Genomic DNA, 144179 nt, shown 5'->3' with positions numbered 1-144179 from the left:
GAAGCTGTGTTCAACAAACTCATGTTTAATTAATCCTGAGTTCTCATCTAACATATACAGTGTATAAAATATACATATATATATATATGTACACATATGTAATATTCATCATAATATTCATATACTCTGACATAAATCCCCCTTCCAACTTCAAATAGATGTAGGACACATGTATTTGAATTGGCTTAAAGTCAGTGGTATTTGATGAGGATCAACCGTATACCTCATAGACAGTCTCTTATGAAGAAAGTTTGTTATTTTGAGCTTTCATGTTTATCAGTTAGGCATCTTTAAATTACAGTATGTCTTTAATGCATTTGGGGATATGACACTTCATTCTCCCTCTATGACTTGTAGTTGGGACCTGGGATGACATGCCCGCAGTTGATTTATATGTACCCATTTATCTATGAAACCTTCATTTTTGGGGATCCGTATTTTATAGGCCACTGGAGATATTTTGTCAGTAATGACAAAAGGACCTTTCCATGAGGGAAGAAATTTCTTCTCCCTAACCTGATCTCTTCCAAAGTTATAAAGATAAACTTTATCATTTATTTCATATTCCTTTTTGGATGTTTTGAGATCATAATAGGTTTTAGTGGCAGTTGCGGCTCTTTCTAAATTCCTTTGAGCAAATGCAAAGGCATATTGCAGGTGCTTTCTTAAGTTTTCCACATATTGATGTGTATTGGCAGCGTTTATCAAATTTTGGTCTGATGTACGGTACAGCAGATGCTGAGGTAGAACCATTCTTCTACCAGTCATCAGCTCAAAAGGTGACATCTTGGTAGCACTACTTGGAGTTGCTCTTAATGCCATTAAGACTAGAGGTAGTTTTATATCCCAGTCTTTACCTGTTTCACTCACAAACTTTTTGAGGATTTTAACAATGGATTGGTTGTAACGCTCTACACCACCACTTGAGGCAGCTCTATAAGCAATATGGAGCTTTCTTTTAACCCCTAGTATTTTCCACATTTTTGTCATCACTTCGCTAGTGAAGTGGGTCCCCCGATCTGATTCGATTCTTTGGGGCAAACCAAATCTGGAAAATACATGGTTGATGAGCAATGCTGCACATGTTTCAGCACTATTGTTAGGTGCACTAATGCACTCTACCCATTTAGTGAACAGGCATGTCACTGTTAACATGTACTTGTTACCTCTTGATGACCTTGTTACCGGACCAATAAAATCAATTTGTATATCTGACCATGGCATTACCATCCCCCTTTTCTGCAATGGCGCCCTATGCGTTGGTGCAGTGGGTTGGAACTGTGGACAGATTAAACACCCTTGACAGTAGGTTTGAACATCTTTCAACATGTGTGGCCAAAAAGCGTAGTCACGCAATATTTCGTACGTGAGTTTGGCACCGCGATGACCAGATGTGGGAGCATCATGGGCATGTTGAAGCATTAGACCTCTGAACTTGGTGGGTACTACCCACTGTTGGATGCCAGTTTTGGAGGTTCTAATTAACAAACCATCCTGTAATTTGAATTGTGATTTAGATTTTATTAAGATTCTCAGATCTTCTTTGCCAATACAATCATCTTTTGAGATGGGGTTGCTTTCAGGATCTTCTATGTGTTTATAGAAGATGCCTACAATGGGGTCTTCTTTTTGACTAGTGATCAGGTCCTCACTAGGAGAATCCTGACTCCATTGTACCAAGTTAGGCTCACTCTGTTGTTTTGCCTGGTTTCTGGTAATGGCTTCTATCTGAATTGCACCCATTAAGTGGTCAATATTAAGGAGTTCTCCAGTTATGGCTCCTTGTTTGGCTAATGAATCCGCAAGGTCATTGCCTTCCTTATCAGGACCTAAAACTCTGGAATGACCCTTGGTCTTTTTCCAGTGTATGGTTAAATCATTGGATACTACCAGATTATCAATCTCGCAGAACAATTTGCCATGCTTGACTGGTTTGTTATTGCTTTTCTGCATGCCATTTCTTTTCCAAGTTGGCAGGTATTCAACAAAACTGTCACGCACATAATTTGAGTCAGTTATGATCACAAATTCATGAATACCATGTTCAATAGCCATTTCAATGGTTTTGAAAACAGCAGTTAGTTCTGCAACTTGACTGGATCTTGGTCCAATGTTGAAACCTACAGATATATTTGAGAATCCGTTTGCCCCAGTTATACCAATGCCAGCGACTAATCTGCGCTCATTATCAATATTGGCATGGTAAGAACAACCATCAACATATACCCAAGGTAATGTTTGACAATGGTCCTCATTGTACATTTTATATGGGGAAAGCAATTGTTCTTCCAGAAAATCATCTTCTGATAATTCTTCCCCAGGATCTCTAGCAGTACAGTCGTGGAGCTCAGCAAGCCCTTGCGCGACTGGATTCTTTTTATTCTGCTTGTAGCGAATTTCTAAGGGCCAGCCTTGTAAGGAAAGAGTCCACGCTGTTATGCGGCTATTAGACAAATTCCCATCTCTTATTCTCTCACTTTGCAAATATAGCAAAGGCTGGTGGGCCGTTTCTACAATAATTTTCTCGCCCTGTATATAGCTGCGGAAATTTTGTAGAGCCCATACAGTAGATAAGAGGGCTTTTTCGCAATCGTTCAACTTTATTTCTACTGGGGATAGATTTTTGCTCGCATAAGCAATGGCTTTGTTCAAATTATCATGCTTTTGGTATAACATAGCACTCATGCTTACATCTGTGTACCCTGTTTCTAAGTAGAAAGGTTTACCACCTTCAGGGTACGCTAAGCAAGGTGCTTGAGTGAGTTTTCTCTTCAGCTCTCTGATGGCTGTCTCTTGAGACTCACTCCAGTGCCATTTCACATCCTTCTTTAGAAGAAGTAGTAGTGGTTTAGCTAATTCCGCATAATTATCAATGAATTTGCGAGAATAATTCGTCATACCCAGGAATGATCTCAATTCCTTTAAGTTAGTTGGGTTTTTAGAATTCACTATAGCTTCCACCTTTTTCTTCTGGGGATTTAATCCATCAGAGGTAACTTCATGTCCCAAGAAGTTTACACGAGTGCGGCACCATTGAGCTTTTTGCAGGGATAATTTGACACCTGCCCTTTTAAGTTGGCTGAGGACGTGTTTAAGCTCTGCAATGTGTTTTTCAAAGTCTGTGCTTTTGATTAAAACATCATCAACATAAGATAAGGTCCCCCTTTCCAGTGCGTCAGGCATAGCCTTATGCATGAATACAGCAAATTCATGTCCAGAATTTATGTATCCAAATGGAAGTCTCTGGAATGCATACTGAACCTTTTGGAAGGAGAATGCTAGCTTATATTGGTCCTCTTCATGTACCTTTATGGTCCAATATCCCTGTGCACAATCAATGGCAGTGAATATTTTGGATCCCTGCATTTGTGCTAGACACTGGTCAATGTATGGTACAGGCCAGCCAGACATGTATACTCGTTTGTTTAGCTGTCTTAAGTCAGCACACAAACGCCATTGTCCATTGGGCTTAAGGACACCTAGAATAGGATTATTATAAGAGCTGTGCACCTGTCTGATAATACCTCTTTCTTCCAAATTCCTTATGATCTCTGCAAGAGAATCATATGAGGCTAAGGGAAGTCTGTATTGTTTGACAAATACAGGTGGTGCATCGGGATCTGTTTGTATTCTTGCAATGTGCAAGTCTGTAGTACCACAGTCATAAGAATCCTTAGCAAAAATATCCTTGTACTCCATCAGTAGTTCTCGCAGCTGTTGGCGTTCATCATCGCTGGAACAGCCATTAGCTAAGGATATTTGCTCTTCGACTATTTGCCGAAATCCTGGAAAGATTTCAGGCTGTCCTATTTCATAGGCTTCTTCCAGTCTAGAGGTGAGATCCCCTTGATTATAATTTACATTGCTCCCATGACTCTGGGTATTGGGGTAATCTTGCTGTTTGATTTGCTGATCAAACACTAGAGAGGCTTCTTCAATTTTACAGATGCCTTCCTCTGAGCTGAAGGGATAAATAGATTGAACATTAAATAGACCCTCTGGCATAGATGCAAAGGATTGTTCTATTAATTGTTCTTCAGTTAGGTATCCTTCAGGTATTAGCCCAATTACATTATTCTGGAATCCAAAAGTGTAATAACTTGATTCCAGTGCATATCCTATGGTAGTTCCCTTGGATAATGTTATATCCTGTGGGGTCATGTTATGCACAATAATATGTATTGGAACAGTTCCAATATTCACCATAGGAGTGTAAGTCACTGTGACACCCAGATTTTGTATTCTATGGGAGAGGCAAATTAGTGTTTCAGAAGTTTTTAATTTCTGACCTCTCTTTACCTGTAAGGGTAAAAGAAATTTATCAGCCCCAGCAGGAATTATAACATCGCTAGATACCTGCATATTCACAGCATATGGCAATTGCTGGTTTGATTTCAGGGCTGCATTTTCATCCTGAAATACTTCAGGGTCCCCCTTTAACCTGCTCCAGAGGCAAGAATTAATCAAATCTATTTGTATGGCATATCTATGTAAGATATCATTGCCAATGTATATTTGATTATGGGGAGTATTTAAAACTAAAAACAGGTGCTTCACTGACTTATTACCAATAGAGATAGATAATAAGCACTTAGCTGTGATGTTATAGCTTTCAAACCTGTCATCCAGGCCGTTGACACAGTGGTCTTGGGGAGAAAGATATTTAATCACTTTAGGTTCAGCTATTTGCGTTAATAAACCTTCGCTTATATAGCTAGCTTCCTGTTTTAAGTTTATTTTAGCATACTTTGTTTTACCAAGGTCATGCACTTGTATAGGGATAAATAGGTCCTCTTTAACTCTCTCAATCCCTGTGAGGTATTGAGCGTGGCCTCCCCCCTTAGGGATTTTATGATCCCCCTTGTGGAGTGATATGGTTAATACATCGCCATCTAGGGAAATATTCGCTATCTTTCCAGGCGAAATTTTAAAAGTATTACCATCAGAGCCACTAAAAGGAGTCTGATCATCTATTTGTAGAATAGTGATTTCAGGTATAGGGTTATTCCTGAAATGAATCTCCACAGCATCTGGTTTCTCTTCCACCACGTGACAGCTATGTCGGGCGCGAGATGTACCAGATTTTTCATAATTGATAGGCCGTTTAACTTGCGACCAAATTACATTATTTATGCAATCAATTATGGTGCTTAATCGTTTCAGGAGATCACTACCAATAATTAAACGATCAGTTGGCAGATCCACTATAATGACAGGGTGTCTTATGACCCTGTTCCCCAATTTAAATTTTAACCAGGCAATACCGTAGACTTTTAGGGAATCACCCCCAACACCTATCAGAGAACCGTCAAATTCTTTTATTTTAGGTTTGTGGGGTGTTAGCTCATTTAGCTGTGTGTAGTATCTGTGGGATAAGATAGTTGCCTGTGACCCAGTGTCAATTAATCCCCTGATAGGGTTGGAGACTGAATCTTGCAGCTCAACTAGTACATAATATCTTCCTGCAGTTTCTATCATTTCACACATAAAATTTGCATTCTCATACATTTGTGGGCTTCGCCACGTATTACCTGAGTTTGCCATGCTTTCCGATGCAGAAGAAGCTTCATACCTACCTGTTTCCTCTATGACAGGGTCGGCTGGATTCTTTTGTACTGCATCTGTGGAAACAAGGTTAAGAGAGAGCTGCAAAGGAAGAGATTTGTTAACTTTTTCCGGCTGATGTCGCTCATTGTCACAGCTAATTTGTCCGTTTCCGGTCTGTGGGGAGATAACATGATTAGTATCATTGATATTTATTACTACATTTTGTATATCTCTCCCCTCCCCTTCAGGTGATACTGCAGTATTTATGACTGTGCCTGTGGTCCACTGCTGACCACTGGCTGTACCCCTAAAAAAGTATTGTTCGGTTGCTGAGCCGTAGATTTTTGACTCATATTAGCGATTTGTTCGCTCAACCGATTTAATTGGGTAAACAGCATATCTACCTGATTGTACAAGTTACCTCTACCCCTGGGCCTATCTCTTGGTGCCCCATTGTACTGATTCCTGGACCATTGCGTTCCCTCAGAATCAGGGCCACTATTTCTATTCTGGCGTGGTTGCCCCTGGGGTTCAGCTTGTTCAGTATTAATATTTTGGGGAGCATTATATACCTGGGGTGTCTGGTTACCCTGAGAATATCTTCGCCGTTTATTGTATCTACCCTTGCGCGGATACCAATTATTTGGTGAGTATTCTCTTTGTGAGTAATTATTCACCTGATTATGTCCCCCACTTTGGTTATAGTCTCCCTGCACCTCAACCTGTGTAGGGGGAGGGGCAGAATTAAACCTCTGTGGAGATGGCCTGTTTTGACTGGCCACCTCTGCATAAGTCCTCTTGTTAGACTCCAAATTGAGGGGGCTAGGTGATACCCTAGTTTCTGCCACAATTTTGGGTTTTGACTCCTTTTTAACCCCCTGTTCACTGGATTGCTGAATAGAGTATAATTTTGTACTCTCTTTGATCAGCCATTCCAATGAGCAGTCCTCATCAAAATCTCTAGCTAAGTTAATTTTGATGGGTGTAGGTAGTGCTTCAAAAAATAAATTTACAAATTCTGAGCCATCAAATCTGGGATTATCTTCAGCCATACTGTACGCATTTTTCAATACAGAAAGGAATTCGACTGGACTCTGATTCGCACGACACTTTAAACCATATACCGCTATTTTCGCGGCAGTTTTAGTGCGATATTGCCCGAATTCTTTTCTGCATTGTTGTTTTACCCCATTCCAGGAATGAATATTCATATCCTTTAGTGAAGCAAAGAATTTGTGATGCTTACTGTCAAATACCCAAGGCAGAAATTCAATTTTCAATTTCTCACTTGTAACATTCATTATAGCTAACGCATTTTCAAAAGCCTGTAAATGATCAATTACAGATGTTGTTCCCTTATTGGAGAATATAGGTACTGCGCGTTGTACGAAGGTGATTATTTTATGGGAATCATAGACTTTATCAGACTTATTTTGGGATTCTCTGTTAGAGTTTCCCTCCCCCGCATCAGCTGCACTACAGCTGTCCTCTGGATTTACATCCTGAGGGGATTGTCTATTTGGGAAATCTACTTCTGACCCGTTAGGGGTCATTTGTCTATGTTGTTCTATATATTTTCGTACCTCGTCCCTGACGCGTTCGCTAAAGGAGTTAGCATTATCTGTATTATTTTCATTGCTAATATAGGGGTTTTCATTATGGCGATATGACCTTTTTAAATCGCTTAGTTCTCTCTGGCTTTGCGCAAGCTGTTTATTTAAATCTTGTATCTGCGCGATTAAGTCCATATTGTGCTTATCTAAGGTGGCTAGGTTTTGGGCAAATTCATCCATTTTATTTTTGGCTGTTTTTAAACCCTCTTCGCGTCTGCGCGAGGAACGAATACTATTTTCTAGCTCCTGTATTTGCAATCGTTTGTCTGTGACACAAAACGACATTTCGTCAATTATGCATATTAAAAGGGGCCAAGATTTTAGTATTAGTTTTTCTCGCTTTTTGGGATCTTTGCATTGATTAATCATTAATAATTCCTGGAAGAATTCATTCTCTTCATTCCACATATTATTATTAACGGTAATATTTTTAGCCCTAGTTTCAAGCATATCCACAAAATCATTTAATTCACCAGCAATATTTAACTTCCCTTTAATGTAACTTAAGATATCTTTCTTAAGGACCTGACCTTTAGTAATAGGTATGGTTATGGGACCAATTTCATTGCTATGTACAGAATTAAATGAGTCACTTCTGGCTACAGACATTATTATATTGGTTTAGTACTTAGTTAAACTAAAACGCTAATACAATTTTTGCCAATAAAAAGAGAGAAGGAAAATTTTTATATTTCAAAAAAAAATATTATTAATTTTGAAATATGAAAAATTAATATTCCAAAATATGAGAAATTAATATTTTTGATTAACTTTGAAAATATGAAAAATCAATATTTTTGATTAATTTTGAAATATGAAAAATTAATATTTTTATTAATTTTTCAAAATTAATCTTTAATAATATTTCAAGATATTAATGTCAATCTCGAAATATGAAAATTAATATTTCAACTTTTCAAAAAAAATTATATCTTCAAAATATTAATATCGAAATATGAATTATTTTTTTTTTCTCCTTTATAATAATTTCTGTTTACTTACAAATATATTATATCAATTATGATGGATATTATTAAATCTCAGCAGTGCCTCCAATTATTATGTCAGTATATTTATGAAAATCTTAGCAGTGCTATCCAAATAATATATATAAGTTTGTGGCAGGGTTATAAACACAATACAAAGAAATAGAAACCCTTATCAACCATGCACCTACTAGACCATACAATTAATATAAATATCTGAATTCTTTTATTTAGTTAATATCCATAAACATATTGAACTATATTTGCAATAAAAGGAAACTAAATAAAAGTTTATATGCGTTAGAACCAACTCTTAAGATATGCTATTCTTCTTACAAAACCCAGAACAATATACCTTCACAATTCAGCCTTATTTATTTAACACAATGGGACTAAAAACCTTTAACATCCAAGCAATACAATTCTAAACAGTGTTTATAAAACAATAGGATAAAATATATATTCTGTTATTTAACTGCAATTTATCCTAATACAAAATTAACCGACAATATCAGAACTTGTATAGATGAGTTACTTAGCCAATTCAGACACAGATTTGAACAATACCTAGGCTTATAACTACCAATTTAAAATACAATATACTTCACCAATTTTGAACCAATTCGTAGCGGTCTTTAGGTCATCTCATTTGAAAGAAGGTTTTTGCACAAATCAAGGATAAGTTTTAAGCTCCTTGCTGAAGTGAACTTTTTTTTTTTTTTTTAGGTATATCGCAGCCAAAATCAGATCACTAATTTTCAACAAGTTACAGACAACTCTCTCTTGTGCATTCAACACTCCCATTATATAATCATTGATGACATCATGTGGGTGGCACTACGGGAGCTGACCTTCCCATTGGTTATCTGGGAAGTCTAAATCGGATTGGCCCTTGGAAATTTCATTTTTAACAGCCAGAAAGAACCTTCTGGCTGTAGTTCTCGCAACATAACACCAGGTGGCAGCATACAGTACAACATAGCAATACAATACAGCATTTCTGACATTTTTAAGCAAGTTAATTTTTTTTTTATAAAATGGTTATTTAATCAGATTACACTCTCTGCATTAATCATATATAACCCCAATTACAGATGGTTAATATTAGGTTATTTTTTCTGATTATTCTGATACCAAATATGTTATATTATTAACATTTTATTATATCAAGGCAATTTAATACTGCTAATTATTAGCTTAAAATGCATTACAATTTTATCGGTATCCTGGCATTTATATGTGAATAATAGCTTATTTTTAATCCAGTATTGTATTGTATTCCAAGTGAATCCTGTCTATGTAGATCTAAAATAAGAAAATAAATGTTAATAATCACTTCTCTTCAGGTCCATAAACATCTATTCATGTTTTTAAACACACAGAGGCTAAGTAAGATCTTTTGTGTTTTCAAAACATATATATCATTTCTATGTATATCTGAATTTATTTCCTATATAAATATCCCCTGCAGCAATCATCCACCTAATACAATGTGCTTAATTTTAATATATATATATCATGAATCATTCCAAACATACATGGAAAACTGGCATTGTTCCCTTTGCAAAATGTATTTAATTTTATTTGTGTCACCTTCCCCCATGAGGGGGTTTTTGCAGTAAGTCTTCAAATAGAGATTCAGTGAGATAGAACTGTTGTATCACACGTGTCAAATTCCAAAGGGGTCCTTGAACACATTCTTTTCTCACCTCACCAAATGTTCTGAGGTTATAAAATCTGCATATATAGTCAAATGAATAGGGTCACTGAGCTATTTCCTTTAGAAAAGAAATGTTTGTGTTTCAAAAAGGCTCTACTGATCGTCAATCCTGATAGACGTGTATTAGAAGCTGTGTTCAACAAACTCATGTTTAATTAATCCTGAGTTCTCATCTAACATATACAGTGTATAAAATATACATATATATATATATGTACACATATGTAATATTCATCATAATATTCATATACTCTGACATAAAATTATGTCCCTTTAATTAAACTGAATAGGGAAATAACATGAATGTGCCTGCACATGCTAGATGCACACGTTCTTGCAAGTCCCAGGATTAGCATCCTGATTGACTGCTCAAAATCTCTTTATAATGGGATGTGACTTAAAGGGACACTGAAGCATGACATTTTAAGCAACTTTCTTATTTACTCCTATTATCAATTTTTCTTCATTCTCTTGGTATCTTTATTTGAAATGCAAGAATGTAAGTTTAGATGCCGGCCCATTTTTGGTGAAAAACCTAGGTTGTCCTTGCTGATTGGTGGATAAATTCATCCACCAATAAAAAACTGCTGTCCAGGGTTCTGAACCAAGAAAAAAAGCTTAGATGCCTTCTTTTTTATATAAAGATAGCAAGAGAACGAAGAAACATTGATAATAGGAGTAAATTAGAAAGTTGCTTAAAATTGCATGCTCTGGTTCCGGTGGAGGTGGAGCAAAGCATGTGCTGCTGAGCTCCTCACTCCAGTCCCATAGCTGCTGGCAGTGGGTTTTTCGCGCCTCCCCAACCTTTGGGGTTGCTACCTGGACAGTTCGTGAACATCATCTCTGGGACCCAAACAGTGGAACTCCAACCCACTGTGCTGACGAACAAGGTCAGCTGAAAAGGACCTATACTCCGGCTAGCTACCATTGTTGTTTGCTTTACTATCACGGAGAGCTTGCACCTTCTAACCATCACCCCTCTCCTGCGGAGAATGCATGAGAGGAGGTAAGAACACTGTAAATTTTGCCTGAAATTTTCCTGCTCTCCCTTATACCCTAACGAGGCAATTCATATCTTTTTACTGGAGATCCCTCTACCCCCCCACTGCCGCCACGTCTGCCTACCGATAATAACCTAAAGAATCAGAAGGGAGCTACCAGCAACTTTGTCTCACTTGAGATCCACTGCGTCCTTCAATATTTGCCCTGCCTCCTCACCCACCGGTGCTGCATGAGAGGAGGTGCCGGGTCTGGTGGAGGATTACGCGCAGGGTCACATTCTGCCTTACGAGGCTCTCGGCGTTACCCCCTCTCCCTCCGGTGCTGCGAGAGAGGTGAGGGGAACAGAGGCTGCATATGAAGCCGCTAAACACGGGAGGAGGAGGTGAGTTCCCTGAACTTTGATCTATCTAAAGGTAGAGGCTTGCTTTGCTGTAATTGCCGGGGGTATATAGAAGGGGAGCAGCAACAGAAGTAAAGTTATTTCCTGGGACAAAGAGGCAAAGAAGAGGGAGAAAGAAGGAAGGAAAGCTCAAGAAAAGAAAGCGGAAGAGGGAGAGTGGAAAGGAAAAAGAAAAAAGATAGAGAAACCCGATATTAAAATACCTAAGGGTTAGCCTAAGGAACTTTGGGTCAGAACACACGGAGCTAAGGGAAAAGAAGGTAAAAAAAAAGATACATAGAGGAAACAAGAGAGAAACACTCTGTATTATTTATGTAACCATCAAGGAATTGGCTGATACAGTGTTAAGGGTCTGATGATCTTGTCTGTATAAAGAGCCATAATTTGGTACCCCTGAACTGACAGACCGCACAGACAAAATCCTTGATAGCTGCTTAGAGAATCTTGCTACTCACTGGGACTAAATTGAGCCCTGTAACCCAGGCTACCTTGAGACAAAGAAGAGTTTCTTGATTTAATAGTCTTATTCAATTCTCTAGCCTGTAATGTGAAATAACTCTTTTCTTTTCTCTCTTCTCTTTTTCCCTCATGTAATATTGCTTTATAGGGTAGAAAGTGTTGTCTTCTTCTTGTTTTTGTTTCTACTCTTTAAGGTTGCACAATAACAAACACTGTTCCTTAATCAGCTACTTTTTCCCATTGATAGTGAATGGGGAAAACTGAGATCTAAAGTATCTAATTTTTTGTAACTGTATTCTCTAAACTTATTAGAATACTATGTATGCTGGATGTAACCAAAAGGTATCTGATAGGTCTTCTTTTCTACTCCTTTTTTCTCTTTCTTATTGTTGCTTTTTGTTGCTACTAATTTGCTTTCATTAATTTCAGAGGGTTTTACTAGGAATTGTCTTTTTTTTTTTTTTTTTTTTAAAGGGGGAAAAAAAAAGGATGGAGAAATAAGGGGAAAAACGTTGTTCTGTTTGAATTTTTGTGTTTCCCCTGTTTATTTTCTGGTTAACGATAACAATTACACTGAAAACACTCTAGAATTTTTTCTACACAGAGTAAACAACACAGTTTGAAACCTTTAAAATTTTTCCACATTTGAAGTTGTCTTTCCTCACCCTAAAGGATGTTCTAAGTAATATAAATTAAAGTCTCCAACCCCTATAAGTATATTATAAACTCCAAACGTTATTCCTGACTAAGAGAGTCAAAAAAAATACAGGAAACACTTATATTTTATGCACCAGAATTAATGAACCTTACTTAAAGACCTAGTTAAAATCACTTTCAATTAAAAAGTGTCTATATTTTCCTTTTTTGGGAAAATTAAACTTAAACAATTAATAAGTTAAACAAATCTGTATTGGCTGACATAAAAGGGAGCCCTTCATCATCTTAATTTTTTTTTCATCCCTATAGGCCTCACTGTTTGTAAATTTTCTACTGTAATCAATAGGGGCAGATAAAATCTAATATCTATCCATATTGAAAACCGCAACTCAGGGGTTCCTTGAATAACTGATTTCCCTACACGGCTGAGGAAGAGATCTTATCTTTTTTTTTTTTAAGTATTCCTCACTCTCTTCACTTTTGCTGCACACTAACCCACTAAGAGGGCTAATATCCCTCCATCCACAACACTTTTCTATACACTGGTAGATATTAAACACTAACTTCACCCCACCTTTTTCCTCCCTTTCCTTTTTTTTTTTCTCCCTTGCTCTCAATTTGTGTGTTTTTCACCCCTCACAACTTAGCTTTGTTGATCACTGACTAAATTCACAAATTTATGGATAAATATATTCACTCTCACTCTAAAACCTCTCCCTCAGTCATGTCAGGGAAGCAAAGAGATAAAAGGAGCAAAGTAGTTCTAGAAACCCCAGCGAGTGCACAGTCACCTCCTACTAATCTCTCAGTAATTTCTGACACAACAGACATTCAAGCATTAGTCACAAGCATCTCAGAAGCCCTGGCTCCCAAATTCGAGATACTAAAAAAGGAAATTAAACAAGATATAGCATCATTGTCTAGCGAAGTAAAACATTTTGCTCATAGACTCTCTGAGGCTGAGCAAAGGATATCTGATCTTGAAGATCTTAACGCAACTTATAAAACTGCCCTCGACTCCACAAAAATCTCCCTATTAAAAAAGCAGAGTAAAATAGAGGAGATAGAGGATAGATCCAGAAGAAACAACATGAAGATCATTGGGGTACCAGAGGATAAACAGTTCGAAGATCTAGATAGGCTACTTACAATAACACTGCCTCGGTTACTACAGATTCCAGAATCTTCATCAAAGATTGTTATTGAAAGGGCTCATAGGTTAGGTCCATCCACTCCTACCAAAACAAATACTAGACCGAGACCAATAATTGCTAAGGTACTAAATTTTCAGCACAAAGTCTTACTGCTCCAAGCTTTTCGCAAGCATCAGCCAATTTTTCTGGGCGAATCAAAAAATCTTATCTTTCAGGATTTCTCGGTAGAGACGGACACAAAGAGGAGGGAGCTTGCTCCACTTTGCTCAAACTTTATTAAACAAGGAGTCTGGGCAACCTTACTCTACCCTGCAAAACTGAAACTAATATTTGACGGTCAAACACACTTTTTTGATTCAGCACATGAAGCTGGAAAATTTTACAAGGAAAAATACCCAGAAACATAATAGGCTAAATGGGTGACAAAACAAACGTAAATAACTTAGATACTCTGAATGAGCTAGAATCCCTAGGCTTTTTTAACATAGGTATCCTGATGGGATTGAATTTATTTTTTTCCTGTTGTCTTTCTCTCTCCCCCCCCCTCCTCTTTTTTTTCTTCCCTTCTTCTTCTCTTTCTCTTCCTCTCCCTGCCTTAATTCTATATTGTATTATTAAATGGCTACCGATAATAAAATAAAATTAATCTCTTGGAACATAGGGGGCCTTACCTCACCTATCAAACGTAAAACAATTTTATCTCATCTGAGAAAAAATAATGCAGACATAGCTTTTCTGCAAGAAACCCATTTAAAATCAGAAGAAGTGCTTAAAATGAAAACCTCCTGGGTTAAAGAAGTTATATTTTCCTCTTCTCTAAAGAGAAAGAGCGGGGTAGCGATTCTCCTGGGAAAAAAGCTCTCATATGAGATTATGCATGTGGATGCAGACCACGAAGGTAGATACATAATTGCAAAAATTAAAATAAAGAAAACTCTGTACACATTGTGCAATGTCTATGCCCCCAATGTTTTCAACCTCCCTTTTTGGGACACTCTTCAAAACAGGCTTATGTCATATGCAGAGGGCTATTTAATTCTAGGCGGCGATTTTAATATGGCTCCAAAATACCCGTTAGACAGATTGAGGCAGAATCCCCACATTATAAAAACCAAAAGAGATAACTTAGAAACAAAATTATTTATTAAAATCACAAACAACTTAAAGGTCTCTGATATATGGAGACTCCAAAATCCGGATGTCAGAGACTACACATGCCATTCGAGGGCTCATAAATCATTATCTTGAATAGATCTCTTCTTGTTGGATGATAGGCTCTCCAAGTCGAATGTCATAGCAGCGATTTCACCAATTACCATCTCTGACCATGCCCCGATCTCTCTTCATTTCCAATTAAGCCCCATTTGTTCTAGGAATACTGGCTTTCGGTTTCCCCGCTATCTAGCCGCGGATATTAAGTTCAAGAATTGGCTTATAGCCAAATTCCGTGAATATGCAGCATTCAATCGAGAGTATATTAATAGACCTGCTGTGTTCTGGGAGACAAAAGCAGTCCTTCGGGGGGAAATATTAGCATACAATATATCAAGAACAAAAAAAATTAAAGTTAAGAGAAAAGGAATTATTAAAAGCAGTAACAAATGCTTATAATCAATATATTCTTCAAAGATCACCTGAGAATTGGGCAAGTTATATAGCTGCTCTAGCAGAAAGAGATTCATTTTTTCTTTACCAATCATCTCAAAGAAATCTCAGACTGCAGGCAAAATTATATCGCTTTGGGAGCAAAACTGGGAAGTTACTTGCGAACTTGGTTAGTCGGGATAGGGCCTCCCCTCTGATAAATTCAATACACTCTAAAGGTAAACTTTATAAGACACCCGAGGAATTACTTGGTCTCTTTGCAGACTATTATAAGTCTATATATGCATCCAATGTTAAAGAACGTGGGGAATTCTGGGGAAAAATATCTTTTCCTAAAGTAACGTCTGAATCACTGGATAAACTATGTGCCCCGATAACAGAGCTAGAAACAATTGCATCAATCAAAAAGCTTGCTTTAAATAAAACCCCCGGACCTGACGCCCTCCCAAACGAGTTTTATAAGATCTTAATGCCTGAAATAACACATTTAACTGCACTTTTTAACGATCTTTACATAAAAGGCAATACTCCATCTTCTGATTTTGTTGCTTCATATACCACTCTTATTACCAAACAAGGTAAAGACCCAGCTAAAAAAGAATCTTATAGACCTATTGCACTCCTTAATACGGACAACAAACTTCTAACAGCAATATTAGCACAAAGGCTTCAAATTCTTCTTCCCAGTATTATTAATAAAGATCAAGCTGGCTTCCTGTTGAAACGCAACTCTTCAGCTAAAATAAGAGAGGTATTTCTTACAATAGATCATTTCAATCTAAGAGAGGAACGGCAAGAGACGGTGAGAGAGGACACCCCAGACATGGCAATTATCTCAATTGACGCGGAAAAGGCGTTCGATTCGGTACATCATGACCACATAGCATATACCTTAGAACAATTTGGACTCACAGGTCACTTCTTGAGATTTTTCAATAATCTATATAAAAATGCCTCCACGAGGATAATAGTAAATGGTCTATATACACAGAGCATAAAACTAGAGAGAGGCACGAGACAGGGCTGTCCTCTCTCCCCGCTTCTATTCAATCTAGGTATCGAACCCCTCGCGATTCAGATTAGGCAACAATTAGACGGGATCAAGATTAACAAAAAAATATTGCAAATTGCCCTATATGCGGATGACGTATTGGTGTACATATCAAACACCTCTAGAAATATACCAAAACTCCTTTCAATAATTCAACAGTTTGGAGCATTCTAAGGCTATAGTGTAAATACTGCGAAATCGGAGTTGTTCTGGGTCAGACAAACTCAGTATTCACTAACATCTATTCCCTTTAATATAGTTCGGGACTCATTCAAATATCTAGGTATTTGGATATCATCTAACCCTGACAACTGGTATACGCTGAATATACTTCCGGTTTTAACTAATATAAAAGAAACCTTAAAGAATTGGCAGAACCTCCCTCTCTCGTTATCGGGGCGCATAGCCCTTTACAAAATGGCTCTTCTTCCCAAAATCCTATATGTCCTTCAGAATATCCCACTGCTTCTTAGAACAAAGGATGTCATATCATTTAACACTGTTTTACGAACATTTATCTGGCAAAACAGAAAATCAAGAATTTCGTTAGCCATATTAGCGCTACCCAGAAATCTAGGAGGATTATCTCTCCCCGATCTCCGTTCATATAACCAAGTATTCCTTGCACGAATTGTAGCAGATTGGCTTACCAACAGCAATTACATAACTAATGGAGAATTAGAGAGTAACATAGTATACCCATTCTCATTGACAGCCTTGATTCACTGTAATGGCAAAACAATACCTAGAGAAGTAAAAAGAAAAAGATCTATATTTAATCCAATCTGCATGTGGAGAAAAATGTGTCTCTCTCTTCATATTAAGCCTGAGGTCTCAAGATATACTCCAATAACAAATAACTCCCAGTTCCCAGCAGGAGTTCAGTCCGCGCTATTTTCTAATTGGGCAACGCTAGGCTTGGTAAAGGTTGAACAACTTTTAGACTTCGAGAGGAGATGCATTAGGACGTTTGACTCCCTTAGGCAGGAATTTCATATTCCTAATCAAAACTTTTTTGCATGCCTGCAGGTGAGACACTTTGCCCTTAAACAGATTGCTGATCACGGCTGGGACTGGTCACTTGGAGAGGTAGAGAATTGGTTGATGTTAGTCAAAAATGGGTTCACATCAATCTCATTCATTTATCAAACTCTGACCTCATCCAAAGGTCCCGACACAATGGAAAAACTTTATTCTAAGTGGTCTTTAATGCTTGGACAGGACTCCTTAGATCCAGCCCTCCTTACCTATTCGATCCACGAGGCCTCCCGAGTTACTCTTTCTGCTACTTGGAGGGAGTCGCACGTAAGGCTTCTTCACATGACTTATTTTACTCCAGAAAAGGGCTCCAAATGTAGGAATACTGGGTTCAATAAATGTCCAAAATGCTCATTTAAGGCCGCCGGCCTTCTGCATATGATGTGGGACTGTCCAAAAATTCATAACTTTTGGCTTAGAGTACAATTTTGGCTCAACAATATAGTCAAGGTCCCCTCCTTTACATTCTCCTCTAGGAGGATAGTCTTTTTTGCCGATAATCCTGGCACAACACATGATAGCAACAAAATTATAAATATGGTTATCTTAGCGGTCAGATACCTGATCCTAAAAAAATGGAAAACAAAAACTATTCCAAGCATTACTGAAGTTAAAAATTGCTTAAAGAAGCAATGTATCATTGAACAACTTGATACTAATTTACAGAATGAGAAAGACATAAGGAGCTTTTTTTCCAAGTGGACCCAATTCATTAAAGCTCTTCCCCCTAGCGAGATAGAGTATATAATTTACCCCTTTAAAGACACCGAATTGATCTTACTAAGGATCTGGTAGAACGCAAGGTACCTATCAGATTATGGAGAATGTTGGAGAGGCGGGGGAGGGGAAGGGAATTACTACACTATCCCCCCTTTTTTTCTTTTTTTGTTCTCTTTTTTCTTTTCTCTCTGTCTTGTTTGGTTTTTGTTTTTTTACTTTAAGGTTATTGAATGTATATACTTAGATGTTCTTGATGTATATCTTGTTTGGTTTCATGGTTCCTTTAGTTCATCCGCTGATAGAACCTAAATATTCTCTATAGAAAAACTTTAAGAAAGTGACATGAGATCAGATATTTTCAGAATAACACCTGATATATTCTAATTTTTTTATGTTAAGTATCTATCTGATTGATTCTCCTTATTTGTGTTTAACACCTGTACACCCCCCCACCCTGCGAGGTGTGGGGCGGCTACTTTCTGTATTGTGATATCACTTTCTGATGTAAATAAAAATTAAAAAAAAATTAAAAAATTGCATGCTCTATCTGAATCACGAAAGAAATTTTTTTGGTTCAGTGTCCCTTTAAGAAATTTTGAGGTAAAATATCTTCCTTTTTTAAATAGAGATGCTCAGGTGATAATTTCTAAAAAACGTAAATAACTTAGATACTCTGAATGAGCTAGAATCCCTAGGCTTTTTTAACATAGGTATCCTGATGGGATTGAATTTATTTTTTTCCTGTTGTCTTTCTCTCTCCCCCCCCCTCCTCTTTTTTTTCTTCCCTTCTTCTTCTCTTTCTCTTCCTCTCCCTGCCTTAATTCTATATTGTATTATTAAATGGCTACCGATAATAAAATAAAATTAATCTCTTGGAACATAGGGGGCCTTACCTCACCTATCAAACGTAAAACAATTTTATCTCATCTGAGAAAAAATAATGCAGACATAGCTTTTCTGCAAGAAACCCATTTAAAATCAGAAGAAGTGCTTAAAATGAAAACCTCCTGGGTTAAAGAAGTTATATTTTCCTCTTCTCTAAAGAGAAAGAGCGGGGTAGCGATTCTCCTGGGAAAAAAGCTCTCATATGAGATTATGCATGTGGATGCAGACCACGAAGGTAGATACATAATTGCAAAAATTAAAATAAAGAAAACTCTGTACACATTGTGCAATGTCTATGCCCCCAATGTTTTCAACCTCCCTTTTTGGGACACTCTTCAAAACAGGCTTATGTCATATGCAGAGGGCTATTTAATTCTAGGCGGCGATTTTAATATGGCTCCAAAATACCCGTTAGACAGATTGAGGCAGAATCCCCACATTATAAAAACCAAAAGAGATAACTTAGAAACAAAATTATTTATTAAAATCACAAACAACTTAAAGGTCTCTGATATATGGAGACTCCAAAATCCGGATGTCAGAGACTACACATGCCATTCGAGGGCTCATAAATCATTATCTTGAATAGATCTCTTCTTGTTGGATGATAGGCTCTCCAAGTCGAATGTCATAGCAGCGATTTCACCAATTACCATCTCTGACCATGCCCCGATCTCTCTTCATTTCCAATTAAGCCCCATTTGTTCTAGGAATACTGGCTTTCGGTTTCCCCGCTATCTAGCCGCGGATATTAAGTTCAAGAATTGGCTTATAGCCAAATTCCGTGAATATGCAGCATTCAATCGAGAGTATATTAATAGACCTGCTGTGTTCTGGGAGACAAAAGCAGTCCTTCGGGGGGAAATATTAGCATACAATATATCAAGAACAAAAAAAATTAAAGTTAAGAGAAAAGGAATTATTAAAAGCAGTAACAAATGCTTATAATCAATATATTCTTCAAAGATCACCTGAGAATTGGGCAAGTTATATAGCTGCTCTAGCAGAAAGAGATTCATTTTTTCTTTACCAATCATCTCAAAGAAATCTCAGACTGCAGGCAAAATTATATCGCTTTGGGAGCAAAACTGGGAAGTTACTTGCGAACTTGGTTAGTCGGGATAGGGCCTCCCCTCTGATAAATTCAATACACTCTAAAGGTAAACTTTATAAGACACCCGAGGAATTACTTGGTCTCTTTGCAGACTATTATAAGTCTATATATGCATCCAATGTTAAAGAACGTGGGGAATTCTGGGGAAAAATATCTTTTCCTAAAGTAACGTCTGAATCACTGGATAAACTATGTGCCCCGATAACAGAGCTAGAAACAATTGCATCAATCAAAAAGCTTGCTTTAAATAAAACCCCCGGACCTGACGCCCTCCCAAACGAGTTTTATAAGATCTTAATGCCTGAAATAACACATTTAACTGCACTTTTTAACGATCTTTACATAAAAGGCAATACTCCATCTTCTGATTTTGTTGCTTCATATACCACTCTTATTACCAAACAAGGTAAAGACCCAGCTAAAAAAGAATCTTATAGACCTATTGCACTCCTTAATACGGACAACAAACTTCTAACAGCAATATTAGCACAAAGGCTTCAAATTCTTCTTCCCAGTATTATTAATAAAGATCAAGCTGGCTTCCTGTTGAAACGCAACTCTTCAGCTAAAATAAGAGAGGTATTTCTTACAATAGATCATTTCAATCTAAGAGAGGAACGGCAAGAGACGGTGAGAGAGGACACCCCAGACATGGCAATTATCTCAATTGACGCGGAAAAGGCGTTCGATTCGGTACATCATGACCACATAGCATATACCTTAGAACAATTTGGACTCACAGGTCACTTCTTGAGATTTTTCAATAATCTATATAAAAATGCCTCCACGAGGATAATAGTAAATGGTCTATATACACAGAGCATAAAACTAGAGAGAGGCACGAGACAGGGCTGTCCTCTCTCCCCGCTTCTATTCAATCTAGGTATCGAACCCCTCGCGATTCAGATTAGGCAACAATTAGACGGGATCAAGATTAACAAAAAAATATTGCAAATTGCCCTATATGCGGATGACGTATTGGTGTACATATCAAACACCTCTAGAAATATACCAAAACTCCTTTCAATAATTCAACAGTTTGGAGCATTCTAAGGCTATAGTGTAAATACTGCGAAATCGGAGTTGTTCTGGGTCAGACAAACTCAGTATTCACTAACATCTATTCCCTTTAATATAGTTCGGGACTCATTCAAATATCTAGGTATTTGGATATCATCTAACCCTGACAACTGGTATACGCTGAATATACTTCCGGTTTTAACTAATATAAAAGAAACCTTAAAGAATTGGCAGAACCTCCCTCTCTCGTTATCGGGGCGCATAGCCCTTTACAAAATGGCTCTTCTTCCCAAAATCCTATATGTCCTTCAGAATATCCCACTGCTTCTTAGAACAAAGGATGTCATATCATTTAACACTGTTTTACGAACATTTATCTGGCAAAACAGAAAATCAAGAATTTCGTTAGCCATATTAGCGCTACCCAGAAATCTAGGAGGATTATCTCTCCCCGATCTCCGTTCATATAACCAAGTATTCCTTGCACGAATTGTAGCAGATTGGCTTACCAACAGCAATTACATAACTAATGGAGAATTAGAGAGTAACATAGTATACCCATTCTCATTGACAGCCTTGATTCACTGTAATGGCAAAACAATACCTAGAGAAGTAAAAAGAAAAAGATCTATATTTAATCCAATCTGCATGTGGAGAAAAATGTGTCTCTCTCTTCATATTAAGCCTGAGGTCTCAAGATATACTCCAATAACAAATAACTCCCAGTTCCCAGCAGGAGTTCAGTCCGCGCTATTTTCTAATTGGGCAACGCTAGGCTTGGTAAAGGTTGAACAACTTTTAGACTTCGAGAGGAGATGCATTAGGACGTTTGACTCCCTTAGGCAGGAATTTCATATTCCTAATCAAAACTTTTTTGCATGCCTGCAGGTGAGACACTTTGCCCTTAAACAGATTGCTGATCACGGCTGGGACTGGTCACTTGGAGAGGTAGAGAATTGGTTGATGTTAGTCAAAAATGGGTTCACATCAATCTCATTCATTTATCAAACTCTGACCTCATCCAAAGGTCCCGACACAATGGAAAAACTTTATTCTAAGTGGTCTTTAATGCTTGGACAGGACTCCTTAGATCCAGCCCTCCTTACCTATTCGATCCACGAGGCCTCCCGAGTTACTCTTTCTGCTACTTGGAGGGAGTCGCACGTAAGGCTTCTTCACATGACTTATTTTACTCCAGAAAAGGGCTCCAAATGTAGGAATACTGGGTTCAATAAATGTCCAAAATGCTCATTTAAGGCCGCCGGCCTTCTGCATATGATGTGGGACTGTCCAAAAATTCATAACTTTTGGCTTAGAGTACAATTTTGGCTCAACAATATAGTCAAGGTCCCCTCCTTTACATTCTCCTCTAGGAGGATAGTCTTTTTTGCCGATAATCCTGGCACAACACATGATAGCAACAAAATTATAAATATGGTTATCTTAGCGGTCAGATACCTGATCCTAAAAAAATGGAAAACAAAAACTATTCCAAGCATTACTGAAGTTAAAAATTGCTTAAAGAAGCAATGTATCATTGAACAACTTGATACTAATTTACAGAATGAGAAAGACATAAGGAGCTTTTTTTCCAAGTGGACCCAATTCATTAAAGCTCTTCCCCCTAGCGAGATAGAGTATATAATTTACCCCTTTAAAGACACCGAATTGATCTTACTAAGGATCTGGTAGAACGCAAGGTACCTATCAGATTATGGAGAATGTTGGAGAGGCGGGGGAGGGGAAGGGAATTACTACACTATCCCCCCTTTTTTTCTTTTTTTGTTCTCTTTTTTCTTTTCTCTCTGTCTTGTTTGGTTTTTGTTTTTTTACTTTAAGGTTATTGAATGTATATACTTAGATGTTCTTGATGTATATCTTGTTTGGTTTCATGGTTCCTTTAGTTCATCCGCTGATAGAACCTAAATATTCTCTATAGAAAAACTTTAAGAAAGTGACATGAGATCAGATATTTTCAGAATAACACCTGATATATTCTAATTTTTTTATGTTAAGTATCTATCTGATTGATTCTCCTTATTTGTGTTTAACACCTGTACACCCCCCCACCCTGCGAGGTGTGGGGCGGCTACTTTCTGTATTGTGATATCACTTTCTGATGTAAATAAAAATTAAAAAAAAATTAAAAAATTGCATGCTCTATCTGAATCACGAAAGAAATTTTTTTGGTTCAGTGTCCCTTTAAGAAATTTTGAGGTAAAATATCTTCCTTTTTTAAATAGAGATGCTCAGGTGATAATTTCTAGTCAGCTTTTTATAGTTATGCTTCATCACTTTCAAGTGATTCAACATTTGGATATCATCTCCCTTTAACGCAAAATGTATATATATTTGTTTAATTCTGAGAAGTGGAAGCGCACACAGCAGGCTTCACTAGCCTAACCCTGCTACATATCTATCCTTAACTAACCTCAGAAAGTGGGATCAGATAAGAAACTGCAAAACAAAAGCTAGCTTTGCAAATAAAACGACAAAGATTAGCATATTCTAGTAACAAGTACTGATTGGCTCCTTCAAGTATGGCAAGTAATGGGGAGAGTTTGGGTATTTGAAAAGGAGCTGAAGAAAACAAGGTGTAAATGTGTGAAAAATATTTCATACTTGTATGTTAATTAAGCCTTAAAGGGACGTTAAGCACTTTAAAAGGGATATGAAACCCAAACATTTTTTTGTGTGATTCAAAGCATACAATTTAAAAAAAAAAAATCAAATTTACTTCTGTTATTTGTGAAGAGATACTTAGGTAGCTGTATGGAGCATTGCATGGCAGGAAATAGTGCTGCCATCTAGTTATCTTGCACATGAATAGCATTCTTGTAAAACTGCTGCCATATACATGCCCGCTCCTAAGCTTACTTCCCTGCATTTCAACAAAAATACAAAATTTATGCTCACCTGATAAATTTCTCTCTTTTGCGATGTACCGAGTCCACGGTTTCATCCAATACTTGTGGGATATCAATACCAAAGCTTTAGGACACGGATGAAGGGAGGGACAAGTCCTCAATAGGTATAGATGTACGCTTAGCCAAAATAGAAACAGCTCCCTCCACCTTAGGGACCGTCTGCCATGAGTCCCGCATGGTGTCAGATATGGGAAACATTTTCTTAAAAACAGGAGGGGGAACGAACGGAATACCTGGTCTATCCCACTCCTTAGTAACAATGTCCGAAATCCTCTTAGGGACCGGAAAATTTAAATGCCGTCATATCTGAATCTGTCTGAGGGAACATTTTTCCCGAATCAGAAACCTCACCCTCAGACAGCAAATCCCTCATCTCTACCTCTGAACATTGTGAGGGAATGTCGGATACAGCTACTAAAGCGTCAGAAGGATCAACATTTGTTGTTAACCCAGAGCTACTGCGCTTCCCTTGCAACCCTGGCAGTTTAGATAAAACCTCTGTGAGGGTAGTATCCATAACTGAAGCCATATCTTGCAAGTCGAAAGAATTAGACGCACTAGAGGTACTTGGCGTCGCTTGTGCGGGCGTTACTGGTTGTGACACTTGGGGAGAACTAGATGGCAAAATCTGATTTCCTTCTGTCTGAGAATCATCCATTGCCAAACTCAAAATATGCTGTCTGCAATTTATAGACATATCAGTACAAGTGGGACACATTCTAAGAGGGGGCTCCACAATGGCTTCTAAACAAATTGAACAATGAGTTCCCTCAATGTCAGACATGTTGAACAGGCTAGTAATGAGACAAGCAAGCTTGGAAAAAACACTTTATTTAATGAAAAAAACTAAATTTTCAAAAACGGTACTGTGCCTTTAAGAGAAAAAAAGGCATACACAAACTGCAAAACTGCTTAAAATTACCCCAAACTTTCCGAAATTTTTACAGTATACACATCAAGCTTTAGTAAGATTGCACCACAAGTATTAAGGCAATAAACCCTCAAATGTGAAAACCGGATTGAAAAGAGTTAAAAAAACGGTAAAACCCGTCACCTCCCTGCCACAGCTCTGCTGTGGCGCCTACCTGCCCTCAAGGATCGAAAATGTGGGAATAAAGCTTTGATTAGGCCCTGAGAAGTGTACCAGGACCCTCCTGTTGTAGCTTGCTGCTTGTCTATGTAAAACAACTGCGCAACTGAGGCGTGAAAATAGGCCCCGCCCCTCTCATACTCTATGTTGCTGGGGCCTACACACAAATCTACCAAACTATTTTTAAGCCATGTGGTTTATAAAAAACCCAAATAAGCCAAGTGTACCCTCAAAAACAGATGTCCCAAAGGAAATAAAAACAGTACTCCCAGAACACACAAACGTTTGCGTAATAAATCATACAAACTGAGTGCCCATAAGATTAGCCCCTTATGCAAGCTAGTAATGCCCCTTTTAAGACTAGGATTACTGCTTACCCTTCCCCTAATGGGGATACTGTCAGCCTTTCTGAGTTATCACAGTCTCTGTAGAAAAAATGACTGAACATACATCATTGCTGTATAGCAAGAAACCGTTCCTCACACTGAAGTTTTCCTGTACTCCTCAGCTCATGTGGGAACAGCAGTGGACCTTAGTTACAAATGCTAAGATCATCATCATCCAGGCAGAAATCTTCATCTATCTCCTGCCTGAGAGTAAATAGTACACACCGGTACCATTTAAAAATAAACTCTTGCTTGAAGACAAATAAAAACTAATACTTTATCACCTCTTTCACTTTACCCTTCCTGCTTAGAGCCGGCAAAGAAAATGACTGGGGGGTGGAGTTAAGGGGGGAGCTATATAGACAGCTCTGCTGTGGGTGCTCTCTTTACCACTTCCTGTTAGGAAGGATAATATCCCACAAAAAGTTAAATTAAAACAGGAGCGCTGTAGCTAAAGGTGTCAGGCTGAAGTGAAGCAGATGTGGCAAATTATTAAAAATCAGTGTAGCAAATTATTAAACAACAGTAGTGTGGGACACATCAATGTGTGTCAGATATAAGTGCTAGAATATATCAAGGGGTGATGTACTTAGTGATAAAGTGATTAGTGCATATTTCTGATAGATCAACAAAAGTGTTTAGAAAGTATATATAATCAAATACAATAAACAGTGACAAGTTGTGCTATTTAGCAGGCTCTGCCTAAAATTTAATATAGCAGAAAATGAATAACAAACACAAACAAAATACAAAATATATTTGTAATAAAAACGGACGTCTCCGTATATAGAAAAGGGATTTTGCCAGTCCACCAAAAGTATAAAATGTTTATCCTTATGGCCAATTGGATATGAGCAGTCCAGGTATATAATGTATTGTCGATAAATGAGACAGGCTTACCCCCAAACAATACGTCTTTTGATGAAAGGAAAAAAGAAAATTACCGCCGTAGCGGAAGTGACGTCACCTTTATGGGCGCTGGCCAGACTGAGCCCTCCGATTGGTCCTTATGCGATCGCTTCTCCGGTGCCATCTCCAACAATGGAAAGACAACATCCCTTTTGGCCAAAGTCTAAGGATTAAGAAAAACTGTTCTAGACCCCAAGACTTTGAAAATCAGATTGAGATCCTAATGGAAAAATTCTTAGATAGAGGATACAAAAAAGAGACTGTAAATAAGGCTGTAATACGGGCTAGGGAGACCGATAGAAAATCATTGCTCGCATATAAACAAAAGACTAACATAGAGAATACAGAGGTAATCAATATACCATTTATTACTGAGTATAGCGTGGACCATGGTCTTATGAAATTTTTTTTAAATAAAAACTGGGGCATACTAAAAGCAGATCCCATTATAGGAGACTCTTTACCACCAAAACCTAAAATGATATTTAGAAAATCCAAAAATTTCAAATCTATCTTGGCACCCAGTGCTTACAACACGAAAACAATGACACCCATACAGAAAAATTTACAAGGAGGGAAAATATTAGGCTTTTTTCCCTGTTACTCCTGTAAGGCCTGCAAGTTCAGTGACAAAAGAAGCGCAGTAAAAGTTCATAAATCTGGAGAAGAATTTAGTATTAAAGAGTGCATTAGATGCACCACTAAAGGGGTCATTTATATTTTAAAATGTACGTGTGATTTAATATATTTTGGGGAAACAAAAAGAATGATAAAAGACAGGATAAGGGAACATCTCCTATGTATTGAAAAGGGAGTAGAAGACACTAATCTTTATAAACATTTTAAATTAGTGAATAATGGAAGAACCTCTGATTTAAAATATTGGGGGATAGCACATTTTAAACAGAATTGGAGAGGTGGGAATATAGAAAAAAATTTAAAACTTAAAGAGGCAGAACTTATATACAGATATGATACTCTATTCCCCGCTGGCCTGAACTCAGAGTTAGACATCTCCCCATTCTTATTAGACTAAATTTATGCCATATACACAATAAATTTCCCCTGCTTTTATGTTTATTAGTGTCCCTTTATGTTGAGGTATTACACTACATATTATATATTTTAAAAATGTATATACTTCATTTTAATGTATCTCCATAAGGATACATATTAAATAATTTTTCTAACTAGTCCATTCCATATAAGGGCCTAAATTCATTTATATATTCATTTCATCATGAAAGTTTCTTATTTTGATATTGAGTAACAACACCATTATCACTATAATTTGTAATTGACAGTTTTTAGATGAGTATATGATAAACATATATATTTATATTTTATTTATGTATTTATGTGTTTTTTTCACAATTTTTATTGACAATTGTATTTTATCTTATGTATTGCTGCTTTTAACATATGTGTATTGTGCTAATACCACCTTTAAATAATGATATACACCCCCTCTCTATGACCAATTAAAAGTGGCCAATAAGAGATCTAGATACACCTTTAAAAAAGGTGCACCTGTTGCAACACCTCATCTTGAGAAAGCCCTGTAGAGGGAGAAACGCGTTGATGTTTGTTGCCATAATTTTAAGAGTATTTTACAGCTACTAATTGCTGTCACAGATTGATGCCTGTCCGCCATCTGTGAAACTCTGAAAACCTTGAACTCTGTACTATTCTAGTGCTTATTGATGCACTGAAACTACAAGCTGTACGAAGGGTACGAAAGCGGAATTTTGTATCTACTTGAACAGCTGCACTTCACATACAGCACCTTTTACCAGTATCCTGCGTGCTTTGGCACATAAAGAGCGGATATTCTGTGGTTGTGGAACCTAACAGCTGAAACCGGAGAAGCGATCGCATAAGGACCAATCGGAGGGCTCAGTCTGGCCAGCGCCCATAAAGGTGACGTCACTTCCGCTACGGCGGTAATTTTCTTTTTTCCTTTCATCAAAAGACGTATTGTTTGGGGGTAAACCTGTCTCATTTATCGACAATACATTATATACCTGGACTGCTCATATCCAATTGGCCATAAGGATAAACATTTTATACTTTTGGTGGACTGGCAAAATCCCTTTTCTATATACGGAGACGTCCGTTTAAATTACAAATATATTTTGTTTGTGTTTGTTATTGTTATTCATTTTCTGCTATATTAAATTTTAGGCAGAGCCTGCTAAATAGCACTACTTGTCACTGTTTATTGTATTTGATTATATATACTTTCTAAACACTTTTGTTGATCTATCAGAATATGCACTAATCACTTTATCACTAAGTACATCACCCCTTGATATATTCTAGCACTTATATCTGACACATATTGATGTGTCCCACACTACTGTTGTTTAATAATTTGCCACATCTGCTTTACTTCAGTCTGACACCTTTAGCTACAGCGCTCCTGTTTTAATTTAACTTTTTGTCCATTTTATTTACCTAAATTAGGGACTTTTTAGGTAAACCAGGAGTTTGGTGTTTTTACCCTGCACTTTTTATACCATCCCTCAGAAGGATAATATCCCACAAGTATGAAACCGTGGACTCGGTACATCATGCAAAAGAAATACCAAGAGAATGAAGAAAATTTGATAACAGAAGTAAAATTGGAAAGTTTTTTTTTAAATTACATGCTCTTATCTGAATCACGAAAGAAAGAAACATTTTACGTTTCATGTCCCTTTAAGCTTGTAATATAAAATGTTTAAATGTGTGTAGTAAGACACCTTTGCTATATACTTTCATTTATTCCCCCCCCCCCGCCTGGACTTTTAATTTTTAAACAATTTTTATTGAGGAATTATACGATACAGTAGGCATGCTTTTATAAGAGTGTACAGTACAATGTCAATTGATATTTTAAAATCATGCTTGTGGATCTTGAACAATTGTCCTCATTTTTGTCCCTTTAAATAACAATGCGGACCACTCATGGGTCCTCCATGCTGTAATAAAAGCATAAAGGTAGGGATTGTATATAGTTAAAACAAAAAACAAACAACTTGAACAAAACAAACAAAAACAAAGCATAGGTTGTCAATAAAAGATATCTGCCGGACAGTCAATGCTTGAGATGATGTAATTGATTATCTGCTAATCCGTCAGGATCAGGAAAGGCAATGCGTAGAGGCTGGATAAATTAGTGGGCAGAGTATTTGGTGGGGGGGGATATTATTTAACACCTTATGTGGGTATGCTAGGAAGATAATTTTTCTTAAAACAATATAATAAGGAACATTCTGTGCTCCTAAATGGAACAGTCAGATATATTAACTGCTAAGCAGGAGACTGGGGTCATGGTATAAGATAGCATTAAGGGAAAAACACACTAGTGCATTAATGGCCATGCCCCCCCCCCCTCTGAAGTGTATAAGCAACATTGTAAAGCTATTAAGTAAGCATACTATACATTATAGGGCCATAGCTCAACTGTGGTTATAGCCATAAAAAGCCATCGTCTTGCAAAATTTCTAAGATGCAGATGACAATATTGTGTGGTGAAGCCCCTTTCTATAATAGTAAGGCAGGATGGGGAAACAAAGGCTTGGCATTAGATTAACTATATAACGATTGCATGCCCATGACAATATGAACATAACTCCATAACAAAGTATAACACTCTCAAAATGTCTTCCTTATCTACCCCTTTCCGGTTTAAATGGCAGGTTCTCCTCTTTGGACACAGAAGTAGCCCCCGCTCCATGCTGCTGAGGGGTTTTTAGCGCGTGCAGCACATCCAAAGCTAATCTGGGAGTCTTTCCAACCAGTATCAGTTACTCCAAGATAAGAAAGGCAGGATCGTGCTAGTATGCTCTTGAGAGGGAGTCCGCTGATCATACGGAATTCAAGTTCATCAGCAGCCAGCGAGCCTTCCTGTGTGCCCGTGTCTTCCCTGAGCACTGTGATCATAGGGCTCTCTGCATCTCTAGTGAGCTGCAGTAAGGAGTTGAAGGGTTTAACTTCGAAAGCGATCTGGGGGGCCAGATGCTGTTGCGCCGATATCTCTTGTCTTGCACAGTGAGTGTACAGGGGCTCAGAGTTGTCAAGTAGCCGGTCTGATGATGTAGCTAAATGACTGCGTGGACCAGCTTGGGTATCGTTAAGTGTCCCCCATTCCTTATATCTAGCTGATGTGAGCTGTTGGCGGCAAGATGTTTTCTTACGGGTAAGTTGTGCGGCCGGGTAGTCTCCCCTCAACATGTCGCCCGGTATAGCCAGGTTAAGTTTTTTCTCAGTCGCAGTCTGTGTATGGAGCACAACCTCTTCCAGCAGGGCTCCCGACATATGATCCTGACGTGCTGTATCTGTTAAGCAGTGCTCCTCTATGGCAGTCCCATGATCTGAAGCTTGTGTTAGCTCTGGGTCACCGGTAGACTCCAGGTCGGAGGATTCATTTTCCTGAGGTAGGCTGGAGTTTCTGGTATTGTCTGCAGTGCCAGTGTCGGGATATTGTGTTGCTCCTGACTGCCTTCCCTCACATTTTGCAGCCGTTTCCCTCGCCATCATATGATTTATCAGGTAGTCATAAGGAGCCTTCTCAATAAGCCTGTTCATAAGAGACATAAGTGTTTCAGGGAAGTCCTCAAGGTGTATCGGGCAGTCCCCTTCTGTTATATTCGCCATATTTTAGATTTGCTTCGCCTCAAGAAGTCTTGACTTTAGGAAGTGATAATGGGTAGTGTAGTAGTTAACTGTCCAGTTAATATTATTCTTTGAAGAGATTTAGTAAGTTGGACTAATCCAACGGCACTAATAACCCGGCTCTTCCCGGGGGGAGGTGTTAGCCTAGAGGTAGTAGGCCGCCGCCTTAGGCCTGTAAGTTCCGATCTGAGTCCCCAGCTTCATAAAAAACAGCAAGATGAAGAGATATGGGGTCACGGTTACTAGCACTGTGAAACTTTTGTATATGATGTTCTTATTCTTGCTGTAAAAGGCTAATAATCGGCGGATTATTAGAGATTCTTCTGGAGCCTTCAGAAAATACGTCCTATCAAGAACGTTGCACGGACACGCCCCCCCTGCCTGGACTTTTATGCTGAAAATGTTAAAAATACATCTACTTATTCTCAGGCTAATCTTTTCTTTGAATACATCATAATATCCAGCATTTATTTACTCTTTAATGTCCCTTTAAATATACAATGAAGACAGTATACCACTTGCCACTCTCTGGGGCCTCTAGGCCAGGATTGCCTTGGTGATTTCAGTCCATGCTGGTGAATTTGAGAGAATTGGGCCCTAAGTGTATGAGACATCAAATTGACCGTTTTTCATGGGGGAAAACCCCCCAATCATGTCTAAAGCGGAGTTCCCAACGCCCTTTATGTTTTATCCCACATATATTTTAATATGAATAAATATTCTCGAAATAAAACACCCATCACTGCATCAATTTCTAAAGAATGAAACAAATTTGAATTTATTTAAAGGTTAGGCAAGATGAATTTGTAGTCCAACAAACAAAACTCCACACTCTCAATTATAAAACCAGTAAAAATTAATCTGTTTTAATCTTTATACATAGACTGAAACGTATCCCTCTCCATGCTCTATTGTAATTTAAATTAAAATATACTTCATTCCACCAATAAACTGTATATAACTTAAGGAAGGAAGACTGCCGAATTAGCATTTAATAACAAAACAAAAAACAGCATTGCACTTAGATTCTGTTTAAATGTAATCTATTGCTTTAACCACTTGGTGGCAATGCTCTGGCATCTAAGGGGTTAAATGCTGCAGGTCCAGTACTGCATTTTGGGCCTCTGTACATTTAAATCTGGATTTGTGCAAAGACGTATGTTGTTTTAAATGCTGTATTTGCAATTAAAACAATTTGTATATTTACATATATATATAAAAATACATAGATATGTAAATATATATATATATATATATATATATATATATATATATATATATTTATAAACAAAAATGTTATATATATATATATATATATATATATATATATATATATATATATATAATGGGTTTTTTTCCCCCTGGCTTTTCATTTTAGCATTATTGTCTATCCTAGTCTTATTTCTTGGTTTCATAGAGTAACGTCTAGGAAAAGAAGAAACCAAAAATTTGTACATAATTCTTAGCAAACAGGATGCAATCCAGTTAACATAAAATAGTGCATTGATTTCAGAAACAATATATATATATATACACTTGTAATATTTAGTATTATCATAAAGTAAAAAATTATTTTTGGACGGGTTTCATTTTCTGGAAAATTAAACCTGCTGTTCTGAATTTACAGAATTGAAACAAAAAGGTAGACAATTTCAAACCGTAACTGTGCAAATAAACTTTTTTGTTATGTGCAGATGCTTATTTTACACTTAAGATCAACCCAAGTACTAACTTTCAGCCTTATACGATATAGTGACAGTTTATGTATATGTTAAAGTTGCTGCAAGTATGTGTGCAGCAGGAAATATTAAATCAATATATTGTTTCATTTATGGTTATGGTAAATTAAAAACTAGCAGATCATTGTACAGAAATTATAGGATAAACAATGTTTGATTATAGTGTCATTATTAGGAAAAACAAAAAGTGGCAAATTAAGTTCGACGTTTTTACCAGCAGCAGTAGTATTCAGACTTGCTGTGCCTCATACCAAAAAAAACATTTAATTTATATTATTTGTGCAGACAAGTTAATAATTTAATACAGTAGTTTATACTGTAGAATCATGTGGCACTGTTCACATTTTAAATAGGCTTTATACCGATACACCTTAAGAGCAGTCAAGTCTAAAGTTTGTTTAAAAATCAATAATATATATATAAAAACATATTTTTATCTTAGGCTTTCTGAATCTGCTGTATTAATGCTGACTATATCGGGTTCCGGAGATTCCTCGCTGGACGATTCTGCTGGATGGGCAGTAGATGACTGGATGGGAATTTCAACTTCCGCAGCACTGCACGGTTGTGCTTCCAATGTAGGAAGAGATTCAAGATTTTCTGCTTCCTCCAAATGACTTATCGAGCTGGTCTCACTGTAAGCATCAGAATTGCGCGACATTCTTTTAAACAATTTCTGACCTGCAGAAGCAAATAATGAAGGGACTTTTAATTGATATACTGTCTGCTGAAATCTGAAAGGAGAGAATGATCAGTGGTTCTTTAACCCCTTCACTACCGGGAATTTCAGAAAAGAACTTGCCCAAAATAAAGGAGAATTTTTAGCATTTTTGCTATCACTCCATTTAAAAAATTTTTTTTTATAAAATTGCTAACTTTTTCACAAACTTTGGTTTTCTCACTGAAATAAATTTACATACCACTTGTGCAATCATGACACAAATGTTTGTAAAAGCTTCTCTGGGATCCCCTTTGTTCAGAAATAGCAGACATACATGGCTTTACCATTGTTTTTTGGTAATTAGAAGGCCGCTAATTGTAGCTGAGCACCACATTTCTATTATTCTCTGTAGTTTATTCTCGGTAGTGAAGGGGTTAATCGGGTAGCTTCTAAGGTTAATTTTAGCTGTAGTGTAGAGATTACCCTCCCACCCCCTGATCCCTCCCAAACAGTTCTCTTCCCTCTCTATTAGATATTGGAAGTATATTGGAAAAGTGTTTCAAATTGCCTGCTCTATCTGAATTATGAAAAAAAAATTGGGTTTCATGTCCCTTTAATTATTATTATTTTTTAATATAAAACTGTATGTTCTATAGCAAATGTTCTTAATTCCAGATGCTTTCAGTATCCAAAGCTAGTCCCAGTAGTGCATTGCTGATCTTTCAACAAACAATACAGAAAGGGTGAAGCAAATATGATAGAAGTACATTGGAACTTGTTTAAAATTGTCTGTATCTGAATTGTAAAATAAAAAAGAAATTGTGTTTCATGTCCCTTTAAAGGGACAGTTTTGTCAAAATTAAACTTTCATGATTCAGATAGGGCATGCAATTTTAAACAACTTTCAAATTTACTTTTATCATCAAATTTGCTTTGTTCTTTTGGTATTCTTTGTTGAAAGCTAAAGTCAGGTAGGTTAATAAAATGATTTGTAAGCTGATGAAGGCAGCCTCTCTTATCTCAGTGCATTTTGACAGCTTTTCACAGCTAGACAGCGCTAACTCATGCGTGCCATATAGATAACACTGTGCTCACTCCTGTGGAATTATTAGTATAACAACATAACAGTGTTAGTTATGGAAAACTGGGGAATGGGTAATAAAGGGATTCATTATTTTTTTAAGCAATACAAATTATGGAGTTAACAGTCACTTTAAGCGTTTTAAAATTTTAATATTAAAATGCAAGCAAATGTTAAACTGAAATTAGCCAATTATAATATCTGTTCAAAGTTAAGTGTCAGAGGTTTTATTCCTGGCAGGGCAAACTGATCACTTCATCTGAGGCTGATCATTTGAGTACCATACAGGTATTAGTTGTTGATTATTGGTTAAAATCCTGTGTTCTATATATTTCAAAATAAAAACTATTATTAAAAAAAAATTCTGTGTTCTAAGCACTTTGAGCCTCTTGGGGAGAAAATAATGTCCTTCAAAACAATGGGGGGGGGGGGATCCTCAAATCATGACAAGCAAAAGTTGAAATAGAATATGTCAGAGTATTTGGAAGTACCTGGATGTCTTCTAGCGTGTCCAGAAGTGGGAGTTGGTGGAGGAGTCAGTCCAGATTGTGCTTTCGATGCATAAGTAATTTCTGTCGATTCCAGAGAACCTGGTACAGACGGGTAGAATTGTGTTTTATTGCTGTGTTTACTGCACATACATTTTAAGTACAATAAAATATAATAGCAACAAGAGTGCACACGACAAAACAAGACTAAATATTAAATTTGCCTTTAAATTATAATTTACTCCCTTGTTACCTTTCATGTGGCACCAGGAAGTTTAGTATGTGTAAAATACATTTTATAAGAGTTTTCCAATATATTCAATGTAAATGGTTCAATTCAGCAATGAAAGGACTAATTATATAGTAATTATTTGGTCATTATATGAAAGGGCTCGATAAACCTTAGTGCCAGTGGTGCCTAGAAAATGCCTGGCATACGCCTTGGAAGGAGAGAGGTGGAGGGCGGAGGCTGACAGCTGCACCTCTCCCCTTCACAGGTTGTGCATTCCCAGCACTGGAACACATCACTACCATCAATGCTCTCTTTTCTCCCTTTTAACTGTTGGTGGCAAAGGTAAGAGAAGCTACAGATGAACTGTACCGTTTCTGGTAAAGGTAAAAAAATGGACTGCTGGGCAGTCAAGAGATTAAATCACTCATACAAGAGTCCTTTACAGGACTGTATGCAACTGTTCTGGGCAAACTAAGTAACGGTTTCTGCTGTGGATGTGTTCTAGGGAACTCCCCTTGCTGTGAATGTGGTTTGCAGTGGCAAAATAACCCTTCGATTGTCCTGTGTGTAAGCAAGTGTTAAGTCAATACTGTGCATCACTGCAGTGATGTAACTTCTTGATTAACTAGTTTACTGGGCAACTAATGGGTTGCATCACCGTATAATTTTTAATGTATTTGTCAAACCCTGATATACAGCAACATATAAAATCTAAAATATCCTTAATAAGTGTGGACATATAGTATTTAGGTTATATAATAATCGATAATAAGTCTGTTCATTCTAGGGGAGGTAATTTCTTCAACAGGATGTAGGTAAGAGTATATATTGAAGAATAATGAACACCATCCTATTTTCGTCTCTGATAATCATGGTGTAGTTCACTCTATTGGCAGTGGCACATTTCTATAGCACCTGTTCTAACATGATAGAGTTAAACAAGTCTTACAGACAAGGACATTAAGAAAGGTCTGAGACATACACCTGCAGCTTTATTTCATTTTGAGATGTTTTCACTTATATCATGATTTTTGTGAGTACAATTATATTGGTTATACAGACTAAATATATTGAAAAACCTACTGCATTTCTAAATGTATTAAGGATCATTTTAACTTACCTGCTGTCAAATTAAAAGTTCTGCCTTTGGGTGTTGCTTGCACTGGAGAGAACCAGTTTAACATAGAGCCAACAAGTGGAATCTGCCGTAAGACACCCTAGAAAAACAAAAAATATTAGCATTTGCTGGAAGACAACTTTTTGTCTACTACATGTTTAGCAAAAGCATATTTTATCAATCTGGCACACAACAAGCACCAGTATTCCTGTGTGAAGCACTTCATGTTCTTTCACAAATGCATTTTTTATACTCACCTCTTCTAAAAGTCTTTCTTCATTGGCTTTTTGAAGTTGTATTTCTGCTTCCAAAATACCCTTTCTAACAACTTCTGTCATATTTTCAAGTAACTTGAAGGCCAGGAAAAAACAAACAAACACAAATGGGTATTATTTACAAGAATTCGCAATTTCTTTCTTTCCAACTTAGCATACTTTCCAAAGAAATTGCTTAATATGAACCAGCCGTATCAGTAAACAGTGAGGTGCTTAAAAAGGCCATTGTACTCAAAAATGAAAGTGCAGCATTTAACATGGAGAAAAACATAATTTATGCTTACCTGATAAATTCCTTTCTTCTGTAGTGTGATCAGTCCACGGGTCATCATTACTTCTGGGATATTACTCCTCCCCAACAGGAAGTGCAAGAGGATTCACCCAGCAGAGCTGCATATAGCTCCTCCCCTCTACGTCACTCCCAGTCATTCGACCAAGGACCAACGAGAAAGGAGAAGCCAAGGGTGTAGTGGTGACTGGAGTATAACTTAAAAAATATTTACCTGCCTTAAAAAACAGGGCGGGCCGTGGACTGATCACACTACAGAAGAAAGGAATTTATCAGGTAAGCATAAATTATGTTTTCTTCTGTTATGTGTGATCAGTCCACGGGTCATCATTACTTCTGGGATACCAATACCAAAGCAAAAGTACACGGATGACGGGAGGGATAGGCAGGCTCTTTATACAGAAGGAACCACTGCCTGAAGAACCTTTCTCCCAAAAATAGCCTCCGAGGAAGCAAAAGTGTAAAATTTGTAAAATTTGGAAAAAGTATGAAGCGAAGACCAAGTTGCAGCCTTGCAAATCTGCTCAACAGAGGCCTCATTCTTGAAGGCCCAAGTGGAAGCCACAGCTCTAGTAGAATGAGCTGTAATTCTTTCAGGAGGCTGCTGTCCAGCAGTCTCATAAGCTAAACGAATTATGCTACGAAGCCAAAAAGAAAGAGAGGTAGCAGAAGCCTTTTGACCTCTCCTCTGACCAGAGTAAACGACAAACAGAGAAGACGTTTGTCGAAATTCCTTAGTTGCCTGTAAGTAAAATTTTAGAGCACGGACTACGTCCAGGTTGTGCAGTAGACGTTCCTTCTTCGAAGAAGGATTTGGACACAAAGAAGGAACAACAATCTTTTGATTGATATTCCTGTTAGTGACTACCTTAGGTAAGAACCCAGGTTTAGTACGCAGAACTACCTTATCCGAATGAAAAATCAAATAAGGAGAATCACAATGTAAGGCTGATAATTCAGAGACTCTTCGAGCCGAGGAAATAGCCATTAAAAATAGAACTTTCCAAGATAACAACTTTATATCAATGGAATGAAGGGGTTCAAACGGAACGCCCTGTAAAACATTAAGAACAAGGTTTAAACTCCATGGTGGAGCAACAGTTTTAAACACAGGCTTAATCCTGGCCAAAGCCTGACAAAAAGCCTGGACGTCAGGAACTTCTGACAGACGTTTGTGTAACAGAATAGACAGAGCTGAGATCTGTCCCTTTAATGAACTAGCCGATAAACCCTTTTCTAAACCTTCTTGTAGAAAAGACAATATCCTAGGAATCCTAACCTTACTCCAAGAGTAACCTTTGGATTCACACCAATATAGGTATTTACGCCATATCTTATGGTAAATCCTTCTGGTAACAGGCTTCCTAGCCTGTATTAAGGTATCAATAACTGACTCAGAAAACCCACGTCTTGATAAAATCAAGCGTTCAATTTCCAAGCAGTCAGCTTCAGAGAAGTTAGATTTTGAGGTTTGAAAGGACCCTGTATCAGAAGGTCCTGTTTCAGAGGTAGAGACCAAGGTGGACAGGCAGGTGCTATTAGAATCACTGATGCTCTCTCCTGTTTGATTCTGGCAATCAATCGAGGAAGCATCGGGAAGGGTGGAAACACGTAAGCCATCCTGAAATCCCAAGGTGCTGTCAGGGCATCTATCAGGACTGCTCCTGGATCCCTGGATCTGGACCCGTAACGAGGAAGCTTGGCGTTCTGTCGAGACGCCATGAGATCTATCTCTGGTTTGCCCCAACGTCGAAGTATTTGGGCGAAGACCTCCGGATGAAGTTCCCACTCCCCCGGATGAAAAGTCTGACGACTTAAGAAATCCGCCTCCCAGTTCTCCACTCCCGGGATGTGGATTGCTGACAGGTGGCAAGAGTGAGACTCTGCCCAGCGAATTATCTTTGATACTTCCATCATTGCTAGGGAGCTTCTTGTCCCTCCCTGATGGTTGATGTAAGCTACAGTCGTGATGTTGTCCGACTGAAACCTGATGAACCCCCGAGTTGTCAACTGGGGCCAAGCCAGGAGTGCATTGAGAACTGCTCTCAATTCCAGAATGTTTATTGGCAGGAGACTCTCCTCCTGACTCCATTGTCCCTGAGCCTTCAGAGAATTCCAGACGGCACCCCAACCTAGAAGGCTGGCGTCTGTTGTTACAATTGTCCAGTCTGGTCTGCTGAATGGCATCCCCCTGGACAGATGTGGCCGAGAAAGCCACCATAGAAGAGAATTTCTGGTCTCTTGATCCAGATTCAGAGAAGGGGACAAGTCTGAGTAATCCCCATTCCACTGACTTAGCATGCACAGTTGCAGTGGTCTGAGGTGTAAGCGTGCAAAGGGTACTATGTCCATTGCCGCTACCATTAAGCCGATTACCTCCATGCATTGAGCCACTGACGGGTGTTGAATGGAATGAAGGGTGCGGCAAGCACTTTGAAGTCTTGTTAACCTGTCCTCTGTCAGGTAAATCTTCATTTCTACAGAATCTATAAGAGTCCCCAGGAAGGGAACTCTTGTGAGTGGAACGAGTGAACTTTTCTTTTCGTTCACCTTCCATCCATGTGACCTTAGAAATGCCAGTACTAACTCTGTATGAAACTTGGCAGTTTGAAAGCTTGAAACTTGTATCAGAATGTCGTCTAGGTATGGAGCTACCGAGATTCCCCGCGGTCTTAGTACCGCCAGAAGAGCACCCAGAACCTTTGTGAAGATTCTTGGAGCTGTAGCCAATCCGAATGGAAGAGCCACAAACTGGTAATGCCTGTCTAGGAAGGCAAACCTTAGGTACCGGTAATGATCTTTGTGAATCGGTATGTGAAGGTAAGCATCTTTTAAATCTACAGTGGTCATGTACTGACCCTCTTGGATCATAGGTAAAATTGTCCGAATAGTCTCCATCTTGAACGATGGAACTCTTAGGAATTTGTTTAGGATCTTTAAGTCCAGAATTGGTCTGAAAGTTCCCTCTTTTTTGGGAACCACAAACAGATTTGAGTAAAACCCTTGTCCCTGTTCCGACCGTGGAACTGGATGGATTACTCCCATTAACAAGAGCTCTTGTACGCAGCGTAGAAACGCCTCTTTCTTTGTCTGGATTGTTGACAACCTTGACAGATGAAATCTCTCTCTTGGAGGAGAGTATTTGAAGTCCAGAAGGTATCCCTGAGATATTATCTCTAGCGCCCAGGGATCCTGGACATCTCTTGCCCAAGTCTGGGCGAAGAGAGAAAGTCTGCCCCCCACTAGATCCGATCCCGGATCGGGGGCCCTCAATTCATGCTGTTTTAGGGGCAGCAGCAGGTTTCCTGGCCTGCTTGCCCTTGTTCCAAGACTGGTTAGGTCTCCAGTTTTGTCTGTAGCGAGCAACAGATCCTTCTTGCTTTGGGGCAGAGGAAGTTGATGCTGCTCCTGCTTTGAAATTCCGAAAGGAACGAAAATTAGACTGTTTGGCCTTAGGTTTGGCCCTGTCTTGAGGCAGGGCGTGGCCTTTACCTCCTGTAATGTCAGCGATAATTTCTTTCAACCCGGGCCCGAATAAGGTCTGCCCTTTGAAAGGTATGTTAAGTAATTTAGATTTAGAAGTAACATCAGCTGACCAGGATTTTAGCCACAGCGCCCTGCGTGCCTGAATGGCGAATCCTGAATTCTTAGCCGTAAGTTTAGTTAAATGTATTACGGCCTCCGAAATGAATGAATTAGCTAGTTTAAGGACTCTAAGCCTGTCCGTAATGTCGTCCAGAGTAGCTTCCAGAGACTCAATCCAGAATGCCGCTGCAGCCGTGACCGGCGCAATGCATGCAAGGGGTTGCAATATAAAACCTTGTTGAACAAACATTTTCTTAAGGTAACCCTCTAATTTTTTATCCATTGGATCTGAAAAAGCACAGCTATCCTCCACCGGGATAGTGGTACGCTTAGCTAAAGTAGAAACTGCTCCCTCCACCTTAGGGACCGTTTGCCATAAGTCCCGTGTGGTGGCGTCTATTGGAAACATTTTTCTAAATATCGGAGGGGGTGAGAACGGCACACCGGGTCTATCCCACTCCTTAGTAACAATTTCAGTAAGTCTCTTAGGTATAGGAAAAACATCAGTACTCGCCGGTACCGCAAAATATTTATCCAACCTACACATTTTCTCTGGTATTGCAACTGTGTTACAATCATTCAGAGCCGCTAACACCTCCCCTAGTAATACACAGAGGTTTTCCAGCTTAAATTTAAAATTTGAAATATCTGAATCCAGTCTATTTGGATCAGAGCCGTCACCCACAGAATGAAGTTCTCCGTCCTCATGTTCTGCCACCTGTGACGCAGTGTCTGACATGGCCCTAATATTATCAGCGCACTCTGTTCTCACCCCAGAGTGATCACGCTTGCCTCTTAGTTCTGGTAATTTAGCCAAAACTTCAGTCATAACAGTGGCCATATCCTGTAAAGTTATCTGTAATGGCCGCCCAGCTGTACTGGGCGCCACCATATTGCGCACCTCCCGAGCGGGAGATGCAGGTACTGACACGTGAGGCGAGTTAGTCGGCATAACTCTCCCCTCGTTGTTTGGTGAAATTTGCTCAATTTGTACAGATTGACTTTTATTTAAAGTAGCATCAATACAGTTAGTACATAAATTTCTATTGGGCTCCACTTTGGCATTGCAACAAATGACACAGGTATCTTCCTCTGAATCAGACATGTTTAACACACTAGCAAATAAACTTGCAACTTGGAATACAATTCTATTAGAATATTATTAAAAACGTACTGTGCCTTTAAGAAGCACAGAAAATTTATGACAGTTGAAAATTAATAAATTGAAACAGTTATAGCCTCAATCCTTGTAAACAACACAACTTTAGCAAAGGTTTGATCCCATTAGCAGAAGACAACTAATTCTGAAAGCAGAAAAAAAAAATTACAGAATAAACGTTTTTTTATCTCAGTCAACTATAATCTCACAGCTCTGCTGAGAGAAATTACCTCCCTCAAAACAAGTTTTGAAGACCCCTGAGTTCTGTAGGGATGAACCGGATCATGCAGGAAATACAATGAGCTGCTGACTGAAATTTCTGATGCGTAGCAAAAGCGCCAAAAAACAGCCCCTCCCCCTCACACACAGCAGTGAGAGAGAACAGAAACTGTCAGAAAAAAGATCAAGCAACTGCCAAGTGGAAAAATAGTGCCCAAACATTTATTCACTCAGTACCTCAGCAATGAAAACGATTTTACATTCCAGCAAAAACGTTAAACATAATTTCTTAGTTATTAAAAAGTTTTATGTACTTCTTACAGTGTAATTCCAGTGAAGTACCATTCCCCAGAATACTGAAGTGTAAAGTATACATACATGACATTATATCGGTATGGCAGGATTTTCTCATCAATTCCATTGTCAGAAAATAAAAGCTGCTACATACCTCTATGCAGATTCATCTGCCCGCTGTCCCCTGATCTGAAGTTTACCTCTCCTCAGATGGCCGAGAAACAGCAATATGATCTTAACTACTCCGGCTAAAATCATAGTAAAACTCTGGTAGATTCTTTTTCAAACTCTGCCAGAGAGGTAATAACACACTCCGGTGCTATTTTAAAATAACAAACTCTTGATTGAAGATATAAAACTAAGTATAATCACCATAGTCCTCTCACACATCCTATCTAGTCGTTGGGTGCAAGAGAATGACTGGGAGTGACGTAGAGGGGAGGAGCTATATGCAGCTCTGCTGGGTGAATCCTCTTGCACTTCCTGTTGGGGAGGAGTAATATCCCAGAAGTAATGATGACCCGTGGACTGATCACACTTAACAGAAGAAATATTGTTGCCTGAAACACATTATTTCTCCATGTTAAGCTCTACACCGACCTGTGACTTCTCTATCCCTGTTGACGGCATCACCATTTCCCCGTCACCCCAAGTCCGCTGCCTCGTAGTTACACTTGACTCAAATCTATCCTTCACCCCCCATATCCCATTGCTTTCTACATCCTGCCGCAACCATCTACGCAACATTTCCAAGATTCAACCTTTTCTGTGCGCTAACACCACAAAGCAAATAATCCACTCCCTTGTTATTTCCCGACTTGACTACTGCAATAAACTACTTACTGGCCTTCCTCTTTCCCGCCTCTCCCCTCTTCAATCCATCCTAAATGCCTCTGCCAGGCTGATCCACCTTTCCTGTCGCTCTGTATCTGCTGCACCTCTCTGCGAGTCCCTTCATTGGCTCCCCATACACAGCAGAATTAAATTCAAAATTCTCACCCTTGCATACAAAGCGCTCACCAACACCGCCCCCCTCTACCTATCCTCTCTAATCAACAAGTATACTCCAGCCCGCCCACTAAGATCCAACAATGACCTGCTCCTTGCATCCGCAACTATCACCTCCTCTCATGCTAGACTGCAGGACTTCTGTCGTGCAGCACCTACCCTCTGGAACACTCTCCCTCGTGCTGTCAGGCTTTGCCCAAATCTTTCTTCCTTTAAATGCTCTCTGAAGACTTTTCTGTTCAGGGAAGCCTACCACCCAACTCAATAATATTCCTTTTACCTAACAACATTTCCCTCCTCTAACTCTGCATTAACATCTTTCTCAATCTTGCAGTCCTCAACTCCTGTTTCTCAACCTCCTACCCTTCTAGATTGTAAGTTCCCACGGGAATAGGGCTTCATAAATAAAGTATAATAATAATAATAAAATTATTTAAAAGCTATTTAAACTGAAGCCAAACACAGTATCAGCCGTGTACTTCCTACTAATGTTCACTGACTGATAAAGAAAACCCTAAAAACTCTGTACAAAAAACATGAGGCATTTTGCTTTTTATTCATATATTTTTATTATCTAGACTGAAACAAACTGTGTGAGAGGATATTTTATTTAAATTTTACCTTTGAACTTTCCTCAATGTCTCTGCCCATTGTTGCAATGGTCTCTACAAGCTCCGAGACATCTACGTCATCTGTCGCCATACCTATATAGATGCAGTTCTTCTCTCCCCCAAACTCAGGTCCTGTAATAAACAGGCTTTTAATCCGGATAGAAATATGGCAGCGGCCCATGACTAATAATCATTTATTATCCTTTCAATACATATTATGATTTTATCAATTCAATTATGTGTGTAAATGTGCAAAATAATGGCTAATTTATTCACAAATTATATAAAAACATTTACATTGTTTATGCGCTTATGTTTCACTCTGATGTTGAAAGTTATATGAAGGTTTCTTAAACATCCCATCTGGATCTATACCCAGTCACTGCAATGCTCTTTGTTATTTTTAGTTCAGATTTACCATAAAGTTCCTATACATAAGTACTTAAAGTGCCAGTAAAATATGTAGCTTTTAAAAATCTTTCCAATTTACTTCTATTATCAAATGTGCTTAATTATCTTGGTATCTTTTGCTGAATATTAAACTTGGGAGCTTAGGAGTGTGCACGTGTCTTTTTACAGTCTATGGCTGCATAACATTGCAAACACTACTGCCAGATGGCTAAAAAGACGTGCATGCTCTCATCTCACACTTGATTACTCTTTAACAAAGGATCCCAAGAGAATTAAGCAAAATTGATAACAAAAAGTAAATTGGAAAGGTGTTTAAAACTCCAAGGTATTTCCAATTGATTTACATTTAATTTCAACTTAAATGTTCCTTAAAAATGTCTCCCATTATTTTATGTATTTATAACACATTACATCATTTTAAAACATATCACACATTGAGATATCTTGCTTTCTCTTTTCAATGCGACAAAAAGTGAATATACCTGTGATCATTGACATACAAGTTAGAAAACCTGTGATCATTGAAAAAAATAAAAAAATAAATTGATTTCCAACTAGCCTAATTGCATGGACATGGTTATAAAATGACCTGTGAACACCAGAACTTTCTCAGTTTTGAACCTTTGTCTATTTAAATGTCTGCATCATGGCTCCACATGGAAAAGAATTGCCAAAGGAAGTAAAAATATCCGAATGTGAGACTTCACAAAGATGAAAAAAGGATATAGCAAGATCAGTGACAAACAAAACATCTGTTGAAACACAGTTGCAGTAGTAATCAGGAGGTATAGAATGATCCATAGTATCACTAATTAGAGTAGCAGTGGCCATCCTCCTAAAATGACGCCACAAACGGTGGGATACTTACGCAATCTAGCTCTAAATAACATATAATGGGCGAGTGCTTCAGACTTGGCTCAGGGGTTATTAATGGAATCAGAGTTGCTGTCACCCTTGCTTGTTCTTCTGCACAAAACTGCAAGATTAAACTTTGCTAAAGAACATGAAAAGAAGCCTGATGAATGCATGTTTGGTACGAACCTGGCCAAGACTACAACAGTGAGTGCATAGTCCCATAAGTGAAGCACGAAGGTGGGAGTGTGGTGATATGGGGCTGCATGAGTGCACAAAGTGTTGGGAAGATGACATTTATAGATGGCACCATAAATGCTTGTGGCTATACCAAAATACTGGCTGATAAGATGACTCCCAGTCTCCAGAAGCTGGGCAGACGAGGAATATTCCAGCATGACAATGATCTAAAGCACACTGCCAAAATTATGAAAAAAGTGAAAACTATGACCTGGCCAAGAATGTTGCCTGAATTGAATCTAATAGAAAACCTTTAGGGGTATATTTAGCAATGTGCGAGCGGACATGATACGAAGAAGCGTATCATGTCCGCTGCACATCAATAAATACCGTCAGCATACGCTGTCGGCATTTATCATTGCACCAGCAGTTCTTGTGAACGGCTTGTTGTCAGGGTGCCAGGAATCAGACTGAGACGAGAAGTGCAAAAATAATCACACCTTTATTAATTGCAAAAAATAATAAAAAGTCCACAAGTCAAATAACAAGCCAGGAATCAAAACCAGAGCTGGTAGTCAGACGAGCCGAGTCAGGAGCCAAAGCGAGTAGTCAGACGAGCCGAAATCAGGAACAAGGAAAACAGCAGAGTCAGGAACAAGCCAGGGATCTGGAATCAGGAGGGACGTCAGACAGCCAGGTAATACACAGGAGCTCTCACAAACAGGTCTGAGACAACGCAAGGGCAAAGCATACTGAACAGAGGCCCTTTAAATAATAAATGATGACATCACAATTCTGAGACTGCATCCTGTATCACACGGATGATGTACACCAGTCTGGCCATAAAAGGAAGTGCTGGAAATGAGCAGCATCACACAGTATGCACCAAGTCAGCAAGAGAGGTTAGTAAAATGGATGCCAGCAGCACATGGCAAACAAAACAGGGAAAAAACCCTGACATTTGTGCAATGCCGCCCCCTGCAGAGTCGTGGCCAATCAGCCGCTAGCAGGGGGTGTCAATCAACCCAATCGGGTTGATTTCTGTCCGCCGCCTCAGAGCAGGTGGACAAGTTATGGAGCAGCAGTCTTTAGGCCGCTGCTTTATAACGTTTGTTTCCGGCGAGCCTGAAGGCTCTGCGGAAACAAGGGGCCTCAAGCTCCAAATGGAGCTTAATAAATATGCTCTTAAGTCTATTTTAGAGAGAAAGATAGAGCAACACAATCCCTCCAGCAAAGAGCAGATGAAACAAATTATCTCTGAAGAATGGCAGAACATCTCTCTAGAAATTTGTGCAACACAGGTATTTTCTATTCCGATGAGGATTGAGTCTGTTATCAAACATATGGTGGACATACGAAGTATTAAATAAAAATAAAAGTTTTGAATCTCAGTAATGAAAGGTGTACTGTCTTTGTTTTAGTGAGCTTGGTATCCACTGCTGAAAGGAGTACATTTGATAATGAAAATATATTTTAAGTTTTTGTTTTTTTTAAATTGTACGTTCTAAATCGTGAAGTTTTTTTTTTTTTAGTTCTCTGTCCCTTTAAGGAATAATAAAAATGCCCTTTAAATTAACAACATTTATAATAAAACCTGTATGAGGTGGCAGATTTGTTACCTGAAGTGAAGGAAAGGTCTGATTCCAGCTCATTTAGTTTCTTTAGTAGTGATGTATTGATTTTTTCTAGCTCTGCTTCTTGTTTCCCCTCGTCTAGTTCTTCGCTGATATGCTCGTACCTAAGGCAAATAAATGTAATACAGGAAACTGAGGACGTGCGCTAAATGTCCGAGCTAGCAAGCTGAATGGGTTTAGTATCAACGGACTGCCATTGCATATATGAAATAAAAACTCCTGGATTGGTTGAAAATTCGATTAGACAACCTTAACGATTGTATTGATTTATAAAACAGAAAATGCTTACAAATTATAATAATGTTCACTTTGCATTTCAGCCAGAGCATGTGACATTATGGTTAATTTATTATGCACAAAACACATAAAACAAATAAATGTGCTTTATTAACGCCTTCGCTACTGGGAATTTCAGAGAATCCTGCTCTGTTTCCATATGCAGACGATTTCTGGAGCTCAGGAACAGAAGCTCTCGGCTGACACTGAGGCTGCTGTAGCTTCCAGAAGCTGGAACGTGTATATATACGTTATGCGGTATGATGGGCAAAGTACCGCATGACATATATATATGCATCTGTTTGGGTCAAGGAGTAAAATGGACAATAAAGTCAAAATTAAACTTTCATGATTCAAATAGAACATAAAATTATTATTTTTTTCTTATTTATTTCTATTATCGAATTTGCTTCAATCTCTTGTTATCCTTTGTGGCAACGCATACCTGGGTAGGCTTGGGAGCAGCAATGCACAACTTGGAGCTAGCTGCTGATTGGTGGCTGCACATATATGTCTCTTGTCACTAGCTCACTTGATGTTTTCAGCTAGCTCCCATTGCTGTTCCTTCAACAAAGGATACCAATGTAGCATATCTGATAATAGAAGCAAATTGGAAAGTTGTTTAAAATTGTCTCTGAATCATGAAAGAAAAAAATGGTTTGTTTATTACAATGTGTTTTTGGTAAAAATTCCCTTAACGAAGATACACAATTAAATAACTAGTTAAGTGTTTTTATAATACTGTATGGTCTATAGCAAATGTGCATCAAGGGCCAGGGAACCCCAACTTTTATTTCATGATTCCGATAGAACATACAACTTTAAACAACTTTCCTATTGACATCGATTACCAAATTTGTTTCATTCTCTTCTTATCCTTTGTTGAAGGAACAGCATTGTACTACCAGCAGTTAGCTGAACACATCTATTTAGCCAATCACAAGAGACAAATGTGTGCAGGCACCAATCAGCAGCAGCTCTCACTAGTGTAGGATATGTGCATATTATTTTTCAACAAGGGATACCAAGAGAACAAAGCACATTTGAAAATAGAAGTAAATTTAAAAGTTTCTTAAAATGACCTGCTCTATCTGAATCATGCACGTTTAATTTTGACTTTCCTATCCCTTTAATTTCAGTATACAACTGCTGATGTCTTGTATATGCTACATTCTTAAACACCAGTATGAGCCATTTTATTTAGCACATCTGAAACTGAGCCAGTGTTTAGTTTCTATAACAATAATACCTAGAACCAGTACTAGAAATTACAAATAAATATTCACAAAATATTAAAAGAACATAAAAAGTATTATTATTTACATAGTATCAGTTCAAGGTGAAATATATTATATTTGTATACCTATTTTTTTCATACCAGTTCTAGAACAAATAGGTGAGATGACTGTTCTGTAAAGTTGGTTAAAAAAAGAAAACTAACGCAGACTTTAATATTCTTTTGTGTTTGTTTTTTACCTTAAAACTCCAAGTCCAGCCCAACTGTAGTCCGTAATATACGAGAGTCCTGCTATCCTCTCCACCTCTTGTTTAAATTCATCCTTCAGCTGCAGTGTGTTCTGAATGACGGGGATCTTTGTCTCAATGTTTGCGATCAACTGGTCAATGTCTTCAAAGTTGGTTCCTAGAACTGTCAGCAAAAATGTGTGTGTGACAATACATCAAACCGCACTGCAGGAGACTTAAAGGGACAGTCTACTCCAAAATTGTTACTGTTTAAAAATTACACCTCTATTAATCATTCCCTAGCTTTGCAGAACCAATATTGTTATATTAATATACTTTATAATTTCTGCTTGCAGGCTGCCTTTATCTCAGTCTATTTAAGCTTTTCACAGCAAGAGAGATAGTTAATGTGTGCCATATAGAAAACACTGTGCTCACTCTAGTGGAGTTACAAATGAGACCGCACTGATTGGCTAAAATGCAAGTCGTAAAAAGCCCTGAGATAAGGGGGATGTCTGCAGAGGCTTAGATACAAGGTAATAACAGAGGTAAAAACTACATTAATAGAACAGTGTTGGTTATGCAAAACTGGGGAATGGGTAATAAAGGGATTATCTATCTTTTTTTTTAAAATAATCACAATTTTGGAGTAGACTGTCCCTTTAACTCAAAGACTGGAGATAAACCTCTAGCTAACTAATGTTAGTAGAGGGCTATTCTAGAGTGGTACCACAGCTATTTTGTAATTGTACAAATATGTTCATAAAGTTTTGTTCTGATGTTTGACATTTTGAGATTAATAAAGTAAAAATGTAAAGTGACCTCTTCGTTTTGAGGATATTTCTGTTTTCTGCAAAAAAAAGGGGAAACTGTGCAGTCTTTAAGGGGCATGGTAGTCAAACTAATGTACATCTTTTTCATGGTATTCTTTGAAATTAGGTCCTTTCCATAAGAACATAACTAGGTAGTTTCAGGAGTATGACTTTTGATTTCTTGTCACCATTAAAGGCACAGTAAACACCTTGTAATTACAATACATTTCTGTTGTGTTGCTATAGAATAACATACCAGCCAGGTCTAAATGTTTTTAAAACAAATTAATATGCTTTTTATTGCAAATGTTTATCAATAGCCAAACTCCATAGACCATTTGCCTTGTTTGGAGCAGCCACACAAGTCTCACTGTTGTCATAATATTAGAATGAAAATGCTTTGTTTTGCAGTTGTTATCAGTTAATCGCAATTAGGGACATATATGTAGCAGGGTTAACCATGACAAGGGTGCATTATAAGTTCTGAGAACTAGAAAATCTTTAATTTTGAATTGTATACCACTTACTTATGGACGCAATATATATACACGTACACACAGCTGGAAATTTCCACTCCTCCACTATATGGCTACAGTGATTGCAAAAATGTTATACATTTAGTAACATATTTATAGAAATAACGAGGAAGAGGTACTTTTTATAATATAAATAAATTAGATTTTTTTTTATCTACACAACAGTTTAAATTTGACTTCTATTGCCTTTTAATAAAGATGATCTGAGGATCACAGTGACTGACGTTTGACATGTTGTAACTAAAAGGAACGGAGTTATAGGACATTATTTTCAGAACGGACTCAATAAATACATAAATATACATGAATGCATATGGTTTACATTGTCACTACTTCACTAATCCTGGACTAGTAAGTATCTAGTACAAAATGTCTCCAAGATGCTCAGTTTTCTTATTCTCAAAAAAAATAAGAATTATTATTACAAAATAAAGTATCACTCCAAGTAATAAGTTCTAATAACCGATTAAATAATGAGTCAGGAATAACAGTGAATTTTGTTGAGTATGTTAAAGGGATACTAAACCTAAAAAAATGTATTTCATGATTTAGATAGAGCAAGTATTTTAAGCAACTTTCTAATTTACTCCTATTATCAATTTGGCTTCGTTCTTTTGGTATCTTTATTTGAAAAAGCAGAAATGTAGGCTTAGGAGCCAACCCATTTTTGGTTCAGCACCTGGGTAGTGCTTACTGATTAGTAGCTACATTTACCCACCAATCAGGAAGTGCTACCGAGGCTCTGAACCAAAAATGGGCCCGCTCTTAAACTTACATTCTTTTCAAATAAAGATAGCAAGAGAACGAAGAAAAATGATAATAGGAGTAAATTAGAAATTTGCTTAAAATTCCCTACTCTATCTGAATCATAAAATAAAAAATTTGGGTTAAGTATCCCTTTAACACATTTCCTGTATAAGCGGTTTAGCAGGAGTGGTTAATTTGTATGCATTATTCCAAAGAGAAGAAAATTTGCACCGATTAATGTTTGATTAAACCAATATTTATAATAATCATTTTCTCTATTGATCATTAAAGTTGCAAAACCAGTAAACGTAAACTTACCTGCAGATGTCATTAGTGGGTTAAAGCAAACACAAGTGCCTTCATCTTCCAGCTCTACCACATCCACACCACTTGCAGGAACTAATATAGCCAGCTGTTCTCCAAGCTGCAAACAAACATTATGTCAGCTTAGTGTTACTGTGTCACAAAGATAATGACCAACAATTTCACCTTAGGTCAGGGCTTGACAAACCCAGGTGCCGAGGAACCACTGGCGCCTTACAATTAGACCCTGGCACCCTGGTTTAAAGTCCCCAAGAAATCTGTGGGTGCCACCCACTGCACCCAAAATTTATCTTAGTACAGCTGGATCCTTTCAAGGCAGCGGAGAAATACAAATCAATCTTTTATTGGGTAATTATTATTATAAAGTATGTATAATTATTATTACTATTATAGAAAGTGTGTGTGCATTTTATATTGTTGTTGTTTTTATATTATAGCGATTAAAAGGTGAACCTCAATTTACAGGGGTTATCATTTAAGAGGGTCAGGCCCTAGGTTATCATGAGCGTTAGCAGCCGATAACATTTCGTAAATCTGATTATTAATCTTCACGTCTATGTAAGACTGCAATCAACAGAAAAAACCTGCATGCAGCACACTTACCCACTGATTCATAGCGTCAGCTTCTCTTTCAACTGTGGTCAAGTTAAGAGTTGAATCTAAAAGATACATTAAAAACATTACAAACCAATAGAGAGTAAAAATAAAAAAGTAAAAAACTAGCATGCAAAACCTGGCCGAAGACTGTTCTATTTCTTATATGACCTAGGATAAAATTTACCATATAACAATCATGGAGCAGTGACCTACATGATCAAATTTATAAAAGTGGAAAGAGACATTAAACTTCTTGGATTTTTTTTTTGTTGCATTTAAAAAAATAAAAAATAATTTTAATAACATATTCCTGTTCTGAAAAAAAACAAACACATTTTTGTTTTTATACTTGAGGGGTGTAACTCTCCATCAATGGGAGTTTTCATTATTTTGCAAGAAAACAAGTTAGTTGGTTGCTGTTTTTTTTAACATAATCTGTATATTTTTATGTTTACTTTGATTTAACATAATTGTTTTTACCAAATGGGCAATGTTTAATATCCCTTTAAAGGTATATGAAACCCAAATTTCTTCTATTAACATTGCTACGAACATTCTGGTTAATTACAGCTCAACTCCAAATGCGCCTCAAATGTAAGTTGTATTAAAGGCACATTCTCATTGAATATCGTTCCCAGATAACTAAGTGGTTAACCCCCTTTAACAATGCTGAAAGCAAAATTAGAGTTTTGAAATGGGAAAAAAAATTCTAACCTGATTTTGATCCTTCATAACTGAATTTGAACACAACCACTGGTGAGCTGTCCTCATTTTCAACCTTGAAAAGATTAACAAAGAAAAGGTTAATAGCACACAAGAAAAACATAAAATGCACATGACAATACATTTATGCCTTCCTGAGATATAATATACAACCTTTCAATTATTTCTAAGCAAGTTTAGATTGAATTTACTGATAAATACAAACTTTGTGGTGCAGGGTCCATTATTTCCTGTTGCAGCCCCACAAGGGGACTGGGGTCTCTTCAGGAAGGCGTATATAGGGGTCCATTTAACAGCCGAAGTGATAAGGGTGCACATCTCCACCCCTGTCCGTCCGGAATCGCGGCTAGTGCGCAACAAAACGCTGATCTTATTTATCACTGTACAAGCCACTGGCAGGGACATTTGAGAAACACCACTTTAGAGTTGGTGTAGTAAGTTAAATGGAGCCCATAGCCTGATGTCCTAAATCTTCTAGAGTAAGTTGACATGGCTTACTGTCCAGAGAAACAGAAATTCAGTTTCTTGCCCATGCACAGAGGAGGCAGAATGCAACGTAAGTTCTCAGCATGTCTGCTTCCTTATGTCACTACAGGTAGTGGCTACCACTGACAATTTCTAAGTGTTCATTTTGCAAGAAAACAAGTAAGTTGTTTGTGATTTTTTATCACAATCTTTTTAAGTTTGCTTTGATTTAACATTATTTGTTACTAGAGGAGCGCTGTTACATAGTCCTTTAAATACTACTGTGCTAAAGCTTCATAAAACTACATTGTATAGTCCATTACGGAAGTGCAAGGGGATTAACTTTGTCAATCAGATTAGCCATTTAAACATTTTATGAACCCATTACTACCCTGTAAAACATTCCCCTTCCCGCCAAAAAAAATCCTCCCCTTGCCAAAAAAAATCCTCCCCTTGCAGCAAACATAACATAGCAAGCAGCTGCCCACGTTTTCATTACATCTATGTATCCAGAGTTTTATTAAATCATTTTAATATAGGCTTATCCCTATTAAAGAGCAGAATACAAAGGGACATCATTATTCTTGGAGTTAACAATCTGAAAACACTGACTGGATTAAAGGAATAATTTACCCAAATGCTAAATCATTTGAAAGTGATGCAGCACATCTGTAAAGAGGAAGATATTTTAGCATACGACTAACAAGTCCTTGTAATGTATTCTTTATTATTTCTAATATAAACAGTGAAAACAAGGAATCAAGTCTATCTTAATTCAGATGAGTGGTGAGAAATATTAAAGGGATATGAAACCCAAGTTTTTTTTCTTCCATGATTCAGATAGAGCATCAATTTTAAGCAACTTTCTAATTTACTCCCATTATCAATTTTTCTTCTCTCTCTTGGTATCTTTATTTGAAAACGCAGGAATGTAAGCTTAGAAGCCGGCCTATTTTTGGTTCAGCACCTGGGTAGCTAAATGTAGCCACCAACCAGCAAGCGCTACCCAGGTGCTGAACCAAAAATGGGCCGGCTTACATTCCTGCTTTTTAAAATAAAGATACCAAGAGAACGCAGAAAACTGATAATAGGAGTGAATTAAAAGGTTGCTTAAAATTGCTGCTCTATCTGAATCATGAAAGAAAAAAATCCCTTTAACCCCTTGAGTGCTAACGACGGCTCTGAGCCGCTGCAGAGTTTCTCACTCAGGTGCTAACGGCGGCTCAGAGCTGTCACTAGCACTCTCCTGCCTTGAGGGAGATCTGGGGGCTCCCACCCGCTCCTACCCCGGCGATCGAGCCTGTATAATGACAGGCATTGCCGTGGCTTCACGTTTTGCGTGGTGACGTCACGTGTAATGACATTAAAAAAAAGACAATGGACATTATAGAGAAGGGGGCATGCTGCTTAGAAGCCTGTATCTCAGGCATCTAAGCAGCTACAGACCCGCAAGACCCACCGTTGGAAAGATAATCGCCTAACCTTTCCAACGGTATAAGTCTTGGGGATCTGAAAAGAAAAGAAAAAAAAGTTAAAAAGAAATATTTAAAAAAAAAACATAATTTATGTAAGAACTTACCTGATAAATTCATTTCTTTCATATTAGCAAGAGTCCATGAGCTAGTGACGTATGGGATATACATTCCTACCAGGAGGGGCAAAGTTTCCCAAACCTCAAAATGCCTATAAATACACCCCTCACCACACCCACAATTCAGTTTAACGAATAGCCAAGAAGTGGGGTGATAAAAAAGTGCGAAAGCATATAAAATAAGGAATTGGAATAATTGTGCTTTATACAAAATCATAACCATCACAAAAAAAGGGCGGGCCTCATGGACTCTTGCTAATATGAAAGAAATGAATTTATCAGGTAAGTTCTTACATAAATTATGTTTTCTTTCATGTAATTAGCAAGAGTCCATGAGCTAGTGACGTATGGGATAATGACTACCCAAGATGTGGATCTTTCCACACAAGAGTCACTAGAGAGGGAGGGATAAAATAAAGACAGCCAATTCCTGCTGAAAATAATCCACACCCAAAATAAAGTTTAACGAAAAACATAAGCAGAAGATTCAAACTGAAACCGCTGCCTGAAGTACTTTTCTACCAAAAACTGCTTCAGAAGAAGAAAATACATCAAAATGGTAGAATTTAGTAAAAGTATGCAAAGAGGACCAAGTTGCTGCTTTGCAGATCTGGTCAACCGAAGCTTCATTCCTAAACGCCCAGGAAGTAGATACTGACCTAGTAGAATGAGCTGTAATTCTCTGAGGCGGAATTTTACCCGACTCAACATAGGCAAGATGAATTAAAGATTTCAACCAAGATGCCAAAGAAATGGCAGAAGCTTTCTGGCCTTTCCTAGAACCGGAAAAGATAACAAATAGACTAGAAGTCTTACGAAAAGATTTCGTAGCTTCAACATAATATTTCAAAGCTCTAACAACATCCAAAGAATGCAACGATTTCTCCTTAGAATTCTTAGGATTAGGACATAATGAAGGAACCACAATTTCTCTACTAATGTTGTTGGAATTCACAACTTTAGGTAAAAATTCAAAAGAAGTTCGCAACACCGCCTTATCCTGATGAAAAATCAGAAAAGGAGACTCACAAGAAAGAGCAGATAATTCAGAAACTCTTCTAGCAGAAGAGATGGCCAAAAGGAACAAAACTTTCCAAGAAAGTAATTTAATGTCCAAAGAATGCATAGGTTCAAACGGAGGAGCTTGAAGAGCTCCCAGAACCAAATTCAAACTCCAAGGAGGAGAAATTGACTTAATGACAGGTTTTATACGAACCAAAGCTTGTACAAAACAATGAATATCAGGAAGAATAGCAATCTTTCTGTGAAAAAGAACAGAAAGAGCAGAGATTTGTCCTTTCAAAGAACTTGCGGACAAACCCTTATCTAAACCATCCTGAAGAAACTGTAAAATTCTCGGTATTCTAAAAGAATGCCAAGAAAAATGATGAGAAAGACACCAAGAAATATAAGTCTTCCAGACTCTATAATATATCTCTCGAGATACAGATTTACGAGCCTGTAACATAGTATTAATCACGGAGTCAGAGAAACCTCTTTGACCAAGAATCAAGCGTTCAATCTCCATACCTTTAAATTTAAGGATTTCAGATCCTGATGGAAAAAAGGGCCTTGTGACAGAAGGTCTGGTCTTAACGGAAGAGTCCACGGTTGGCAAGAGGCCATCCGGACAAGATCCGCATACCAAAACCTGTGAGGCCATGCCGGAGCTACCAGCAGAACAAACGAGCATTCCTTCAGAATCTTGGAGATTACTCTTGGAAGAAGAACTAGAGGCGGAAAGATATAGGCAGGATGATACTTCCAAGGAAGTGATAATGCATCCACTGCCTCCGCCTGAGGATCCCGGGATCTGGACAGATACCTGGGAAGTTTCTTGTTTAGATGGGACGCCATCAGATCTATTTCTGGAAGTTCCCACATTTGAACAATCTGAAGAAATACCTCTGGGTGAAGAGACCATTCGCCCGGATGCAACGTTTGGCGACTGAGATAATCCGCTTCCCAATTGTGTACACCTGGGATATGAACCGCAGAGATTAGACAGGAGCTGGATTCCGCCCAAACCAAGATTCGAGATACTTCTTTCATAGCCAGAGGACTGTGAGTCCCTCCTTGATGATTGATGTATGCCACAGTTGTGACATTGTCTGTCTGAAAACAAATGAACGATTCTCTCTTCAGAAGAGGCCAAAACTGAAGAGCTCTGAAAATTGCACGGAGTTCCAAAATATTGATCGGTAATCTCACCTCCTGAGATTCCCAAACTCCTTGTGCCGTCAGAGATCCCCACACAGCTCCCCAACCTGTGAGACTTGCATCTGTTGAAATTACAGTCCAGGTCGGAAGCACAAAAGAAGCCCCCTGAATTAAACGATGGTGATCTGTCCACCATGTTAGAGAGTGTCGAACAATCGGTTTTAAAGATATTAATTGAGATATCTTCGTGTAATCCTTGCACCATTGCTTCAGCATACAGAGCTGAAGAGGTCGCATGTGAAAACGAGCAAAGGGGATCGCGTCCGATGCAGCAGTCATAAGACCTAGAATTTCCATGCATAAGGCTACCGAAGGGAATGATTGTGACTGAAGGTTTCGACAAGCTGTAATCAACTTTAGACGTCTCTTGTCTGTTAAAGACAGAGTCATGGACACTGAATCCATCTGGAAACCCAGAAAGGTTACCCTTGTCTGAGGAATCAAAGAACTTTTTGGTAAATTGATCCTCCAACCATGATCTTGAAGAAACAACACAAGTCGATTCGTATGAGATTCTGCTAAATGTAAAGACTGAGCAAGTACCAAGATATCGTCCAAATAAGGAAATACCACAATACCCTGTTCTCTGATTACAGACAGCAGGGCACCGAGAACCTTTGTAAAAATTCTTGGAGCTGTAGCTAGGCCAAACGGCAGAGCCACAAATTGGTAATGCTTGTCCAGAAACGAGAATCTCAGGAACTGATAATGATCTGGATGAATCGGAATATGCAGATATGCATCCTGTAAATCTATCGTGGACATATAATTCCCTTGCTGAACAAAAGGTAAGATAGTCCTTACAGTTACCATCTTGAACGTTGGTATCCTTACATAACGATTCAATATTTTTAGATCCAGAACTGGTCTGAAAGAATTCTCCTTCTTTGGTACAATGAAGAGATTTGAATAAAACCCCATCCCCTGTTCCGGAACTGGAACTGGCATAATTACTCCAGTCAACTCTAGATCTGAAACACATTTCAGAAATGCTTGAGCTTTTACTGGATTTACTGGGACACGGGAAAGAAAAAATCTCTTTGCAGGAGGTCTCAACTTGAAACCAATTCTGTACCCTTCTGAAACAATGCTCTGAATCCAAAGATTGTGAACAGAATTGATCCAAATTTCCTTGAAAAAACGTAACCTGCCCCCTACCAGCTGAGCTGGAATGAGGGCCGCACCTTCATGTGGACTTAGAAGCAGGCTTTGCCTTTCTAGCAGGCTTGGATTTATTCCAGACTGGAGATGGTCTCCAAACTGAAACTGCTCCTGAGGATGAAGGATCAGGCTTTTGTTCTTTGTTGAAACGAAAGGAACGAAAACGATTATTAGCCCTGTTTTTACCTTTAGATTTTTTATCCTGTGGTAAAAAAGTTCCTTTCCCACCAGTAACAGTTGAAATAATGGAATCCAACTGAGAACCAAATAATTTGTTACCCTGGAAAGAAATGGAAAGTAAAGTTGATTTAGAAGCCATATCAGCATTCCAAGTTTTAAGCCATAAAGCTCTTCTAGCTAAAATAGCTAGAGACATAAACCTGACATCAACTCTGATAATATCAAAAATGGCATCACAGATAAAATTATTAGCATGCTGAAGAAGAATAATAATATCATGAGAATCACGATGTGTTACTTGTTGCGCTAAAGTTTCCAACCAAAAAGTTGAAGCTGCAGCAACATCAGCCAAAGATATAGCAGGTCTAAGAAGATTACCTGAACACAGATAAGCTTTTCTTAGAAAGGACTCAATTTTCCTATCTAGAGGATCCTTAAACGAAGTACCATCTGACGTAGGAATAGTAGTACGTTTAGCAAGGGTAGAAATAGCCCCATCAACTTTAGGGATCTTGTCCCAAAATTCTAATCTGTCAGACGGCACAGGATATAATTGCTTAAAACGTTTAGAAGGAGTAAATGAATTACCCAAATTATCCCATTCTTTGGAAATTACTGCAGAAATAGCATTAGGAACAGGAAAAACTTCTGGAATAACCACAGGAGCTTTAAATACCTTATCTAAACGTTTAGAATTAGTATCAAGAGGACCAGAATCCTCTATTTCTAAAGCAATTAGAACTTCTTTAAGTAAAGAACGAATAAATTCCATTTTAAATAAATATGAAGATTTATCAGCATCAACCTCAGAGACAGAATCCTCTGAACCAGAGGAGTCATCAGAATCAGAATGATGATGTTCATTTAAAAATTCATCTGTAGGGAGAGAAGTTTTAAAAGATTTTTTACGTTTACTAGAAGGAGAAATAACAGACATAGCCTTCTTTATGGATTCAGAAACAAAATCTCTTATATTATCAGGAACATTCTGCACCTTAGATGTTGAGGGAACTGCAACAGGCAATGGTACTTTACTAAAGGAAATATTATCTGCTTTAACAAGTTTGTCATGACAATCAATACAAACAACAGCTGGAGAAATAGCTACCAAAAGTTTACAGCAGATACACTTAGCTTTGGTAGATTCAGCACTTGACAGCGATTTTCCTGTAGTATCTTCTGGCTCAGATGCAACGTGAGACATCTTGCAATATGTAAGAGAAAAAACAACATATAAAGCAAAATTGATCAAATTCCTTAAATGACAGTTTCAGGAATGGGAAAGAATGCCAAAGAACAAGCTTCTAGCAACCAGAAGCAATAAAAAATGAGACTTAAATAATGTGGAGACAAAAGTGACGCCCATATTTTTTCGCGCCAAATAAGACGCCCACATTATTTGGCGCCTAAATGCTTTTTGGCGCCAAAAATGACGCCACATCCGGAACGCCGACATCTTTGGCGCGAAATAACGTCAAAGAATGACGCAACTTCCGGCGACACGTATGACGCCGGAAACGGAAATAGAATTTTTGCGCCAAAAAAGTCCGCGCCAAGAATGACGCAATAAAATGAAGCATTTTCAGCCCCCGCGAGCCTAACAGCCCACAGGGAAAAAGTCAAATTTTAAGGTAAGAAAAAATGGTCAAATCAAAATGCATTATCCCAAATATGAAACTGACTGTCTGAAAATAAGGAAAGTTGAACATTCTGAGTCAAGGCAAATAAATGTTTGAATACATATATTTAGAACTTTATAAACAAAGTGCCCAACCATAGCTTGGAGTGTCACAGAAAATAAGACTTACTTACCCCAGGACACTCATCTACATGTAGCAGATAGCCAAACCAGTACTGAAACGAGAATCAGCAGAGGTAATGGTATATATAAGAGTATATCGTCGATCTGCAAAGGGAGGTAAGAGATGAATCTCTACGACCGATAACAGAGAACCTATGAAATAGACCCCTTAGAAGGAGATCACTGCATTCAAATAGGCAATACTCTCCTCACATCCCTCTGACATTCACTGCACGCTGAGAGGAAAACCAGGCTCCAACTTGCTGCGGAGCGCATATCAACGTAGAATCTAGCACAAACTTACTTCACCACCTCCATCGGAGGCAAAGTTTGTAAAACTGAATTGTGGGTGTGGTGAGGGGTGTATTTATAGGCATTTTGAGGTTTGGGAAACTTTGCCCCTCCTGGTAGGAATGTATATCCCATACGTCACTAGCTCATGGACTCTTGCTAATTACATGAAAGAAATGTAAAATTAAAAAACCCTCAAATGTGCTTAGCACCCAGGTGGGAAAGTGCTTAGCACTCAAAGGGTTAATCATGACTCTATGCTATATATTCCAGTGCTTTTCAGGCATGGAGAATTTATGCTTTGTACCATTTCCCTGTAAAATGCTGCTAAGGTTTAAGGGACTGTGGCTGATGAACAAATATTAAATAATAAAATACACATTTTTTTGTGCTTTTCTGACAAACACTGGCACGTTTGTACTCATTTGTAAGGATATGGAATTTCTCACATGCAAAATTCAGGATGTACAAACATGTTTTTATACATTGAGGTCCCTTTAAAGCAATTTTGATACAAACTGTACATCAAGTCGAAAAGAGTCCAGTACTTAACAGGACAGTCTGGCATTTCAATAGGACATCAAGTAATATGTATACAAAAGGGGACAGGTCTAATTGGGCATGTGTGACAGGTGCTATTAAGTCATCTGATGGAGTTATCGGAGGTCCAATATGGTCAGTTAACCAATGGGAGCTGCTGGGCTATGGGGTCTGATCTGATTACCGAATAAGACCCCACCTATTGCTTTTCCCCAATCACTGGCAAACTCTGTACACTAAAAATTCATGTCAATCATAACATTTCTTGTTTTGTTATTAGATAGAAATGTTCAAACTTAGCATCCTCCCCCCAGGTTTAATATCCAAATGCATGGCTTAGTTATTCTGCTTACTCTTTCTTCCTTTGACTCACTTCAGATCCCAAGTATTTTATTTATATTTAAAAAAACAAAGCAACAAAAGAAAATGCACTCTCCACACTTATAAATCCTTAAAATATAAAACAAAAAAAGCCACAGCAGATGGGCGCTGATGCTCATAAAATAAACTGCAATCTTCCATTTGTTAAGACGCATGTAAATGGATGACCACAGGAAGACAGGTTAGGAGAGTGTAAGCATGTGGGGATATTTTGTGAGTCATCAAATGTAGTTTCCTTTCCAGATGGACTGATAGGCTGAGCTCCAAATGTATCAGAGTTCATATCTGTCTAAGATCAATACTCTGAATGAAAAACACAGAGCTTCTATTTAATCCTGCACCTAGGATGTTATGTCATCTCAAGAGCACGTTCATTGTAGAAGTCTGTCAATAAATGAAATTTGTCTGCCTGGCTTTAGCATCTTCAAACAAATTTCTGGGTCAGCCATTTACAGGAATACAAATACCACTGCTTAGGACATAAATAATAGCGAACATGACAGCGAGGCAGAATAAAAGGGATATTTTTAATGCAGCAATACTTGTTTTTTTCTGTTAATTCCAACATCTACATCACATAATTTGTCTATTGTTATAGCTTCCCTTTAACAACTTGATATCATATTTACAGTTATGTTTTCAAGCATTCTAAGTAGCCAAACCGTGCCTAAATTAAAAAAAATAAGTTAAAGGGACAGTAAAGTCATAATTAGACATTCATGATTTAGACAGAGCATATAATTTTAAACAACTTTCCAATTTACTTCTATTATTTAATTTGCTTCCTTCTCTTGTTATCCTTTGCTGAAAGGTTTATCTAGGTGAGTTCAAAAGCACCAAATAACCTAGGTTCTAGCTGCTGATTGGTGGCTGCATATATATATATATATATATATATATATATATATATATATATATATATATATATATATATATAAAATACACACACCGATTGTTCAGCTACAAACCAGAAGTGCATTGCTGCTTCTTCAATAAATGATACCAAGAGAATGAAGCAAATTTGATAATAGAAGTAAAAATGGTATGTTCTATCTAAATCATGGAAGAAATTATTTGGGTTTAATGTTCCTTAAAATAAAATGGATGACAGATACAAAATATACTATAGAAAAATAAATAATTTAGAGAATTCATTTTTTATAACTGTAATTTTTTCCTTTTGTTTTATTTTACTGGTGGCCAAAATAATATAATTAATGAAATGATTTATCCGAAGGAAATTCCAACTCTATTTTACCTACGTTAAATATCACATCTTAACTGTCAACATATACTGTACCGAAGTTTTAATAGTGTTCAGCTTCTTTAAATTTTCCAGCAGCCTCTGACTCTGTTAAAAAAAAACAAAAGTTATTTCACATGAATTTCTGTGTTTAACAAAATTAACATTTCTTTTAATTGTTAATTTAATTTTTATTTTAAAAGTATATGTTTGTAGAAATCACACATGGTATTTACAGGGGTTGTTGCTCATCATTTTATATAAATGCAAAGTGGATTTTACTGTAAAACAGTGTGTAGTAGTGATATTTAGGATACCAAGTGGTTAAACCATTTAGTCTCAAAATAAGTCCCTGTTTTCATAGAAAATACAACAAAAAATTTAAATTAATCACACCGGAAAGAATGAAGCAAGATGCCAACCCTCCATCCCCTGAAAAATGCTTAAATTCTCTTTTTCTCTATTATTTTGATGACCATTATAAAAAAAAATATTCCACTGCTAAGCGTGGGAGGCTATAGCAGTAAAATAACATTTTTATAGTGTTCCCATAGTGACCAATTTACTTCTCGTTTTAAATCTGACCTTCATACAAAACGCATCAGCTGGCAGCAAAAATGTCCTTACAACAACCACGGAGGCAGCAAATAAATAAATCAATTCATTCTCTAAACAAAATGATTGGGGCTCTCCATATATAGTTGGAAATTAGTAGAGAAATGGCTCTGACCTTGCTGTAATTGAAGAGTGCAATGAACAAATCTAATAATTTCCAGAATAACAGATATGATCTGCAAATATGACATTAGCATGAAATAAGGCAGAGGTTCGCAAATGTATACAGACTGTAGGAGCTACAGTATTAAGGAACCAATTAATGGTTCACACATACAGATATATATGTAGACCAATTCAAAATCTTACAATTCAAATTGAAATTCGGTTAGTCACAGCTCCATGAGTCCTGGTTATATTAGGGAAGTTATAAGTCCCTAAAATTACAGCTCTGAAGTTTTTGTCTGCTCAAAAGGTTACAGCAAATTTTGTCTTAGGGTGGCATAATTTGAGGGCGGCGTAATTTTGAGTGGTAGTTCTATGCCATGTAGCTTTCCCGCGCCTATGCCCACTGAATGTTTTATAGATTTATTTTATTACAAATCAGTGGTCATTGGTCATCTAGTGGGGGTGCATGACCACCTTCCATGTGTCTGAGGTTTGGTTTTGTGGCAAATATTGAATAAAATTGAAGGGGTAGGCATATTACTGCGCCAAAGGCAGCACAAAAACTAAAATGTTTCCTGTTTGTGCTTTGCGGATGGATAACGGGCACAGAAATATCTAATGTAATAAGCTTTAGGACCTACTTAAAAGCAGTAACGAAGAGCAATGGGTGGAGTTTTAGTATTCCAACATTTTTATATTAACAAATATTTAAATATACTAAAATATTGTCGGTCATGCATATGAAGGAGAACTATTTAAAATGTTAAACTTTTTTTGCATGAAAAAGTTTCAGCTAAAACGGTTTACTTTGAAAACCTATGTTTATGCACAACACGTGCCCAGGTACAGATTGCTCACTGGCTGATAGATAAGGAGTCGGACGACTCCTACATTGCTATTGGTGGGCAGGGACAGGCTCCATTAAGTGTAAACAATAATTAGTTTAGCTCAGAAACAAAATGTTCTCAAAATGCAGCAAAAATGCCCATAAAGGGACACTAAACCCACATTTTTTATTTCATGATTCAGATAGAGCAGCAATTTTAAGCAACTTTCTAATTTACTCCTATTCTCAAATTTTCTTCATTCTTTTGCTATCTTTATTAAAAAAGCAGGAATGTGATGCCTAGGAGCCGGACCATTTTTGGTTGAGAACCTGGGTTATGTTTGCTTATTGGTGGGAAAATGGCAGCCTCCAATAAGCAAGCGCTATCCATGGTGCTGAACCTTGAATGGGCTGGCTGCTAAGATTTACATTCCTGCTTTTAAAATAAAGATAGCAAGAGAACGAAGAAAATTTGATAATAGGAGTAAATGATAAAGTTGATTAAAATGTCATGCTCTATCTGAATCATGAAAGAAAAAAATTGGGTTCAGTGTCCCTTTAATGAGCCTTTAAAGGGACATTTTTATGACAGTATTACATGCAATTATTCATGAGAGCGTGCCATTTGTACTGACCCTAGCTAAAGTGTTAACCCCAGAATAAGGGTCCAACTCAAGAGCCACAAACTTTGCAGCTACCAAGAAGAATGTTTACGTGTAAGAGCACGATTGGCTCACTGTACATGTTTGGCTTGGGTTAAACACATTGGGGTTGGTTACAATCCTTTAAAATAATGTATCTAAAGCTTTTCCTACAAAATTCACCATTGAAGTCTAAGAGAATTTTTGTGATTGATCCTATAGTTAGCTAAAGTCAGTGATGCAAACAAAATGACAGACTAGAATGCCCCTTTAAAGGAACAATGTACTCAACATTTTCTCCCCTTTAATGTGTTATCCATTTTACTTGCTGGAGTGTATTAAATTGATTGCTTTACCTTGTTTGTTATTTGAAATAGCTGCTTTTGCCAGTTGAAACGATGACCTATACTGAAAATATGAATACATATGTTCTCTATAGAAGAGCTATGTAAACAGGGGACTGTTTACATAGAACTGATTAACCACACCGTGGGGGAAGTTAGTATAGATTTTTTAATCTGAAATAGCTGGTTGTGTTCACCAAGCCCTCTACGCCATAATTAGCATTCCAATTCCTATTTATTAGGCTTTTTTTTAGGCACAGATGAAGATCTGCTTTACCTGCAGGCTCAGTCCATTTTTATAGACATGTCCATAAGCAAAAATAGGTGATTGTTTAAAAATTATTAGAATCAGCTATTTTAAATACAAAAGGGAATTATTTCCCATACATTTAATACACTGAAGCAGGTAGAACAAATCAGAAAACATTAAGGGGAAACCATTTTTATTATAAACCGTAACTGTGTCATTATTTTGATGATGTTTATTGCATTCAGGAACAGTAGGTGGTTCCTTGGGCAGGATCTATTTTTATGCTAAAACATGCTGACAATTACCTTCTGGACTTTATGTTCTCTGCTGTGGAAGTTTATTATGATTTTGCACATGAATGTACAGCTTTCCCATAGGTATTGTATGTGGAATAATTAATTTATCTACATAAGGAAGCATAGGAACACTGTTTAATCTACATGCTTTTATCATTTCTAGAAATATACAGGATGTGAATAGATTTTAATGAGACACAAGTGTTTTAGAAAGGACGTTTATCTATAATGCTTACTAAAAATAAAATTTGCCCAGCCACAGTATAGAATACCGTAATAAGCAAAAGCAGTGAGTTTACCGTCTGCATCCACTATGCTGTAATTTACTGAGGATCAAGGAACGCTAAGTGCATTGTGAGTGCACTCGCACCCTGCTAGTAGACAGTGGTCCCTTTTGGAATATGGCAGGTTAAGTATTTTAATAAAATTACATCTGCGAATCCTAACTTCACAAAGCTATCGTGCAGCCATTTAATTTTTCGGAATATTTTATTTTTAAATACATTATTTTCAGATACACTGCAGAAAATCGCTTATTCTAAAAAAACATATGGTATGTTATATATTACATTCTCATTTATAATGAGTAAACTGATACCAAATATGTATACGTCCACACATTGTTCTGATGAAACATCCCAGAATGCTTCAGAATGTGAACACCATCTCAGGTAACTATTGTAAACTGAATGACATATTTACAATGCACACACAATTCTAATGGTTTAAGCTGTTTGCAGAAGTTACAATTGGGATCTTGGTAGTAAGTGGAAATCAGTGAAAAGACGTGAGGGCGATTAGGGCGCTCTTCATTTGTACTCATCTGGATCGTTGTAGTGTTGAAGCTAATGTTTTGATATATTTTAGTGGGAGTTATTGGAATTTGTGCTCCTAACTGTGCACTTAAGTTATCTCATATAACTGAGTTTTGTGCGTTTTTAGCTGCCGTTAATAAAGCAGTATTTTACGTTAATGCTTAACGTACAATATCTTAACTCTCACAGTTTTATAATGGAAGAGAATAAATGGTGTGGAAGTAATGTTATATGCCTTTCTATAACTTTCATCTCTGACACATGAGAGTGCATTTGTACATTAAACATCTTGACTATCTTGAGCATTTATCTGTATTATTTTATTGGAACTTTGTGGCGTATATGTCCCCCCCCCCTCGTGTTTTATTTACAGAACCCATGACATTATCCCAAAATGTAGTTAAGTTTGTGCATAACCACAAAATATGAGTTATAGTTCCATCTTCTGCAAAAACCCAATCAGTATTTCCCTGATGTCTTTGGATATATTGTTGTTAACCATATACTTTTTGGGTTTAAGTGTTAGGGCGGCAGGCTTAAACCAGGCTGCTTAGTTGTCTAACGACACAGAGGTCGGGACCAATAAAAGCGGACTGGGGTTCCTATGTCAAGTAACGCTTTGTGTAGTTAATAGTGTAGCTCGAGTGCCACCAATAACATTGCATTAAAGGCAATTTCCGTCGTAACTGAGTAGCACATATATTATTTACATCTTTTGAATAGAAACATTATATATATATATATATATATATATATATATATACATACATAGGCAAAAATGCTTCTAGTAAATAAATTATCAATGTGTTTGCATTTTATCTGCACATGCATATAAAGCATAGCTAGATATTTTCAGTGCAACATAATTTTAAATACTGCAGCTGTTTAGAGAGCCAGTGGGGGCTTTTTTTTATCATGTCAGCAATTATGCAAATTGAGTAATTGTCAGATGATGCAAGCACCTTAACCTCTCTGAGCTAGTACTATGTTTAAAATGCTGGTGTACGGAGCATACTTAAGTACACTCTTGAAACAGATAGAGCATTTACTAGAAGCATTTTTGCTAATACATGTATATTGCAAACATGCTTCTATTGAAAACTGAATGACATCCCTGTATATACCAATTATGGCTGGAATGTCCCTTTAAGAATAATATGCATTTTTCCCCTTATATTTACACTAAGACACACCATGTTTGGATTGGCCTTAATACAGAAGTGATCACCTCTAGCAGATTTCCATGACTTTGTGTCAGAAATGTTACCATGCCCTCCAGAAATCTATATACAGTATTAACAGATTGCAAAGTGCTGTCAGCACACTAAGTGATACTGTAAAGTGAAGAGAGCGTACAGTTGTCACATACCAGTTGTGAAGCATGCTTTATCCTCTCAATAATCCCATTATGACCAAGATACTGCAATGACAACCAGAGCGGTAGGGCACGGAGTTTCTCCACGGGCTGGCATGATGTGAGGCCGGCAGCTAGCGACTGAGATAAAAGCAAAATAATTTGTGTCACTTGCTGTAGCAGAACTTTATATGCTAAAAGCAGTTTACAAGATTGAAAAGAATGAGTGTTTTTTATGTCTATGTTGAAGGGACATTAATTTCCCGTAAAATGTTTAAGAAAAATATACAATCATTATTTTGCCTACTCTTGCTTTGAAATAATTGGAGTGCTCCCAAGTATGGTGAAATGTACTGACCCTACAACATGCTACAGAGTGCTTGCTTAGAGTTCCTGTGTATCTGGCCCTAAATGACTATAATCAAAGGAATTAAGATTATTTACTTAAAAGTAAAAGCTATTTGCATTTAAATTAAAAGTAATACTCTATCAGTTGTGTACCTCCTACTAATGCTCACTGGCTTATATGTACAACTCCCACAGTTCTATTGGTTGAGAGGGACAAAATTTATGTAAGTCTGACCTTAACATTTTTTATACACTTTAAAAAACCTTTTTTAACATTAATGAAGAAAAGTACAGTTAATGAAAAGCTGTATCACAGTCCCATGTGCAGAATTCCTTCATATGGGCAGGACATTTCAGTCTGTGTATATAAACTAAAGCACCCTGCCCTTGTACAGTAATATTTCAGTTCCTTCCCCATAGCAACCAGTACCAAAGAGGTTGCTTTCCATTTAGATCAATTGCTCAGCTGATACAGCGCCTGATTGGCTGTGATATTTTTGCTCTCTGTGGGGCAGAGAAAGTGTCATGTGATGTGGCCAGAATAAAGGGTGCAAAATTGGTATATTTATGTTTAACATATTTATAAAGGGACACACACTAGGCTTGAAATGACGTATTAAACATACTTCATCTCATTCTCACCAAGGAGGGATCTTCATGCCGATAGAGTGTAACAGCTGGAACAGCTGGAAGACCCAACCATGGGCCAAGAGTTAGAGTCATGCTGTCGCACCTGGTTGCCGCCTGTTGTATAAATAACACAGAATACAATTAAACAGACCATTTAGGGAAATTGAACAGAACATGGTTTCACAACAAGCATCTAGTTCTATTTATCACCGGATTTGCAATACAGAGTGATTATTCAAAGGTTTGTTCAAAATGACAATATCATTCTCTACCATGGCACCAGATTAGGCACCACAGCATAGGCTCCTATACCAGAGACAGCCAATTACATATAAAACCCAAAATCAGGGTGGATAATTTCCACACTTCTTCAACAAGCAGGCAATAAATGGCAGCAATTATTTTGCCTATATCTAAGTATACGAGGGGTTACTAAGCTATTGGATATAAATAATGAGTACAGCATTTATTGAATTCAGCAGTTCTGGGACATTTTAAATATTCTGTTAGAGGGAATGAAGTTCTTTTACAATCCAGGTGGAGTCTCAGAGTCCATTGTTTTTTGGCTGTGTGACACCACTGATGTCACATTTGATTTATTTTATATTACATAACACAATAAAAAAAAATCTGAATTAAGGTGTGTGTGTATATATATATATAATAAAATAGAGTAAGGAAAGCGCACTCTCACTTTTAAATCATCTACCAGGGTGCAGGCACGAATTAATGCAGTACAAATGAAGCTTGCACTCTCTGGATTTTCAAAAAGGTGCTTTATTTAGCAAAAAATGTGACGTTTCGGGGATCAATCACCCCTTCATCGGACCCAGAAGTCACATTTTTTGCTAAATAAAGCACCTTTTTGAAAATCCAGAGAGTGCAAGCTTCATCTGTACTATATATATATATAGGCGTACAACGGATTTTAACATGTACTGACAGTTTTCTTTGAAATTATTTTAAAACGTATAGGCTAATTTTTATTCCCCCCCCCCAAATGTCATGTTGATTCAATGGGGTCTAAAGTGTTGAGTTTTACAGATGCATTACTGTGTCATGCTACCCTGTAAAGTGCATGTCTGTGTTTTTTTATTATTGCATGTTTGCAATAATACAGTTTTTTATTCCCTATTTTATATAAACCTAGTTGGCAAATGATTGCGTATTGTAGGATTGTATATGTGTGCATTTTTTTATGATGTCATCAGCATTCCGAGACACTTTGGTCGTACAGGATATGAATGCTTGCTAAACGCTTTTACTACAGTTTAGAAAAAAGCTACTTTTTAATTTACTTATTTTTTCATTTAATTAAATTTCCACAAGTCCTACCTTTTCTTAAAGAACTCACCCCTATTACTAAGTAAAATTTCTAAGCCAGGTGTTTTGTACAGAAGCACATAACCTGGCGGAAGTACTATTTACCACTATAAGTGTATGCATTGTTAAACAAAAAGTTGATACACACATTTTATTAACTTACCAATACAGAAGGATAAACGTAACCTAAAGCCAGAGTTGCCAGATTTACTCTGAAGAGAAAAAGGATAAAAGAAAATAAATCTTTGTGCAAATAAAATATTTATAGGTTCCTTCCAGCTAAATTCTAATCTCAAATGTAAATATTTCATGAATCTGGAAGTGCATTGCTCCAGTTACAAGGCCTCTTATTTCACATCAAATGTTAAAGAAAGCGTATCTTTTTTACTGTGTGTGAGGCTGCATTAAACAGACATACACTGAAAGTTTAGCCCCCGAAAAGGTTTACTTTAAAATGAAACCACACAGGCAAAATACTTTCATTATTTGTTGCTGTAAAATACCTTGGAAAACTGTGTTTGTTCTACTACCCACAGAGAGCATTTATCATATTCATATATGGTAAACTTTGCCTGACCTGCAACACTTTACAAAGCAATAGCTTAGAGAACAATCTTATTTAAATCTGTCCTTAACAGGCAAATTTAAAGACAGAAACCATTTCTAAACTGCTTGTGTGGTTGATAGGTAATTTCTGATAATGCTCATTGGATGCTAAGTAATTAATGATAATGCTCATCGGTTGATAGACAATTCCTGGTAATGCTCATTGGTTGATAGGTCATTCTTGGTAATGCTCATTGGTTGATAGGTCATTCTTGGTAATGCTCATTGGTTGATAGGTCATTCTTGGTAACGCTCATTGGTTGATAGGTCATTCTTGGTAACGCTCATTGGTTGATAGGTCATTCTTGGTAATGCTCATTGGTTGATAGGTCATTCTTGGTAATGCTCATTGATTGATAGGTAATTCCTGGTAATGCTCATTGGTTGATAAGTAATTCCTGGTAATGATAATTTGTTGATAGGCAATTCTTGATAATGCTCATTGATTGATAGGCAATTCTTGATAATGCTCATTGATTGATAGGCAATTCTTGATAATGCTCATTGATTGATAGGCAATTCTTGATAATGCTCATTGATTGATAGGCAATTCTTGATAATGCTCATTGGTTGATAGGCAATTCTACTTCAACAATGCTGAATTAATATGTACTTCCTGATAATGCTTCTTGGTTTATAGGTAATTCTTGATAATGCTCACTAATTAATAAGGAATTTTTGATCATTCTCATTGGTTGATAGTTGATAGACACTTCAACAATGCTGAATTAATACGTGCTTCCTGATAATGCTCCTTGGTTGATCCGTACTTCCTGATAATGCTGAATTGATAAGTAGACTTGGTTGTGAAAAGATCTAAACATAACGAAATTCTGCCACTTTCCGCCTTCAGCATTGAACAAAAACGTTGAATGCTCAAGTCTATTGGTAAATACTTTCTGATAATGTTCATTGGTTGATAGGCAATTCTTGAGAAAGCAGAATTAATGGAAATGGTTGGCACATCAGATTCAGTGTGCATGTTATTTACAGATTTATTCAAAAGGGACATAAAACACTAAATACATTTCATGTACCTCACTCTAATCATGGGTGCTGCCATTTTGGAACCTAGGTTACCCCGCAAGTGTCTAAAGGAGAGTTACTGCACACGTGCAAGCAGGTCATTACTGGAATGTAGGGAAAGATAGATTTTTCAACATGGCAACAATCATGACTAGAGGGAGGTGAATATCCTCAGAACTATACTTGTACTGTGTTTAATGTCACTTTAATAATTTAGAGATATTTTAGTGTAATAATTAAATACTATAATTAGAGAATTGCATTATAAAAATCAATGCTTTTTTCTGAGTATGTGTTAATAGGGGATAAACGGCCAGTAAATCTTGTGCTCCCAGGTGCAATAAATTGCCCCCACTTAGCAGTACACAACCAGTAAGCTAATCAGGAAAGGCATACCTATGTATTTACCTGCAACATTCTGCTCAGGAGTGTGCTGGGTGCATACTTTTAAACGTGCTATTATTACACCAGAATGTCCCAAAAACAAAGATAATTTAGGGATTTTTTTTTTATTGATTTGTATTCATATCTGATTATAGAAAACAGAAGGAAGCACAAATAATAAAAAAGCATACCCTTCCACGTGTAGCCACATATTGTACTGGTCACACAGTTCCCTTAATCTCCCCAGTTTGTCAGTGTGACCTGCTCCTGGTGTACCTAAATTAAACAAAACAATCATTAAAAAAAAAAAAGAAGAATGTTTTAAATGTATCTAGCAAGGACTACAAATATCTGCTCAAAAATATAGTACAAAATAAAATAATCTCATCATTTAAGATTTTCAATTGTTGTATGTTAGACATTTTGATAGAAAAATTCCAACAAGGAAACTTGTCTGCAACATCAAGGACTTTAAAGGTTAGTTGCAAATTCTGCACATCATTGATATCACTGGTCTATAATTACCAGTTTGATCCAACCCAGAGGTCAGAAGAGCAGGCTTAGGGCAGACCAGCTGGGCGGCTGAGCAAATACCACATGGGTATAAGTTCTAGTAAAGTAAACATGGTGCACCAGAAGGGTTAATACACAGCCATGACTCATGGGAAGCACTAAAACTCTCAGCACAGATGGGAATTGAAATAGACAACCAGACAATGATTCTACCCTTTCATAGTCCCCAGTCTACTTCTTTCCCTCTCACTCTTTCTCCCTGCCTCCTTTCACTCGATCAATCGTTAGTACCTCATTTTCTTCAAAACATTTCAACAAACACTAACATCAGGCAGTAGGCAGAGATACATTATTGCACTACCTGTATTGGTACAGAAGCAGGTTCTGACACCATTCCTGCAAACTACAGGTTCAAATCTCCAAATCCCTAATTACAAAATCCAAACTTGTTCTGAAATCCAAACTTTTTAATTAAGAATTACTATTTTCTACCACCTGTAAGTCAGTCACAGTCTTGTCTGCCTGTGACTTTGGTTTGTTTTTTTGTGTCCTAAAATGCAAATAATGGTCTAAATGAATTTTAAACAACAAATATTACCTTTCTGATTATAGTACTGTACGATCTTTCTTATGGGACTATGTATACCAAGACATTAACACTTTCCTGACAGGAAATTGAAATCATGAACGATCACGTGATTTCAATGATGGGATCGGGTCAGGGGGGAGTGCCTATGACGCTAGGCATGCCCTCCAGCCCTCTACCCCATTTACCAAGCCTCTACGGCTTCAGGATAGCCAGACGGCTAGGACGTTCTATGCCGCCCCAACAATGCTAAAGCCCAGCGCTGTTAGGACCGCATGTAACGTCCTAACGGCAGGAAGGGGTTAAAACATTATATTAAATTACGTTTAGTTTACATGTATAAGCTGCATTATGACATGTAAATATTGTCTATATGATGTGTTTACATTTGGTTCCATCCCCTCTCCAAAAAGATGCAAATATTCCGAAAAGCTAACTTTTTGCGGTCAAAAGCAGTTTGGATAAAGGGTTTTCTACCTGTACAACAATGTTAGAGGCAACACCTCTATGAGCACAGATATTTGTAAATGAAGGAGGAAGAGAGAAAAAGGTATTTTTTCCCCCCATGCATGGGAGAGTGGGATTTTCTAGTTTTTGGTTCTCTCTGGCTTATTCAAAGTTTAGCTATAGATATTACTTGTCTGCTTTCATGTGGTTGCTTTAACATCCCCTGGAACTCTAAGTATTTATCCCCATAAAGAGATTAAACACATAGGTAAAGTCCAGTTTGGGAGAAGCAGAGAATTGCTGATCCTGAGCAAAAACAGTTGGTGAGCTACAATGCTTGCAGACTTTACCTTTAACCACTTTGCGGGAAGTTAAACACATAGTTCCAGGGAAAGTAGTGAGAAAATTACATTCACAACAAATTAGAGCATAGATTTTTTTCCATTGCAATATCCCTTTAAAAAAACTCTTGGATCATATGAGGGCGATTAACTAAAATATACAAACATTTGTTTCAAACACTTCCATAAATGCCTCTCTGGTTGGAAATGTGCTCTGCAACTATAACATTTCATCTTACGATAAACAAGAGAAAGTATACCAGCATTGGCGACTAGCAGGAGAGGACATTTCCCAGACTGGATGTCATCTTTAAGAAGTCTCTCCAATAAAGCAACATCCTATGGAGAAAAGGAAAATGTTACAACATATTCCTTTACACAAAACACACAAACGAACAAATGAAAAATAGAGAAAAAGAACATGCAATAAATATCTATAAAAATAATACAGAGAAGTATTTCAAAATGGTAAAGGAACATCTAATACTTTTTGTTTTCTTGATAAAGGGAAACTAAATTGAATTTTAAAGTAATGGTAAACTCTAGCATCTCAAAAAACGCTAGGATTTACCATCACTAAAAATAAAGGCGGACTTCATTCTTCAGTTTAAAAAAACAAAAACAACTGATGAAGAGTTACCTTTATTTCGCCCCGGCTTAAAGGGATAATCTAATCAAAATTAACTTTCATGATTCAGACACAGCATGCAATTTTAAGCAACTTTCTAATTTACTACTATTAATTTGTATTTGTTCTCTTGGTATCTTTATTAAAACAAAACAGGAATGTAAGCATAGGAGCCGGCCAATTTTTGGTTCAGACATGGGCAGCACTTTCCGATTGGTGTCTAAATATAGCCACCAATCAGCAAGCGCTATCCAGTGTGCTGAACCAAAAATGGGCCGGCTCCTAAGCTTACATTCTTGATTTTTTAAATAAAGATAGCAAGAGAACAAAGAAAATTGATAATGGGAGTAAATTAGAAAGTTGCTTAAAATTGCCTGCTCTATCTGAATCATTAAAGTTTAATTTTGACTAGAATATCCCTTTAAGTGCTGACCTCACGGCACATCTCAGTTTTTTCAAGGAGGTGACATTTCAAGCTCTTCACCAATAGCCATGCGTGCCTACGCATAATGCTGATCATCTAGCACACCAATTGGCTAAGAGGTGGAAATGTCACCTCCTTGAAAAAACTGAGCTGTACCGTGGGCGGTTGGAGGCGCTTCGGTTAGCGCTGAAGCAGCGGTGAAATAAAGGTAACTCTCAGTTGTTTTTTTTAAACTGATGAATAAAGGTTGCCTTTAATTTTAGTGATGGTAGATCCTAGCATTTGTATAACGCTAGAATTGACAATCACTTTAACTTTGTTGCATAAAAGAAGAATGTATTTTAAAATGTATTCTTATTAAATGGATGTTTATGAGATGTTTGAGTTATCATTGTTACCTAGTGAGCAACTGATATTCAGGTATGCTGTGCACAAACATTAACTTAAAAACAGAATTTATGTTTACCTGATAAATTACTTTCTCCAACGGTGTGTCCGGTCCACGGCGTCATCCTTACTTGTGGGATATTCTCTTCCCCAACAGGAAATGGCAAAGAGCCCAGCAAAGCTGGTCACATGATCCCTCCTAGGCTCCGCCTACCCCAGTCATTCGACCGACGTAAAGGAGGAATATTTGCATAGGAGAAACCATATGATACCGTGGTGACTGTAGTTAAGGAAAATAAATTATCAGACCTGATTAAAAAACCCAGGGCGGGCCGTGGACCGGACACACCGTTGGAGAAAGTAATTTATCAGGTAAACATAAATTCTGTTTTCTCCAACATAGGTGTGTCCGGTCCACGGCGTCATCCTTACTTGTGGGAACCAATACCAAAGCTTTAGGACACGGATGAAGGGAGGGAGCAAATCAGGTCACCTAAATGGAAGGCACCACGGCTTGCAAAACCTTTCTCCCAAAAATAGCCTCAGAAGAAGCAAAAGTATCAAACTTGTAAAATTTGGTAAAAGTGTGCAGTGAAGACCAAGTCGCTGCCCGACATATCTGATCAACAGAAGCCTCGTTCTTGAAGGCCCATGTGGAAGCCACAGCCCTAGTGGAATGAGCTGTGATTCTTTCAGGAGGCTGCCGTCCGGCAGTCTCATAAGCCAATCTGATGATGCTTTTAATCCAAAAAGAGAGAGAGGTAGAAGTTGCTTTTTGACCTCTCCTTTTACCAGAATAAACAACAAACAAGGAAGATGTTTGTCTAAAATCCTTTGTAGCATCTAAATAGAATTTTAGAGCGCGAACAACATCCAAATTGTGCAACAAACGTTCCTTCTTTGAAACTGGATTCGGACACAAAGAAGGGACGACTATCTCCTGGTTAATGTTTTTGTTAGAAACAACTTTCGGAAGAAAACCAGGTTTAGTACGTAACACCAAGATAATAACTTAATATCAACGGAATGTAAGGGTTCAAACGGAACCCCCTGAAGAACTGAAAGAACTAAGTTGAGACTCCAAGGAGGAGTCAAAGGTTTGTAAACAGGCTTGATTCTAACCAGAGCCTGAACAAAGGCTTGAACATCTGGCACAGCTGCCAGCTTTTTGTGAAGTAACACAGACAAGGCAGAAATCTGTCCCTTCAAGGAACTTGCAGATAATCCTTTCTCCAATCCTTCTTGAAGAAAGGATAGAATCTTAGGAATTTTTACCTTGTCCCAAGGGAATCCTTTAGATTCACACCAACAGATATATTTTTTCCATATTTTGTGGTAAATTTTTCTAGTTACAGGCTTTCTGGCCTGAACAAGAGTATCAATAACAGAATCTGAGAACCCTCGTTTTGATAAGATCAAGCGTTCAATCTCCAAGCAGTCAGTTGGAGTGAGACCAGATTCGGATGTTTCGAACGGACCTTGAACAAGAAGGTCTCGTCTCAAAGGTAGCTTCCATGGTGGAGCCGATGACATATTCACCAGATCTGCATACCAAGTCCTGCGTGGCCACGCAGGAGCTATCAAGATCACCGATGCCCTCTCCTGATTGATCCTGGCTACCAGCCTGGGGATGAGAGGAAACGGCGGGAATACATAAGCTAGTTTGAAGGTCCAAGGTGCTACTAGTGCATCTACTAGAGTCGCCTTGGGATCCCTGGATCTGGACCCGTAGCAAGGAACCTTGAAGTTCTGACGAGAGGCCATCAGATCCATGTCTGGAATGCCCCACAGTTGAGTAATTTGGGCAAAGATTTCCGGATGGAGTTCCCACTCCCCCGGATGTAATGTCTGACGACTCAGAAAATCCGCTTCCAATTTTCCACTCCTGGGATGTGGATTGCAGACAGGTGGCAGGAGTGAGTCTCCGCCCATTGAATGATTTTGGTCACTTCTTCCATCGCCAGGGAACTCCTTGTTCCCCCCCTGATGGTTGATGTACGCAACAGTCGTCATGTTGTCTGATTGAAACCGTTTGAACTTAGCCTTTGCTAGCTGAGGCCAAGCCTTGAGAGCATTGAGTATCGCTCTCAGTTCCAGAATATTTATCGGTAGAAGAGATTCTTCCCGAGACCAAAGACCCTGAGCTTTCAGGGGTCCCCAGACCGCGCCCCAGCCCATCAGACTGGCGTCGGTCGTGACAATGACCCACTCTGGCCTGCGGAAGTTCATCCCTTGTGACAGGTTGTCCAGAGACAGCCACCAACGGAGTGAATCTCTGGTCCTCTGATTTACTTGTATCGTCGGAGACAAGTCTGTATAGTCCCCATTCCACTGACTGAGCATGCACAGTTGTAATGGTCTTAGATGAATGCGCGCAAAAGGAACTATGTCCATTGCCGCTACCATCAAACCTATTACTTCCATGCACTGCGCTATGGAAGGAAGAGGAACGGAATGAAGTGTTTGACAAGAGTTTAGAAGTTTTGTTTTTCTGGCCTCTGTCAGAAAAATCCTCATTTCTAAGGAGTCTATTATTGTTCCCAAGAAGGGAACCCTCGTTGACGGAGATAGAGAACTCTTTTCTACGTTCACTTTCCATCCGTGAGATCTGAGAAAGGCCAGGACTATGTCCGTGTGAGCCTTTGCTTGAGGAAGGGACGACGCTTGAATCAGAATGTCGTCCAAGTAAGGTACTACTGCAATGCCCCTTGGTCTTAGCACCGCTAGAAGGGACCCTAGTACCTTTGTGAAAATCCTTGGAGCAGTGGCTAATCCGAAAGGAAGTGCCACGAACTGGTAATGCTTGTCCAGGAATGCGAACCTTAGGAACCGATGATGTTCCTTGTGGATAGGAATATGTAGATACGCATCCTTTAAATCCACCGTGGTCATGAATTGACCTTCCTGGATGGAAGGAAGAATTGTTCGAATGGTTTCCATTTTGAACGATGGAACCTTGAGAAACTTGTTTAGGATCTTGAGATCTAAGATTGGTCTGAACGTTCCCCTCTTTTTTGGGAACTACGAACAGATTGGAGTAGAACCCCATCCCTTGTTCCCCTAATGGAACAGGATGAATTACTCCCATTTTTAACAGGTCTTCCACACAATGTAAGAATGCCTGTTTTTTTTATGTGGTCTGAAGACAATTGAGACCTGTGGAACCTCCCCCTTGGGGGAAGCCCCTTGAATTCCAGAAGATAACCTTGGGAGACTATTTCTAGTGCCCAAGGATCCAGAACATCTCTTGCCCAAGCCTGAGCGAAGAGAGAGAGTCTGCCCCCCACCAGATCCGGTCCCGGATCGGGGGCCAACATTTCATGCTGTCTTGGTAGCAGTGGCAGGTTTCTTGGCCTGCTTTCCCTTGTTCCAGCCTTGCATTGGTCCTCCAGGCTGGCTTGGCTTGAGAAGTATTACCCTCTTGCTTAGAGGACGTAGCACTTGGGGCTGGTCCGTTTCTACGAAAGGGACGAAAATTAGGTTTATTTTTGGCCTTGAAAGACCTATCCTGAGGAAGGGCATGGCCCTTACCCCCAGTGATATCAGAGATAATCTCTTTCAAGTCAGGGCCAAACAGCGTTTTCCCCTTGAAAGGAATGTTAAGCAATTTGTTCTTGGAAGACGCATCCGCTGACCAAGATTTCAACCAAAGCGCTCTGCGCGCCACAATAGCAAACCCAGAATTTTTCGCCGCTAACCTAGCCAATTGCAAAGTGGCGTCTAGGGTGAAAGAATTAGCCAATTTGAGAGCACGGATTCTGTCCATATCTCCTCATAAGGAGGAGAATCACTAGTGATCGCCTTTTTCTAGCTCATCGAACCAGAAACACGCGGCTGTAGTGACAGGGACAATGCATGAAATCGGTTGTAGAAGGTAACCTTGCTGAACAAACATCTTTTTAAGCAAACCTTCTAATTTTTTATCCATAGGATCTTTGAAAGCACAACTATCTTCTATGGGTATAGTGGTGCGTTTGTTTAAAGTAGAAACCGCCCCCTCGACCTTGGGGACTGTCTGCCATAAGTCCTTTCTGGGGTCGACCATAGGAAACAATTTTTTAAATATGGGGGGAGGGACGAAAGGTATACCGGGCCTTTCCCATTCTTTATTTACAATGTCCGCCACCCGCTTGGGTATAGGAAAAGCTTCTGGGGGCCCCGGGACCTCCAGGAACTTGTCCATTTTACATAGTTTTCTCTGGGATGATCAAATTCTCACAATCATCCAGAGTGGATAACACCTCCTTGAGCAGAGCGCGGAGATGTTCCAACTTAAATTTAAATGTAATCACATCAGGTTCAGCTTGTTGAGAAATTTTCCCTGAATCTGAAATTTCTCCCTCAGACAAAACCTCCCTGGCCCCCTCAGACTGGTGTAGGGGCCCTTCAGAAACAATATCATCAGCGTCCTCATGCTCTTCAGTATTATCTAAAACAGAGCAGTCGCGCTTGCGCTGATAAGTGGGCATTTTGGCTAAAATGTTTTTGATAGAATTATCCATTACAGCCGTTAATTGTTGCATAGTAAGGAGTATTGGCGCGCTAGATGTACTAGGGGCCTCCTGAGTGGGCAAGACTGGGTGTAGACGAAGGAGGGGATGATGCAGTACCCATGCTTACACCCCTCACTTGAGGAATCATCTTGGCATCATTTTCTCTAAATTTTGTGTCACATAAATCCACATCTATTTAAATGAGAAGGAACCTTGGCTTCCCCACATTCAGAACACAGTCTATCTGGTAGTTCAGACATGTTAAACAGGCATAAACTTGATAACAAAGTACAAAAAACGTTTTAAAATAAAACCGTTACTGTCACTTTAAATTTTAAACTGAACACACTTTATTACTGCAATTGCGAAAAAATATGAAGGAATTGTTCAAAATTCACCCAAATTTCACCACAGTGTCTTAAAGCCCTTAAAAGTATTGCACACCAATTTTGGAAGCTTTAACCCTTAAAATAACGGAACCGGAGCCGTTTTTATCTTTAACCCTTTTACAGTCCCTGGTATCTGCTTTGCTGAGACCCAACCAAGCCCAAAGGGGAATACGATACCAAATGACACCTTCAGAAAGTCTTTTATATGTATCAGAGCTCCTCACACATGCGACTGCATGTCATGCTTCTCAAAAACAAGTGCGCAATACCGGCGCGAAAATGAGACTCTTCCTATGATAGGAAAGCCCCCTAGAGAATAAGGTGTCCAAAACAGTGCCTGCCGATATTATTTTACAAAATACCCAGATTAAAATGATTCCTCAAGGCTAAATATGTTTATATATGAATCGATTTAGCCCAGAAAATGTCTACAGTCTCCAAAAGCCCTTGTGAAGCCCTTATTTATTGTCTGTAATAAAAATGGCTTACCGGATCCCATAGGGAAAATGACAGCTTCCAGCATTACATCGTCTTGTTAGAATGTGTCATACCTCAAGCAGTAAGATTCTGCTCACTGTTCCCTCAACTGAAGTTAATTCCTCTCAACAGCCCTGTGTGGAACAGCCATCGATTTTAGTAACGGTTGCTAAAATCATTTTCCTCTTACAAACAGAAATCTTCATCTCTTTTCTGTTTCAGAGTAAATAGTACATACCAGCACTATTTCAAAATAACAAACTCTTGATTGAATAATAAAAACTACAGTTAAACACTAAAAAACTCTAAGCCATCTCCGTGGAGATGTTGCCTGTACAACGGCAAAGAGAATGACTGGGGTAGGCGGAGCCTAGGAGGGATCATGTGACCCAGCTTTGCTGGGCTCTTTGCCATTTCCTGTTGGGGAAGAGAATATCCCACAAGTAAGGATGACGCCGTGGACCGGACACACCTATGTTGGAGAAAAGGGACATTTTATTTCTTTTAAAAATGTGCTTTTAAACCTTTTTTTCCCCTTTTTTTTTTAAATGTGCTACCAATTAATTAAATGTTGTTTAAAAGTAGCTAAAGAAGCTTTTATTAAAAAAATAATAATAAAAAAAAAATAATAATAATTTCCGGAGAAAATTTTGCTAGCCAAGTGGCATTATAAAGTATAAAGAACATTTTAATTTATTTATAAATGTTACTTAAAGACAAATTAATTGCATAACTTAATACAAATTGATTTAATGATAATTTGTGCAACACAATTAAAATTTAGCTGATGGGTTAGAAAAAAAACAGCTGGGTAGTGTGCCGATTAATTAAGTCTTGAGGAGAACACTGAATAGGTTATTAGGGCTGCGCAGTACAAAACAAACACCTAGATTACGAGTTTTACATTAACAGGGGTGCGGTGCTAACGAGCAGTTTATGCTCACCGCTCACTTGCAGTCAGCGCTGGTATTACGGGCTTTTAGAAACCCGGCGTTAGCCGCAAAAAAGTGAGCGAAGAGCAAAATTTAGCTCCAACATCTCACCTCAATACCAGCGCTGCTTACAGTAGCGGTGAGCTGGCTAAACGTGCTCGTGCACGATTTACCCCATAGGAATCAAAGGGGTAGAGCCGGCTGAAAAAAAACCTAACACCTGCAAAAAAGCAACGTAAATCTCCTAACGCAGCCCCATTGATTCCTATGGGGAAACATATTTTATGTCTACACCTAACACCCTAACATGAACCCCGAGTCTAAACACCCCTAATATTACACTTATTAACCCCTAATCTGCTGCCCTCCGACATCGCCGACACCTGCATTATATTATTAACCCATAATCTGCGGCCCCCGACACCTACATTATATTATTAACCCCTAATCTGCCGCCCACATCGCCCAAACCCTACATTATATTTATTAACCCCAAATCTGCCGCCCCCAATGTCGCCGCAACCTAACTACATTTATTAACCCCTAATCTGCCGCCCACAACGTCGCCACCACTATAATAAAGTTATTAACCCCTAAACCTAAGTCTAACCCTAACCCCCTCTATCTTAAATATAATTAAAATAAATCTAAATAAAATTTCTACAATTAACTAAATAATTTCCTATTTAAAATAAATACTTACCTATAAAATAAACCCTAAGATAGCTACAATATAACTAATAGTTTACATTGTAGCTATCTTAGGGTTTATTTTTATTTTACAGGCAACTTGTATTTATTTTAACTAGGTACAATAGTTATTAAATAGTTAACTATTTAATAACTTCCTAGTTAAATAAAGACAAATTTACCTGTAAAATACAACCTAAACTAAGTTACAATTACACCTAACACTACACTATAATTAAATAAATTACCTAAACTAAATACAATTAATTACAATTTAAAAAAATTATCTAAAGTAAGAAAAAAAAACAAAACTAAATTATAGAAAATAATTTTTAAACTAATTACACCTACTCTAATCCCCTAAAAAATAAAAAAGCCCTACCCTACACTAAATTACAAATAGCCCTTAAAGGGCCTTTATGCAGGGCATTGCCCCAAAGTAATCAGCTCTTTTACCTGCAAAAAAAAAATTACAAATACCCCCCCAACATTAAAATCCACCACCCACACAACCAACCCTACTCTAAAACCCAGGCAATTCCCCTTAAAAAAACCTAACACTACCCCCTTGAAGATCACCCTACCGTGAGACGTCTTCACCCAACCGGGCAGAAGTGGTCCTCCAGGCGGGCAGAAGTCTTCATCCAAGCCGGGCAGAAGTTTTCATCCCAGACGGGCAGAAGAGGTCCTCCAGACGGGCAGAAGTCTTCATCCAGACGGCATCTTTCTATCTTCATCCATCCGGCGCGGAGCGGCTCCATCTTCAAGACATCCGAAGCGGAGCATCCTTCTCGGCCCGACGACTAAAGACAGATGAAGGTTCCTTTAAATGACGTCATCCAAGAAGGCGTCCCTTCAATTCCGATTGGCTGATAGAATTCTATCAGCCAATTGGAATTAAGGTAGGAAAAATCATATTGGCTGATGCAATCAGCCAATAGGATTGAAGTTCAATCCTATTGGCTGATTGCATCAGCCAATAGGATTTTTCCTACCTTAATTCTGATTGGCTGATAGAATTCTATCAGCCAATCGGAATTCAAGGGACGCCATCTTGGATGACGTCACTTAAAGGAACCTTCATTCGCCTTTAGTCGTCGGCCGAGAAGGATGCTCAGCGTCGGATGTCTTGAAGATGGAGCCGCTCCGCGCCGGATGGATGAAGATAGAAGATGATGTCTGGATGAAGACTTCTGCCCGTCTGGAGGACCTCTTCTGCCATGCTTGGATGAAGACTTCTGCCCATCTGGAGGACCACTTCTGCCCGGTTGGGTGAAGACGTCTCACAGTAGGGTGATCTTCAAGGGGTTAGTGTAAGGTTTTTTTAAGGGGGTACAGGTAAAAGAGCTGATTACTTTTGTGGCAATGCCCCGCAAAAGGCCATTTTAAGGGCTATTTGTAATTTAGTGTAGGGTAGGGCTTTTTTTTAGTTTGGGGGCGTTTTTATTTTGTTAGGGGGATTAGAGTAGGTGTAATTAGTTTAAAAATCTTGTAATTATTTTATTTTTTTCTGTAATTTAGTGTTTTTTGTTTTTTTCGTACTTAGATAATTTTTTTAAATTGTAATTAATTGTATTTAGTTTAGGTAATTTATTTAATTGTAGTGTAGTGTTAGGTGTAATTGTAACTTAGTTTAGGTTTTATTTTACATGTAAATTTGTCTTTATTTTAACTAGGAAGTTATTAAATAGTTAATAATTATTTAATAACTATTGTACCTAGTTAAAACAATTACAAAGTTGCCTGTAAAATTAAAAATTAAACCTAAGATAGCTACAATGTAACTATTAGTTATATTGTAGCTAGCTTAGGGTTTATTTTATAGGTAAGTATTTAGTTTTAAATAGGAATTATTTAGTTAATTGTAGTAATTTTATTTAGATTTATTGTAATTATATTTAAGTTGGGGGGGGTTAGGGTTAGACTTAGATTTAGCGGTTAATAACTTTATTATAGTGGCGGCGACGTTGGGGCTGCAGATTAGGGGTTAATAAATGTAGGTAGGTGTTGGCGATGTTAGGGCAGGCAGATTAGGGGTTAATAATATTTAAATAGTGTTTGCGATGCGGGAGTGCAGCGTTTTAGGGGTTAATATGTTTATTTATAGTGGCGGCGATGTCCCGGATTCGGCAGATTAGGGGTTAAAAAAATTATTTTAGTGTTTGCGATGTGGGGGGCCTTGGTTTAGGGGTTAATAGGTAGTTTATGGGTGTTAGTGTACTTTTTAGCACTTTTAGTTAAGAGTTTTATGCTATGGCGTTGTAGTGTAAAACTCTTTAACTACTGACTGCGGTACCAGTCTTGACAGGAGAGGGTGTACCGCTCACTTTTGTCAGACTCGTAATACCGGCGCTATGCAAGTTCCCATTGAAAACATCTGAGTCTGGCCAAAAAAGTGAGCGGTACACCTGTATCTGCAAGACTCGTAATACCAGCGGGCGTTAAAAAGCAGCGTTGGGACCTCTCAACGTTGCTTTTTAAATCCTAACGCACAACTCGTAATCTAGCCGAAAGTCTTCTCACAATGGTAAATACTGCTCTATAACAAGTACATTGGGAACACATTTCATGCAACAAGAGTACGGCTAATCATTGAAGACACTCACCATCTGATGCTGGGATCCAAACATTGTGTTACACGGTACACGACACAGACAGGAGAGGGGAAGTCCAAGCTGAGAAAGGCCATACAATTGATATGAAATTCAGTTTATGAGTACAATATCTGACATAGGAAAAATAATCTCCCTTCTCTAAACACATTTTTACAGCAATGCAAATATCAGAATACCCGCACAAAATGTTGGTACTGTAATGTATATACATTTAATGGGGCAGTATTTGCTTTTTGACCCACATGGTGTATAGAAAATAAAAAATGACACTGTTTAAAGTTGTAATGAAAAAAAAACATAATTTATTGCTTACCTGATAAATTCCTTTCTTCTGTAGTGTGATCAGTCACGGGTCATCATTACTTCTGGGATATTAACTCCTCCCAACAGGAAGTGCAAGAGGATTCACCCAGCAGAGCTGCATATAGCTCCTCCCCTCTACTTCCTCCCAGTCATTCGACCATGGACCAACGCGAAAGGAAAAGCCAAGGGTGAAGTGGTGACTGGAGTATAAATTAAAAAATATTTACCTGCCTTAAAACAGGGGCGGGGCCGTGGACTGATCACACTACAGAAGAAAGGAATTTATCAGGTAAGCATAAATTATGTTTTCTTCTGTTAAGTGTGATCAGTGCCACGGGTTCATCATTACTTCTGGGATACCAATACAAAGCAAAAGTACACGGATGTCCGGGAGGGATAGGCAGGCTCTTTATACAGAAGGAACCACTGCCTGAAGAACCTTTCTCCCAAAAAATAGCCTCCGATGAAGCAAAAGTGTCAAATTGTGTAAAATTTGGATAAAGTATGAAGCGAAGACCAAGTTGCAGCCTGTGCAAATCTGTCAACAGAGGCCTCATTCTTAAAGGGCCCAAGTAGAAGCCACAGCGTCTAGGAATGAGCTGTAATCCTTTCGGGAGGCTGCTGTCCAGCAGTCTCATAAGCTAACGAATTATGCTACGAAGCCAAAAAGAAAGAGAGGTAGCAGAAGCTTTTTGACCTCTCCTCTGCCCAGAGTAAACGACAAACAGAGAAGACGTTTGTCGAAATTCCTTAGCTGCTGTAAGTAAAATTTTAGAGCACGGACTACATCCAGGTTGTGCAGTAGACGTTCCTTCTTCGAAGAAGGATTTGGGCATAAAGAAGCGAACAACAATCTCTTGATTGATATTCCTGTTAGTAACTACCTTAGGTAAGAACCCAGGTTTAGTACGCAGAACTACCTTATCCGAATGAAAAATCAAATAAGGAGAATCGACAATGTAAGGCTGATAACATCAGAGGACTCTTCGAGCCGAGGAAATAGCCATTAAAAATAGAACTTTCCAAGATATCAACTTTATATCAATGGGAATGAAGGGGTTCAAACGGAACGCCCTGTAAAACATTAAGAACAAGGTTTAAACTCCATGGTGGAGCAACAGTTTTAAACACACGGCTTAATCCTGGCCAAAAGCCCTGACAAAAAGCCTGGACGTCAGGAACTTCTGACAGACGTTTGTGTAACAGAATGGACAGAGCTGAGATCTGTCCTCTTTAATGAACTAGCAGATAAACCCTTTTCTAAACCTTCTTGTAGAAAAGACAAATATCCTAGGAATCCTAACCTTACTCCAAGAGTAACCTTTGGATTCACACCAATATAGGTATTTACGCCATATCTTATGGTAAATCTTTCTGGTAACAGGTTTCCTAGCCTGTATTAAGGTATCAATAACTGACTCAGAAAACCCACGTCTTGATAAAATCAAGCGTTCAATTTCCAAGCAGTCAGCTTCAGAGAAGTTAGACTTTGATGTTTGAAGGGACCCTGTATCAGAAGGTCCTGTTTCAGAGGTAGAGACCAAGGTGGACAGGATGACATGTCCACCAGATCTGCATACCAAGTCCTGCGTGGCCACGCAGGTGCTATTAGAATCACTGATGCTCTCTCTTGATTGATTCTGGCAATCAATCGAGGAAGCATCGGGAAGAGTGGAAACACGTAAGCCATCTGAAGTCCAAGGGTGCTGTCAGGGCATCTATCAGGACTGCTTCTGGATCCTGGATCTGGACCCGTAACGAGGAAGCTTGGCGTTCTGTCGAGACGCCATGAGATCTATCTCTGGTTGCCCCAACGCCGAAGTATTTGGGCAAAGACCTCCGGATGTAGTTCCCCCTCCCCCGGATGAAAAGTCTGACGACTTAAGAAATCCGCCTCCCAGTTCTCCACTTCCCGGGATGTGGATTGTTGACAGATGGCAAGAGTGAGACTCTGCCCAGCGAATTATCTTTGATACTTCCATCATAAGCTAGGGGAGCTTCTTGTCCCTCCCTGATGGTTGATGTAAGCTACAGTCGTGATGTTGTCCGACTGAAACCTGATGAAAACACCCGCGTTGTCAACTGGGGCAAGCCAGGAGGGCATTGAGAACTGCTCTCAATTCCAGAATGTTTATTGGCAGGAGACTCCTCCTCCTGACTCCATTGTCCCTGAGCCTTCAGAGAATTCCAGACGGCAACCCCAACCTAGAAGGCTGGCGTCTGTTGTTACAATTGTCCAGTCTGGTCTGCTGAATGGCATCCCCCTGGACAGATGTGGCCGATAAAGCCACCAAAGAAGAGAATTTCTGGTCTCTTGATCCAGATTCAGAGAAGGGGATAAGTCTGAGTAATCCCCATTCCACTGACTTAGCATGCACAGTTGCAGTGGTCTGAGGTGTAGGCGTGCAAAGGGTACTATGTCCATTGCCGCTACCATTAAGCCGATTACCTCCATGCATTGAGCCACTGACGGGTGTTGAATGGAATGAAGGGTGCGGCAAGCACATTGAAGTCTTGTTAACCTGTCCTCTGTCAGGTAAATCTTCATTTTTACAGAATCTATAAGAGTCCCCAGGAAGGGAACTCTTGTGAGTGGAACGAGTGAACTTTTCTTTTCGTTCACCTTCCATCCATGTGACCTTAGAAATGCCAGTACTAACTCTGTATGAGACTTGGCAGTTTGAAAGCTTGAAGCTGAATCAGAATGTCGTCTAGGTATGGGAGCTACCGAGGTTCCCCCGCGGTCTAAGTACCCGCCAGAAGAGCACCCAGAACCTTTGTGAAGATTCTTGGAGCTGTAGCCAATCCGAATGGAAGAGCCACAAACTGGTAATGCCTGTCTAGGAAGGCAAACCTTAGTGTACCGGTAATGATCTTTGTGAATCGGTATGTGAAGTAAGCATCCTTTAAATCTACAGTGGTCATGTACTGACCCTCTTGGATCATAGGTAAAATTGTCCGAATAGTCCTCCATCTTGAACGATGGAACTCTTAGGATTTGTTTAGGATCTTTAAGTCCAGGATTGGTCTGAAAGTTCCCTCTTTTTTTGGGAACACAAACAGATTTGAGTAAAACCCCTGTCCCTGTTCCGATCGTGGAACTGGATGGATTACTCCCATTAACAAGAGCTCTTGTACGCAGCGTAGAAACGCTTCTTTCTTTGTCTGGATTGTTGACAACCTTGACAGATGAAATCTCTCTCCTGGAGGAGAGTATTTGAAGTCCAGAAGGTATCCCTGAGATATTATTTCTAGTGCCCAGGGATCCTGGACATCTCTTGCCCAAGCCTGGGCGAAGAGAGAAAGTCTGCCCCCCACTAGATCCGATCCCGGATCGGGGGCCCTCAATTCATGCTGTTTTAGGGGCAGCAGCAGGTTTCCCTGGTCTGCTTGCTCTTGTTCCAGGACTGGTTTAGGTTTCCAGCCTTGTCTGTAGCGAGCAACAGCTCCTTCCTGTTTTGGTGCAGAGGAAGTTGATGCTGCTCCTGCTTTGAAATTACGAAAGGAACGAAAAATTAGACTGTCTAGTCTTAGCTTTGGCTTTGTCCTGAGGCAGGGCATGGCCTTTACCTCCTGTAATGTCAGCGATAATCTCTTTTCAACCCGGGCCCGAATAAGGTCTGCCCTTTGAAAGGTATATTAAGCAATTTAGACTTAGAAGTAACATCAGCTGACCAGGATTTTAGCCACAGCGCCCTGAGTGCCTGAATGGCGAATCCTGAATTCTTCGCCGTAAGTTTAGTTAGATGTACTACGGCCTCTGAAATGAATGAATTAGCTAGTTTAAGGACTCTAAGCCTGTCCGTAATGTCGTCCAGAGTAGCTGAACTAATGTTCTCTTCCAGAGACTCAATCCAGAACGCCGCTGCAGCCGTGATCGGCGCAATGCATGCAAGGGGTTGCAATATAAAACCTTGTTGAACAAACATTTTCTTAAGGTAACCCTCTAATTTTTTATTCCATTGGATCTGAAAAAGCACAGCTATCCTCCACCGGGATAGTAATGGTGCCCAAACATTTATTCACTCAGTACCTCAGCAAATGAAACGATTTTACATTCCAGCAAAAACGTTAAACATAATTTCTAGTTAATAAACAGTTTTATGTACTTCTTACAGTGTAATTCTAGTGAAGTACCATTCCCCAGAATACTGAAGTGTAAAGTATACATACATGACATTATATCGGTATGGCAGGATTTTCTCATCAATTCCATTGTCAGAAAATAAAAGCTGCTACATACCTCTATGCAGATTCATCTGCCCGCTGTCCCCTGATCTGAAGTTTACCTCTCCTCAGATGGCCGAGAAACAGCAATATGATCTTAACTACTCCGGCTAAAATCATAGCAAAAACTCTGGTAGATTCTTCTTCAAACTCTGCCAGAGAGGTAATAACACACTCCGGTGCTATTTTAAAATAACAAACTTTTGATTGAAGATATAAAACTAAGTATAATCACCATAGTCCTCTCACACCTCCTATCTAGTCGTTGGGTGCAAGAGAATGACTGGGAGTGACGTAGAGGGGAGGAGCTATATGCAGCTCTGCTGGGTGAATCCTCTTGCACTTCCTGTTGGGGAGGAGTTAATATCCCAGAAGTAATGATGACCCGTGGACTGATCACACTTAACAGAAGAAATAACTATTCCTATATTTCACAAAGGTAACGTTACATTTAATATATTGTGTTAATACTATTAGATATTAAAACTGATGCAAAATGTATAAAAAATACTTTTCTTTAGCTCTATTGAGATTTTGAAAATCGCATCTTGTGTCAATACATCAGATAACAATTTGTACAAAATTTTTGAGCTCTAAGTTAAAAATGATGACTGCCCCTAGGGCTGTGAGGTTAGAGCAGGTGTGCCCACGCAGGGTTTACTTTTTTGTCACTCTGATAAACTTTGTATATGGTAAGCGTAATAATATCTAAATGTGCACTCAAAACAGATTTTCCTTTAAATCAGGGATTAATATTCTTTTACTGAATCACCTTTATAATTGAGGCCAATGTAGAGGTTCAAAATATATGCAACAGTGCATTGGACCCCTTTGGAGTCAAGTAGATGAAAACATGCAATATTCGTATTTAATAAAGTGTTACACTGTGTATTTACTGTAAATATTTTGCATTCCAATGTTCTTCACAACATAGCAGAATATGTTCTAGGCATTTTTAAGTAGATATTCCTATAGATTTTTTAAGCATGTATATTAGTACTACAATTTGTATGTTTGAGCAGTGTATACATTTCAATTAAATACATTAATATAAGCTAATGTTCCATGTAATTATTTACCTGAAATGTCATTTAGCATATGTGAATATAATGCTATGTGGCCCTCCATATCCAACAGTATGGAGACCCCTGATCTCTAAACTCTCATCATAAAACTTAATTTAATGCTCCTATCAATCTGAATCTTGTATGGATTTAAAGGAACATGAAACCCAATTTTTTTCTTTCATGATTCAGATAGAGCATGTGGCTTTTAGACAACTTTCCAATTTACTTCTAGTATTTTGTAATTTGTTTTGCTCTCTTGGTATCCTTTATTGAAAAGGACACATAGGTAGACTCAGGAGCTGCTGATTACTGGCTGCACATATTTGCCTCATGTTATTGGTGCATCTGATGTGTTCAGCTAGCTCCCAGTAGTGCAATGCTTCTTCATCAACAAAGGATACCAAGAGAATGAAGAAAATTAGATAACAGAAGTAAAATTTAAAAGTTGTTAGAAACAACATTTTTGGTGTTCATATCCCTTTATGAGATAAAGAATTTCATTCAAGTAACGTAGTTTTGAGCTATTAGTGTCATAAAAATACTGCACCTGGTTACAGAGTGACTGTCCTAGGCCTGGCCTGGAAGCTGCACTGATGTAGATAACTGGCTGTTTGTTGTATAACACGTTGAACCCCTCTGTAGTGTAGTCTTCATAGAGGGAATGAATCACAAGTCTACACACTTTAAGTAGTCCCTCTCGATCATCCTCGTGATAATAAGCTGAGCCGTTTTCATATCTGTAACAGAAATATATCGTCAATAAAATGGCACGGTGGTCTATTTAGTGTTTTTGCTGCCCTAGGCATGGGGAAATCTGCTGGTTTGCCCCATACGTTTTAAGCTTAGTAGTGAGCATATGTCTTGAGCACTATATGGTAGCTGTGTTTGAAATAATGTTTGTAACAGTGTTATAGATTGCGGCAAATGCTGCTGCCAAATAGTGCTCAAACCTGGGTATCAGTCTGAAAATTTATCAAAGGTTAAAACTATTGTTGCAAGCAAGGCTGCCATACAGGCATGATCCTATATAGGTTTGTTCTTTAATAACGAATACCAAGAGAACAAGAAGATTTCATAATCACATTTTGGAAAGTTGTTTAACATTGCATGCTCTATCTGAATCATTAAAGTTTAGTGTTTAATAAATGAAGAAAGCACAAGTGTTCTCCACAGAAAATGAGGTAGCCGGTGGGAGCTGTGTAATACTTTTGCAGAATTATAACATTTTCTGCTATCCAAAACACAAATTAAAAGCCCGTTATGTTTTAATTTAACATCTTTTTTGGTTAATAAGAGGGTTCTGGCTGACACTTCACAACTAATAACAGCAATGTATGCGTCTGGTGTGAAGCTCAGAGATACCGTTTTCAGATAACGCAACCGATGTAACAAACTGTAGTGAGAGGATGCCGGGCATGAGCCTTTTATAGCCTTAGCAACGGTGCAGAAAATGGAAGTGGGGCTTGGAGCGCAAACGCACCCATGAAAAGAGTTCAACTTTAATACATTTAAAAAAAAAAAAAAAAAAAAAAAAATTACCCCGGACCGCTCTATCCTTTTAAAGGTGCGCTATTAAAATCCCAGCCGCACTATTTATAATAATAATAAAATAATATAATATGCACTTGCAGTCTCACTCTTCCACCCATGCCGAGGTGTGCTATTAACAGTTCCCATGCCTAGGCGCACTATTGATCCCAGGATTAAGGTAGAGTGGACACGGTATTGATCCCAGCCGCGCTATTATTCCCTATTAGTTGCGCTCTATTGTAACAACAATTGTTATAATAGCACGGATAAAAGGGAACAATTGTGCATCTGGGCAAGTGCGGTTGTGATCAATAGCGCGCATTGGCTGGGATCAATACTCTGGTCTACCTTAAGGGGCAAGATGGTCGACAGTAGACCGTGGTCGACGTTTTGGGCACCACTGATTTGCGTAATAGTGTGTAAAATGTGAAATAAGGTGATCTATTTCTTGAGAAAGAAAGAAGGGTTTTGTCAACATGATAATCAGGTAATTTCAATGAATCATTAAAAGAAATGTATAAAAATAGACATGGCACAAATGGCCCTTAACAATGAATGCATTTTAAAAACAGATGCCCAGTTGCCCTCCTTGGCCTTTTCCCCTGCGGACAGATCTTCTGTCCTAATGTCCGTTTTTCCACCCGGATCTCAAGTCTCTGAACATGATGGCATGGATATTGAATGGCTTAGTCTTCAGACACTGGGTTTTCTCAGATTCTGTGATTGAAACCTTGATTCAGGCCCCCTAAACATGTAACTAGGAAGATCTATCACAAGGTCTGGAAAGCCCAATATTTCATGGTGTTTTCCTGGCATTCTTTCAGAATTCCTAGGATTCTGCAGTTTTTGCAGGATGGTCTAGATAAGGGACTATCTGCCTGTTCTATGAAGGGGCAGATTTCTGCGCTTTCAGTTTTTCCACAGAAAGATTGCTAATCTTCCTGATGTTCATAGTTTTGCTCAGGTTTCAGTTCATATTGAAACCTATTATCAAACCTATTTCTCCTCCATGGTAGTCTTAACATAGTTGTTAAGGTCTTACAGGCGCCTCCTTTTCAACCTATGCATAAATTGGACATTTACCCTACTCTCTTGGAAAGTGTTATTTCTTTTAGCTTTTTATTCTGCTAGAAGAGTTTCTGAGTTATCTGCTCTTTCTTGTGAGCCTCCTTATCTGATTTTTTCTTCTGGATATGGCTGTTTTATGGACAATATTTAATTTTTTGTGTAAGATTGTTTCTTCAGAGAAAATTAGCAGAGAGATTGTTATTCCTTCTTTGTGTCCTGCTTCTGAGGTATCTTTGCATTATTTGGATGTTTTTAGGGCATTTAAATATGACATTGATGCTACTAAGGATTTTAGACAAACTTCTAGTTTTTTTCGTTCTTTTTTTTTGGTCCTAGGAAGGGTCAGAGCTTCCATTTCTTTAGCCCTCTTGGATTAAACCTTTAATTTAACAAAGCTTATTTGGAGGCATTCTACTATGTCAGTCGAACTTCTTGGGGGCTTTCAAGAATGAGGCTTCAGTGATCAAATTTGCAAGGCAGCTACTTGGTCTTCTTTGCATACGTTTACTAAATTCTACCATTTTTGTTATTTTTTTGCGTCATCTGAAGCAGCCTTTGGTAGAAAGGCTCTTCATGTCGTTGTCTCAGTTTGATTTTATTGCATGTTTAATTTATTTTAAGTACATTAAAAAGATTTTTTTTTATTGGGGGTGTGGATTTTATTTCCTAGTGAAAAATATGTTTTAAATCTCTCCCTTTATGTTATTACTCGTGGACTCCCAGCTTGGGTATTAGTTTCCAGAGTAATGATCTGGACTTGCACCACCTGTATGAAAGAAAACATAATTTATGCTTACCTGATATTTAATTTCTTTTATGGCGGTGAGAGTCCACGAGACCCCGCCTTATTTATTTTTTTTACTTTAGAACATTTTTTCCCCTGCTCCTTTTATGGGTCGTATTCCCTTTTCTCAACTCACTTGCTTGGCTATATGTTAAACTAAAGTATGTGTGAGATGGGATGGGTTTTATAGAAATCTTGGGGTTTGGGAATCTTTGCCTCCTCCTAGTGGTTAGATGAGAGTTATTACCAAGAGTAATGGATTGTGGACTCTCATCACCATGAAATAAATTAATTTATCAGGTAAGCATCAATTTTGTTTTTATTATTGCAGAACTCCTTGTACATAACTGTGTGTTTAAACCCCTATAAATGGATTAAATGCATAGTTAAAGTCAGCTCCAGATTAAGAATGCACTGCTGGGAATTAGCTGAATACATATCGCGTGAATCAATGACAAGACAAATGCGTTTGGAAAACAATCACCAGTTAGCTCCCAGTAGTGTAGGATATGTACATATTTTTAACAAAGGATACCGAAAGAAACAAAGTAAATTTAAAACTGAAGTGAATTAAAAACATACTCCATCTGCATCATGCAAGTTTAATTTTTTTTTCTATCCCTTTAATGTCTCCATTAGGTGGTATGGACTATTTAAAGTGCACTATGGATCTGTTTCTCAGTTATTATATGACCTAGTTTGTTAATTTAGTATAAAATCCCTAAAATTACTTATACTGACCTCTGTTACTGTACTTTCTGGCAGTGATGGGGGTTACCAAAAGAAATTAAAATTAGCCATAATATATATGTTTGCCATTTGCTGTAAGATGATCGCTCTCTGAACAAAACACAGAAAATGTGGCACAAAAATACATCATTACTGAATTCCTCTGTAATTTCCCATTGAAGTGTCTGGGTACTAATTCATTCACTCCCTGCGCTTGCAGAGCTATGCGCTTTAGGTCTCTGGCGGTGACACATTACTTTTTGAAGACAAATACGCATCTCTTGTTAGAAGTGGTTTTCAGGTCTGCTCCGACACCAATTAAGGATGTGAACTCGATACTTTAAAGCCTATACAAGAGCATCATGAAACTTTAAAAAAGCCGAGTGATAAAAAGAGATCTCCCCCCCTTTATCTTATGGCTACCAGCTTTGCCCTTTTGAGAAAGATATCCTGTCATTTCTGATGTATCAGGCACAAAAACTGACTGAACAACAGTCTAAATAAAGAGACGTAAGGCAAATCTAATGACATAGTTATTAAGAGATAGAGAAGGATAAGCTTTAGTAGTTCATTTTATTGATGGGTAAGTGAACCTCGGATCACACTGATTATCTCTCACATCACTGCTACGCCATCTAAATGTACTACCAAACTGTGTTCCAACTAGTGGCACAGAGGCTAAGGCAGGTTACTTTGGCTTCCCACAGTCTATAAACGTCTGCTCACAATGCCTTGCAGAGTCTAGATAGAATAAAAAGCATAAGTAGTAGTGTACTGCCACACTCAAATTCACACATGTTCTATACTTATCTGCCTGGTACCTACAGGAACCATCCATCAACATATTTAAAGGGACACTCAAGTCAAATTTAAACTTCATGATTCAGATAGAGCAGCAATTTTAAAACAACTTTCCAATTTACTTCCATTAACAAAATGTGCACAGTCTTTTTATATTTACACTTTTTGAGTCACCAGCTCCTACTGAGCATGTGCAAGAATTCACTTAATATGATATGCATTTGTGATTGGCTGATGGCTGTCACATGATGAAGTGGAAATAGACATAACTGAAATTTGTAAGAAACAAATCTACTACTCATTTGAAGTTCAATACTATTGTGTTGTATTTTTAGCATGCATTTGTTGATTATGCAAATCTACTGTATAACGCGTGACTCAAATACATGTAGTTAAAGATTAAACAGTAATCCTAACCGTACTAAAGCATTGGTCTCAAGCTGTGTAGGATGACAGCGTAAGTTACATCACTTTGGACCTAAAACTAAGATGGCAAAACTGAAAATGTGTCAGAGCCCACACAGAATGCCATGCTCCTTGATTGACAGCAAACCATTTGTTTTAGTGATGGGAGTTATGGATGTTTTCAGTTTTTACTAGTTAAAAGGGACAGTCTAGTCAGAATTAAAGGAACAGTAAATACAGTAGATTTTGCATAATCAGCAAAATGCATAGGTAAAAAGACAATGCAATAGCACTGAGTCTGAAACTTCAAATGAGAGTAGATTTTTTTTCTGAGAATATGTAATGTCTATTTCCACTCCAACTGTATCATGTGGACAGCCATCAGCCAATCACAAATGCATATATGTGTATTCTGGGAATTCTTGCACATGCTCAGTAGGAGCTGGCGACTCAAAAAGTGTAAATATAAAAAACAGAATTTATGTTTACCTGATAAATTTCTTTCTCCTACGGTGTATCCGGTCCACGGCTTCATCCTTACTTGTGGGATATTCTCTTCCCCTACAGAGAGTGGCAAAGAGAGCACACAGCAGAGCTGTCCATATAGCTCTCCTCAGGCTCCGCCCCCCCAGTCATTCGACCGACGGTTAGGAGAAAAAGGAGAACCATAAGGTGCAGTGGTGGTGACTGTAGTTTACAAAAAATAAATTTAAACCTGACCAAAATGCCAGGGCGGGCCGTGGACCGGATACACCGTAGGAGAAAATTTTTTATCAGGTAAACATAAATTCTGTTTTCTCCTACATTGGTGTATCCGGTCCACGGCTTCATCCTTACTTGTGGGAACCAATACCAAAGCTTTAGGACACAGATGAAGGGAGGGAACAAGTCAGGTAACCTAAACGGAAGGCACCACTGCTTGCAAAATCTTTCTCCCAAAAATAGCCTCTGAAGAAGCAAAAGTAATGAATTTGTAAAATTTGGCAAACGTATGCAGTGAAGACCAAGTCGCTGCCTTACAAATCTGTTCAACAGAAGCCTCATTCTTGGAAGCCCATGTGGAAGCCACAGCTCTAGTAGAGTGAGCTGTAATTCGTTCAGGAGGCTGCCTTCCAGCAGTCTCATAAGCCAACCGGATAAGGCTTTTCAGCCAGAAAGACAGAGAGGTTGCAGTCGCCTTTTGACTTCTCCTCTTGCCAGAATAGACGACAAACAAGGACGATGTTTGTCTGAAGTCTTTAGTTGCTTTTAGATAAAACTTTAAAGCACAAACCCCATCAAGATGGTGTAACAGACGTTCCTTGTTAGAAACTGGATTAGGACACAGAGAAGGAACAACTATTTCCTGGTTGATATTCTTATTGGAAACCACTTTTGGAAGAAAACCAGGTTTGGTACGTAAAACGACCTTATCTGTATGAAACACCAGATAGGGTGAATTACACTGCAAAGCAGACAATTCAGAAACGCTTCTCGCAGAAGAAATAGCTACAAAAAAACAAAACTTTCCAAGATAGTAACTTAATATCTATGGAATGTAGAGGTTCAAACGGAACCCCCTGAAGAACTGAAAGAACTAAATTTAGACTCCATGGAGGAGCCACAGGTCTGTAGACAGGCTTGATTCGGACTAAAGCCTGTACAAACCCTGAATATCTGGCATGGCTGCCAGACGCTTGTGTAACCAAACAGACAGAGCAGATATCTGTCCCTTAAAAGAACTAGCTGACAGACCTTTCTCCAATCCTTCTTGGAGAAAAGATAGTATCCTTGGAATCCTAATCTTACTCCATGAGTAACCCTTGGATTCGCACCAGCAAAGATATTTCCGCCATATCTTATGGTAAATTTTCCTGGTGACATATTCACCAGGTCTCCATACCAAGTCCTGTGTGGCCACGCAGGAGCTATTAGAATTACCGAAGCCTTCTCCTGCTTGATCCTGGCTACTAGCCGGGGGAGAAGGGGAAACGGTGGAAAGACATAAGCTAGATTGAACGACCAAGGCGCTACTAAGGTATCTACCAATGTCGCCTTGGGATCCCTGGACCTGGACCCGTAACGTGTAGCTTTGAAGTTCTGACGTGACGCCATCAGATCCAGATCTGTAATGCCCCATAGCTGGGTCAGCTGAGCAAAAAACCTCAGATAATCCGCTTCCCAGTTGTCCACTCCTGGGATGTGAATTGCTGATAGATGGCAGGAGTGATCTGAAAAAACACCTTATTTATAGTGAAAAACATGCTAAAAAGCAATCGATTTTAAAGCCCACAATAGTGTCAACCAGCATACAGCCCTAAATATAAGCCATTATTTTATACAGAGTCTATTAGAAAAAAATGGCTCACCAATCCCAGAGGGAATTTCAGACAGTCTTCTAGCATTACATGGTCTTGTTAGAAAGATGACTGATCATACCTGAAGCAGTTAAGCCTGCAAACTGTTCCCCCCAACTGATGTTCTCTGGTTAACAGTCCTGCGTGGGAACAGCAATGGATTTTAGTTACTGGTGCTAAAATCATACTCCTCTCAACAGAAATCTTCATCACTTTCTGCTGTAGAGTAAATAGTACAAACCGGCACTATTTTAAAATAACAAACTCTTGATAGAAGAAATAAAAAACTACAACTAACACCACATACTCTTTACCACCCCCGTGGAGATGCTACTTGTTCAGAGCGGCAAAGAGAATGACTGGGGGGGCGGAGCCTGAGGGGAGCTATATGGACAGCTCTGCTGTGTGCTCTCTTTGCCACTTCCTGTAGGGGAAGAGAATATCCCACAAGTAAGGATGAAGCCGTGGACTGGATACACCAATGTAGGAGAAAGAATGTGCATGTTTTGTTAATGGAAGTAAATTGAAGAGTTGTTTAAAATTGCTGCTCTGAGTCACAAAAGTTTAATTTTGACTTGAGCGTCCCTTTAAACTTTCATAGGGCCTGTAATTTTAAACAACTTTCCAATATACTTTTATCAGCAAATTTGCTTTGATCTCTTGGTATTCTTAGTTGAAACCTAACCTAAACCTAGGTAGGCTCATATGCTAATTTCTAAGCCCTTGAAGGCCGCCTTTTATCTGAATGCATTTGACAGTTTTTCACAGCTAGTTCATTTGTGCCATATAGATAACATTGCTCTCACGCCCGTGGAGTTACTTATAAAATAGAGAACGATAGCCCAAGTGACAACATTTATAGTAGAGGGGATCACTGAATACCATGTGTCTGACTCAATAAGGGACATGAATTTTCTTTCATGATTCAGATCATACAGTTTTAAACAAATTTCTAATTGACTTCCATTATCTAATTTGCTTTATTCTGTCTGGTAATCCTTTGTTGAAAAGCATAACTAGGTAGACTCAAGAGCTGGTGAGCTTGATTGGTAGTGGCAAATAGTTATATGCCTCTTCTCATTGGCTTACTGATGTGTTAAGCTAGCTACTAGTAGTGCATTTTTTTCTCCTTCAATAAAGGATACAAAGAGAAAGAGAAAAATTGATAATATAAGTAAACTGGAAAGTTGTTTACATATGTATGTACTATATGAATCATATAAAGAACGTTTTTGGGTTTGATGGCCATTTAATCCAACGTTAAAGGGACATTAAAGCACTAAATACATGCTAGATAGAATGATACATTCAAAGGAAAAGATTAGTCCATGACTAACAGGTAGATGTATTTTTTAAAGTTTCATTAGTTGTTTAAAAAAGTGACAAAATAAGTGTAAAGTTTTAGTGGTCTATGAAACACTTGGAGCTGCCATGTTGTAACTTTGTTACCTTCTCTGTTGTGGCCAATTAGGGACAGTTATAAATAGGTCACTAGAGTGTGACAGCCCAATGGTTGTGCTGGATTTAACAGTGTTCTGCACTTCCATTTCTAACAGGAACTGAAAAGCTCACAATTTCAGAATGGAATTACAGGCAAAGAGGACAAAATAAATAATGAAAAGTATGTTGCAGAGTTGTTTTATTAAAACAATTTATCATTTTATATTACCATCTCAAAGTGTTTAATGTCCCTTTAAGAATAGTTTATGGTTTAAAACACTAATAATGAAAAACATATAAAAAAATAGTTTAAAAAACACAACACTTAAAAGGACATGCATTGTTTAAAATGACAAGTTCTAAGTTGTTAAAGCTTATTATTAACCCTAGATAACCACCTCAAAGGGGTTAAAAAACCACATAGATAAAAGTACAAGTGGGACTCTACCTACGTTTAACCCCTTTGCTAAATTACATGCTCCAGCACATTAGTGCATGTAGTTGGCATTAGAGTGTCGCTTTAAGCACAAATCTCAATTGAAGATTGGATTGTAATGACCCAACTAACTGAAAACAGATATCAGGCCGGGTAACATGGGACAATATTTTGTTTGTTTGTTGCATATTAGTTTTTTGAATCCTATGAACAATATTTTGCCTGATTATTATAAGAAAGTTATTTTTTAATTTTGAGGATGAACACTATATTGCACTACTTAAGATATAAAAACATGCTTACCTGAAGAGTCTACAAAGCCAAAGTGTTGTGTCGGAGAGAATTCCTGGTAGTCAGTTTCCTTAGCCTGTCTTTATCCAGCACTGAAATATAGGCTTGCCAACCTATGCACCCAATAATGCCATGTGACCTTGTTCACCAACAATCTGCATTCGACTGGAAAGGACACAAGAACAGTATAAATTTGACTAATGATTTGAACGAAGAACAAAATAATTATATATAATATATATATATATATATTATATATACACACACACACACACACACACACACACACACACAGGTACATATATATATTATACACACACAGTACATATATATATATATATAGTATATATATATTATACACACATATATATATATATATATATTTATAATATATACACATACATATACACACACACACACACACACACACACATATACATATCACACACACGATGCATACATACATTCATACATGGCTGGAGAAATATCGCTATAGGTTTCAGGAAAAGTTACTAGCCCTGAAGAAAAAATAAGTTACTATTCCACTCACTGTAAAAGAATAGCGTACCATGGACACAACATTTACTGGTAATTTTTTATTATTATTATTGTCAATTTGGGTGCACAATCGTAAAAAGGTTTGTCCCCTGTGCACATAAAGACTAAGACAGTATGATGAAAGAAAAAGTGGACAGATTCTCTAGAAACACATACAGAAACGAAAGCAATAGGTACGTAAAATGTATTCTAAAGAGACACTTGATGGAGCGACGAATCGCTGCAACGATTGTATTTTAGTCATTCTCTATAGTTAGCTAGTCTGTTAGTTTCTGATTACACGGCAAGCAGCTGATAAAAATTTATTGTATTCAAAGAAACTGCAGAAACACCCCTCATTTAATCAGCAGTGCTAGCTCCACATACTGAGTTGTGCGACTAACGCGTGCTACGCTGCTCATTGGATCGGCAGCATTTTTCCACTGGAGACCAGCAGTGCTCTGTGGGGTCCTGAGTGGTATTTCTACTGTGTGTTTACACCTCTTAGCGGGGATTAAACACACAGTAGTGTAGGGTCAACAGTCTTAAAATTACATGCTTTAAACACATTTTTCGACTATTGCTATGGCCCTTTAAGATACAGGCAAAGAGGGACATCTCAAAGTGTTTAAAATAAAGCCCCTTAAACCTATAAATTGTAAATTGAGTAATTACTCTTTCCCTGTGTTTTTCTTATGAATTCTACAGAAATTAAGAGAGACGTAGCAACACCCACCATTTTGGTACCCCCCCCTCCTCATAAATGCCAATATATTTCAGTTTTTCAGGACCAAAGGCATGCCAATACTTTTAACAGGTGAGCAAACATAATTTGACAGACGTTACCCGGCAAGATTGTGACTCCTCCCCATCGTCTGCATGCTATGAGGTTCTGAACTAACTGAAGAATATTCACCATGTTTTGTCCACTAGAATGAAGCAGAGAACATTATCAAAAAGTAAACAGCAGATGCTAAATACAACTTGAATTTCCAGTGTAGCAGCAAAACAGCAGATGACATGTACAGATTTAATTTTCATGAGCTCCTCCATAGTGAACAAAGTTAAGGTAAAAGCAATTTATACTTCAAATACTATCATGCTAACTCAAACAACAATAACACACAATAGTTATTATGGGCCAGACTGTTACTAGGGGACAATGCTATAAGCATCGTCATAATAGTGATGTTATAAAGGGATCTGCACTGCGATTAAGATTGCCAGTAAAATATTATTAAATCAGTGTTGGAAGGCCATCTTGCCAAGACGCGTTTCACCTCTACTTCACTGTGGGAGGTGATGCTTCTCTGACACTGGCAGAAGGTAAAAAGCAGCATCGCTATCTACAGTGAAGGTGTAATGTAAATGATCATTTTAGACAGCATTAAAGAGAAGTACAATTTACACTTGTTATTCGAAACTCAACCTTATTGTTACAATATAATAGTGAAATTGTGTACATGAATAATAAACCTATATGAGCCTGGGGGATTGTGGGTATATTGTATATGTGTATATACTATGTATGTATTATACTGTAAAATACTATATCATCTATTTAAAGTTCAATATATTAAAAAAAGTCTTTGTAACTTTTGGGGTTTTCTTTTCTTTTTTAGGAAGAAGACAATAGCTGCAACTTTTTTGTTTTACTAAAGTGCGTTTTTTTCAACTTTGCACTATGCAAATATGCATTTTTAGGAATTGACAGCTTATTTAATATTGTATTTTTATAGCTGCTATAAATTCACATTTTACAGTATTGTATTTAGTTCTAATATCGGGACTTACTGTACTGTGTTCTATATAAATAACTCGCTACATTACAGAGGGGTAACAATATTAAAAGTAAACCCGTTCAGTGCTTGGTGAAACTTACTTTGATACATTTCTATTACAATCACACTTTGAACAGAATAACTCACCCTCCCTGAAGAGGTCCTGGAATATCTTTCCTTGTGTACTTTTTGTTATCATTCTCGTCCTCTTGCCATTTCTATATAGAAAAACAAATTATGAGGTAAACAAAGTGGAATTTCTAAGGATTTTATGTAAAAACATAATTTATACTTAGATAAATGTATTTTCCTTTCGGGCTGATGGAGAGTCCATAGCTTCATAACGTGGCATATATTCCAGCCTATCAGGAGGAGTTCAAGAACCTCACAGAGCTTTTTAGGTCCCTCCCACTTTCTCTCTGAGTTTAAGTATAGGCCGAGTAGAGGAGAGAGACAAAAAGCAGAGTTATGAGGTAAAAATAGGGGTGGGGGACTATGGACTCTCATCAGCCCGAAGGAAATTAAATTTAATTGGTAAGTATAAATTCTGTTTTTCTTCTTAGCTGATGAGAGTCCATAGCTTCACTAACACCGTGGATACAATACCCAAGTGAGAGTCCATGATAAGGGATGGTTTGGGACAAAAAGTAGGCAATTCCTATTTGTAGGACACTGTTGACCTTAAGACTTTTCTGCCAAAAGCTGCATCAGAAGAAGCATAAATGTCAAAATGATAAAAGTTGCCGCCTTGCAAATCTGTCCCAAGGAGGCATTATCCTTGAAAGCCCAGGAAGTAAATACTGATTTCATAGAATGAGGCAGTTACTCTTTTCAGTGGCAGTTTTAACGCAACTAAGCATTACCAATAATCTGCTTGAGCCAAGATGGCAAGGCCACCACTGTAGCTTTCTGAGCCTTCCTAGGACCAGAGTAGTGTACAAATAATTTGAAAGTCTTTAGTAGTGTGATTATAGAAGTGTAAAGCTCTGATAACATCTAAGTTGTGGAGTATTTTTTCCTTTGAATTAGAAGGTGTTGGACACAAAGAAGGAACAACTATTTCCTGATGATACCACCTTTGAAAGAAAATCATATTTGGTCCACAGGACTGCCGTATCCTGGTCAAAAGTCAGGAACGAAGGATCACAAGATAGAGCTGATAATTCAGAAAATCTTCTAGCTGAAGAAATGGCTAGAAGAAAAAGAACCATGCAGGATAACAATTTAAGGTCTAAAAAAAAGAAAAAGCATAAGTTCCAAAGAGGGAACTAAATTCAAGTTCTAAGGAGGAAACATTGGTCTAACAGGACACATTCTCACCAGGGCTTAAACAAAAGTTTGAACATCTGGCCAAATGTTTTGTGAAAGAAAACAGTTAACACAGATATCAGACACCTTTAGAGAACTAGCCAATTGGCCCTAATCTAGTCCATCTTGAAGGAACTGAAGTATTCTGGAAATTTTAAAGGATTTACAAGAAAAAAAAACCCTCAAGAAGAAACACCAAAGAAAGTAAACTTTCTAGATGTTATGATAAATGATTTTGCTTAACCGGCGTTACCTTGCATGAAGCAAAGTAAATATATTCAAGTCAGCAGAAACCCCTGACCTTGAGGTCTAAGCGTTTAACCTTCAAATCGTCAAATTCAGAAAATTGAGATCTGGGTTGAAACAGAGGTCCTTGAGACAGAAGATCCTTCCTTAGGGGTAGTGTCCATGTAGGAAGAAAAGACATCTGATTAGGTTCCACATACCAAGTTCTGCCGGCCCTTGGACACAGCTATGGGAATTACTGAAGGCTAAATTGTGTTTAAATCGAACAATGACTATTGAAAGAACAACAAATTGGGAAAACAGGAACGCTAAATTAAATAAATCAGGGACAAAACTAAAGCATCTATGCATAGAGCATTGGAGTCTGTATATCTGGCACAATATGCTTGAAGCTGTAATTCAGCTTGTACGCCATTAAAATCTATACATGGGTAGAACCCAATTTAGAATAAAACTGGTCGAATATGTCTTGATGAAGAACCCATTCTCTTAACTGAACAGATTAAAGAAGTCTGGTTCCAAATTGTTCAGTTCCTTGAATATAAAGTTGATAGAGAACCAGCTTCTCTTCTCTATTTATAACAGGAGGAGAGGACACTTCTTGCATGAAGAGGGGAGATTGAGGTCCCCCCCTTGACAGCTGATTTAAGCAAACGCTGAAATGATGTCTGAACAGAAATGGATCTTTTGGCTGAGAAGGAACCATGATCTGAAGAGCTCTAAGAAACGCTTGGGGAGTTTCAGAATGTTGAGTGGGTAACCTTGCCTCCAAAGGGATAGGCAATGATAGCACAATCTCACTTGCTATTATTGCCAAGTGTCGGGGTGCACTGCAAATAATAATCCACCAGCTCATCCAATAATGGCAGGCACTCAATGGTTTTAATAAAATATATAAATGTAGTTAATCCATTTAAAATACATACATGACGTTTCGGTGCATTCCCTGCACCTTTATCAAATGCCACCAAAATAGATTTACAAAAGATATCTTTTTTAAGATATCTTTTGTAAATGTATTTTGGTGGCATTTGATAAAGGTGCAGGAATGCACCGAAACATCATTGGGTATTGTCTTTTTAAATGGATTAAATAAATTTATATATTTTATCTGCATTTATTGGACAAACTATCTATCTATATATTTATTTATTTATTTTATTTTTTTTAATGGATGAATCCAAAATATACTGCCCAGAGGAATATTTTTATATACAGGAGAACTAAAAGTTCTTAATAAAAATGAAGCTCTGAAAGGCTGAGAGGGACTGCTGTCAATGCAAGAACATATTGAGCATACACCAGTGTTTTAAGTAAATTACTGTATCTGATAAATAAATTGATCATATAGTAGTCAAAGGGTATCTACATGTCAGTAACAGTAAGTAGTGAGATTCCCAGATTTGAGTCTACTCTTATTTACTCAGTTGCAGATGTATACAATTGGAGTATAATTACAGGGGGAACACTGGGTAGGTAGCATCATCATTTGTACATTAATCAGTTGTACAGAAGATATAAACGATACCTTGTTGAATATATACTTGGGGCTTTAATATATGCGAGTCTATACAGGATAAAGCATATAAAACATAGATTGCTGAAGTGGTTATACAACCAATAATAGAATACACTCATGTATGGGCACATAAAGCCTACCTATCTGTATAGAAAAGTATAATCAATGGATAAGTAATGACAATCAAAATAACCTGCTGTACAATTTCATAACTATATCTAGTATGTATGTACTGTAAGGAGAGTACATTTTAAATCTGTATTCCTTAGAAAACTACTAGAATTAGATATATGCAGGAACTGAAATATGGTATGAGCTTGACAAAAACCCTGCCATATATATGGTTATAAACAAGCATGTAACAGAGAATTGTACATCATGCAATCATAACATAGTAAATATTCATGCTTGAAGGAATGAATATTAAAAGTTAAGCCATTGCAGAAAAGGTCTTGTACATTCTGTATTGCAGACTCAGATGATTAAAATCAGTCTCTGCAGAGATAATGTAAGATAAAGTCTCTCTCATAATTGATCATACTCTAAGCAGCAAGGACATAACATGTTACATTATATGTATATATTTTTATGTAAATTTAAGCAGCTGAGACATATAAAAAATGCCAATATGAGGAATGACTATGCAAATTGGTAATTTACAGCAGATAAGCCTTTTAGAATATATTAACTAATTATACAAACTAAGGCAGTTTAATCAGCTTGCTGCTGAAGAATAAACCAAGTTGTGGTAATACAGGATTGGCAGACCTGCATGAGGACACAACTAGAGTCAAAGTGCCCCTTAGTGGGTTAAAGGAGGGTTCAATTTGCTGCTCAACACACAAAAGTGTGGACAGATGGGGGATATACAATTAAAAAGAAAACTGTTGTACACAATCTGGAAATAAAATTATTTACACCAGTACTTTCCCACACACCCTCAGAACATAAAAGAGCTAAGAGAATGAATATTAAGTAAACACCCAACCCCCTTAGCAGCTCTTGTAAGAGTTACTCACCCACCTCCAGGGCATAGAATGGGTTAAACTTGCAAGAATAAAACACCAAAATGCCTTAAAATCCACCACCAGACCCAGACAGCTAACAGTGAAAACGCTCTCCTTAGGAGTGATGTCTGCAGCAGGATCGTAGGAAAATTAAAAGACTGCACCCGGTCATGTGGTGCGTAGGACTTCCCCTGCTATGAAAAAGGCGCTAAGCTTTTATGAGCTGCGCAACACTCAAAAGCGAAAGTGAAACCTGTTTGTTCCAAGCCAAAAGCACACAGTCCATGAGCCCAAAACTTTCACACTAAAGCAGTTATAAATAACACCTTGCTGTTCAAATAAACTCCCTGAAGGAGATATTAACCCTTGATCCTATCGAGGCATAAAGGAGCACAACTGTCACCCCTGTATAGGCAAAAGTGTATATATAAAACGTTCTTACCCTCCAGGATCCATGCTGTGGAAACAGGCACAGCCTCTCAAGTGTGACAGTCTTGCAGCGATGCTCTGACATGGACTTGAGTGTGAAAAAGCAAGCAGTGAAACTCGTCAACACCGATTGCTCAGGAGCTGTTAGGCAACGGTCTGGTTTGCAAAAAATATCATCTCCAGACTCTAACTTTCAATCAATACTTTCACTGAGAGGGTTGACATGATTACTTAAAACTCCAGTCCTGTTCTTGAAGGTAACATACCCATTACAGGACTATCCATATCTTCTGACACTTCTCTGCCACCTCCTATAGTGAAGAAAGGCAAAGAATGACTGGGGGTTAGGGGAAGTGGGAGGGATATTTAAGCCTTTGGCTGGGGTGTCTTTGCCTCCTCCTGGTGGCCAGGTGTTGTATTTCCCAACAGTATGGAATGAAGTTGTGGACTCTCCCTGCCTTTATGGAAGGAAAAGGGTAAATTGAGCTGCTAAGGAGTCTTAAGGATGCTAGATAAGAACTATCCTGTGCCTCATTCCCCTAAATTCCTATGTTAACCACATTGTAAAGCTCATCAGGTGTAAGGCTGTGACCCTCAGCTATGTAGTACTTGTCAGGAGTGTGCTATTGGATAGCTCCTGAGCTGTGTAGTGCATGAGTCCCTTACCTGGACTGAAGTACCCCCAACCACTGTGTCCTAATAGCATACTGAGGTCTTTCTTTCTTAAAAAGGTTGCTGATCCATTAGAGAGCCCATCCAGTAAAAGTAAATATACTGCAGAGGATACTGAGGATATACCTGTAACCCCGCAGGTGGAGGCCTAAAGGACAGGGGTCTCCGCAACGCTTTAGGGCAATTATGGCTGTTAGATTACCCATTAGGGCAGTGATGGCTAACCTTGGAACCCTTAATGTTTTGGAACTACATTTCCCATGATGCTCAACTAGATTGCAGAGTTGCCTAAGCATCATAGGAAATTGTAGTTCCAAAACACCTGGGGTGCCAAGGTAAGCCATCACTGCACTAGGGTAATGGAAAGCAAATAACAGAGGTAATTAATACCCTTGTTTCACAGAGTCTTCTTAAACCCTTTCAGGTCCTATAAAATTACTCTTAGTGCTTCAGCAGGTCTTATTTAATTTTCTGAAAACAAAAAAACATATGTGGTGTGTGCATGGCCCACTACCAGCGGGGGAAACTTCCACTCAGTTTTCTTTTGTTATCATGAGCAGCCCTCTAGAACTGGCGATGGCTTGCTGCTGGCTTTTAGCTTGTGACGGCTCTCAACTTGCTTTGTGGGCATTTCTTGGGGGCGTGGCCTGGGACGGAATAGGTTCATATGCATGTGGTCACGCCCCCCTGGATCATCGTATGCTGTTTGTTGCCCGCTTCGTTTTCTGGGGGTGGAGTTGGGCGAGAGTGAAGAGTGCACTAGAGCAAGAAATTACGTATGGGTGTTCTGTTGGTTATTTTGCTTGCCAGTCAAAGCAGACAAACTTGCTATTGACGGCAATCATTGCCTGTCATGCACAGCAACTATGTTGACTCCTTCCGTGTCTCCCTGGTGGAATAGTTATGCCGGAATGTATCCGACATTGGACCGCACGTGGTAAAACCCTTTGTCAGATACATTCAGAACATAGGACAGAAAAGGTTTAAATCTTCTTGGAGGGAAAGTTGCCTAGGGTACTGGGTCCCAAGTCAGGTCTGAGCCCACAAAATCAAATAAAAAAAATAATAAACTCTTGCTAGTAGGGCACCTCTGAAATCTTCAGCCTCTCTCCTTGGAAGCCAAAAACAAAACTGGAGAGGAAGTGGGAGGGACTAAAAGATATATGAGGGTTCTTGACCTCCTCCTAATAGGCTGGAATATATCCCACACGTTATGAAGCTCTGGACTCATCAGCTAAGAAGGTAGATATTTAATGGGCCACTGAATACAGTAGATTTGAATTATTGACAAACACAATACAAAGACAATGCAATAGCACTTTGAATTTAAAATAAGCAGTAGAATATTTTGTGGCAAATTTCCCTTCCCCTGCATCATGTGACAGCCCATCAGCCAATCACAAAATGCATATAAGTATATAGTGTGCACTTTTTCACATGCTCAGTAGGATCTGGAGCCTCAGAATTGTGCATATAAAATGAATATGCACATTTTTGTAATTAAATTTCCTTCTGTATAAGGAGAGTCCATGGCATCTTTCCTTAATGTTGGGAAATACTGAACCTGGCCACCAGGAGGAGGCAGGACACACCCCAGCCAAAAGCTTAAATGCCTCTCCTATATTCTGCCGAGGGAACCAGGACAGTATGAGAAATATCAGGGTATAAATGGTGCCAGAAGAAAAACAAAATTTAGAGGGCCCGCCCATCGGAGAACACGGCGGGGGCCTTGGACTCTCCTTATACAGAAGGAATTTAAATTATCTGGTAAGGCATAATTTATGTCTTCCTTCTTAATATAAGGAGAGTCCACGGCATCATTCCTTACTGTTGGGGAAAACTATACCCAAGCTCTAGAGGACATTGAATGATAACGGGAGGGACAAAAAGAGAGGCGGTCCTTATCTGAGGGCACCACAGCCTGCAAAACCTCTCTCCCGAAAGCTGCTTCAGCCCAAGCAAAAACATCAAACTTGTAAAATTTAGAAAAAGTATGTAAGGACCACCAGCTAGCCGCCTTACAAATCTGATCCATAGAAGGCCTCGTTCTTAAAGGCCCAAGAGGAAGCCATTGCTCTAGTAGAATGAGCCATAATCCTCTGTGGAGGTTTATGTCCAGCTGTCTCATAAGCTAAGCAGATAACACTCCTTAACCAAAAAGTTAAGGAAGTCCGAAGAGACCTTCTGACCCTTACGCTTCCCGAAATAGACAACAAACATGAAGAAGTTTGTCTAAAATCCTTAGTAGCCTGAAGATAGAAACTTCAAGGCATGAACCACGTCCAAATTATGAAGCAAACGTTCCTTCGAAGGAGGAGTATTGGGACACAATGGAAGATACCACAATCTCTTGATTGATGCTGCGGTCCGATACAACCTTAGGGAGAAAAACCTAACTTAGTACGTAGAACAGCCTTATCATAATGGAACTCCAGATAAGGAGGCCTCATATTGCAAGGCAGCAATCTCAGATACTCTGCGCGCATATGCAATAGCCAGTTAGAAAAAGGACCTTCCAGGACAACAAATTTAATGTCAACTTCATGCATAGGCTCAAACAGAGCCTGTTGCAAAACTTTAAGAACAAGATTTAGATTCCATGGAGGAGCATTAGATCTAAACACAGGTCTGATCCTAGTCAGAGCCTTAACAAAGGACTGTACATCTGGGAAGCTCTGCGAGCCTCTTTTGCAGGAAAACAGACAGGACCGAAATCTGTCCCCTCAGGGAACTGGCAGAAAGGCCCTTCTCCAGTACATCCTGGAAAACAAAAAGGATCCTGGCAACCTTAACTTTATGCCAGGAAAATTCACGCTCTTCACAACAGAATAAGTAGGTTCTCCACACCTTATAATAGATGCGACGAGTAACCGGTTTATGAGCTTAAATGAGAGTATCAATAACTCTCTCAGAAAAACCTCTCTTAGCTAAAACTAGGCGTTCAATCTTCATGCAATCAGCCTCAGAGAATCTAGATTTTGATGAACAAAAGGATCTTGTTCCAACAGATCCCTGCGACAAGGTAACATCCACGAGGAGATGATGACATCCCCACAATTTCCGCGCCAACCACATCCTTTGCGTCCACGATGGAGCAATCAGTATCACTGATTGCCTGCTCCTACTTGATGCGGGCCACTACACGAGGAATGAGTGGGTAACGGAGGGAAAAGGTAAATTAGACTGAACCTCCAAGGCACTGCTAATGCATCTATTAGTTCCGCCTGAGGATCCCTGGATCTCGACCCATATCTGGGTAGCTTGGTATTGAGATGGGACGCCATGAGATCTATCTCCGACGTTCCCCACCTGTTGCATATCTCCGCAAAAACTTTGGGATGGAGAGACCATTCCCCCGGATGAAAGGATTGTCTGCTGAGAAAATCCGCTTCCCAGTTGTCCACACCTGCCCACTCCAGAATCAGAGATACTTCCCTCATTGCTAGGGGGCTTCTCGCTCCCCCCCCTGTGGTTGATGTAAGCCACCGAGGTTATATTGTCTGATTAGAATCTGATAAACTGGGACGAACCCAGAAGGGGCCAAGCCTTCAGAGCATTGAAGATTGCCCAAAGTTCCAGAATGTTGATCGGGAGGGAGCATTCCTCCTGAGTCCACAGGCCCTGTGCCTTCTTTGAAGCCCAAACAGCTCCTCATCCTGATAGACTTGCGTCCGTAGTCACGATCTCCCAGGATAGTCTTAAGAAGGATGTCCCTCGGGACAGATGATCCGGACAGCGCCACAAAGAGTGATTCTCTTGACCGATTGTCCAGAGAAATCTGTTGAGACCGATTTTAATGATCGCTGTTCCACTGCCTCAGCATGCACAGTTGCAATGGTCTGAGACAGAACCTGGCAAAGGGAATGATGTCCATGCTGGGACACCATGAGGCCAATCATCTTCATACACTGAGCCACAAAGGGCCTTAAAGAGGTCCGAAAGGCAAGACATGCCGAAGCTAGCTTGCAACGTCTCTGGTCTGTTAGAAATATCCTCATGTCTATGGAGTCTATTATAGTACCCAGGAATTCCACCCTGGTGCTTGGTATAAGAGAACTCTTTTCTAGGTTTATCTTCCATCCATAAGATCAAAGCAGAGAGAGGAGAGATTCCGAATGGTCCTCCCCCAGACGAAAAGATGGTGCTTTGTACCAGAATATCGTCTAAGTAGGGTGCTACTGCTATACCCCGGGTTCTGGGCAAACGGCTAGAAGAGCCCCTAGAACCTTCGTAAAAATTCTTGGAGCAGTAGCTAGACCAAACGGAAGTGCAATAAACTGGAAGTACTGGTCCAGGAATTCAAACCTTAGGAACTGGTCCTTGTGGATTGGAACTTGAAGGTAAGCATCCTTCAGATCTATAGTGGTCATGAACTGTCCTTCCTGAACTAAGGGAAGGATTGACCTTATCGTCTCCATCTTGAACGAGGGGGACGTTTAGAAATTTGTTAAAGCACTTTAGGTCCAGAATCGGGCGAAAAGTTCCCCTCCTTCTTTGGGACCCACGAAAAGGTTTGAATAGTATCCCAAACATCTTTCTGCGATAGGTACCGGAACAATGACCCCCTAAGGAGGACAGATCCCGCATGCACCCCAGAAAGGCTTTGGATGGATGAGACTTGAAACCTATCTCGTATCCCTGAGCTATGACCTCCAGGACCCACGGATCCTGCACGTCCCTGAACCAAGCATCTGAAATGAGCATCAATCTGCCCCCTACATGATACAGAGCCGGATCGGGGGTCGCCCCTTCATGCCGATTTAGTCTCGACTGGCTTCTTGCTCTGCTTGGACTTATTCTAGGACTAAGCTGGCTTCCAAGTACTCCTGACTTGTTTGGGCTTAGAGGAGGACTGCTGTCGTTGGGATTTATCAGAACGAAAATGAAAAACTTGTCCCTTAGACTTGATCTTTTTATCTTGCGGTAGGAAGGCACCCTTGCCCCCTGTAACCGTGGAGATAAAGGAGTCCAGACCTGGACCAAATAAAATCTTTCCCTTAAAGAGGAGAGAAAGAAGTCTGGACTTAGAAGTCATATCCACAGACCAGGACTTCAGTCAGAGTGCCCGACGGGCCTGAACCAAAAAGCCAGAAGAATTTAGCATTTAGGCGAATAAAAATAATTAGCAATTATCAATTAATTCTTTCTGGATGACGTTGAGGGGACCCTTCACCTCGAGGAGTCGCACCAGTAGGTAGTTGCTCCAGCAACCGCGGCAACCGTTGCTGCCGGTTGAAACAAATATCCCGTATGTTGAAACATTTTTCTTAGAAGAGTTTCCATTTTTTTATCCATCGGCTCTCTGAACGACGAGCTATTCTCAAGCGGGGTAGTAGTGCGTTTGGCAAGCGTGGAGATAGCGCCATCCACCTTAGGGAAGGAAACCCCACAACTCCAATTGAGAGTCCGGTACCGGGAATAATTTTTTAAAGGAAGATTAAGGAGAAAAGGAAGATCCAATTCTGTCCCATTCATTCTTAATAATGTTCACCATCTTTAAAGGAACAGGAAAAGTTAAAGGCACTGCCCTGTCTAATTTAGGAATCAAAGGATCATCAGGGAGCTTGGCCTTTGGAACCTCTAATGTAGACAAGACTTCCTTTAGAAGAAAACGTAAGTAACCGAATAACGCTGTCAAGGCATGTGGAACATAACTGAGAGGGCGGGCATATCAAAGCCTCCGCACAATATAAACAGGTATTACTATTTGGAACAGAGGGAGTACCCTCTAATATATCCCAATTTTCCATAGCTTAAGCTAATAACAGCAGGACACAGAAAATAAACTCTCTTTATTTCTCAAAAACGGCATCTTTATACTCCCAATGGCTGGGGCACTTACCACCTCCTAGACCCAGACAATACAGAGAAAACATAATTTATGTAAGAACTTATCTGATAAATTCATTTCTTTCATGTTGGCAAGAGTCCATGAGCTAGTGACGTATGGGATATACATTCCTACCAGGAGGGGCAAAATTTCCCAAACCTCAAAATGCCTATAAATACACCCCCACCACACCCACAATTCAGTTTAACGAATAGCCAAGAAGTGGGGTGATAAGAAAGGAGCGAAAGCATCAACAAGGAATTGGAATAATTGTGCTTTATACAAAAAAATCATAACCACCACAAAAAAGGGTGGGCCTCATGGACTCTTGCCAATATGAAAGAAATTCATTTATCAGGTAAGTTCTTACATAAATTATGTTTTCTTTCATGTAATTGGCAAGAGTCCATGAGCTAGTGACGTATGGGATAACAAATACCCAAGATGTGGAACTCCACGCAAGAGTCACTAGAGAGGGAGGGATAAAAACAGAATTTATGTTTACCTGATAAATTACTTTCTCCAACGGTGTGTCCGGTCCACGGCGTCATCCTTACTTGTGGGATATTCTCTTCCCCAACAGGAAATGGCAAAGAGCCCAGCAAAGCTGGTCACATGATCCCTCCTAGGCTCCGCCTACCCCAGTCATTCGACCGACGTTAAGGAGGAATATTTGCATAGGAGAAACCATATGGTACCGTGGTGACTGTAGTTAAAGAAAATAAATTATCAGACCTGATTAAAAAAAACCAGGGCGGGCCGTGGACCAGACACACCGTTGGAGAAAGTAATTTATCAGGTAAACATAAATTCTGTTTTCTCCAACATAGGTGTGTCCGGTCCACGGCGTCATCCTTACTTGTGGGAACCAATACCAAAGCTTTAGGACACGGATGAAGGGAGGGAGCAAATCAGGTCACCTAAATGGAAGGCACCACGGTTTGCAAAACCTTTCTCCCAAAAATAGCCTCAGAAGAAGCAAAAGTATCAAACTTGTAAAATTTGGTAAAAGTGTGCAGTGAAGACCAAGTCGCTGCCCTACATATCTGATCAACAGAAGCCTCGTTCTTGAAGGCCCATGTGGAAGCCACAGCCCTAGTGGAATGAGCTGTGATTCTTTCGGGAGGCTGCCGTCCGGCAGTCTCGTAAGCCAATCTGATGATGCTTTTAATCCAAAAAGAGAGAGAGGTAGAAGTTGCTTTTTGACCTCTCCTTTTACCGGAATAAACAACAAACAAGGAAGATGTTTGTCTAAAATCCTTTGTAGCATCTAAATAGAATTTTAGAGCGCGAACAACATCCAAATTGTGCAACAAACGTTCCTTCTTTGAAACTGGTTTCGGACACAGAGAAGGTACGATAATCTCCTGGTTAATGTTTTTGTTAGAAACAACTTTTGGAAGAAAACCAGGTTTAGTACGTAAAACCACCTTATCTGCATGGAACACCAGATAAGGAGGAGAACACTGCAGAGCAGATAATTCTGAAACTCTTCTAGCAGAAGAAATTGCAACTAAAAACAAAACTTTCCAAGATAATAACTTAATATCAACGGAATGTAAGGGTTCAAACGGAACCCCCTGAAGAACTGAAAGAACTAAATTGAGACTCCAAGGAGGAGTCAAAGGTTTGTAAACAGGCTTAATTCTAACCAGAGCCTGAACAAAGGCTTGAACATCTGGCACAGCTGCCAGTTTTTTGTGAAGTAACACAGACAAGGCAGAAATCTGTCCCTTCAGGGAACTTGCAGATAATCCTTTTTCCAATCCTTCTTGAAGGAAGGATAGAATCTTAGGAATCTTAACCTTGTCCCAAGGGAATCCTTTAGATTCACACCAACAGATATATTTTTTCCAAATTTTGTGGTAAATCTTTCTAGTTACAGGCTTTCTGGCCTGAACAAGAGTATCGATAACAGAATCTGAGAACCCTCGCTTCGATAAGATCAAGCGTTCAATCTCCAAGCAGTCAGCTGGAGTGAAACCAGGTTCGGATGTTCGAACGGACCCTGAACAAGAAGGTCTCGTCTCAAAGGTAGCTTCCAAGGTGGAGCCGATGACATATTCACCAGATCTGCATACCAAGTCCTGCGTGGCCACGCAGGAGCTATCAAGATCACCGACGCCCTCTCCTGATTGATCCTGGCTACCAGCCGGGGGATGAGAGGAAACGGCGGGAACACATAAGCTAGTTTGAAGGTCCAAGGTGCTACTAGTGCATCCACTAGAGCCGCCTTGGGATCCCTGGATCTGGACCCGTAGCAAGGAACTTTGAAGTTCTGACGAGAGGCCATCAGATCCATGTCTGGAACGCCCCACAGCTGAGTGACTTGGGCAAAGATTTCCGGATGGAGTTCCCACTCCCCCGGATGCAATGTCTGACGACTCAGAAAATCCGCTTCCCAATTTTCCACTCCTGGGAAGTGGATAGCGGACAGGTGGCAGGAGTGAGACTCCGCCCATAGAATGATTTTGGTCACTTCTTCCATCGCTAGGGAACTCCTTGTTCCCCCCTGATGGTTGATGTACGCAACAGTTGTCATGTTGTCTGATTGAAACCGTATGAACTTGGCCCTCGCTAGCTGAGGCCAAGCCTTGAGAGCATTGAATATCGCTCTCAGTTCCAGAATATTTATCGGTAGAAGAGATTCTTCCCGAGACCAAAGACCCTGAGCTTTCAGGGATCCCCAGACCGCGCCCCAGCCCATCAGACTGGCGTCGGTCGTGACAATGACCCACTCTGGTCTGCGGAATGTCATCCCTTGTGACAGGTTGTCCAGGGACAGCCACCAACGGAATGAGTCTCTGGTCCTCTGATTTACTTGTATCTTCGGAGACAAGTCTGTATAATCCCCATTCCACTGACTGAGCATGCACAGTTGTAATGGTCTTAGATGAATGCGCGCAAAAGGAACTATGTCCATTGCCGCTACCATCAACCCGATCACTTCCATGCACTGAGCTATGGAAGGAAGAGGAACGGAATGAAGTATCCGACAAGAGTCTAGAAGCTTTGTTTTTCTGGCCTCTGTCAGAAATATCCTCATTTCTAAGGAGTCTATTATTGTTCCCAAGAAGGGAACCCTTGTTGACGGAGATAGAGAACTCTTTTCCACGTTCACTTTCCATCCGTGAGATCTGAGAAAGGCCAGGACTATGTCCGTGTGAGCCTTTGCTTGAGGAAGGGACGACGCTTGAATCAGAATGTCGTCCAAGTAAGGTACTACAGCAATGCCCCTTGGTCTTAGCACAGCTAGAAGGGACCCTAGTACCTTTGTGAAAATCCTTGGAGCAGTGGCTAATCCGAAAGGAAGCGCCACGAACTGGTAATGCTTGTCCAGGAATGCGAACCTTAGGAACCGATGATGTTCCTTGTGGATAGGAATATGTAGATACGCATCCTTTAAATCCACCGTGGTCATGAATTGACCTTCCTGGATGGAAGGAAGAATAGTTCGAATGGTTTCCATCTTGAACGATGGAACCTTGAGAAACTTGTTTAAGATCTTGAGATCTAAGATTGGTCTGAACGTTCCCTCTTTTTTGGGAACTATGAACAGATTGGAGTAGAACCCCATCCCTTGTTCTCTTAATGGAACAGGATGAATCACTCCCATTTTTAACAGGTCTTCTACACAATGTAAGAATGCCTGTCTTTTTATGTGGTCTGAAGACAACTGAGACCTGTGGAACCTCCCCCTTGGGGGAAGCCCCTTGAATTCCAGAAGATAACCTTGGGAGACTATTTCTAGCGCCCAAGGATCCAGAACATCTCTTGCCCAAGCCTGAGCGAAGAGAGAGAGTCTGCCCCCCACCAGATCCGGTCCCGGATCGGGGGCCAACATTTCATGCTGTCTTGGTAGCAGTGGCAGGTTTCTTGGCCTGCTTTCCCTTGTTCCAGCCTTGCATTGGTCTCCAAGCTGGCTTGGCTTGAGAAGTATTACCCTCTTGCTTAGAGGACGTAGCACTTTGGGCTGGTCCGTTTCTACGAAAGGGACGAAAATTAGGTTTATTTTTTGCCTTGAAAGGCCGATCCTGAGGAAGGGCGTGGCCCTTACCCCCAGTGATATCAGAGATAATCTCTTTCAAGTCAGGGCCAAACAGCGTTTTCCCCTTGAAAGGAATGTTAAGTAGCTTGTTCTTGGAAGACGCATCAGCCGACCAGGATTTCAACCAAAGCGCTCTGCGCGCCACAATAGCAAACCCAGAATTCTTAGCCGCTAACCTAGCCAATTGCAAAGTGGCGTCTAGGGTAAAAGAATTAGCCAATTTGAGAGCATTGATTCTGTCCATAATCTCCTCATAAGGAGGAGAATCACTATCGACCGCCTTTATCAGCTCATCGAACCAGAAACATGCGGCTGTAGCGACAGGGACAACGCATGAAATTGGTTGTAGAAGGTAACCCTGCTGAACAAACATCTTTTTAAGCAAACCTTCTAATTTTTTATCCATAGGATCTTTGAAAGCACAACTATCCTCTATGGGTATAGTGGTGCGTTTGTTTAAAGTGGAAACCGCTCCCTCGACCTTGGGGACTGTCTGCCATAAGTCCTTTCTGGGGTCGACCATAGGAAACAATTTTTTTAAATATGGGGGGAGGGACGAAAGGAATACCGGGCCTTTCCCATTCTTTATTAACAATGTCCGCCACCCGCTTGGGTATAGGAAAAGCTTCTGGGAGCCCCGGCACCTCTAGGAACTTGTCCATTTTACATAGTTTCTCTGGGATGACCAACTTGTCACAATCATCCAGAGTGGATAATACCTCCTTAAGCAGAATGCGGAGATGTTCCAACTTAAATTTAAATGTAATCACATCAGGTTCAGCTTGTTGAGAAATGTTCCCTGAATCAGTAATTTCTCCCTCAGACAAAACCTCCCTGGCCCCATCAGACTGGGTTAGGGGCCCTTCAGAAACATTATTATCAGCGTCGTCATGCTCTTCGGTATCTAAAACAGAGCAGTCCGCGCTTACGCTGATAAGTGTTCATTTTGGCTAAAATGTTTTTGACAGAATTATCCATTACAGCCGTTAATTGTTGCATAGTAAGGAGTATTGGCGCGCTAGATGTACTAGGGGCCTCCTGAGTGGGCAAGACTCGTGTAGACGAAGGAGGGAATGATGCAGTACCATGCTTACTCCCCTCACTTGAGGAATCATCTTGGGCATCATTGTCATTGTCACATAAATCACATTTATTTAAATGAATAGGAATTCTGGCTTCCCCACATTCAGAACACAGTCTATCTGGTAGTTCAGACATGTTAAACAGGCATAAACTTGATAACAAAGTACAAAAAACGTTTTAAAATAAAACCGTTACTGTCACTTTAAATTTTAAACTGAACACACTTTATTACTGCAATTGCGAAAAAACATGAAGGAATTGTTCAAAATTCACCAAATTTTCACCACAGTGTCTTAAAGCCTTAAAAGTATTGCACACCAAATTTGGAAGCTTTAACCCTTAAAATAACGGAACCGGAGCCGTTTTGAACTTTAACCCCTTTACAGTCCCTGGTATCTGCTTTGCTGAGACCCAACCAAGCCCAAAGGGGAATACGATACCAAATGACGCCTTCAGAAAGTCTTTTCTAAGTATCAGAGCTCCTCTCACATGCGACTGCATGCCATGCCTCTCAAAAACAAGTGCGCAACACCGGCGCGAAAATGAGGCTCTGCCTATGATTAGGGAAAGCCCCTAAAGAATAAGGTGTCTAAAACAGTGCCTGCCGATATTATTATATCAAAATACCCAAATAAAATGATTCCTCAAGGCTAAATATGTGTTAATAATGAATCGATTTAGCCCAGAAAAAGTCTACAGTCTTAATAAGCCCTTGTGAAGCCCTTATTTACGATCGTAATAAACATGGCTTACCGGATCCCATAGGGAAAATGACAGCTTCCAGCATTACATCGTCTTGTTAGAATGTGTCATACCTCAAGCAGCAAGAGACTGCTCACTGTTCCCCCAACTGAAGTTAATTGCTCTCAACAGTCCTGTGTGGAACAGCCATGGATTTTAGTGACGGTTGCTAAAATCATTTTCCTCATACAAACAGAAATCTTCATCTCTTTTCTGTTTCTGAGTAAATAGTACATACCAGCACTATTTTAAAATAACAAACTCTTGATTGAATAATAAAAACTACAGTTAAACACTAAAAAACTCTAAGCCATCTCCGTGGAGATGTTGCCTGTACAACGGCAAAGAGAATGACTGGGGTAGGCGGAGCCTAGGAGGGATCATGTGACCAGCTTTGCTGGGCTCTTTGCCATTTCCTGTTGGGGAAGAGAATATCCCACAAGTAAGGATGACGCCGTGGACCGGACACACCTATGTTGGAGAAAATAAAGACAGCCAATTCCGCTGAAAAAAGAATCCACAACCCAAATCAAAAAGTTTAAATCTTATAAAGAAAAAAACAGAAATTATAAGCAGAAGAATCAAATTGAAACAGCTGCCTGAAGAACTTTTCTACCAAAAACTGCTTCTGAAGAAGAAAAAACATCAAAATGGTAGAATTTAGTAAAAGTATGCAAAGAAGACCAAGTTGCTGCTTTGCAAATCTGATCAACAGAAGCTTCATTCTTAAAAGCCCAGGAAGTAGAAACTGACCTAGTAGAATGAGCCGTAATCCTCTGAGGCGGGGATTTACCCGACTCCACATAAGCATGATGAATCAAAAGTTTTAACCAAGAAGCCAGAGAAATAGCAGAAGCTTTCTGACCTTTCTTAGGACCAGAAAAGATAACAAATAGACTAGAAGTCTTTCTGAAATCTTTAGTAGCTTCAACATAATATTTCAAAGCTCTTACCACATCCAAAGAATGCAAAGATCTTTCCAAAGAATTCTTAGGATTAGGACACAACGAAGGGACAACAATTTCTCTACTAATGTTGCTGGAATTCACAACCTTAGGTAAAAATTTAAATGAAGTCCGCAAAACCGCCTTATCCCGATGAAAAATCAGAAAAGGAGACTCACAAGAAAGAGCAGCTAATTCAGAAACTTTTCTAGCAGAAGAGATGGCCAAAAGGAACAATACTTTCCAAGAAAGTAACTTAATATCCAGAGAATGCATAGGCTCAAACGGAGGAGCCTGTAAAGCTCTCAAAACCAAATTAAGACTCCAAGGAGGAGAGATTGACTTAATGACAGGCTTGATACGAACCAAAGCCTGTACAAAACAACGAATGTCAGGAAGATTAGCAATTTTTCTGTGAAACAGAACAGAACGAGCAGAGATCTGTCCTTTCAAGAAACTTGCGGACAAACCCTTATCCAATCCATCCCTAAGAAACTGTAAAATTCTAGGAATTCTAAAAGAATGCCAAGAGAACTTAGGAGAGGAACACCATGAAATGTAAGTCTTCCAAACTCGGTAATAAATCTTTCTAGACACAGATTTACGAGCCTGCAACATAGTATTGATCACTGAGTCAGAGAAACCTCTATGACTAAGCACTAAGCATTCAATCTCCATACCTTCAAATTTAATGATTTGAGATCCTGATGGAAAAACAGATCTTGAGATAGAAGGTCTGACCTTAACGGAAGTGGCCAAGGTTGGCAACTGGACATCCAAACAAGATCCGCATACCAAAACCTGTGTGGCCATGCTGGAGCCACCAGCAGTACAAACGAACGTTCCATTATGATTTTGGAAATCACTCTTGGAAGAAGAACTAGAGGCGGAAAGATATAAGCAGGTTGATAATTCCAAGGAAGTGACAACAAATCCACTGCTTCCGCGTGAGGATCCCTGGATCTGGACAGATACCTGAGAAGTTTCCGGTTTAGATGAGAAGCCATCAGATCTATTTCTGGAAGCCCCCATATCTGAACAATCTGAAGAAACACATCTGGGTGAAGAGACCATTCTCCCGGATGTAAAGTCTTGCGACTGAGATAATCCGCTTCCCAATTGTCTATACCTGGGATATGAACCACAGAGATTAGACAGGAGCTGGATTCCGCCCATGCAAGTATCCGAGATACTTCTTTCATAGCCTGAGGACTGTGAGTCCCACCTTGATGATTGACATACGCTACGGTTGTGACATTGTCTGTCTGAAAACAAATAAACGATTCTCTCTTCAGAAGAGGCCAGAACTGAAGAGCTCTGAAAATCGCACGGAGTTCCAAAATATTGATTGGTAATCTCGCCTCTTGAGATTTCCAAACCCCCTGCGCTGTCAGAGATCCCCAGACAGCTCCCCAACCTGAAAGACTCGCATCTGTTGAAATCAAAGTCCAGGTTGGACGAAGAAAAGAGGCCCCTTGAACTAAACGGTGGTGATTTAACCACCAAGCCAGAGATAGTCGAGTATTGGGATTTAAGGATATCAATTGGGATATCTTTGTATAATCCCTGCACCAAAGGTTCAGCATACAAAGCTGAAGAGGTCTCATGTGAAAACGAGCAAAGGGAATTGCGTCCGATGCTGCAGTCATGAGACTTAAAACTTCCATGCACATAGCTACTGAAGGGAATGACTGAGACTGAAGGTTCCGACAAGCTGAAACCAATTTCTGACGTCTTTTGTCTGTTATAGACAAAGTCATGGATACTGGATCTATTTGGAATCCCAAAAAGGTTACCCTTGTCTGAGGAATCAAGGAACTTTTTGGTAAATTGATCCTCCAACCATGTTTTTGAAGAAACAACACAAGTTGATTCATGTGAGATTCTGCAGAATGTAAAGACTGAGCAAGTACCAAGATATCGTCCAAATAAGGAAAGACCGCAGTACCCCGCTCTCTGATTACAGAGAGAAGGGCACCGAGAACCTTTGAGAAGATCCTTGGAGCTGTTGCTAGGCCAAAAGGAAGAGCAACAAATTGGTAATGCTTGTCTAGAAAAGAAAATCTCAGGAACTGATAGTGATCTGGATGAATTGGAATATGAAGATAAGCATCCTGTAAGTCTATTGTGGACATATAATGCCCTTGCAGAACAAAAGGCAAAATAGTCCTTATAGTCACCATTTTGAATGTTGGTATTCTTACAGAACGATTCAAAATTTTTAGATACAGAACTGATCTGAAAGAATTCTCTTTCTTTGGAACAATGAACAGATTTGAATAAAACCCCAGACCCCGTTCCGGAAAGGGAACTGGCACAATTACCCCGGATAACTCCAGGTCTGAAACACATTTCAGGAAAGACTGAGCCTTTACTGGAATGCGTGAAAGAAAGGACCTTCTCACAGGCGGTCTTACCTTGAAACCTATTCTGTACCCTTGAGAAACAATGTTCTGAATCCAATGATTTTGAATTGAATTGATCCAAACATCTTTGAAAAATCGTAATCTGCCCCCTACCAGCTGTGCTGGAATGAGGGCCGCACCTTCATGCGGACTTGGGGGCTGGTTTTGATTTTCTAAAAGGCTTGGATTTATTCCAGACTGGAGAAGGCTTCCAATTGGAAGCCGTTCCTTTAGGGGAAGGGTCAGGCTTCTGTTCCTTATTCTGGCGAAAGGAACGAAAACGGTTAGCAGCCCTAAATTTACCCTTAGATTTTTTATCCTGAGGCAAAAAAGCTCCCTTCCCCCCAGTGACAGTTGAAATTATAGAATCCAACTGAGAACCAAATAATTTATTACCTTGGAAAGAAAGATAGCAACGTTGACTTAGAAGTCATATCTGCATTCCAAGATTTAAGCCATAAAGCTCTTCTAGCTAAAATAGCTAAAAAGACATATACCTGACATCAATTCTAATGATATAAAAAATGGCATCACAAATGAAATTATTAGCATGTTGAAGTTTAACAATGCTATACACATTATGATATGGAACTTGTTGCGCTAAAGCCTCCAACCAAAAAGTTGAAGCTGCAGCAACATCAGCCAAAGAAATAGCAGGTCTAAGAAGATTACCTGAACATAAATAAGCCTTCCTTAGAAAAGATTCAAGCTTCCTATCTAAAGGATCTTTAAAAGAAGCACTATCTCCAGTAGGAATAGTAGTACGTTTAGCAAGAGTAGAGATAGCCCCATCAACTTTGGGGATTTTTTCCCAAAACTCCAATCTATCAGCCGGCAAAGGGTACAGTTTCTTAAACCTTAAAGAAGGAGTAAATGAAGTACCAAAACTATTCCATTCCCTAGAAATTATATCTGAAATAGCATCAGGAACTGGAAAAACCTCTGGAATAACTACATGAGGTTTAAAAACCGAATTTAAACGTTTACTGGTTTTAATATCAAGAGGACTAGACTCCTCCATATCTAATGCAATCAACACCTCTTTAAGTAAAGAACGAATAAACTCCATCTTAAATAAATATGAAGATTTGTCAGTGTCAATATCTGAGGCAGAATCTTCTGAACCAGATAGATCCTCATCAGAGATAGATAAATCAGAATGTTGGCGGTCATTTAAAAATTCATCTGATTTATGAGAAGTTTTAAAAGACCTTTTACGTTTATTAGAAGGTGGTATAACAGACAGGGCCTTCTGAATAGAATTAGAAACAAATTCTCTTACATTAACAGGAATATCCTGAACATTAGATGTTGAAGGAACAACAACAGGTAATGGACTATTACTAATGGAAATATTGTCTGCTTTTGAAAGTTTATCATGACAACTAACACAAACTACAGCCGGAGGAACAGTTACCACAAGTTTACAACAAATGCACTTAGCTTTGGTAGAACCGACATCAGGCAGCAGCATTCCAGAAGTAGATTCTGATACAGGGTCAGATTGCGACATCTTGCAATATGTAATAGAAAAAACAACATATAAAGCAAAATTATCAAATTCCTTAAATGACAGTTTCAGGAATGGGAAAAAATGCAAACAGAATAAGCCTCTGGAAACCAGAAGCAAAAAGAAACAAAGACTTAAATAATATTAAAAAAAATATTGTCTGCAACAAACACGAGCGTCATAGATGACGCAACTACGTGAAAACTCTCGGCGTCAACTACGACGGCGGAAATGACGTCATTAACGTCAACAAACGTAATTCTCGCGCCAAAAAAGTCTTGCGCCAAAAACGACGCAATAAATTCTAGCGTTTTTTGCACCCGCGAGCCTAACAGCCCGCAATTTAGAAGAAAAGTCAATTAAAAACTTTTCAGGTGAGAAAAAAATAAATGTATTCATATGCATTTCCCAAAAATGAAACTGACAGTCTGTAAGAAGGAAATATACTGATTAACCTGAATCATGGCAAATATAAGTATAAAACATATATTTAGAACTTTACATATAAAGTGCCAAACCATAGCTGAGAGTGTCTTAATAAAAGAAAACATACTTACCAAAAGACACTCATCTACATATAGTAGATAGCCAAACCAGTACTGAAACGAGAATCAGCAGAGGTAATGGTATATAAGAGTATATCGTCGATCTGAAAAGGGAGGTATGAGATGAATCTCTACGACCGATAACAGAGAACCTATTAAAAAGAGATCCCCGATAGGATGACCATAGCATTCAATAGGCAATACTCCCTTCACATCCCTCTGTCATTCACTGCACTCTGAGAGGAAAACCGGGCTTCAGAATGCTGCGAAGCGCATATCAACGAGGAAATCTAGCACAAACTTACTTCACCACCTCCATAGGAGGCAAAGATGGTAAAACTGAATTGTGGGTGTGGTGGGGGGGGGTGAATTTATAGGCATTTTGAGGTTTGGGAAACTTTGCCCCTCCTGGTAGGAATGTATATCCCATACGTCACTAGCTCATGGACTCTTGCCAATTACATGAAAGAAATAGAGTCTTCTCCGACAGCCAGCTCGTTCTGGAAAGAGGAAATGAAAGCAAGACCACTCCCGGTCACATGGTACGCAAGGCAGGACCGCCCCTGCTATGAGAAGCTACAAGCTGCGCAGCACTTAAAGTGTAAGTAAAAACCTGTGCATTCCAGCCACATAACAAACAGCCTAGTATGAGCCCAATAAAATCTCACACATAAAGCAGCATAAAATCAAAGCATCACATTTGATTAATCCCCACTGTTCAATAACCCCCCTCAGGAGATATTAACCCATAATTATATTAAGATAAAACTGTGACCCTGCATTTTCAACATATGTAAAAATTGAAACGATCTTACCAGAATCCATGCTGTGGACCAGAAACACAGCCTCTCAAGTGTGACAGTCTTGTAGCATCTCTCCTGACATGGACTTGAGTGAGATAACAAGCAGACAGTGAAACTAGTGAACACTGATTGCTTAGGTGCTGTTAGCAGGAAGTCTGGTTGGGTTTGCAGAAAGACTCTCCCTGCATATCCAAACTCTGGACTTTTGTCAATGCTCTCACTGAGAGGCTGACAAGACTACTTAAAACTCCAGTCCCATATCCAAGGACAGATACCCTTCCTAAGGAACTACTCCAAAATCTTCTGACATTTTTCTGCCATCCTTCTGTGACAAAAGGCAAAGAATGACTGGGGGATGAGGGAAGTCGTAGAGGTAGTTAAGCCTTTGGCTGGGGTGTCTTTGCCTCCTCCTGGTAGCCAGGTTCAGTATTTCCCAACAGTAAGGAATGATGCCGTGGACTCGCCTTATATTAAGGAAAACAACTTTCCAGTTAATTTCTATTATCACATTTTCAGCGTTTATTGAATCTTAGCTCCTTTCCATGCGAGAATACTGAGGTAGACCCGGGATCGTGCACATTCCTTGAGCACTATGTTCCAACAGTAACGGTTGTAACAATGTTATACAACAGGGAGTAGAGGGAGTGTTAGGGCGCTGTTCTCTAAAGCTTTCTGGTCTGGCGAGGTTACCTAAGAAGTCTCTAAAGTACTGCAAAGTCCATCAAAGAATTTTAGAGAGACAAATTTTTGCTTGAGAGCTGTTTAGCTCGCTAAGGGGATGCTGGATGTGAAGCAGAGACACCTTCATTAAAATACAAAAAGACAAAATAAAGTTTGTGTGATTTCTCTGCATGCTGGCAAGTTTTACATTTTTAATAAATTGAGCCCTTATAGGACAACAACTTAAGCCACTGTTTGTATAGACACAAAATGATATGCTCTAATTCGAGTATGTAATTATAAGACTAGCGACCCTGCACCTCTATGTGTTTAACGTCTGCAAAGGGACCAGCAGTGCCACTGAGCCAATCAGCAGTGCTAGTCACACAGCTAGGTCATGTGACTAGCACTGTTGACTGGGTAAGCAGCAGTTTCTGCCCAGGACCTGCAGTGTTCTGCGAGTCCTTAGCGTTGTGTTATATGTTTAACCCTTTGTGGGGTTAAACACAGAGATGAAGGGTTGCTAGTCTTAAACTACATGGTCTAACAAATTTAAAGCATGTCATATAAACTATAATGGCCCTTTAATATAGATATCATTTAGCCACTTGAAAATTTTGTTTTAACCTTCTGCATTTTTTTTAATTATTATTTTTAATAAAACAATACAGATTCCCAAATCTGGAATTCCAAAATTTTAATTAATATCTATTAAAAAATAATTAAAATCATCAAAAATTACTATTTTTCCCAGTCTGTAAGACAATATTCTCTGCCTGTCTTTGTTTAGTTTTTTTTTTTATTCTAAAATGCAAATAATAGTCTATATTTATTTAAACAACAAATATAAACTCTCTGGTTATAGTACTTTATTATTTTTCTGAGGGTACCATGCAGAGGCGTAACTAGAAACCACAGGGCCCAGGTGCAAGAATCTAAGAAGGGGCCCCCCCATCGCCCCTCCAAAAAAAGGTGAATTTAATACATTTTTTTTTTTATTTTTTACATTTAACACAGAAAAAAAATGTGAATCAGATTACATGTCTGCAAAAGGAGGTACCCTGTGCCCACAGTCTGTGAGATGGTCTGACACCCTATTACTGTATATATATATATATATATATATACATATATATATATATATATATATATATATATATAGTGACACTATTTAACCCCCGCAGTACTGTATATAGTAAGTTAGTGACATAGTCTGTAATCTGCCGGTAAGAAGGCTGGCCTGACCCTACCCGCCCAGTACTTTATAAAGTGACCACAGTAGTCAGTGACATGGTCCACCCCCCATACTGTATATAGTGGTACTGTATAGTGACACTGTTTACCCCCTACCCCCCATACTGTAGTAATAAGGTCTGTAATTTGCTGGTTCCACAAACATACACAAACACACATACATGCATAAATACACACACAGTCACATACATACACACACAACCTACACACACACATAAACACCAATGGGTAAAACAGAAACACGAACCCCTGTAGTCATGTCACACTCACATGATATCAGTGCAGGCAGTGGTAGGTTAACGTTTTTTATTAAAAAAAATATATATATATTTTTTTTTTTAAGCTGGGCCCCCACCCTCAGGGGCCCAGTCGCACCTGCGACCTCTGCAACCCATGTAGTTTCGCCCCTGGTACCATGTATACAAAAATATTAAAAATGGTATAAAACTACTAGGTTAGATGTTTAAGCTGTATTATGACTTGTAAATGTTGCCTAAATGACATAAGATATTGTTGTTACACTTGATCCCATCCCCTCTCAAAACTGTCAAATTTTTTATAGATGCAAATATTCCGAAATCCAAACCTTTGCCGGTCTCGAGCAGCTTGGATAAAGGGTTTTCTACCTGTATTTCTTCTAATACGTATGGCAATGTTTGTGTTCACTTACAAGGCATATTTTTTTTATTTTTTTTTATTTAACACTTAGACGCAGTTATTATGTTTAAACGTTTATAGAACTGCATGGAACGTCTTTACTTGACGGAGTCCTGCTCCATTCTTGAAGTAAACAGTGGTTGATATGACTGGGGGATGTACTTAGCAAAGTAGACAGTCCCCCAGGGGCCAATCAGTTCAGTTTTTGAAGCACATGATCGCAGTGACGATCATGTGCTTCATTTTTCATTTTTTGTTTAATATACAAATTTGGACGAATGGGTCTGTCCTGAAAGGGTTAAAACATGCTTCTTTATGATACAAATCTAATTTATTCTTTAACTTGCAGCAAAAGTAGCGACGCAATATAATCTATTTTGTCCCTTTCTAGTTTTTGAAATACATTTGGCTGCATTTTAACCCTTTAATTGCTGATAAATAATAGCAGAACAATATTAAACAGAGCTAATCACAGAAACACACCTACATTTCACACAGCAACACAATACTGCTGAAAACAAGTATTTCTGCTCTTAAAAGACGGGTATAATCTACTGCAACATAACTGAGAGGTCAAATGACAGGTACATGCAACAGGTATTTTTCCTGTTTTACTTCCGGCAAGGGCCACACCTGTATAAATTTGCTTTGTGTCACTGCTGCTTTGAAAACAGTTTTATGAGTTAAGAACCTGTTATACCTCTGATTATCTTCTAACATTTTCATTGCTTCGTTAAGATTCTTTCCCATCTCTGCCAAAGTTGGATCGACCATCTATTAAGAAAAAATAAAACATTTTACAAAAACAGGAAATAAAAGTATTTTTGCACTTACAAAATCATTTTGTTGATCATGAAATTATATTTATAGAATAATGTTGGTCAAGCACGCTTATCTGTATACTTGGAAATTATTTACAGAAAACTGAAAATGTGTTTTGTATTAAATTATTCCAATGTCCTATTAGATTATTGCTATGTAATATGACATGGAATTTTATCCCTTTATCTGCAAGAGTAGATCCTGGTTAAAGTTAAAAAAAGCTAAGGAAACTTTTATGTAGCAGGAATGAGAAGTTCATAGTCAGATATTCAGATAGAAAGCTAGTCCTACTCAACTCATTATTAATATATGATCATTAAAAAGGTATATGAAACCCAAAACAGTGCTGCGATCTAGTGCTCTTGCAAACGGATAAGATTATTGCAAAAATGCTGCAATATAGTGTTTCACACACATGCACGCTCCAACGCTTACGTCCTTGCTTGTCAACAAAGGATACCAAGAGAATAACGAAAATTGATAATAGAACTAAAAGTTCCTTAAAATTGCAAACTCTATCTGAATCATGAAAGAAAAAAATTGTGTTTCAGGTCCTTTTAAATCTTTTGATCACAAAGAATATTTAAGACACATTAGGTATATATTTAGTCAAATTTGCTTTGTTTTGCAGTTGAGTGAATATGTTAAACGTATCTCCTTTGCTGCGGCCAATTAGGGACAAATATAAAGGAGTTTATGCCCTGATTAAACAATCACTATGTAGAATGTTGTAGGGTCATGGTTATGAATTCAGTAGAATGCAATCCAGCCTCTATGGGGCAGTAGGAAAAAGGCAAAATAAATAATGAACATTTTACTATTTTAATACAATTACACATTTTATGAGAAACAAAACTTTGAGTGTGGCAAAATGAATTTACAATTCTGCAAACCCACTAATTCCAAAGCTATGTCAGAGTTGAACTAAGCTGTTTTCATGTCAGCTTTATCTGGTACCTATATTCCGCCAGTGTTATGTACTGTACATGCTAGCAGCACAGCTAGTGTATGTCATCTGTTTATCTGGTACCTATATGCAGCCAGTGTTATGTACTGTACATGCTAGCAGCACCGCTATTGTATGTCAGCTGTTTATGTGGTACCTATATGCAGCCAGTGTTATGTACTGTACATGCTAGCAGCACAGCTATTGTATGTCAGCTGTTTATGTGGTACCTATATGCAGCCAGTGTTATGTACTGTACATGCTAGCAGCACCGCTATTGTATGTCAGCTGTTTATGTGGTACCTATATTCCGCCAGTGTTATGTACTGTACATGCTAGCAGCACCGCTATTGTATGTCAGCTGTTTATGTGGTACCTATATTCCGCCAGTGTTATGTACTGTACATGCTAGCAGCACAGCTATTGTATGTCAGCTGTTTATGTGGTACCTATATGCAGCCAGTGTTATGTACTGTACATGCTAGCAGCACAGCTATTGTATGTCAGCTGTTTATGTGGTACCTATATGCAGCCAGTGTTATGTACTGTACATGCTAGCAGCACCGCTATTGTATGTCAGCTGTTTATGTGGTACCTATATTCCGCCAGTGTTATGTACGGTACATGCTAGCAGCACCGCTATTGTAGGTCAGCCGTTTATGTGGTACCTATATGCAGCCAGTGTTATGTACTGTACATGCTAGCAGCACCGCTATTGTATGTCAGCTGTTTATGTGGTACCTATATGCAGCCAGTGTTATGTACTGTACATGCTAGCAGCACCGCTATTGTAGGTCAGCCGTTTATGTGGTACCTATATGCAGCCAGTGTTATGTACTGTACATGCTAGCAGCATAGCTATTGTATGTCAGCTGTTTATGTGGTACCTATATGCAGCCAGTGTTATGTACTGTACATGCTAGCAGCACAGCTATTGTAGGTCATCTGTTTATGTGGTACCTATATGCAGCCAGTGTTATGTACTGTACATGCTAGCAGCACAGCTATTGTATGTCAGCTGTTTATCTGGTACCTATATGCAGCCAGTGTTATGTACTGTACATGCTAGCAGCACAGCTATTGTAGGTCATCTGTTTATGTGGTACCTATATGCAGCCAGTGTTATGTACTGTACATGCTAGCAGCACAGCTATTGTAGGTCATCTGTTTATGTGGTAGCTATATGCAGCCAGTGTTATGTACTGTACATGCTAACAGCACAGCTATTGTATGTCAGCTGTTTATGTGGTACCTATATGCAGCCAGTGTTATGTACTGTACATGCTAGCAGCACAGCTATTGTATGTCAGCTGTTTATGTGGTACCTATATGCAGCCAGTGTTATGTACTGTACATGCTAGCAGCACCGCTATTGTATGTCAGCTGTTTATCTGGTACCTATATGCAGCCAGTGTTATGTACTGTACATGCTAGCAGCACCGCTATTGTATGTCAGCTGTTTATGTGGTACCTATATGCAGCCAGTGTTATGTACTGTACATGCTAGCAGCACAGCTATTGTATGTCAGCTGTTTATGTGGTACCTATATGCAGCCAGTGTTATGTACTGTACATGCTAGCAGCACAGCTAGTGTATGTCAGCTGTTTATCTGGTACCTATATGCAGCCAGTGTTATGTACTGTACATGCTAGCAGCACAGCTATTGTAGGTCATCTGTTTATGTGGTACCTATATGCAGCCAGTGTTATGTACTGTACATGCTAGAAGCACAGCTAGTGTATGTCAGCTGTTTATGTGGTACCTATATTCCGCCAGTGTTATGTACTGTACATGCTAGCAGCACAGCTATTGTATGTCAGCTGTTTATCTGGTACCTATATGCAGCCAGTGTTATGTACTGTACATGCTAGCAGCACCGCTATTGTATGTCAGCTGTTTATGTGGTACCTATATGCAGCCAGTGTTATGTACTGTACATGCTAGCAGCACCGCTATTGTATGTCAGCTGTTTATGTGGTACCTATATGCAGCCAGTGTTATGTACTGTACATGCTAGCAGCACAGCTATTGTAGGTCAGCTGTTTATGTGGTACCTATATGCAGCCAGTGTTATGTACTGTACATGCTAGCAGTACAGCTATTGTATGTCAGCTGTTTATGTGGTACCTATATGCAGCCAGTGTTATGTACTGTACATGCTAGCAGCACAGCTATTGTAGGTCAGCTGTTTATGTGGTACCTATATGCAGCCAGTGTTATGTACTGTACATGCTAGCAGTACAGCTATTGTATGTCAGCTGTTTATGTGGTACCTATATGCAGCCAGTGTTATGTACTGTACATGCTAGCAGTACAGCTATTGTATGTCAGCTGTTTATGTGGTACCTATATTCCGCCAGTGTTATGTACGGTACATGCTAGCAGCACCGCTATTGTATGTCAGCTGTTTATGTGGTACCTATATGCAGCCAGTGTTATGTACGGTACATGCTAGCAGCACAGCTATTGTATGTCAGCTGTTTATGTGGTACCTATATGCAGCCAGTGTTATGTACTGTACATGCTAGCAGCACAGCTATTGTATGTCAGCTGTTTATGTGGGACAAGAAAGGATAGCAGTGCAGATAATGAGTATAGAAACAAGACTTCTCAAACGTAGGCTTTAAAAGTTGGGAGCTTCCCAAAATGTTGGAAATTGCGTCTTTTTCTAATCCCAGTAGTGTAGTTATTCCAGAGCTATCAAACTGATGATGCAGTAGTAGCAATCGTTCTGAGCTGTAACAGTTTAAAAGGACATAAAGCTGCAGTAATAATGGGTTGGGGCTTTTTTTATTGCTTGCAGCAAATTATATGTTTAACGCCTACAAAGAGGTCAAACATATAAAGTCAGCTCTTTAAAAGCAATACACTGCCAATCATGAGCCCAACATGGCTGGTGATTGGCTGCTAAGCATTACTGGGAACTAGGGCTGTGCAATATTAAAAAAAAATATATATATATATATCACAAATTGTTGATGAAATGTTATAATTGCGATTTTAATAAAATATTTTTTAAACATACATTTTGCATTCAAAAACAGTAGCTTGTCCCTTTTGCAATTTGCACTGCAGACTGAATAGGCCTACGGTAAAGGGTCCCGCCAGCCGCCATCTTGTCTGTGCACACCTCAAGACTGAAGCAACAAACCATGAGGCAAGTAAAATGGTGGCAATAGCATTATGTGCTGTGACGCTTCTGGGTCCGTCCCCCTGGAGGAGTGATCAGTTGTGCTGCTGAGCTGGACTGGAGCATTATTGTGACTTACATAACCTTAAAAGCATTTTTGCTAATGGAAGTATATTGCAAAATGCTTCCTTTCTATCCCTTTAACTGGAGCACTACAGACTGGCTCATTGTGGCAGACTTGCAGAGCACTTGTGGGCAAATGGACCGATGTTGGACTTTTCAGTTTAGCACAGAATTTCACTTGTACAATGACGTCTGATTGGGCAGGGAGTTTTGCCAACTGTCTCAGCAGTTTGGCATTATGTCAGCTGGACTCCAAACCAAACTGATTCAAGTTAAATAGAATGATCACTGTATCCTACTATTTATATAAACAGATGATGTCACTGTTTAAAATGTGAGGATATTTGAAGGCATAATAGTCTTATTTGCATTTGAAATTTGGGACGGTCAAATAAAACGACTTATCTGAGCCAAACATTATTTTACATGAATATTTCTAGACCAGATGGTCATTTACAATAGTCAAGGATGAAATGGATAAAGCACTGTTAATCTTATGCAAATCCAAGTTCTTAAAGTAACTGTAAAATAAAACCGGATATCCGACACGGCCGACAGATGCAATGCAGCAATCCCCAAATCACAACAGACAAATCTACTGAGTCTGACAGTGATAGCAGGGTCACTAATGCACTAGGGCAGTGACGGCAAGCCTTGGCACTCCATGATGCTCAATTGGACTTCAGAGTGCCTAAGCATCATGGGAAATGTAGTTCTGAAACATCTGCAGTGCCACCGTTCACCATCTCTGTACTAGGGCTATAGAACACAAGATAGAAGGAAAAGAACATATTTATGGTAAGATTTGAAAAGCACAGAACATTTTTAAAGTCATCTGCACACTTTAGGTCAGCAGAAAACTCCTGACGTGTTTAACACACAAGATTAAAAGGGACAAAAAACCTAAAATGTTTATTTTATGATTCTGATAGAGAATTAAATGTAAAAAAAAAAAGAGTTCCAATTTGCCTTGTTCTCATGATATTCTTTGTTGAAGAAAGTGTGCACATGTCTGGAGCACTTCATGGCAGGAAAAAGTGCTGCCATCTAGTGCTCTGAGCTTACCTCCCTCTTTTTCAACAAATGATACCAAGAGAACAAAAGCATTTGATAATAGAAGTAAATTGAAAAGTTGTTTAAAATGACATGCTCTATCTGAATCATGAAAAAAAAGGGGTTTTGTGATTCAGAGCATGCAATTTGACCCAACCAACACACTTCTATTATCTAATTTGCATTGTTCTCTTGGTATCCTTCATTTCAAACCATACCTAGGTAGGCTCAGGAGCAGCAAAGCACTAATGGGCACTAACTGGTGATGTGCTCAGCTAGATCCCAGTAGTGCATTTCTGCTCCTTCAACAAAGGATACGAAAAGAATGAAGCAAATTTTATAATAGAAGTAAATTGGAAAGTTGTTTAAAATTGTATTCTCTATCTGAATTATGAAATAAAACATTTGGGTTTCTGAAGCATTCAGTTGCCAAGCCCTATAACTACCCATGTCTGTGGGACCATTACACTAAAAACAAGCGACAAAACATACTGGCCTTTTTCTCCCCAATTTAGCTAGTGAGTATGATTTTAATAAAACACCAACATAGTGCAGGTACAAATTCCTAAATCCAGACTTTTCAGTAATAAAATAATTCAAAATTGCAAATTTCCCCTACCAGTAAGTCATAATCTTCTCAGTGTGCACCTTTAGTTTGGCTTTGTGCTCTAAATGTAAATGCTAGTCTATGTTTATTTAACCTTTCTTATTAAGGTACTGCACTATCTTTCTGATGGTACTATGTATACACAAGTATTACAAATGAAATAAAACCACCTTTAGGTTACATGTTTAAGCTGTATTATGTATGTAAAAAATGTCTAAATGACATAAGATATTGTTGTTTACACTTGGTCTCATCCCCTCTCTAAGATGACCCATTTTACAGATGCAAATATTGCAAATCCAAACTATTCCAGAATCCAAACCTTATCCGGTCCCAAACATTCTGACAGGGAAGTCTGGGAAATTACTTGCAATGATGTAAGTCATATAATCATATTTATTGTTTTCATTATATAAATCATATAAATATTAGCAGGGTTCGACAAATCTTTTTAAAATTTAGGAGCCAGACACAATTTTAGGAGCCAGTGGTATTTGTGTGTAATATACATATATTCTAACCAAAAAAGTTAGGAGCCAGGGGTAAAATTCTAGGAGCCAGTGGCTCCTTGGCTCCTGGGTTTGTCGAGCCCTGAATTAATGTATCCTTATAAAAAGGGGTACTAAACCCAATTTTTTTTCTTGAATAATTCAGATAGAGCATGCAATTTTAAGCAAGCTTAGAAGCAGTCCCATTTAAGGTTCAGCACCATGGATAGCGCTTGCTTATTGGTGGCTACATTTAGCAAACCAATAAGCAGGCATAACCCAGGTTCTGAACCAAAAATGTGTCTAAGCTTTACATTTCTGCTTTTTAAATAAAGATAGCAAGAGAACGAAGAAAAATTGATAATATGAGTAAATTAGAAAGTTGCTTAACATTTCAGGCTCCATTTGAATCATTAAAGAAAAAAAATTGGGGTTAGTGTCCCTTTAACTTATAATGTAACACCAGGATTTAAATACAGTCATAGTTTTTCTGATTAACCACATTTTCCCCCCCTCACCGGATAATAAAATAGGGAGTTTGTGTTGGTTGTGGGTGAAGGTTATAATTTTTTTTAGAAAATATTATATAAAATCCCAGGTGGTAGATTTTGTTATAGGAAGAAAAGGGGAGTGCTCAGTCTTATAACCTACATGAGGACTTTAAATAAATTAGTGAATTCATCATCATTTTATATATATTTTTCAAGTGGGAAAACAGAACAATTTTGCATTATAGAATATTTACTAGTTATAACAATTGCAATATGTTTCTCTTTATTATTAACAATATTATTATTATTATAATAATGAAGTGCTTATAAGAAATCAATAATTTAAATAAATACAGGTGTCTATATATAGGTTTCTCCATAAAAAAGGGTACGCACAATACACTTGGGGACAAAGACTGGGGAGAACCAAAGAGGGGCAATTCACAGGTGGAATTCATGACAAACAATGACCGGATTACAAACAGCATAGGAGGAGTTAATATAAATTGACTCAAATACTGCAGCATCTCATGGACTTCCGACTAAGTATATATATATATATCTTTCTATCACTGAAATATTACTTTATATACACAGTCACCTTTACACTGAACTATTACTACTATAAATATACGCATTGTGTTTGTTAGACATGCACTTCTGTTTTCAAGGGTTCAAGAAACTGATGTGACAGTATTTTTCTTTTTTGCAATATGAAATAAGGATAACTCACAAAATCCAGCTAAACTCAGTCATATGCATGATATAAATTTGTGGTTTTTATCATTTTTAACAATACTAAAATGTAGCTACATGACCGTCCCTTCTTTTAGACTTTCAATTTAACTAAACACTGAAGTCACAATTAAAATGTCATGATTCAGATAAAATACACAATATAAAAAATATAATTCCACTTTAATTTTATCTTAGATCATTTCCATGACAGCATACTGAGGTAGGCTCAGAAGTATTCATTTGCCTTGAGCACTCTATATGGAAGGACTATTTAACTGCACCTATTTAACGGAATTCTCTGCTTCACTTTCAAAACTTAAACTACTGTATATGGAAGCTCACATCCTATATTAAAGGGACATTCTAGTCGAAATTAAACTTTCATGATTCAGATAGGCCATGCTATTTTTAACAACTTTCCAATTTACTTTTATCAAATTTGCTTTGTTCTCTTGGTTTTCTTTGGTGAAAGCTAAACCTAGTTAGGCTCATATGCTAATTTCTAATCCCCTTGAAGGCCGCCTCTTACCTCAGTGCATTTTGATAGTTTTTCACTAGCTAGACAGCGCTATTTTCATGTGAGTCATATAGATAACATAGTGCTCACTCCTGTGGAGTTATTTATAAGTCAGCACTGATTAGCTAAAGTGCAAGTCTGTCAAAAGAACTGAAATAAGAGGGCAGTCTACAGGGGCTTAGATACAAGGTAATCACAGAGGTAAAAAGTGTATTTCTTTAACAGTGTTGGTTATGCAAAACAGGGTAATGGGTAATAAAGGGATAATCTATCTTTTTAAACAGTAACAATTCTGGAGAAGACTGTCCCTTTAGTATACCTCTGTTTACTTATTTCAGAACCCTCTCCTTTCTCACTAGCTACCCCTCTGCTCCCTTCATCATCTAAGCTCACAAGCCCCCTGTACTGTATTTAAAAGCTAAGCTACATTGGGTGGCAGTTGCATTTTTGTAATTGGTATTATTGCTTAAAGGGACATAACACACATTTTCTCTCATGATTCAGATTAGAGCATGTGATTATAAACAACTTTACCCATTTATTTCTATACTTTGTTTTCTTGGTATCCTTTGTTGAAAAGGATGCCTAGGTAGGTTCAGGAGCTGCTGATTGGTGGCTGCATATATCTGCCTCATGTCATTGGCTCACACAATGTGTTCAGCTAGCTTCCAGTAGTGCATTGTTGCTTCTTCAACAAAGGATACCAAGAAAATTAAGAAAATTAAACAGAGGTAAATTGTAAAGTTGGATTCTTTATCTGGATCATGAAAGAAAATGTTTTGGTTTCACGTCCCTTTAATGCACCTATGTTCTAGCACAACAGACTCCACCAATAAATGATGATAAAATATTGTTACACACATTGTGTTACACCTTGCTGCCATATAGTGCTCAAGTCATGTGCACATTCCTAAGCCTACCTCAGTATGCCCTCATTGACATGAGTAAAAATTTAGAGGATCAGTAAATACAGTAGATATGCATACTCAACAAATGCATGATAACAAGACAATGTGATTGCACTTAGTCTGAACTTCAAATGAGCAGTAGCCAATCACAAATGCATATCATATTCTGTGATTTCTTGCACATGCTCAGTAGGACCTGGTGACTCAAAAAGTGTAAATATAAAAAGACTGTGCACGATTTGATAATGGATTTAAATTGTAAAGTTGTTTAAAATTGCTGCTCTATCTGAATAATGAAAGTTTAATTCTAACTTGAGTGCCCCTTTAACAAAGGATACCAAGTGAAAGATGTAATTTAACAAGTAAATTTGACTTATTTTTATAATTTAATCTCTTTAGAACAACATTCACCTTGTCTTGAAACAATCTCTTAATGTACCTAAGAATCACTATGGGAAATGAAAGCTCACAATATCCCTCAACCAGTGACCTACCTGTCTCTATGAACAGTGTGTGACACTAATGTGTTGCCTAGTTACACAAAGCAAGCGACACAGTAAATAACTAGGTATAAACCCCAGAGGGACTAAACTAAGGAGACCTGAAAACACACGGATACACTGGTAATGCTACCACTGAAAATGTATTTAGCTTTAATCAACAAAAGGTTATAGCCGGCCATTTACAAACTACAGTTATTATACATCATATAATATCTTCTTATATCTAAACAGAAACTGCTGCTGGAGCTGGGCACACATTTTCGTTCAGCCGTCTCCTGACATCCTGAGCTATAAAAAGATGTTCAAGTGTATAAACCTGAGACTGCCAATTTGCTCTCTACACTGCTTGTCAATACAGTCAGGGCGTATATGCAAAGCGAGCGAGGCGTATATGCAAAGCGAGCGAGGCGTATATGCAAAGCGAGCGAGGCGTATATGCAAAGCGAGCGAGGCGTATATGCAAAGCGAGCGAGGCGTATATGCAAAGCGAGCGAGGCGTATATGCAATGCGAGCGAGGCGTATATGCAATGCGAGCGAGGCGTATATGCAATGCGAGCGAGGCGTATATGCAATGCGAGCGAGGCGTATATGCAATGCGAGCGAGGCGCATATGAAATGCGAGCGAGGCGCATATGCAATGCGAGCGAGGCGCATATGCAATGCGAGCGAGGCGTATATGCAATGCGAGCAAGGCGTATATGCAATGCGAGCAAGGCGTATATGCAATGCGAGCAAGGCGTATATACAATGCGAGCAAGGTGTATATGTAATGTGAGCAAGGTGTATATGCAATGTGAGCAAGACGTATATACAATGCGAGCATGGCGTATATGTAATGTGAGCAAGACGTATATACAATGCAAGCAAGGTGTATATGTAATGTGAGCAAGACGTATATACAATGTGAGAAAGGTGTATATGCAATGTGAGCAAGACGTATATGCAATGTGAGCAAGACGTATATACAATGTGAGCAAGGTGTATATGCAATGTGAGCAAGGTGTATATGCAATGTGAGCAAGACGTATATGCAATGTGAGCAAGACGTATATGCAATGTGAGCAAGACGTATATACAATGCAAGCAAGGTGTATATGTAATGTGAGCAAGACGTATATACAATGTGAGAAAGGTGTATATGCAATGTGAGCAAGACGTATATGCAATGTGAGCAAGACGTATATACAATGTGAGCAAGGTGTATATGCAATGTGAGCAAGGCGTATATGCAATGTGAGCAAGACGTATATGCAATGTGAGCAAGACGTATATGCAATGTGAGCAAGACGTATATGCAATGTGAGCAAGGTGTATATACAATGTGAGCAAGGTGTATATACAATGTGAGCAAGGTGTATATGCAATGTGAGCAAGGTGTATATGCAATTTGAGCAAGGTGTATATGCAATTTGAGCAAGGTGTATATGCAATTTGAGCAAGGTGTATATGCAATTTGAGCAAGGTGTATATGCAATGTGAGCAAGGTGTATATGCAATGTGAGCAGGGCGTATATGCAATGTGAGCAAGGCATATATACAATGTGAGCAAGGCATATATACAATGTGAGCAAGGCGTATATGCAATATATACAATTAGAAATTAAACATGCCACTGCTATAGGATACCACAAGTCAGTTCCTGAAATTTCTGGGAAGGCTTCCATAAAACACTAAATACATTTTACAAGCATAGTACTGAGGATATTCCCCACCTCCCTCTAGTGCCGCCATGTTCAAATCTAGCATTCACTGCAGATATTAGAAAAATCTGGCCATCATATAAAAAAAAAAAAAAACATTGCTATAAACAATATTGCAGACACTGCTGCCGATTGGCTACAAACACGTGCACACTCCTGAGCTCGCCTACTGCAGGATTACTCTTTAATAAAGGATACCAAGAGAACTAAGCAAAATTGATAACAGAAGTTAATTGGAAAGTTAATTAAAACTATCCCTTTAAAATAGAAATGACAGCAATTATGTTAATTTCAGGATCTACATAAACCTATAGTTTTCTTTTACTGTGGAATAAAAGAAAGCAAATACAATACTGCTATTAACAGGTGTGACATCAGCTGGGAGATACGGAACATGTCATTCAACAAGGGGAGGTCTCTTGTTAATGGAAATCATTTAACTCTTCCCATCAGGACAGTCACACAAAGGAGCACTAATTTAAAACAAACCGCATCTCAGCATAAGGTTATCACCGGCTTATACGTCTGTGTGTTCAAAGTTTACAGGTGTGGCAAACACATCAGACAGACTGCAAAAGGACAGAAGGAAAGATAAAAGGGACAATAAATACTTTTTATAAACATCATATTGAGGCTATTCTCCGACTCCCTCTAGTCATAGGAGCCGCCATGTTGAAATCTAGTTTTCACTACATTCTAGTACTGATGAGTTTGCAGGTTTCGGAAGAAGAGTTGCTGCAAATGTGCAGTGTAACCCAAGTTCAAAAATACCAGCAACCATAATTACAGGGAGGTGCATGAAGTGTTTAGTGTCTCTTTAAGGAAACTAATGAGTTTACATACAGAAATGTGCTATAGGCCAGTGTTTTTCAACCAGTGTGCCGTGGCAAACTAGTGTGCCGTGAGAGATCCTCAGGTGTGCCACGGCAGACTGACAACAGTGTGACATATTTTTTAAACTTTGCTTGTTTTTTACTCCCAGTTCAGGGGTAGTTTGTAGGAGGCATGGAATAACAGCACAATACATACAGTATGTGTGTGTTTGTGTGTATGTGTATATATATGCTGTATTAGGCTACAATTTGTGATTTTTTTAAAATTTTGGGATGGTGGTGTGCCACAGGATTTTTTAATGTAAAAAAGTGTGCCACGGCAAAAAAAAGGTTAAAAATCACTGCTATAGGCAGTCACTTGCTTAAAGGGATTTGGACCCTAGATAACCTTGCCTTTAGCCCCTTAATTTAACTTTAAAGGAATAGTCTTGTCAAAATTAAACTTTCATGATTCAGATAGGGCATGCAATTTTTTTTTTTTTTTTAAATCTTTTATTTATGAACCAAAACATAATTCAGAAAACAGGAACAAGATATCTGTTATCATGTACATAAAAAAACATACAATAAGACAAATAAACATTTAAAGACTAGAATGCTATTACAGCGTTATATAATCTTATTACCTTGTTTAACTTAAGCATTGTTATGTTAATTCCTCTTAACATATAACTTTGAGATTATATTTCATACAGTTCATAATAATGTTACATCTTAACATCTTATACATTTATCTCTGAAAATGTCTTGGGTTTTTATTTGCTTTTTTTTTTTTTTACCCCTGCCCTTTACCTTCTCCCCCACGTGCGAGGAGGAGAAAAAAAAAAAAAAAAAAAAAAAAAAAAGGGGAAAAAGAAACAGTAAAGGATCCTTCCCTCCCGTCTCCCTCACTCGCCCAACTCCCAATAGCTACCAGTTCCCTAATAAACCTATTTCTGTATTTTTGAAAGGGAAAATTATATGATTTATTTCAGTAGGGGAGAATATTTTTAAGAAATTTGCCCAGTTATTGAAAAACCTATTGATGTCCTGATCATTTTCTAGGTTTATATCTCTTTGTTCTAACATACATTGTTTTTTCATGCAATTTTTCACTTCAGAGATACTAGGAATTGAGCGACTCTTCCATTTTTTGCAGATTAGATATCTGGTAGCAAGGATAGTGGAGATTACAATTTTTTCATTATTTTGTTTACCAGGTTCTTTCTTTAAACAGAGTACTGTCTGATAGAAAGTTAGGGAAAGAGGAGCTATTTTTAGTACATTTCTTAGCCAGTATTCCACTTTAAGCCAGAAAATTTTAATTTTTGGACAATACCATATCATGTGTGGGAAATCCGCTGCGAAGTATGAGCATTTGGGGCATTTATTAAATCCTAAGTTGCCAGATCTACAGCCTCTCTCGGGGGTAAAATATGCCCTATGGAGGAATTTAACATGAGCCTCTCGCCATGTAGCTGAGAGTGTGTTCTGAGCCACCTTTTTAATTGAAAGTTGCAGAGTTTTTTGATCTATGTTACACTGAACCATTAATGTGTTCCAGAATAGTACCAGATGTGTTAAAACGGGGAGACCCTTATTTGAACCCAGGAAATAATAACATGGTGCAATGGACATATGAGCATTTCTAGTTAATACTAACCAGTCATCAAGTTTGCCCATGCTCCAGTTCCAGCCTTTTTCTTTGACTAATTCCAACGCAAAGTGTCGAAGTTGCAGATAGGCAAAGAAGTCTCGGTTTGACAAGTTAAACTCTGTGTTTATTTCCTGAAATGATTTAATGCATTGTCTCTCTTTGTCTATTATTTGGTAAACATTCTTTAGACCAGCAGAGTCCCATCTTCTGAAGACCGCAGAATGAATTCCTGCTTGGAATTTAGGATTTCCTAGTATCGAGAGATAGATAGAAGCTTTACTGTTAATTAGAAGGAGCTTGGTTATTTTTTGCCAGGCTTTAAGCGGGTTGTAAAATGTTTTAAGCTTTTTAATTTCTGTCGGGATTTCTTTAATGTCTAGATGAGTCAATGCGGAGGGCCAGTAAGGATAAGAGACACTGGATTCCAGTTCGTTATTTAAAACATAGTTATTACATGCAATCCAGTCTGTGACTATACGTGCAAGAAAGCAGAGGTTGTAAAGCCTTATATCAGGTAAGGCCAGTCCTCCATATTCTTTTGGTACTGAAAGTTTTCCGAAAGAAATTTTTGATCTTTTCCCTTGCCAGAGAAATTTTTTAAGTGCACTATTGAATGAGCGGATGTCTTTTCCAAGTAATAATAATGATGTATTTTGAAGAATATAAAGTAGTTTCGGTAAGAGGGCCATTTTAAATAGAGAAATCCGGCCAGATAGTGATAATGGCAGATTTTGCCAATCTTTAAGTTTTTCTTTAATCGTTTTGAGAACTGGAAGAATGTTAAGATTGTAGAGATCGGTGCTTTTAACCGGGATATGAATCCCTAAGTATTTAAAGGATTCCGTAACCTGTCTGAAGGGGATATTTGTTACTGAATTTATATTGTTCCTAAGCCAAAATATTTCAGATTTCGTCATATTTACTTTGTAACCTGAAAAGGAACCAAAGTGATCTATTATATGAAAAAGCTTAGGCATGTTTAATTTGGTATTTGTCATATAGACAAGCAAATCATCTGCATAGAGCCCAGTTCTTATTTCATGGTTATGAATTTTAATACCATCCAAGGATTGTCTTATTTTAATTGCTAACGGCTCAATGGCAATATCGAAAAGGAGCGCGTTCCTCTGCCTAAAAAAATAGGAGAGGAGATGTTCCTATTTACTATCAATTTTGTGGAAGGTTGGGTATAAAGATTCGCAACAAAATCAGAAAAATTACCCCTGATACCGAAATGATTTAAAGAAGAATAGATATGCTCATAAGTGATAGAATCAAATGCCTTTTCAGCATCAATGGATATGATAGCAAGATCCTGTGTACCCTCTCCCCCACTGTCCCTCTCAGATACTGTCTCGTAATACTCTGTCACAACCAAGACCTCCCTAATTTTTGCAGCAGAGTTCCTATTATTTAGGAACCCTGATTGATCTGTATGAATGATTTTTGTAAGAGCCCCTTGTAGTCTGGATGCCAAAATTGCAGCTAAGATTTTATAATCGCCGTTAAGTAAAGCAATTGGTCTATATGACTCCTTATAAGAAGGATCTTTACCTCCTTTGAGTATCAATGTTGTATAGGAATGTGAAAAGGAGGGGGGGATGGGTTTGCCGTCAATATAGAAACTGTTAAAAAGAATACAAAGATGCGGAGTAACTTCAGTAGACAT

At 38.6% G+C, this 144179-nt stretch overlaps 1 protein-coding gene across 1 annotated transcript; it reads right to left on the bottom strand.

Annotated features, from left to right (window-relative positions):
• Positions 1–32924: 32924 nt before the first annotated feature.
• Positions 32925–128787, bottom strand: PDXDC1 (pyridoxal dependent decarboxylase domain containing 1). The gene is given in 26 exon segments (XM_053694738.1): positions 32925–33362; positions 34915–35013; positions 36264–36360; positions 36518–36610; positions 43711–43832; positions 46763–46881; positions 48530–48701; positions 50931–51036; positions 51540–51595; positions 52248–52311; positions 62187–62237; positions 67394–67519; positions 68369–68470; positions 69843–69891; positions 71887–71971; positions 73843–73921; positions 84609–84677; positions 90762–90951; positions 100047–100087; positions 100089–100148; positions 100151–100199; positions 101413–101453; positions 101455–101500; positions 102500–102560; positions 103962–103969; positions 128714–128787. Coding segments are annotated over 26 exon segments (2307 nt in total). The 3' UTR covers positions 32925–33114.
• Positions 128788–144179: the final 15392 nt, after the last annotated feature.

This window comes from Bombina bombina, chromosome 11, assembly GCF_027579735.1.
Source record: "Bombina bombina isolate aBomBom1 chromosome 11, aBomBom1.pri, whole genome shotgun sequence".
NCBI classification, from domain to species: Eukaryota; Metazoa; Chordata; class Amphibia; order Anura; family Bombinatoridae; genus Bombina; species Bombina bombina.
The sequence above is the reverse complement of the archived record's forward strand: the minus strand, read 5'-3'. Positions and strand labels throughout refer to the sequence as shown.